The sequence below is a fragment of the Haemorhous mexicanus genome, chromosome 2 (genome assembly GCF_027477595.1).
Source record: "Haemorhous mexicanus isolate bHaeMex1 chromosome 2, bHaeMex1.pri, whole genome shotgun sequence".
In the NCBI taxonomy this organism is placed as follows: Eukaryota; Metazoa; Chordata; class Aves; order Passeriformes; family Fringillidae; genus Haemorhous; species Haemorhous mexicanus.
The window spans coordinates 65,274,493-65,418,671 of record NC_082342.1 but is presented as its reverse complement, the minus strand read 5'-3'; the positions used below and the strand labels follow the sequence as shown (position 1 = coordinate 65,418,671).

The window sequence follows — 144,179 nt, the reverse complement described above, 5'->3', positions numbered from 1 at the left end:
CAAGCACAAGGTTCTGTCAGAAAACTCTATTGACAAGCAAATTGAATAAACTCAATGAGGTCCTTTAAACCCTTCTTCTAGTCCTCCCCAATCCATGTGTAAGCCTCACACATTGTAACAATTCCCTTAAAATATCCATGATAAGTTTTACATAAATACCAAAATGCTCTTCCACCTGCATTCCATGATAAATCCTACTAGCCCTGTGGACAGTTGCACAAAACAATAAAGGACAATATTTCCTAATCCTTAAATAAATACCCTTTGTGCAAGTGTGACATAGATTCAATTATTTTTTTAAAAATCCCTGAATCCTAACATAATATAGTAACCTGTATCAGCAAGTTAAAAAAAGTTTTGATTTGTCTACACAAAAATAACTAAATTAATGTTACCAGTCCTTCTGAGATGGATGAGACAGTGGCTCCAATGCATGTATTTAAATATCTAATGCAGACACAAACAATTTACCCACTGAGGGCTAAGTACAGATGCTTCACCCCACAACCATGAGGTTTAAATATTTGCATTAGCCACAGAAAAATTGGCAGAGAAACTGTTTGTAGTGGATAATAATCTTCCCACCTTTTTGTATATGTCTTGAAAATCTGGAATAATCATTAAGCATTCTCTTGTGAACATCATGTAAACTAATCTAAACTAAACACTAAAACTAAACTAAACTGAACTAAACAGATTAGTAAAACTAAACTGAAGCAAATGAGTAATTGATTGTTATACTGGAGCTACTTCTTTACATGCAAATGGTGGCATGGACAAGAACAGGGTTTTCTCCCAGAAAGAGTATGCTGGCCTTCCCAAACAGAACTTAATTTGCCTTAAAAAACAAGGCTAGTCTGAACCTGTGGGCAGGAAATAAAGATTATTGCAGTCTGGTTTGAGTGAATTCACTGCCTAGGAGTTCTGCTTTCCAATTGATTTCTCAGTAAAGCTGCTGGATTTTGATGTAAGATTTTTACTTTAATCTTTGGGACTCTAAGTGATTACCTTAGTCATGATATGAAAAATAGCTGACAGCCACAACAAAGGGTAACAAAAGGTCTTTATCTGGATCCCCTTTGCTATAATCAGCAAACAGCTGTGGTTTTTGAACCCGTTCACCTTTAATCTCAGCACACAGATTTGTTTCCGTTTTCAGACGTGTAGCAGAGCCCACCACTTCTCAGGCTATTTCTCTAGAGGAGATTGCAGTGATTAACTTCATAGCCCCTGTCTTTCTCCCTCCTTAACCCATGAGATTGAATACATTAGACAGATAATAACCCAACTTCATGATGCAAAGCAACCAGGCAGAGTGGGATTTCACAGCCACAGCCTGCTGAACCATTCATGCTGGATACTCAAGAAAATGAGGCCATTTAGCTTTGAATGGAAAGTGAGAGATGCACCATGAGCAGAAATTACTGGTGCTCAATCTCTAGCTTTCTTTTTCCTTTTTTTTTCTTTTCCTAAAAAATTACTTTTCTGAGCATGTGTCATAATGCATAGTATTAAAGAGGAAAGAGATAAAGGCTCCTTATTCCATCATCTGAGCCCTCCTAGGAACCCATTCTTCAAGTACATCACATGAAATTCATCAAATATATACTAGGCTCTTGATCCTGAATAGCCTACAATTCCAAAAGTTCTTTCACAATCTACTATAGGTAGAAAAAGTAATAATAGAGAATAAGATTTTTTTTTTTAATAACTAAAATTCAACATAAAGGAAAATAATTTCATAGCATACTTTTAAGATTAAATCAAAACAATTCACATACAGTTCTCAAATATAACCTACTAAATGCTCTATTCCTAATATGTACAGTAAATGTTAAAATATCTGTTTATTTTGATGTGAAAAAGTCAAGTCTCTTGAGCATTGTCAAAGCAATGCCACTTCTCAGTAAGTAACTTCTCATCTTTGTTTTAAATTTTTACAGCTTCAATTTCAACAGACTTAAATTTATCTCAGTAAAAGATTTGCAAAATATTTTTTCAGCACAACTCTGACCATAATATGAAAGGGGAAAACACACATTTGCACATGTAAGACTCTGTGTGTATGAATATATGTATATATACAGACACATAAAGAGATATTTCTAAAATATACAATTCTCTGTGTGTGCACGTATATATGCACATTTACACGTTTCTGTGTGTGTGAGTGTATGCACACAATGTTCTCTGTGCTTCATATAAATTGTAATTTCATCTTCCATTATCGAAAGAATCTATCAAGAATTCCAGGGAGCTCAGTTATGAGAAAATTCCTCAAAGTTAAAAGAGAACCCTTAACTATTAAAACAATAAAACCCTAATTGTTTCCCAGAAAAAAATGCTAAATCACTTTCATTGCCACAAAGGAACTGTTAATATAGGGTAGTTTTCTATGAATTTGGAATATACCAGTACATAGCACTGCCATTTCCATAGGCAGCTAACAAAACATATCTGGAGCATGCATTATTTCCATATTCTTTTCCAGATATGGTGGGTAGATTATGACATCCATGGAGGAGCTGCATTCTTTGTTAGGCCACACATGGCCCTGGAACTCCAGAAAAGAAGGGAACACAGCTTTTATTTCAGCCCAGCAAATCTCCAAACATTTCATTCTACAGACATCTTAATCAGAGAAAATCATAGAGCTCCTTCCTAGCATCCTCAGTCACTATTTTTTATTCTTTTCCAATTCTTAAGACATCTTGTTCACATGAGTTCAGAAAAGCCTTTAGAGACCTTTGATACTCCCAGAATTACAGCTTGAGAACCATTGCTTCCAACCATGGTTCTTTCCTTGGCACTCTGCTCACATAATGCTCTGAAGTGCACGGTGTCATTTGGAGGGTAGAGCACAAAATCGAGTGACAAAAAGCATTAGAAGAAAAAAGAAGAGACATGATTTGAGGTGGAGGTTGAAGTAAGAGGAACAGACAGATAGATTAGAAGAGCCCTGATGTTTTTTCCTACACAGCAGAAAGCCTTCAACAGTAGGAGAGGAAATATTGTCTGTTCAGATGGACTATTGCCTAATAGTTAAGGCAATTTGTGGGAGATGCAAATATGATTCCCATCAAACTGAGGAGGGATTTTCAGGTTAACTGTGAAGGCTCTCACATCATTAACAGCTCCAGCTTCTCTTCTGCAACATTTTAAAAACAGAAAGTTAAATGCCTGGAATCTACTCCTCTTTGGCAAGTGGCAGGCACCATCATAAAAGCAAAGAATAAGATACTTCAGGTAATTTTTGAGATTTAGGCACTGGCCAAAAAAACACACTCTTTCATATCAGACAGAATATTAGAATATTAGTGGATTACAAGCTTGCATTTCAATGCTGAAATTTCACTCCATCTTTAGCATAAAGAATTGAGGTTTTTCATTGCTTCTCAACATTTGGGACTTTCCCAGCATGAGCAAATCATGACATTCATCAGAACTCTTCAATAAAACACACAGCTTCAAGACAGAGCACCAGTATAGAGAAAAGCTAACCATAGTATCAACAAGTTAAAGTGGTGATTAAGTTACCTTTCAGGGGTATCAAAAATAACTCAGCAACCACTGAAACTGCCTGAAGTTTCTACACAGCCCTGCAATACATTGCACGGCAACCCACCTGCTCTGTGGCAGCTGACTGGTGCTTTGCCCTTCTGCTGCCATGGCAGTGCTGGCATTAAAATGTAATCAATACAATTCTGTGTGTGATCCTGACCTAGCTTCAGAAAGGCATATAATTGGATTATCTATTGAATTGTAACCTCACAACAACTTCAGATGGGGCTTTTTTGTATCTTACTCGGTCAAGGACAGGTGAAGTATGAGAGCATGTTATTGAAAACAGGAAATTCTGTTAATAAATCTACATTTAATATATTTCAGTATGACCCGAATCTCCTCAAGACTGCAATCTTAATCTTTCCAATTTATTAGCATAGTAACTTTGAGAACATGAATAAAGGAAAGAATTAATGGAGATAATCCAGTCTAGGAATAGTCTTTTTTTCCTTCTTTCCCATCCCTATCTCCAGGGATCTGAAATTTTCCCTCCGCACATCATGCAAAGGACTGAAGAGCTCTTTAATTATCAGGTAACAAAATGCAGTCACTTAGCCTATGGCATATAAACAAAAATTAGGAATTATGTGAGCACTATAGGTTTCAAACTGGCTTCTGTGGCTGTGTTGCAGTAGAAGCACAAAGCACCAGAAGCATTTACCTGAAATTCACCCTACCAGCTTGTCAGTCAAACTATTTCTGAATCATTCCAGGATGCTTGGCTGGGTACAGTACCTAAAGTGGGGCCCATGGCTAAAGCCTTGTATCTTTATTCAGCATTGCTATCCTTATGTAGGGCTGGGGCAAAACAGAGATCTACTTTCTTTTGAAGGGCAATAGGAACATCCATGCTGTTCCATAGGGACACTGATCTTAATAGTCATCAGCTAATTACATAGGATTGGACTTTTCCTGAATGCTTTAATTAACACATTTCCAGCTAGGAGAAAGGCAATAGACATGGAACTACTACAAATATTTAAAAAAAAAAGCCACAATCAAAGCACTGTTCTTCCCAGTCTAAAGCAGCTGAGACAAAAAAAAAAAAGAAACAAAAAAATTCAGAGACCTTAGTCTAGAGAGAAGAAAATAGAAAAGGAAGGGCTTTTCATAGACCAGGAGGTGACAGCTAAACACAAAACAACTTCCCTCTCTTCTGTATCTTTGTTTCCTTTTGTAAAGCTTCTTAGGGGTGTTGGCTGCCCAGCACGTGGTTCAGGTGTATTTGATCTGGCTGAGACAAGTTCATTTTCCCCACAGCAGCCCTTGCAGTGCCGTGTCCTGCACTGGCACTGGAAAGGTGCTGACAACACACCAGTGTTTTGGCTGCTGCTGAGCAGGGATGGTGCAGCATCAGTGCTGCCTGCCCAGCATTCCATCCTCACCTTTAGGCTAAGGGTGGGCAAGATCTTGGGAGGGGACCCATGGCAGCTGACCCAAACTGAATAAAGGATATCCCATAAAATATGGTGTCTGCTCAGCTATAAAAGCTAAGAGAAAAGAGGAGGAGGAAGCAGGAGACATTCATTATTTGTTATTCATTCTGTGATGATATTTATGATATTTGCCCTCTGGAGGGCATTAACAATTACACAGGCCAAAGCCCTGCTTCCTGGGAAGTGGCCAGACATCACCTGCTCATGGGAAGTAGAGAATAAAATCTTTTGGGCTTTTTGTTTGCTTGCATGGGCATGACCTTTGCTTTTGCTTTAGCAAACTGCCTTTATCTTAACCCACAAGGTTTGTTTCCATCTTATTTTCTGCTCCTGTCCTGTTGAGGAGAGGAATGACAGAATGACTTGGTGGGTTCCTGGTGTCCATTCAAGGTCAACCCACCACAACAGAGAAGCTCAGATACCTGTCTGGGGACAAAGACTGTCTCTGAGTTGCACCACAGACATCTCATCCAGCATAATTTTATTTCAAATAGGACATGGAGTTGAAGAGGGAAAGAAAAGGGATTGTGCTTTTCTTTAAGCTTCACACTGTGACTCATTAGCACATGGCCTGGCATTCTCACAGCCCCCCATGCTGACAAGCCCCAATATCCCAGCACATCACAGATCTAGTTGTTTAGGCTTGATTTAACTACTACTTTATCCCAGAGCCAGCTTTGGTTTTCTGTATTTACTCTATTTTAGAGGAAAGAACAGTTACCATCCCAATGTACATTTTATTGCTGGGTTATGGCAGGAGCCTGTCAGTGAATAACCATAGCTTTTGGAATATGCCAGGAAGTATTGCTGTGAAATAGTCATGCAGGCAATTGGACAAGAAATGCAACAAAAGAGTGGAATTCCAGGATGACAATCAAATCCACTCTGTTATTATGTTGTTTATACCAAAGCCCGTGGCTCTGCTATTGTTAAGGGTCTTGTCAGCTTTGCCATTATATGTTCTTATTTTCAGGGATTTGTTTGTCACAGTGACTCACTCCAGGCAAAGTGAAAACATTAGGGGACTAAAATTTGGCCAAAGGCAAAGAGCATTGTTTACAGCTGATAGAGTCACAGTTGGACCAACTCTCTGCTTTAGCAATGTCAAAAAATAAATGGAGATGTAACCATATCTTCCTATAAAATGAAACTCATAAGATTTTTTTTTACAGTATCAGAACCTTTTAAGAGCTAAAATGTTGGTGAACAAGACAAAATCTAGTCAGAGAAACATGATCAATCATCCATCAGAGTAATTTTAATTCATCCCCAGTTCAGAATTCCAGGGTAGGAGCAAGAGTACTTTGACAGCTGCATCCACATGGATTCTGCCTGCACACATAGGCTGAACTCAGTACACTTTGAAATCATTTAAGTATCTATTTCTATGTACTCTGAAGAAGCAACAACGTTCTTCAGGTAAAACTGATAGTCCTAAGATGTAAATGGAGATCCAAAAACCCACAAGCTTTGGATAGGGTCACACTTCAGTTCCCATATCATAACTTATATGAATGAAACCAGAAGGACCCATGAAGCAATTCCATACAAAAGAGGCATGATTCAAGCATTCCCTCTGGGTAGATCTTAAGATAATAATTCTCTAATTTTTTTAATGAACTCTCTCATTAAAAGATGAGTAATAAACTATGGATAGACAAAAATGTAAGTTTTGCTTAATTTTTAATAACCATTGAAGAAAAATTTCAAAGAAAACTCATGTTTTCACTTTTTCAGAGAAACTCTTCAAGTAGTCTCATCATCTGATTCATATCCAGAAAATGCAGAAATGTTTCTTGACATAATCAACATTTGAATCAAGTTTATTCAAAAATAAAAAAGGAGAAATTTTGACATATAAAGAACAAACAGCTTTATAAAATAATGCAGTTTTCTGAATACCTTCTTAATTTCAGAGAAATATGTGTAAGCTTAAAAGTCACAGATAATTGGATTTAAATAGCTTACCAGGATTTCTTTACTTATGTATATACATGGTACTCTTGCCAGCAGGGAAAAGAATGTAACATAGGGCTGGGGGCAAGGAATGTTCAGTTTCCAGCTGTGTGTTCACTGCCTGTGTGATCCCAAAGAGGATGTCCTACTGTCCCTCTAAAGAATGGTGTCATGAGTTGCTCAAAGACAACAGGCAAAAAATTCAGCTTTTTAGAGAAAACAAAAGATGAAGCAAGGATAGCTTCTTGCATTGAAAGACTTATTCCCCACTTTGCTCAGTAAATTAAGTGACACCATCAGCTCTTGGGGGGGATATACAGAATAGTTTAAGCTCTGAAAAGTACATGTCTTTAGTCAGCAAGCATATTAAGAAGCATTCACCTGAATATTTTGACTACAGAACATTCCTACAGTACTCACAAAGACAAGCCATCCCAAAGCTTTGATAGAGAGTGACAAATGCTCCTGGACAAGGGCAGCAGTATTCAAGCACCAAAGTTATCCTGTTAGATTTGAAACCTGCACAGTTATTTACAACATCTTTTCCCCACACCTCCAAGTTCTAAACCTTAAATCTCCAGTTACTGCAAGCACTGGGAGGTCTCATGTATGATGCTAATAACTTTGGCAGAGCAGCAGGAGACACTATAATTGCCTCAGCAAAATCCCTTCATTTATGTGTCTACATCACTGAAGAATTTGCAATTATTTTTAAATATTTGCTAGTGTATCTTTTAAAATATATTTATAGACCTAACATTTTGTGCAGCTTAGAAACTGTAAACTGCACAGTCTATTCATTATTGTTTTGTATGTTACACTTCACTGACACCACAATGTCTCCACTGGAAAAGAATCCTGGTATATTTATTGCAATGTGAATTTGGACAGAGTTCCCAGACAACACAGGTACTCTTCTCCAACTGTAGAGTCAACATGAGCTGCTACATTTCCAGTGGACTACTAGGATAAAATAGAAATTACAAGGCACATAGGATATATAAAGAAAAAAGTGCTCCAACATGCTTGGATGATACTCATCATCGTGCTAAAATTGCCTTCTATTTAATGCACAATCTTAACATCTCCATGCTCAGAGTAATTAGGAATGGTTCTCTAGGCTGCTCCCTCTTTAGGTGAAGAACATTAAACATTTTGATAACTTTACTGTACTTTGCTGTGCATATTTTCCTTCATCAGGACAAATTGGAAGCAAATATTATCAGTAGACCATTAAGAAGGATGAAGAAAAATTTATTCACATGAACTCACACAATATCCCTTGGTTAAGAACTTGGCTGAATAGGGGAGTTTCACCAATAATAATTTTCCTCACAGCTGAACAATTCTTTGTAGAAGTGGAGTTTTTTTTTATTTGTGATTTGAAGCCCCTCTCAAGTCATACACAAATACCTTAAGAAGGGCAATTCTTTTTAAATCCCAGAATAAGCCTCAACACTTGCAGTGGGCTGGGGAAAGGAAAGGGCTACACAAAATTGCTTTATGGAGTAAGTAAGAAGCAAGATGTAGCAGCAAGATAGCTGAGGATAAATTGCCACTGTGATTAAAAATATGCATTTGAAAGCTTATTTCTGGATACATACAGGCAAAGCATAGTAGTGAACTTCTACAGGTTAGAATCATGATTTAGAGTCAACAGCCCCAGAAGTCCTTGTCCATCATCTTCCAGTCAGTAAGACAGGCTCTAAAAGATCTCTAGGGTGATCCCTAAAAGACGAGACTAAAGACAGCTTAAGGACTTTCTTGAAGAAGTGAATTTTTGCATCCAACTTAAAATTTGAGACTTTTGAAACACTGTGCAACTGATGCAGGAAAAAGACAATCATGAATCCAAAAGTAACTGGGCATATTAGCTAAATTTCAAGGTAAGCTAGTATAAACCCAGTCTGAAAATAATGTATTTGTAAAGAAATTAAATTGCCAATAATTAACACTTTTAAGAGTAGTTGTTACAATAGTCACAAAAGTTCACTTATAATTATGGATTTTTTCCCAACACATGTTGCTTCATCTAACTAATTTCAGGCAAAATGGACAACTGTAGAAAGCTATTGCATTGCTACACACAAAACAGGTCACTAACTCATCTTCATACACTTTTCTGTGAGATCACTGAAGCTCTCTAGTTAGAGCATCTTCCTAAAGCACTTGACTCCTCAAGTCTCAAAAAACTACCTGAAATCTCAACAGAAAATTAAAAACTGTTCACAAATTAAACTGAACAATGATTTTATTTTAACTTTAAATGAAATTAACGCAAAACAACCAAGAAAGAGCAAAGCAGTCAACTTAAAGTGTAGCTGTGTAGCCATTTTCCCTTTGGAGTACTTCTAAGTAGTTGGATTGTACTGGAGGCTTCTATTGAAAACTGAAGTACAATAAAGGGAACAATTCCAGAATAACTGCCATTATCATTCTGAAGCTGTAATCACTTGAGAAGCAATGAAGATATTTAGCCAACCTCACTGAGGAATCAACACAAAATTCAAAATACGAGTAATACTAAATTCTGAGGTGATTTAGCACATCAGTTTCTTGATAGCAATACCGAGGCCAGAGATTAAAAATACCCAGAGAGCGCAGGAGTGAGTCTTGCATGCACACACACCCACACACCCACTTCTTCTGCTGCAGGGGAGCAGCTCTGCAATGCACTGCACTGCAGAGAAGAGACAGCCCTAGAACTGAGAGCCATGAAAGAGGAGGATTACTGCAAGTGCAGGGGAGCCCTCCAGTGGGACACAGTTATCATAGCGATTTCTCAGTTTCTCCAGTGCCTCTGGCTCCAACTTTGAGGAAAGTACATTGAAATTTGCCATACAAACATAGATCACATAGACCACAGAATGTGCTGAGTTGGAAGGGACCCACAAGGATCATCGAGTCCAACTCCCTACCCTGCACAGCACCATCCCCAAGTGTCACACCATGTGCCTAAGAGCATTGTCCAAATGCTTCTTGTTTCTGTCAAGGCTCGGTGCTGTGACCAGTCCATGGGGAGCCTGTTGCAGTGCCCAAACACCATCTCAGTGAAGAACCTTTTACTAATATCCAACATAAACCTCCCCTGACACAACTTCAGGCCACCAGCCCCTTGGGTTCAGTGACTGGTCACTCTTCTCACAGAGCAGAGATCAGCGCCTGCCCCTCCTCTTCCACTCACAAGGAGGCTGCAGACTGGGATGAGGTCTCCTCTCAGTTTCTTCTTCAGGCTGGAGGAGCACAAGCTCAAGGTCCAGTCCTTGGTCTGCCATGGGGTGAAGCCAATCACTGCATGATCTGCTGCAGAGCACGGCCAGAACACCGGCTCTGTGCTGAAGGACAGAGAAGCAGCTGCGTAGGAGAGTTTTGAAAAATAAATTCACTCAGAGCAGAAGAAGACGGGCTGCAGACGTGTGTAACTACATAAATACTACAGGAGTTTCAAAGCACAGCCAGCCAGCTCTCCTCTGGTTCATTTCTGAGCCCTCGCCTCATGTCTTAATAACCACTGCTGCATTTCTCAGGAAAGGCCATTGACTGTAATGAGTCAGAACAGCAGCAGAGAAAATAGAACTTTTTTGTTAGAAGTGCCTGTGGATTAATGCCAGCATTGATCAGCATTGATCAAAGCATGGATTGGCTCTTATCCTTCTTGTGTCAGGGCACTTAATGAAGCCTAAATTGAGATCCTAAGCCACAAGAGCAATCTCCAGCAACAAGGGGAGCTTCCACAAGAAATACCAAGGGACTGTTTCAGTCAGCTGGCATTACCTGGTAAATTTACAGTGTCCATTGCCCAAGGGAGGAGCGCTCCTATGGGGATACTTTTTCTCACAGAAAATTTCATACTTCTGACTGCTCAATCTGTTCCCACTCAATTTCATTTTGCCTCATGCTGACTTTGGGAAGGGGGGCTTGTGTCTAAATATCCAAGGACAAACTAGGTCAAAGAAACAGAATCTGAGATGGTTTGCTTTTCAGGTGTTTGGAGGCTTGCAGTTATCCTAAGATTTTCTCCTATAATTCCACAGATTTCAGTTTGATCTCCAGGTTCTTCAGTCTCTTCAGAATATAAACCTTTCCACTAGCATACATCACAAAACTTTTAGTGCTCAGCCCTCATGCAGACATCCTCTTGATTTCAACATAAAGTACAAGTATATTCAAGTGTCAACAGAAGAAAGCTTCTGTTGTAGTTTAAATTGCATGCTTTACAAAGGAGAAAAACATGTTAAATTATTCCTTAATGCTATATTTCTAAAATGCAAAAACTATGAAGAAACCAGGCCTGTCTCAATTTGCAACTTTTTGTAACGCACTGAAAATGTTGTTAAATTCTAAGAGCAAATAGGCAGAACATTGGTGTTTCAAAAGAAGGCAAAGACTAATTACTAGGAAGTCAGAGGAAAAATATGGTTTTGTTCTGCACTTTCATTATTTTCCATCCAGCAAGAACTAAAACTGATTGTACTTAAATATTTCATTCAGGCTTGAATTTTCAAAGGTTGAAACAAGCTGTTCGGTGCTTAAATGCTCACAATACAGGAAAAATAATAAAATAGTGTGATCCACTATAATTACAGAGAAAGAACAAAGAAGCTTTTCTTTCACTGATGTCAATAAAACTAACTTGTGAAAAATGAATGGTTATGTCAGCATGGTATCAATTTATTAATATTAAACTAGAATACATTAAAAACCATACTTATACAATTATCTGTTCTAAACTAAACGAAACCTCAAGGAAATTTTAAAAAATTAATATATAGAGGAAAAAAAGCCTTACTTCACTATATAACATGAAGTTTCTATTTCTTACAATATTCTCACCACATACCCACAACAGTCCTGCCTGTAGCTTCAGTTTACAGAGTAATTAATAGCTATTATGGGATGGCTATACTGCATAGCTTCTCACTTTAACAGAAGAGTACTTTAATATAGAGAGTAAACACTTCCAATAAAATATTATATTCTAACAGAAGAATATTTAAAACAGAAATTAAGGTAAATAAATGCATTTTCTAAAAAAGAGATTCTACTGAATAGTTAATTCTTACATTAATCTCACAATAAAAACTGTCTGATTCATTTTACAGAGTAACATCTCTGCTCGAGCAGGAAGGGAACTAAGCCCTGTGCTGCTATCAGACCCAGCAGGAAATGAGCATGTGCACACACACAGTTTCTGTGTCCCTGGTGCAAAACCCTCCATTGAACTGTGGCTAAGAATGAAAAACATTTAACTGCATTATGCTACTGAACACACCTGTCATGTGCTTGTGATCAAGGAAGGAAGGTTTGGGCCACTAAGGACTAACCTGGAATTTCAACATCTTTCCTCCCAAAACTGGGCAGGACCTGGTGAAACCATGTTGTCACATGCTCCTGAATGATATTTTGGCTTTACCTGTTGTGGGGTCTGTACACAGAGCTGCTCTGCCCCTACAAATTACCAGAAGGAAGCAGTTCACCACACACTTGAGGTTCAGACTGCCCTGCTGCAAACAGGGAACTACTGAACCCACTGAAACATTTCTCACACCAAGTGGAGAAACAGGGTACTAAGTCAGGTATGTGTTTAAGTTTTAGAAACTATTTACATGAAAAAACTATAATATATGAACTTACTTATAAAAAAATGTTTCTAGAAGTTAAATTAAATTAAGTCACCATTTTTTTGGTAAATAGAACAGTTTTGCCAGAATCCAGATAATTGAGTAGTTTGCAGCATCATTTTTAAAATGTTTTCCAACAAAGACAAAAATAATTATGTTTGGTTTTGTTGGTTTCTCTTTTAAGAAAAAAAAAAATCCCCATCTTTATGTTTCAAACATAACAAAGTATGCCACAAACCCCACAGTGCTGTGTTGAATAATGAGGAGGCAGTGATCTGACAAAGCACAGCATTGCTTCATCATCAGGAAATCTGATCAGGACTCTTAGAAGGAGTTAACACACTTGCAGACTGCACAGTTACAGCATATGTTGCCTTAATACTTCACTGCTTTATTAATATTAAGATGCAGTCCTGTTTGTAAGAGCATTTGGGAGATGCTGGTGCTTTCACTGGAGGAACTGCTGGCTCTCAGAAGGTGCTCTGTGGTAGACAAGATTATTCCCAGGGTTGAATATGCCAAGTTTCCAACTTTTATTTGATATACACAGTAATACAACATATGCTACAGTGATTCTGATAACAATTTAATTCCAGATCAGGGGCAGGCAGAAGCAGGAGAAAGGCTGCAGGGAATCAAATTCTGAGAATGCATGAAGCCATGATTAGGGTATAACTCATGTGGAAAAAGCTTGGATTTGATCTGTACTCTTATTTTATCTGTGACCTGCTCCAACCCCAACAGAAGAATTTGGTCCAAAGGTTCACTTGGATTCCTCTAATTTCAAAATCAGCAGCAAAACAACAAAGAAATGCACACCTGAGGGACTGTCAGCTGGTTAAACTGCTTTTGCTATACCCACTTCAGTGGAGTGATAGTAATTTACACCAGCTGAGAATCTGCCCTGGTGTGTTTCAATTACTCTTTAAGTCCTTTAAGAAACATACCAAGTTCACCTACTAATTTTCTTCAAACTTTTGAGGTCACCCCTACCTACTTCTGAGCCAGATTCTCTCTGAATCAGAATGGGAATGGTACGATTTCTCTGCATGGAAAGAGATCAATTCCTCCTAATTTACAAAGATTTCAGTGAACAAAGTGATGATTCCAAGTACTGTGATGTCTCATAAATAAATATAACCGCAGAATCAGTGCTGTTGCTGGCTATTCGACAGGAGGCTATCATCCCTACTAACAATATGTCAATATGCTTAATTAAGGATTGGAAAGCAGAAGAAAGATCAAGTTCGTGACAGGTTTTCAACACAAAGTTCACAAATGCATATTTGCATCCCAGGAGATAAAGAAATTAATCAAAAGGTGGCAAGCTGCATGCCAGGAAAAGCTACTGCAAGATAAACAGTGATATGACTCAATTCAAAATCAGCTTAAAAGTAGAAAAAGTCATTCTATAGAACATTCATGGAAACATATTTTCCTATTGAAAGGCCAGGAGGCAAGAAGGAAAAGAGGATAACAAAAATAACAAACTCAGAAACTTACACAAACTCAGTCTCAGTGACACTGACAAATAGGATTCTCTCTATATTGTTAGAGTACTTTAAAAGTAATTTGGAATTTTCAGGAAAAAAATGGGAAATTATCTTAGATCTGGAGGCAATGACTGATTTAGTCAAATTAACCTCCTGAAAAGTTTTCTGTCAAAACAAAATACAGTTTTGCATTTTGTATCACCTGTGAAGGGCATTTTACTGCTTAAATCACATTCCCCACAGAACGAATAATCATCCACATATCAAAGGCAAGAAAAATCTCTCATAGTGACTGAAATTTCTTTAAACTGCAAAAGATTCTGGAGAGAGGTAAGAAAAGTCACACACAGCTCCATACCTTTCTGTAATTCCCCTGGATATGGATTAGCAGGACCTCTTGACTCAAGGTCAGTGTCTTCTAATGGAGTCACCAAGCTATTTCACCTTCAGCAAATTCATCCCAAGTCTATGCCCTCCTGAAGGCCAGGAACCTTCTTCTATAGTCTAATCTAGCTTTACCCATGGGGAAATGAATACATCTGACTCACTTTTTACCATTCTTTTCTAACTCTTGATTCCTAGCTTTTACCCTGGATATATTTCTACTATGCAGTCAGACCTTTTCTTGCTGCCAGAACAAAGATGCTTCTTTTAACTTGTTCTGAAAGAGTGATTCTCCATTCCCTGGTCACCCTAGCACCACTTTCCTGCAAGTTTTTGGATTTTGAAATAATTTGAACTCACAGAGTTTATATGAGGGTAAATCTGTAGTAGAAAGGAATTGGCTGTGGTCTAAAGGATAAACTTAATGGTATCTGTGTGCTCTAGACTATAATTGTTGCTTATAAGGGCAAAATAACACTGGGTTAATAACTTGGCCTCCCCAGTCTCATTGCTTTCCCTTGTTTCCTCTCAAAATGTTTTATTATTAATTGGAAAGAGCATATCACAACAAAATTGGAATGCAGAAACTTCTCTGTGCCAAGGAAAAAACCCCTCTTCCTAACCTCAAGGACATTTTGTCATTAGTAAATGCCTCATATAAAACTAAAAATAAATACATGGACTCAGCTTACAAGATTCTCTCTCTACAGCTTCTCCCCACTGCCAAACCACAAAACCCAGACAAGGGCAAGAAAGCCTAAGGTGCCCTATTTCTTTTCCCTGAAGGTTATGGCTGCTCACACATTAGGCTATGCTTCAAAAATTTACAGCGTAGAGTGATCAGCTCATTACTATTTTATTTCCGCCTAGCTTCATTTTTTAAAATTATCCCTAGTTTTAAATGGAAATGTATACCAATGCACATAATTTTGTATTTTGTCAGACTGAACCCTGAAGCCTTATAATTTTATTTCTGCAAACATGTATGTGAAATGGCCTTGACTGCTACAGTCAAAGTCTCTGGTCTCCTTATTTTTCTTGCCTTTTAGCAGATTGAACTAAACTTTGCAGAAGATGCCCAGAAGACATGAATCATCCCTGTTGCTAACCTGGGTTCCACTGCTAGATCAAAATTTGCCATGTGAAAAAGGCAATTTTAAAAACAGAAACTATGGCAAGGAGGCTTTACTGATTCTTTGGTATTACCATAAGCTGAAGAACTGAGACTTTCACTAGTCTCAGGCTAAATCTCCCGTTTATTCCTACAAATATGTGACAGTACAGCAAAGATTCATCCAGATGAAAAAAAAAAATTGCCATCCTTATCAATTCCCTCCCCAGCGAGTTGCAAAAAACAGATGTGGTAGGATAAAGACGCCAATTTGCACGTTATTGGTAATAACTAAGGAGGTACAGACCACTTACATCAACTTTGACAATGCTACAGGCAACAGATCTAGACTTAGAAAATGCTGCACATTTTATCAGGTAAAGTAATTTGCTGACTGAAATAGGGGCAATCCTGCCTGATAAGGTCAGTTCTTAGTCAGTACAGGCATCTTGATTGCTTCTTGGTGAGTATCATACACCAATTTAATTTGAAAGGGACCTAAGGAGGTCATCTGGTCTGACCATGCAACAGGGGAATCTTTGCCATTAGATAAAGGAGCTCAGGGCCTTATCCAATTGAGTTCAGAGTGTTTTCAAACATCTTCCAATATCTGATTGCCCATGATTTTTTCCCTAACGTCAATTAAGATTTTCCTTGATGCAGCTGTGTCCATTGCCGCCCATCCCTTACCTGTGTGCTACTTGAAGGACATTGGGTCCACCTTGACTATAGAAGGAAAAAATCTTTCCCCCATTGGATAGCTGAAAACATCCATTTATGCACAGAAGACAGATGGGAATAAAGCCAAACACCACTATTTCAACAGTTGTGATAATTCAGAATACTGAGAGATTCTCTTACACAAGAACTGAAAAAGACTGGTTCAAACCATGAAAAAACCATGTGTTGGTGATTATTAAATTAACATCAGTAAGACTGATCTTCTCAAAAACAGGAAAATTACCTGTTTAGATAGGATGCCCTGTAAAAAGTGTTTTATAAATGGGTTTTCTGGTTTAGTCCTGCTACCTTGCTCTCTGTCAACTCCAAAATGATATTTCCATTGCATAAGAGGTGGAAAATAATGAAAAATATTAAAATGATTCATTAAACTTTGTCATGCACATTACTGAGATAAAACTCATACTCTTCTTTCAGGCAAGCCTTAATGAATTGCTATTTTTTTCCCCTGAAGCAACAGTGATTGGATATTGATTTAGAAAAGGTAAAGGGATGTGATTAAAAAACAAACTACATCAGAATTAAATTATAACAATGGGGAATCTCATTGTATGATGAAATGTAATCATACTATATATACTACACAGCATAGGAAGGAAAAAATTGACAGTTCTTTCAGAGGAAGCAAAGCAGAGGTAGAAAAGTCACCATTCATTGTAGAACAGGCAAAATTCATCCTTGGAATGAGCTACCTGAGATTTTTCTTAGTCTCCACATGGATTTTATTAAGCCTTCTATTTCATTCTTTCAAACTTGTCTTTGTTTTTCTCTTGCATAAAAGATGCAGGAAAAACTCAATTATGCCTTTTTTTTTTTTTTTAACAGGCATTATTCTAAAGCTTCTGCCACACCAAGAGTGGAGAGATTCAGTGTGTTTTGTGTGGCTTGCATATGACCTCTGCATCCATTTACAGATGGTTGGTTAAGTGCACAAGGACTGTTAATTGGAAAATACCCTTAACTTATGGTGGTAATTTAGTTTTAAGGAAATACGTTAATTGAGCTGAAGTGACACCTGCAAATCCAAAAGAATTTTATTTCATTTTCCTGTCCGATTTCAGCTCACCTCTCTTTAATGTCCCTCAGGACACCTTGGTATGTCAGCAGACATGAGGTTTTATGCCATGTTGTTCCCAACCCAAACATAACTCTCACCTCATAACAACATCCCAGAGGTAACTCTGCCTTGCCAGAACACAATTCCAACTTATCCCTGCAAAGCTTGCAAAATCCACCAATAAATCAATCACTTCGCTAAACTTAATCTCAACCCTGACTGTTAAACAATTACACTGGCTGTTGTCCATCCCAGATATAACAAGAGAGGTTGTATGCCCTCTATTCTGGCACTCTGAGTAGATCAAACTTCCAGCCCATCATGGTCCCAAGTGAGAGTGTGTTCCTCATTTGGATAAGTCCTTTCATACTCTTCATGCAATAGGTCTGTTTCCTTCTTCCTTAACCCTACAGAGAAGGGTTCGCACCTTTCCCTGTTCACCAAAAAAACCCCAAAAAACAAAAAACAAACAAACAAAAGGAAGCGTACACATACATCTATATTCTGAAGAACCTGGAAGCAGTGTGCACATCTAAACATACGTACAAAAGTGAAGCCTACATTGCTGTGAAGAAAGAAGATCTGGAGACTGATCTGAAACTCTTAAGTCCAAAGTCTCATACCATCAGTGCAGCCAGAGGAACCCACGTACATTTTCCTTCTCCCTGCTCCATTCCTGGAAGTGTTCAAGGCCAGGCTGGATCATGCTTTGAGCAACCTGTTCTAGTGGAAGGTCCCCACTCATGGCAGGGGGTTTGGATCTAGAGGATCTTTAAGGTCCTTTCCACCCAAACCATTGTATGATTCTATACCTTCATGGTTATAACTACCTCATAATTCTAACTCTAGCCTTAGACAGAAACTCTAATGGCTCGGGATAGGAGGAACTGGAGATCTGTTATGGATTTGTACACATCAGAGAGAATACCTGATTTTTGATAATAACAGTTTTTACCCTGATCCTCACCAAGAAAACATGAAATTGTTTGTCTAAGAGCTTAGGTTTTCATAAGCTGGAATGGAATAAATCCATTTCCTAGTTAATCATCCACAGTACACAGAGCTAAGATGACCTACATCAGGGACCAGTAACTCTGGGACAGATCAGTCTCTCCAGTCACAGTAATTGTGCTCAAGAAACCGACTTACAAAATCAGGATATTCAGGTTATGGTCAGAGTTGTAACTAGGATTTGTGTTTGGAACAACAAGGGGAAAGCTAAACTTCTGACACATTGTTAATCTGGGCCAGGGAGCAGTCGGGGTCTGTGTAATAGGAGAGGTGATCTAGCCAGTAGTCTACCTAGAATTAAATAAAAATGGAATTAGGAATTGGACACCTGGGGAGTACAAAAACATTCTGTCCTCCAAGACCAACATGGTTAGAATGAAAGAAGGTGCTGGCAGAAACAAGGCTATGGTTACTATGTCCTCATCTGACATCCGGGGATTCAGCTGAATCAAGGCAAGGGATGGAGACCAAATAGCTATCAGGGGTTATACTGAATTGTGCAGACCTTGAAGCTGAAAGCCACTGCCAGAAGAGAGAGTGGCTAGAACACTCCTGAGATAAGAATGGCACAATAGACTGTAGTGTTATCTGTAGAATCAAGATTAGGTGTATCCACAACCTTCAAGACACTTAGGAGTCCTTGGTAGTCCTTGGAAAATTTCACAGGGTGCAGAATGAACTTGAGTATTTCGCTGGGCTGTTTCAAAGATAATTTAAGTAACTCCTAATTTTCTGCCTCCATGTATTCATAACCAATTTATATTAATTTGTTGCTGCATTCAGTTAATGATCCAATGACACAGGAATCACTATGTCCGTGTTCAAATTATTAGGCAATTAAGATCAGCTTCTCACAAAAACCCTATTGAACTCTTTAAATCAGATGGTGGGTCTCCATGGCCCTTACTTGCAGCCTGGGAAGGTTATTTTGCAGTTGAGCCAGAGAGCCCTGAACAAGAGAACAGCTCACTGGTCACTGCCAAGGGCTGCAGGCAGCAGCCCATAGCCAGCAGCACAGCTTCTGCTTTGCCTTCTCTGGTTGTCTTCATTCCACAGGTGTCAATGACAGAAGATGAAAAGACCTGACTGTGTAGAGACAGGCAAAGAGTAATGAATTACCCTTCACTTTCAGATTAACAGCAAAGAGGAAAGAGAGCTCAGATTCAGCAACTGTGTATTTCTCCTAGCCCAGAAGATAACTGCTTAGGCATTATTCAGCTAAGTGGATCTTTCTTAAAAAAATGAACAAACAAAACAAACCCACAAAAAGCAGTTCTTCAGTTCTTCTAAATTTCAACACAAGAAATGAAAACTGTAGGGGTGAGTACCTGTTGTTATTATATTGCAAATGTTCCATATTGCTGGAGTTTAGTACCTCCTCGATATTTCTCATAGGCAGATCCTCTAAGCCCTAACTCTTCTTCTCACAGTAGCCAACTGACTCCAGTTCCCTCTCAACCAACCAATCCACTCTTTTATAACACTCTTCCTATTGGCTATAGCTGCAGCCTGTTAAAGTCAGGCCTGTTCCTAATCTCTAATAATTAGCTCAGCTAGCAACTCCTTAGGGTTAAAACTGCTTTCTATACTACCTTTAATTTCTTATATTGTATCCCCCTACAAGTACCCACAAGCAAGAACAGCTTCAGGGATAGTTCACAGAGAATGAAGCCCTCTCTGAGAAATGGAATACTGGATAAAAACCAGAACAGCTGGAAGATAAACACAGTTTTTGCCCAAACATGAGAGGCTGAATGGGAGCCTGTACATGAGACTGAATCAATGTTAAAAACTCTTTTTCTCTTTCCTAAATGGATGATTGAAATTTGTCAAATAAGTATTTAGACATGTATACTCTCAATCTATTGTAAATTAAGCCTATTTGTGTTATTCAGCAATTCCAGACATTTTCCTCGATATTTAAAGGATTTCTATGATTCTGTCTCAAATGTGTAAAAATTTCCCTTCCTTGAAGCGAAATGCCTTAGAGTCTGGAGACTTCTGGTGGTTTGTTGTGTAGGTCCAGTCTCAGTTGAATTTCTACCACTACTGCTGCCATCCTTAGGCCCAGCATCCAACTGTAACACTTTCATTTCCAGATTCCCTTTGGGAACACCCAGAGGGATTTTTTAAGGTCAGTTGTTCTAAGGTCACTTGTATCTCTTTCAGAGAAAATTCACCTCTGTCTTCAGACTCAGGGCTCAGGAGCTCTCTTTAGTAACTCCTTAGTCACTCCCACAGGGCAAAAATCTAAGACATAGTTACCTTGTACTTAATCACCTCCAGCTTTTACAAAGGCTTCTTATGTCAATTCAAACCAAACTAGAATAGTTATATAGTCTTAGGAATCTCATGTTTCTTTTTAGTTAATGATGATTATCCCTAAATGGATAATCCATTTCAGGGATAGTTATAGATATCACAGCAGGAAGATTTTAATTTATCCACTGCCGTGAACACTCTCCCATATATTGCAGATTCCTGTGTCCTTGCACCCACTTAAGGTCTCCCTTTCCCAGGAGTTGTTAGGCAGAACAAGAACTGCTGCTATAATTGTTACATAGGACAAGGGCTGCTGCTATTCCTGTCATCACACACTCATTATTCATTATTCTGGCCCACTTGCATTTGATTGCATTTTAGTCTGTATAAACTGGTTCTATTTCCTATTAACCACCAACCAGAATAAGAAAAGTTTCATGTTTAGGGTTTTTTAGCCCACTCTAACAAAAGGCTGGGGTGGGGGCAGGGGGGGAGAAGACGAAGGGAAAAAAAAGGACATTTCTACCCAGTACATCTTTGAAGAAAATAACTCTCTTTTCACAAAGTCACAGAATTACAGAGTAGTTGAGGTTGAAAGGGACCTCTGGAAGTCATCTGGCCGAACATCCCTACTCAATCAGGGCCACCTAGAGCTGGCTGTCCAGGACATGGTCCAGGAAGCTTTTGAATATCTCCAAGGATGGAGAGTCCACAAGGATAGAGAGTTCCCTGGACAATCTGTGCTAATGATCAGTCATCCTGATATTTCCAGATGTTCAGTGGGAGCCTCCTGTGCTTCAGTTTGTGCCCATTGCCTCTGGTTCTGTCACTGGGCCCCACTGAAAAGAGCCTGGCCACATCCTGTTTGCATCCTCCCTGCAGTTATTTTGTACACAGCGGCAAGATCCTCCTGAGCCTTTTCTATTCCAGGTTCAACAGTCACAGCTCTCTCAGCTTTTCCTCATATGTGAGTTATCCCAGACCCTTCATCAGCTTCTTTGCCCTTGCCTGCCCTCTCACCAGAACATCCCCCTTGGTAGTGTACTTGGGAGCCACAGGAGAACGGAGCACTCCAGGTATGCCCTCACGTATGCTGAGCACAGGGGCAAGATCACCTCTCTTGACCTGCTGGCAGCCCAGGATACCACAAGCCACCTGTGCAACAAGGGCATACTGCTCTGCTTCAAATGACCAAACAAGGCCCTGCAGATCCCCTTTCTTGACTGTAACCCCTCTGAGGTCAAGGGTTGTTTTATCCAAAGCTTTCCTCACCTAATATGGAGAACTCTGAAACTTCTAGACTGAAAGTTAGTTCTTCTGGGCTGACTGCCATCAGCTGAACCTGTTTGTCAGTCAACAGAGCCATTCCCCTTTCCAAGACTCACACAATGGATTCATACACACTTTTCCATAACCCTAATGCCTTTTTGTCATTCCTGTGAGGAACAGACCTATAACAATTTCTTCCCCATCATCACCCAATTCTTAATAAATTTCTGAGTGATTCAACAAGAATGCATTTTCCTCTTCAATAGGCTCTTCCACTCATTACTATTTGCCGTAATTACATTCCATTTGTCCTCATTTCTCCATTAGAATTGGAAAACTTGACAAACTGGAAAATTATATCTGGAAGAGAGCTAAGTCTTGCTGCACATCCAAAGGGAGAAAACAAACAAACAAACCCAACAAAAATCCCCAACCAACCAGCTACAACACAGAGCTCCTGGCTTGTGCCCAGTTGACTGACCCACAGCCACACTGGCTGAAACTAAAGGTCAGATCCACGGGTTACACACTGAGGTTCTGCCCAGCCATATCTAAGGGCATGCTCAACCAGCAGCTGTTAGCAATAAAGAAGAGTAGATGGACTTGATCAGAGGTCAATCTCATCAGTTTCTGTATCAATTGGATGCTGTCTGTGTTAGCTCAGGAGTGGCAATACCAGAGATGGACCTGGAATGGGAAGGCAAGATCATGCACTTCTCCTTTCAGGCATGATGCTATAGCCTCAGTCTGCCAGTACTCAGAAGGAGATGTCTAGAGCTGGCAGCTTTTGGTGATCCAGCCCTGGAAAAAATTTCCCAGATAATGGGAAAACCTCTCATATTTTTCGCCCCAAAGGGAAGAAGCCATATGCCACTCTACTGATTCAACCCAGGACTGTCCTTTATGCTCTTTTGGTACTGCCCAAAACACAGCTTGTAGGTTAAGAGTCCTTTTTTAGCACAGGTAAATCTGACAAGGCTCCACAAGAATCAGGGATTTTTCACATAAATATGAAGTTTGTACATAGCAAAAGTGCCAGGAGAGGGAGAAGCAGAAGAAAAGAAGAAAGGATGGAAAGCAAACAGTCCAAGACCAGCATCAGGAACCCTGACTCCACTCACAAACAGACATTAAGAACATGTGTAATCCTCACTTTATTCATATGAGAAAGTGAACCTCCCTCTCACACAGAGACTTCACTCTATTTCTTTTTTCCTAATGCTCTTAGAAACTTCTGCCTTTAGTAGTCATCATTGTTACAAGGCTCTTTTAAACTGTAATGGCATCATCTCCCAGTTCTGGAATCCCTGGGATTCCTGGGATTATTACTCATATCTGATGAAATTCCTTGTACATTCTTTGTACATTCATGTATTTTATTTTCTATCAAACTCCAAATTTATTAATAATGTGATATCTGTGTGTGTCACATTAGGAATTGGATCTTGACCTGCACATCTGCCACCCTAAACCCCGCAGATATCAATGTTCATGTACCATTCAAACTAAGTTCCACAATCAGTGTCTTTTTTTTTCACTGTCTCTGTGTACACATGACTCTTACACACAAAAGCCCTACAACAACTTGCTGCAGCACAGAATGAATCCAGGTAGTTTCCAACCAGCATTGCTGCATGGAGGAAACACAATGGTACATTGGCAGCAGGGTGATCCAAATGAAACTGTACATCTCAATTTTCTGTTCTAACCACAGAACTCTGTATGCTGTGTTCCCCAGACTAACAAGCATTGCCATGTGCAGATTTATATACCTGCTGGTTGCCCTGCTCCCCAAAGAGTTGTGTTTCCAAAGAGAAATCAAATTATCTGCAAAGCCAGAACCCCGGTGAGAAAGAGAGGAGCTGGAGTTGAGCTTCACCTCTTAAGTACTGAAGTCACTACAGATATTTTGAAGAGCAGAAAATGATACCTAAAGCTGAAAAGAGTATGCTGCCAGAGGTACTAATTAAATGTCTGGAAACTCATAGCAACTTGGATAGTCACATTAATACAATCGACTTAGCAAATCTTCTCTCAGGATTACTCAATTCCATTTGCGTGACGTGATTCTAAGTCCAAAATTTATTAAATTATCTCCCTTCAAATGCAGACAAGAAAAGGCATATTAAACAAAAAGCAAGGTTTTCCCTGCAATATAAAAGAAAATTGGAACAGAGAAACAATTTTTATATGAGAACAAGAGTGACAATGGGAAAAGCAGTCCTTTGTAGTTGAATTTCACTCTATTTTATAAACCAATAAACATATACAGATTAATAGATTCCTTGTGCAATAAAAATGGAAATAGGACAAATATATTTCATCCTCAAATCCATTTAACCAGAAACTTCTGCAATGTTCTGCAAGAAGTACCGTCTAAGAATGGAAAGAGAAGGAATATAGAGAAAGACAAAATTCTGTGTAACAGAAAACCTGCAAATTATCCAAACTATATCTGGATCCTGGAACTAATAACACCAAAGCAAAATAAGCACACTCACAGTAAGACTTACTGCTCTATTATTAGAAAAGAGAACAATCTTAAATGCAGGACTGAAAAAGCAACTAGCAATTACATTTGATTAAACTTTCTTTAGATCATTTCACAAATAGAATCAGTGTTCAAAAAAAAAAAAAACCAGCAAGAAAATAAAATGTCCTGTGTAAATACTGACCACTCAAACTGACACCACAACACAGAAGTATACACCTCAGCTGGACACAAAGACATTCTATCACGTGTATTTATTCATGTGCTTCCATTTTGTCCATTACTGCTGCTGCTCCAGTCTTGCCTTTTGCAGTAAGTCATGTCATTTTAGGGGGGTAAACCACTCTGCAAAGCCAGTCAGCCTCCACTGCTTCCTCTTAGCTTTCAGACTAACAAGTCCAGTGACACAAACATAAGGAGTGCAAAGCAATAAATTCCCAGAAATCTCTTGTAAGAGCTGCCATGTGGCCATCCACAAGGACCTTCTGCCCTGCAAGAGAACAGCCAGGGAATGTGCAGCCTTCAAATACTGTTGAGTTCCCATGGTAAGGGCTGTACCAACACCAGGAGTCACAAACCACCCTGCACTTACATGGTCCCTGGGTGGGCAGCCAATGCCAACCACATTGACAGAGCTGCTTCCACCTGGCAATTCACAGAACTCTGTTTAGAGCTCAAGTTCAAGCGCTTCACTCAGTCAGTAACAACTTATGCTAAATCTTCCCTGTGAAAAGTCAAGGTCTTCTCCCCAAAACTGCATACCCTTTAACAAGTAAGCTCCATGTGGATGTTTTGAGGATTGTTCCTTTGTTGTCAGAATATCCAAAGTGCTGGCTTGCACTATTAATTTTGTATCCCTGGGGTAGGAGGCAGGGAGGAAGAAGGGATGGCCCTCAAGGAAGCCTTGTAGTTATGCTTTGTAGATCAGTGCTTCCAGCTCACGTTTCCAAAGAAACTGTTACATGTGCTACCTAAATCCAGGTCTGTTAATCAACAACAATCTCCTTATTAATGATGGCAAAGGACACATAATGTCCTTGAAATATAAACCAATTGAAGAAGGCAATTACTGTATTTTAACTGATGCAATGATGACAATGACTACTTTTAGATGAGCCATAAACCATAGAATATACAAGGATTTGGGAGGAGCTTTCTAATACAGCAATAGACACAAACACACCAAGGCTACAGACTGAATCATGGACACCCCAGGTTGAAACATAATACAATGCAATTTTAGCCAGTATGGACAGAGGCATAACATATTGCATTTATTAAAAAAGGCAAAAATAACTGAAATTGGAAATAAATCCAATTGAATTTTTTCCCTGTTTTTGTACCTTCCATTTCGAAGAAGTTTTTTCTAGAAGTGAGATGCCTTTACAAAAGCATTACAGAAACAAATCATCTGAGGCAAAAAGGAAATTGCAGCTGCCAGACATATTCCTCTCCATCGCTGTAAGTAGCATCTGCTTGAAATTATCCCTAATGAACAAGCTGTATTCCTAAATTTCTGCACAATCTGAGAAACTTCGATTTAGATGTTTTTCATTTAGAACTGAAGGGATTCAGTTTGAAAGATTGCCTGGATGTTTCTCAAAGTAATTACCAGAGAATAACAAAACTGTGAAGAGATGCTGAAAATCCAAGTAATCAACATAAGTGCTTTGAAGAACACACATCAGAGACAGCAGCTTAGATATTCTCCACACAAATACTACTGAAGAATTAGGATCAATTTTTTACTGACTTTAGAAAGTCCATTAATTCCCCTTCCCTCAAAGATGGAAATGGGAAGAACACTGTGTTGAGAAGTTTGAGGCAAAACCTATGTATTTGCCTGACTCTAAGTGCTTTCTGTCCAAATGAACATGACTAACCCTTTCTTTTACCCCTCAAAACATGCACTAGAATGAGGAACATTTTTTTTCAATTTTCCATGTACCTTGGGGGAAAAAGAAATGAGCTTTGTAGGTTTAGATTAAAGCACTTCCTAATTAAGCATAAAAAGAAATTCTCAATACAGAGCTCCTCATATGAGCAGTCGTTTTGTAAGTAAAAGATCAGAGGTAACATATTTCTGGTTTTATAAGTTTATATAGTGAATCTATCAACATTCATAATCAGTGACACCTTTTTATTGTGTTTTGAGCACAGAAAAGTAATTTTAAATGTTTTATTAGAACACATATTTTAAAAGTCAAAAAAACAAGGAGAAGCCACAAAAGGACACTGCAGGAAATTGGTGTAGTTTCATTTTGGGTTTTGGGAGACTGATTTGTTTCTTTGCTTGCTTTAGGAAAAATTTATCTATCTTTTATCTGCTTATCTATCTTGCACCATAGAAATGTGAGCTTTGCACTATCAAGATCAACATAGAAATTCAATGAGCTTCTTGTCATTCAACTTGACCTCTCTTAAGTTAAGGAGTACAAAAGCCATTCAGATCCCCTTTCAGAATTTTTTACTATATAGATAAGAAAATTTCTAATCCATATTTCTGTATATCCTGGACAAACCCAAATTTCAACTATCTTTAACATATCTAAGCCTGAAATTTAGGGATATCAGCAGGAAGAGAAATCTTATACCCTAGGAAGAAGAAAATTATAGTGAACATCAGAATCAAATCATAGTGAACATCAGAATTACCCAAACAGAGCATCAGAGAAGCCACAATTCAAAACCAAAGGTATGAAACCATGAAACCAGTGCATAATCAGTGTTAAAACTTGAGCTAGAACCCATGATCCCAAGCAAATGTTATTCTGAAAGCAAAAGTTTTATTGTCATGTAAGAAGTGATTTCAAGAATGTATTTGCAGAGTTCATAAACAGTTTTTGAGACAGATGTTTATTTGCAATTGTGACATTCTTTTTTGGTATGTTTTTTCTATCACACCATAAAGCCCAATACTGCAGTTTTCCTGCACTATGAAAAGAAAGCCATTAGGACTTACAGGTATTCAAAAGGAATTTTTTGTGTTGAAGAGTAGCACAAAGCCCTGTCTTCCCACAGGGCAGAGGCAGGCACCCACCATCTGGGACTGGGTATCTCCTAATGCTCCCTGAAGCTGGTGAGCCAGCCTGTTTCAAACATCACCCAACACACTCTCAAGAGCAGAGCCAGGTGCTGATATGACAGAGGACACAGATACATGTCACAAGGACACAAATAAAAATCACTCTGCTTTGGCTGTGCTGGTACAGTAATAGTGTTTATACTACTGTAATCTGTTTCCATAAGGGAAAGGGAAAGACTCTTGAAATTATTATAAGACTTTGCAGTAGGAGGATTTCTACCAGTATAACTACTCAGGAAGGAAAAGGTTATTCGGCAGAGAATATATTTCAGTGTAGCCCAGGCTCATGTTTACCTGTGCTAAGATATTCATAGGGAACTATGTTCTAGAAATAGCTCTTCTTTTGAAAGGTAAGCAGCACTTGGCTCCAAGCTGTGCATTTCCCCAACAATATAAGTATTAAATGACAGCTCTTAGGTGAATGAACAATGATCTTAATCAAATGCACCCAATGAACCATAGCATTATAATTTGATCTTGTTCATTTCATATTACGTGGCATTAGATAAACTGAAAGTAATTTTTGAACTTGCCAGGCACAGCTCAGGTCTCTCCTTCATAATTCCTTCAATTAAGCACATATAGATGTTGACTTTCAGACCGCATTTTGGGTTATTTCTCTTCACAGCATATCATAGCTCACAATAAAAAAACACACAGTATGAACCTCCATGCAAAGTAAAGTTTTAAATATGCTAACAACTTTCATATTTGGAACACTCAAATAAGCAGCTGGAGGAACTAGACTAAAAAAGCTTCAATAAATGTAGGCTCTTAAAAGTTTATTCTCGCATAAATCCTCAGGTAATGCTTCAATTCTGCAGGCCACAGGCAAATATAGAGTAAGAGATGTACTTAAAGTGATGTGGTAAACTAATAAAAAAATTATATATTCCAATCTTTGAGATTACCCTGTGACCAGCACAGTCTATTCTAAGTTTTACGATAAACAGATATATATGTTACAGTGCCTGCTAGTAACTGCTGGCAATAAAACATACCCATCGAGAGCCAATCCTGGAGGAAACAAGCACTTATTTTTCATTAAATGGGTACTTCAGGATATGCCTACCCTCATGATTTGTACCGTTTCAACTTTCTTTGGAGGCAGTTTGGAGCTCCCTGTTCCTCAGGTCCCACTGCTGGGAATAGACAAATTAGCCCAGCTTCTCTGCTGCCAAGTCAATGCTCATCAGACTTTGTTAAACTTGTGCCCGAGGCTACCCCTGGTCCTGACGCTGTCCAAGACACTCATTTCTACTCCACATTGGAAACAAAAGTAGCTCCCTGAGAGATTTTATTCCAACAGCACTAGAGAACTTTGCTTCTGGGTCCTAGCACATCACATCACATATCCCCATCAGTGGATGCCTTCCCTGCCCTACTTCAAGCCATTCCAAAGAGTATATTTAGGACTTAAAAACCTGCTTCATACTGACAACATCAACAGAATAAATAACCTCTCCTACCCTAGGCTCAGTTGCTACTGTCCAAGTTTGTGTATCAGGTGTGCTCACTCTTTCAAGGTGGAGTTTAACCACCACTCAGGTCAACACCTCATCAAGAAACATCAGCAGATTGACACAGAACTATAATATTTGCCAGCAGAGCACCGTTTTTTTCTGTTGAGTGACAGTCACCTGGCATACATGCAGCAAGAGTTAAAGTACTTTAGAAACATGTCAGAGCAAATTCACAGTAGCAGCCAGATCAGCCAGGCTTAGAGACTGAACAATCCAAGTAATTCTTTCCATCACAATTGCACCCTTATCTCTCCTTATTTTGAATGATTTTTAAAATATCCTGGGTTTGGATACTCCTAATATTTTACAAGAAGATGAGACATTTTAAGATAGGAAAAAAAGACTCACAGAAACTGTAATTAGAATAGAAAATAGCACATGGTATGCTGTAGCAACAGGTAGTCCCTGCCACAGAGTCTTACTGCAGATCTGCCAAACTGAGCAAAAGGTTTCACTTGCCTTCTGTAGCAGAGATTATTACAGACTGAGCCTCAGATACTTGATTATCTCTTGTTAGAACATCAACTGAGCTTTGTCCTCCCAATGTTCCTTTGTGATCTCTGGTCACTGAGTGCTGATATGCTATGTGTCTGCAGAAGGACAACAAACCTACTGGCCTGGATGCCACTAGCAACAGCAGTACCACAGGGGACTGCCCTGGAATCAGCAGGGCAGTCCTATTCAACATCTTTATCAGTGGCCTGAAAGAGGCAGTGGAGTGATTGCTGTTAAAGTTCACTGGAGGCAATCAAACTGGAGTCAGACTGAGAGAACAAAATTGTATGCTCAAAGACAGGGCTACCATTTGGATGGACCTAGACAGGCTGGAGGAATAGGCTGACAGGAATGGGCTGACACAAACAGTAGATAAAGGATATCATCCTCCTTTACTCAGGTCTCATTAGACCCCACTAGAATATCACATACAATTTTGGGTTTGAAAATACAAGGACGCCATCAGTAACTTGGAAAGAGTTTAGTGAAGGGCTACTGCAGTGGTCAGAAGAGGGGCCTGTTCAGCCTAGAGATGACAGCTGTTGGGGGACCTACTTCCCATAGGGAGATTTATCAGGATAGAGCCAGGCTTTCCAGAGCTGTGCTCAGCAGGGGGACAAAAGACAACCACCACACCCTGAAGAAAGACAGACTCATATATGTAAAGGAAAGACTCTTTCCTCTGAGGACAGCGAGTCAAACAGTGGAGCACAGAAAGCTGTGCCTCCACATGCCTGAATGTTTCCGAGGCCTGACTGGATGAAGCCCTGAGCAATGAGCAGTGAGCCCTATTTCATCTTATAGCTGACATGGTTCTGAGTAGGAGGTTTTCCTAGACATGCACTTCCTGAGGTCCCATCTAATCTGCTGTAACACCACAGAGTCTTTTTCCCTGCCCACTAGAAGAAGGGCAAGCAAGACTATAAGTTTAAAGAATTAATCAATTCAGTGAGGATATATACAAGTGAAGAGAAATTGCTGCATGCATTATAAGCATGAAGGACCATATGAATCACAGAACCTGCTGTGACAGTGTGCTACCACACTGCAAATGGCTAAAGAGCATGATTCACAGAATATGGTTCTTCCACACCATCATTCAGCCCAGTTCAGAAAAATACCTCAAGGGTCAGATGAGAGCTCTCATCATGTGAAGGTCAACAGTGACAGAAGCACAAGTGTGTATAATTAAATATTTTTAGGCTGCAATTAGAAGATTTTTAGCCTTCTGGGGAATTAAATTCTCGAACAATCTGGTAATAGAAGTAATAGGGAATTAGAGCTAAGTGCTTTCAAGAGCTAAGAAACTTTATCAAAGGGCTAAGTTAATCAATGTCCATTAAAAAAAATGAACAAAGACCTCATAAGCAAAAGACTCAGGAGAGTGCTATTTGCTATGCTGAAAATATATCTGGATAAAAGTCTACATCCTATGTGATCAAAGTGAAAATTGCCTTAAAAATACGATATTAAAATGCTAAGTAGCAGTGATAAGCAGCTGTTGATGAAAGGATCTGAAACAAAAGTGCACAGTAGTACTACTCCTGCCCAGTCCATCCCAAAGCAGAATATTTCCCCTGTGAAACAGTAGATTTTTTTCACAAAAAAAACCAACATACAAAATCTAAACCAAGTATCATTAGTATTCTGTACTACGTTAGGCTAAAGCTGTAGGTGATATGTTACTTAGGGAAAAGTAAAAAAAAATGCAGTGGTTAACAGCTTACATATTGCAGAGCAGAAATGCTCAAGTGAACATTGTGGCCCAAACACTTCAGACACACATTTTCTTGAGAGATACATGGACTCCATGGGAACTTGTTGCCTAAACAGACCATAATTGCACATAACAAAGAAGCAGAGTGACTCATCATTCATTCATGTTTTCTCCACTGCAGGTGGTAGAAAAATTACAGGAATAGACATCAAGGTTTGGGTAAGACAAGCACATAAATTCAGTTACACAGATTGGCTGGCCTTCAGTACTAGACCCACACTTTGTCCAAAAGAGACTACATGGGCTGCCCTTACTAAAAGAGTGGTCTCCAATTAAATCAAGGGAATAATGATATATAGCTAATGCTATCTCTTACCACCAATGAAAAGAGAAAATAAATAATCTTGTGGCAGACTGGTTTTATTGGCCTACTAGAAAGCAACAGCATCTCACCAGCATGTCAGGCAAACAGTGTTAAAGACCTTCTTAACACCTGCCTCAAAAAAAAAATCACATTACTGCAAAACAGGAAAGTCAAAAAAATGGTAGTGATATGGATGATAAATTCCAAGCATCTAAAATCCGAGGTTCCTTCTCTAAATACTGTACATTCTGCACATTAGTATCTGCATTGCAAGAGGCTAAGTACTTGGAGCCCCTGGCAAAACTCCGGAAAAAATATTACCATATCATCATTTATTTTTCCACCTGTCTTGTCCTTGTTCTGGTGTGCACAACTGCACTTTGCAACACATTAATGATGCATCAAGGATACAACATTCACCTTTTACAGCTATTTAACCACAGCGTCACAGCTTCTTTCACATCTTCCAGGGTACAGCTTCTCACATTAAGTTTGGAGGAACTCACACACCAACATCAGTATCTTAACTTCTCTATCAATATTCATCTGATACCCCTAATCGTTACCTGGCTTCTTGCAAAGTGCTGTGAAAAAGCTAAAGTGCCAGAGGCAATAAAAGCCAGGTTCCTCACAGGACACAGAGACTGAAATACAGGAATAAATTGTTTTCAAATACAATTATTTTATATAGGAATTGTTCAGATGTTCATAATTTTGGAAAAAAATTGTCTGATTCCACATATACAGAACATAAAGATTCTTAGCTGATATGCATGGCAAGTTTTCACATTTCACAACTCTTGCAATTTTCTGTTTCTTTCTAAAGAAGTAATAGGCATCAGCTTCTTGTTTTAAAGTCAGTCCATTTCAGTGGTTTATGTACAGCTGTAAGAATTTATTTTCTTTTTGGAAATGAGAGTTCAAAGTTTACGCAACTAAGCAAAATGCAGCAGCACATCTGAATTCTGTTGTCATTTCTACAGCTGAAATACACTGAAACTGAGCTCCTACTTGTGACAAAAGTCAATACAGCATGTCTCATCTTTACCATGTACAAAGTTAATTCAAGTTTTGATAAACATTTAAATGCAATAAATTGAAATAAAAACCACACTTAGTACCTGACCATCAAGAATATCTATTATTGGGAGCATTCGATCACAACACTGATACGGCAAGAGCAGTGAAATGTCAGAGTAGACCACCTGTCTTATCCCATGAATTACACTGGGCTAAAATATTTTTTAGTTAGCAGACTGAGGGGAAAAAAAAAAAATCAATTTTGAAGAAAGTTATTTTGCGTTCAAATAGTACACAGAACATGGGCTTTGTATATGCTATTCTAGTCCCCCAGTGAACAAAACCTCACAGTTTCCTTCATGGCCTATCAAAATCATAAGCATTCCTTCTTTATTCTGCTTTTCAATTTATTATTATTGTAAACAAGTTCCTTTGCACAATAGCTACGGAAAAATATTCAGCACAAATACAGTTAGATTGAGACTTAAATCTGTGTGTAGTCAATTTAGATTATAGCTGTTTTAGCAGAGGCATAGCCATTCATCAAATGACTAACAAAATATGCCTGGGATTATTTTGACTATAAAACAAATATAAAATATTATTTATTTTCTTTAACCTTTGCAGTTTAGAAACACATGGTATAAATGCAAAGCATTCAAGATCCCATGACAAACTAAACAGTCTGAAAATTACTTTAATATCTTCTGCACAAAACTTACCTATGCATTCATTTTATGATAGAAATAGTCAAGTTGCATGAAAAACTGCAAGGCAATGAAATGACTATGAATATTTTCCAAAGATGCAACTCCAAATTCTTTTTACACAGTCTATAGTTCTCTGTTGGTCTTATACACCTAATCATTTTCCTCCCCACAGTTCCTGTTTACTTGAATACATGTAAGATTTTTTTTTTCAATATATACTAGATTTTGGGTTCACTCATAACATCATAATTTCCAGGACATAATTTTGTCCATCAACAGCCCATGTGCTTGCATGGAAACTGACTTATTATGGCCTCTCAGTCTTGGGGGAAAATTAAATATTGATATAATTTCCATTCCTTTATTTTGAATCAATCTCAGAAAAAAAATTGCAATTTAAAGCCAGAACAGGCCAACATAAAGCAAGTGATATGAAGTAAATACTAAAAATAAGAGTATTTATGAGTCTTTACCATTGTTTTTAAAGATAGCACCACAATGTTTTTCATGTGCATATCATGCTATGAGAAGGTCAGTGCCTACAAGTTTGGAGTACCTTCCATGGTTTAGCTGCTCTCCTACAGTAAGACACTCAAAAACATTCCATAAAGAAAAAACCCCAAGAGAATACACCAATACTTGTATAGCAAGCAGAAAGCTAAACTGAACTTATTTGTGCAATTGGTCATTCATTATTCAGGCTCACACTACTCTGAAGAAAGTTACAGCATTTTACTAGAGCTGGATCAAGACATGTGATGAAAAGACAGCTGAAATAGAATTGTTCTTCAAGAACGTATCTATAAAGAGTCACTCCAAATTATATATTCCTGTCTGCATAAAAGCACCGGAGATTTTTCTCTGTGAAGCTGCTTCCAACCATAATGCTGAAAAGGGACTGTACACTCCACACTACCAGATTAATTCAGCTACCAACATTCATTAGCTACTTTGACTGTTTGGGAGTTCTCTTGCAAATATCCCCTCAGATTCACCTCAAGCTAAATCTTCATGTATCTAATGCCAAGTACATCTTATGGATAAGATTTGTCTTTCCTGTGATATCAACATTTTGCATCCCAATGAAAATATGTCTTGTTAATACTGCCTTGGAAAACCATATTCCCAACAAGTTTCATCTCCATAAGGCTCAAGCCAAGAGATTCTGCAGAGAAAATTCCAGCAGTGTTTCTTGGAAAAGTGACCTTGGCTTGAGAAGAAGCAGTCCTCAAAATGCTTTGCAGAGTGGCTGCCAAAGACTTAAAAAGAAAGTACCTGCTAGTGATGAAAAACTACATTAAAATATACATCTGAATATCTATCAGAAGATGTTAGACCAAGGATGAATTTTAAATGCAAACATGACAATTTCAATCAGATTTAAATACAAAATTCTGAAAACCTGTAAGATAAAACCACACCATTTCCATTTTTTGTTTCAAAATTATTTTATCTCTTAAGAATATAAAGGAGGGAAAAAAAAATCCTAGTCAATGATAGCATTACCAACTTGGCATATAACTTTTAGAATAATTTAAACAAGAAATTCTGATTATTTTTTTCATTGAGTAAAGATGTTATACACAAGTCCAAGGCAAGAAAAACACCTCATTTGAATTGCACTCCTAATTTTAACACAGAAATTCCCAAAAGCCCTATCCATAATCCTAGCAAATCAAAGCCATGAACCAGGGACCTACTGGTTGACAGCTCAAGAAGCACAGGTTGGCTAATGTCCACTGTACAAAGGGAAAACTTGCTCTGTGGCAGGTTTGTCTTAGCAACAGCTAGCCAAGAACACTCCAATACAGAGCCACAAATCAAACTAGTAAATAAATAGCGTGCATGACCAGGATCTAGTGCCCCTTATCACCGTTTTCCCTTTAACAACACAAATGTGGCCACAACAAGTTCAGAAGCTTGCTTTTGCTGTTGCTTTTGATGAACTGAAAGTTAACTTTCACATCAGTTTTCAAGACCTATCTAGACACAGTCATTTCTTCTGAACACAAAAGCTAAATAAATAAATGCTGTTCTTGTGCATGCAAACTTTACTACAGTATGACTGGCAAATTATTGTATTTTTGGTTTTGTTGGACTATGCAAATCAAAAATTAAATTTATATACCTACCTAGCTTCTTGTCATGTTGTTTCCAGATACAGAAATCAATAAGCATGAACATATGAATTCTTGCTTTTCAAAACAGGTTGATGCAATAAGTTTTTAACTATTCAAACAACAGTTCTTCAGATCCTGAAAGGCAGAACTTTCAGCATATATCATTTCAATTGAAGCCAAAGCAGAAAATTATCATAAAACATACAAAGACTACATGACTTTTCAAGAATACTCTGGAGCTGTTTGCTTACTCTGGCTTTCTAGATTCACAGCTCCAGTAAAAAGACCAGGAAATACTCTTTACTGTTTCACAAAGAAAAACAACATTCTCAAGGATATTTCATTTGCCTACAGCTGCACATACATGTCATAATCTCAGAATGCCACAGCCAAGAGAGGAATGCTGCTTTGTATTTGTAGAGTCTTAAAATTTCATAACTAGGCATTGTTTTTTAAAGTTCACTAAATCAGACTGTAGTTTTTTTTATTTTATGATTTAGTTCACAGCAAGAATGAAAGCTCAAAAGAACATAACAGTTACTTTAATTTCAGAAGTTGCTTTGGTACACTGACTGTAGGGCTTGTTTAATGCACATCCTATTTGCAAAGGAAAGTCAAAACTGCTTTTTAAACAATGCTTTGGCTGCATTTCTTAACGAAGCTGAATAGCTTCGTCAGTGGTCTTAGCAATAATTCTGGAAGTAAAGTATCCAACATGCAATGAATTAGATCTACAGTTTATTTATTTGCTGGTACAATTTAGCAGAACTGACCAGGATGTATAATACTATTTGGAAAGTGGTCTCTAATGCAAATCTAACAAACTTCATAAAACTTGTTGTGCATTAGTTGATAGTGAGGAACTTTAACATTGTATGGCTCATGTTTAAAACTTCCAAAATTCTTTAGAATTATGAGTAAGGTGTAAGGTTCACTGTAATTATGAAGAAGATGCTTAGGATCCATTAGGACAGCAAAACATTTGATTGCTAACTATTCTGCAAAAATTTATGTGGTTGGTATAATTTGACGGCATTCAGACAATAATCCACATTCTGTACTGCAGATACATTCAATTACATCCTCAATATAAAACTTCTTAACATCCAAATAAACAAGGTTCTATTCAAACAGTTTTGTATGAGCACTCAGAGAAAAATTCAGCAGAATTAACTGTGCAATTTATACCATCAATACATCTCTCAGGTATAATTCTATCTCTACAAAACTACCTCAAAACACATGTGCTATTTCAGTCTTAAATGATCAGCATAAAGCTTAGAAGGGATTTCCAGGTTACCTAGATTTTGAGTGCTTCTCAGCTAAAGAAATAGTGAAATTTCAACTGTTTGTCATAATCACATAAGATTCAAAGATACAGCTTAGAATGAAAAGTAGCTTGACATATGAGTCTTTCAAACATCAATGACAATTGAAAAAATTCTAGTAATATGAAGCAATGAAAGCATAGTTTAAAATGACAAGAAAGTACCTACTATCCAACAGCTTACACATGTGCATTTATACACATATTTATGCCTAAAATACCAATGTGCATATTTCAGTATTTTTTGTTTAAATGACTTTTCTGTACCTTTTAGAAATGTTCCTATTTCTTTAATATAAATATTCCTATAATGAAAATATTTACCTCAAATTATTTAGAAAATTACTATTGAAACTGACTATTTTCTTTCTTTCTCCCATTTGACCCTCTGGTCATAGATCATGAAAAACACAATAAGCAAATCTATAATTCGTCTTTCAGCAGTTTTGGAAAATAAACACAAAAAACATAGTCAAAAGCCTATTCAGAATTTTACTGTACAATTAGCTGAAATTTTTTTAACATGTTTCACTAATACTAACCAAAAATCTAAATTAAATGCCCAACCCTGTCAGCTTTGGAGAAAATATGTTTTAATTTTACATTACTAGAAGCAATATTAGAAGTAAAATCAGTCCAAAATTAAGAAAAAATCATGATACATTATTATGTTAACTAACAATGGAGGCTCAGTAAAAAGAATACAAGGCAAAGAATAGAATAGTGCACTGTGGTTTTATTGATGGTAGCAATGACAATTTGCCTCTTTCATATGTAAAAAGTATTCAGCTTCATTTAACTAAGAACTTTAAAAAAGTCTTTTGTGGTGTCAGGTCCAAATTCCTTCTGCTCACATGAGCTGTCTTTGTTCCATCCTGCTGCTTGGAAAACCCCAGAATTTCTTCTAGAAGAAGTGTTCAGCAAGTTGGGAGCTGCCAGTGAATTCCCCCCGACTCCAAGAAGGTTTCTAAATGAAAAAACTAAAATACAACAGATAAGGACAAAAAGTATTGGCACTCAAGAAGCCATAAGTATCCCCCCATCCCTGGGATCTGTGCAACATAGGCTTCACTGTCACTTCATTTTCTTCCTCCAAAAGAATGGTTATCTGCTTTTCAGTACTTACAGAGACACAATTCTTTAAAAGAATAAATCAGAAGGCTGCACTTCAATGCAATAAATATGAGCGGTCTAATACAAAGAACGCTTATTGGTTAAGACTTCTCTCTCACAAAACCACAATTTCTCCATTGTTAAGGACTTCAATACAGATTTTATAGCAAATGTAACAAGCTGTTGATAAGTTCTGCCATGGAGTAAAGACCCAAAAAGCATATAAGGACCAAGCACTTACAGGTACACACTTATAGGTTCTTTCAATCTCCTCCAAAAGACCTGACCCTTCAAAACACTCATTTCTGATTATTTGCCCCTCTTCAATATCAGACTATTAAGACATTCTACATAGAAAATGTATCCTCAGGATGCATTTTTGTCATTGTTAGATTCTAATTCTTGAATCTTGACTCTCTAGGAGGAGTATCTTATTTTACAGACCTGTTAAACTTAGTATTTGACTCATACCCACATAAAACTCCGTCTGACTGACTTAAAATGCTGTCTTAGAGTTCTCCACCTCACACTGCTAGATATTAATAAATGATAATGTCTAGGTCAACTGCAACCACAGTGAGGTACTGACTATCCCATACTTCTACTTTATCTGTCTTCATAAAAATAACCAGGTCAACACTTCCTGCAAATCTGCAGTGTTTGTCCCTCTCCATCTTTTTCAGAAGTCCCCTTTTCAAATACTGAAATATTGCAATAAGATCCCTTTAGACACTTCTCTTTCCCAGACTGAACAGCTTCATTGATCCAAATTATACTTTTAAAAAACAACTCAGAATTTTAAAATCTTGAACCTTCTTCCACTCAAGACCTCTTGCAGTACAAAGATTTTGAACTGATTATTTGGTAATACTAATTCCAGATGTGCATGCCCAAATTCAAAACCTGAATGAGAGTACTGAACATTAATGAGGCAGTACAGCCTCATTTCTGCATTGCTGCACCACTGCATTGCTGAGTCCTCCTTGTCAAGTGATATAAGATTATACTGTAGATCTAAAAGGTTTTGGGTAGGAATTGACACTTTGACTATATGGACCTCATGCTTCATCTTTGATACATCCCTATCATACCAAATACAAATATAGCCAGCAAACTCCAGTTTTAGTATTGTTTAAGTTGCCTTTGAGAACAAGATACTTTGGAATTTTAAATGTTACAAACTACAACAATAAAATTCTATGGAATTTACAATTTATAACATAAAATAATCATCACCAATGGTTTTCCATCTCTTTAGGAAAAAGACATGAAGTTATTTAACATAATAGAGAGATAGTCCCTTTCAGTAAGTAAAGGTGTCACTAATAAAAGATCTGTTGAAGAGGTAAAGCATCCTGCAGTGGAAAGATGTACTAAAATTATGTCTCACCGGATCCCTTAAAACTTCTCCAATAAATCTTGTTTTCATTTAACGGGCTATTAAAAACTTGAAATAAGAACAGTATGCCATGCTCTCAAAAGATCTAAGAAATGAAAAGGAGGCAGAATCCATATAAAAATCCACTTCTAGGACGTGACATTTAATATCCCTGAACTTTTACATGTCAAGACATAAAAGCTATGTTGTTGTACAAGTCCAGGTAAGCTGAAAACAATTTAGAAGAGGACTGGGTTTGATTTTCTGCCTCCATTGAACATTGTTCTCAGTGAAGAATTTATTACACCAACCACTTATTTTTGGGAAAGCACAATAGAAAGGAAAAGCTGTGAAGACTTATTTTCTGTGCCAGGTAAGTTTTGATACCAGATCTGCTGTCTACTTAAATCAGTACCCCATTACAATCTTTAAAATAAAGTATAGGAACACCTGCAAGGAAAAATCTTCTGTGCCTTAGAAAGGTTGTTCCTCATCCACCAACAAGTAATTTGTTCTTGAGATACAGGAGTTACTACCACTTTCCCTGGTGCCTCATAGCTGACCAAAGCTTAGCAGAGTTTTCCAGATTTATACTGTAAAATTAGGGAAATACCAAAAATATTACCTAAGAAACAAAAAAATTCCCTGGCTTTGACTGCTATGTACACTTCACATCTCTCAGAGCTGATCACTCTGACAGTGCTCAGGGCCAACTGTGCTGGTTAAAACTCTGCTCAGTACATATTCCAGAATAATTTCTGCATGAACTGTCTCAGGACATGTTTACTAATAGTGATTGATACAAGTACTTAAAAAAGAAATTCAAGTTATACTGGCAAAAAATTGAACAATAATCATCTCTCTTACAGTGCCAGTACTGCCATAATGAAAAATACATTTTAACATATACTCTAAAAAGTAGAATCATATGTTGCATGTCAGAAATATCAAAAGGTATGAAGATCAGCTGCATGTGTTAAGCCAACAAAATGTGGAAGACTGGAGTAATGAAAAGAACAAAAAAGAGACTGTTAAAAACAAACTGGCTAGTAAAAAAAAAAATCAGATTCAAGAAAAAGACATAAAGACATACTACGGGTGTACAGCAAATATTATGTGACTTATCAAAGCGTTCTTTAGTCAGGATAGACTTTTGACCATCTTTTGTAAATTAAGGATTTAGAAGATCGACCAGTGAAATGAAAGCAGCACAGCTTATGAGATTTGTTCAGTGAAATTACTGTAATTGTTTAATCTGGCTGACCTTTTCAAATGTATTAATGTATGTAGTAGGTGTCTTTTCTAAGGAAGATACATAATCTCTTAATTTCTGGTAATTATTAAAGTATAGGTGCAAGTACATTCTCAAGATTCAGAGTATCATAAATATTCGTTGTCTGTGCACCTCCCTATTTAATGGTGAACTCACAGATTTTATATTTCTCCTTCTCATGCAAGCAAAATGGCAGAAAGGATATTTATTCACATAAATGGCTTATAAAAATTAGAATATGCGACCTTGGACAGAGCTAGACAGTCCTGAGTTCAGCAGGGACTGCAGACACTTGCTTCAAATAAGCTTGCTTCAAACGTATGTGAGTCAGAGAATCTTGCTGCTGCTGCTGCTGCTGCTCTCAAGTGAAAAAGCATCAGGAAAAAACTTGCTGAGATGAGTCTTGACATAAAGCAAAAGCCAAAAGCTATTTATTGAAGTATTTTTATTGGTTTCTGTCTTCCCACAGATATATTAAGTCCTTCTAAAATATGAAATTCAGAGAAACAGAGATATCCAACTTCTATCATAAATATACCAATATCCCTAAGAAAAATATAGAACAATCCAGATTTGTTTATCTTGAAATCTAAACCAATATATAAAGCACTGGTACCTTATATTTACCTTTCTTTTCTTATTAATCAGTTTCTAGCTCGGGGGGGCTGATAAAATTGCTGAGTGGGTCGTGTGGACCGCCGTGGCTGACCATCACCTCCTCTGCGGAATTCTAGAGTTTGCTCATACGTTTCTTCTTCCTCCTCCTGTGGGTAAATAGCATTGTTTTAAACAAAAGAGGTGGAAAATGCATTATACATGAGTTGGTATTTGCACACATACAAACACACACCACATACAGACATACTCATGGAAGGGTGAATCCATGCACACAGAGCAACTGCTGCTTATGTGCTGATGACCACTTACTAAAATAAGTGAGGGATGGAAGTGGGCTTTCCAAACCCGGAAAGCTAACAAAATCAAGCTGGCAAATCTCAAAACTCAATCCAGGGCAACAGAAGTTATTAAATATTTGCAGGGAAGCAAAAAAAAAAAAATCATATATACTAAATAAAAATTATTTTCCAAGAGTCATACACAGGCAACAAACTCAAGAAGCAAAATAATCTCAATAACCTGCCAGATCAAGAGAAATATCAACTTTCAGGAGTTCACAAATGTGTGTGGAATGAAATAAAATAGTTAGGAAATAGAATTACAAGGAACGGCATCTGGAAATATGCCTGCTTAATACACACATCTGAAACACTAAATAAAAATCTATGATGCAGTAAAAAAAAAAAATCCTACAAGTAGAGTGAACAATTTAGAGACGTATTTTCTATGTGCAGCAATAATAAATATATGCTCTGAATAATGAGAGGGGAGGTAAATGTCTTTGCAATATTCAGTTACACCTAGGCATCTTCAAACCAGAAAGATATTCACAGAGTATTCAGAGGTGAAAAATTAATGAATTTTAAAATAATCAAGTTACTGGAGAACGACTTACAAAGATTAAAATGACTACACATTCATTTTGGTTGAGAAATATCGAATGGAAAAACATTCATCTAGTGGAATATCTGAATGTGATACACATTGAAGAGAGAGAAAAAATTTAAGAGTGTAAGAGTTTATATCAAAGAAAAAATTATAGGCTGAAAAAATAAAAAGGCTCCCAAGAATGAGTATGATTGTCAAATGCTGTCTCAGAAAAACAGGTTTGATTTAATTTCTTTAATATCTTTATACTGTAGCAGACACCAGGTCTAGCGGGAACTTGCTGGAAGAAATTAGCTTTTGGGAAAAAGTACTGGATATGTAACTCTCAATGCCTTTTATTCACAACACAGGAACATAAAGCAACACAAAGCCAGAGCGCTGAATGATTCATTAGAAGTTTATCAACAACTCCAACACCCAGGAACTGTCAGAGTGCAGCATGCACATAACAGATTAAACAAGTCAAAGTGGGAAAATATTTCACTTTAAGCAACAGAAAGGAAAACATACAGCTGAAGTTCCTTTCTGTTGTGAAAAGTGAGATCTCACTCAAGAAACTTCTCTTTCTGAATTAGCATAAATATGAATAAACATGCATTTTTAAAGTAACAGTTACAAACAACCACATTCCTCATGGCAAGGTGTCCTATTAAGAGGGCACATATGTGGTCACAGCTATATTTCCAGATTAAGCATTACTACAGAGACCCTGAAACAGCTGTGGAAGAAAACAGATTTTCAGCACTAAATACAGCATAACTGATTTATATCTCTTAGTTTCAGTGTAGCTGAAGGACAAGAAACAGAGCTCTGCCCTAAAACCTTTCTCAGTGTACTTCTTTTACCACCTATGGTACTATAAATTCCCTCATATAAAGAGGTTCAGAGACACTGATTTTCCAAAACAATCAAAAGAGTATTAGATGTCTAACACAAAATCCACACAGTTTGCAATATTGCTAGCCCTAGCTCAAACACTCAACTTAGTATATGAGATCATCTCCCATCACTGACAATGCAAGCTGCACTAGCAGCAAATGTTAAAAAGTAAGCTAAATGCCTGAAGTGGTCTAAATACCTTTCAGTATACCTTTTCAGAGTATACCTTTCAGAGTATACCTATACTCTGAGAAACATGAATAGCTGAAAATAGCACAGAAATTAAATAGTTCAGTGTATACCATCTCAACTGTAACAGCCAACCTCTTTCTGACGGTAAGCACATCAGAGTAAATTTCTACAGCAGCAAATCTTCATCAAATCTCAAATTTAATGTTGTTGATCCTTTGAACTCAGTAAAGCCAAATTAAAACCAGTATTTGTCTTATACACTTCTATGTTGGTGTAATTGTCTTTACATAGTGAATGAAAAGCTTCACATGCATGCACTCCAAATGAAGAAATTTTACTGCAACAGGCAAGAGTGAAATGTGAAATCACATTCACTTTCTTGAGGCTCTAAATAATGTGGATGTGAGCAGCAAATTGTAACAAAAAAACGAGTTACAGAACACCTTTCAAGTGTTCCCTTATTCCTTTCTATGCACAGTGGCTCCACAGTTACTGACTGTCCTGCTGAATTCTGTCATCTTCTCGTCAGATGACACATTGTCATTCCTTGGATCTTAGCTATTCACATTTGATCCTAAATGGATCTAATGCTCTCCAAAATGACAATTTGTCAAGGTATATTTTCATTAAAAATTTCTTACTTTACAAGTAACTGAATTTCTTTTCTGTCATCATTTCTTAATCATTGACCCTCAATTCACTACTGCTGAATTTTCACCATTTTTTGCCATTTTATTCCCACAGAATTACAGGACAGATAAAGGTTCAAAGGGACCACTGGGGGGTCATCTGGTCCGGCCTCCTGCTCAGGCAGGGTTATCCCAGAGCACACAGCACAGGATTGTGTCCAAACAGTTCTTGAATATCTCCAGTGAGGAAGAGTCCACAACCTCTCTGGAAAATCTGTTCCAGTGTGTGGTCACCTGCACAGTAAGGAAGTTCTTCCTCATATTCAAATGGAACTTCCTGTGCTTCAGTTTCTGCCCATTGCCTCTTGTTCTACTGGCTGGACCACTGAGAAGAGCCTGGCTCCCTCCTCTGGACACCCTCCCTACATTGATAAGATTTTACTCTAAGTCGTGTTCAAGCAAAGCAGGCACAACCTATTTATCCTTTTTTCTATTTTAAGGAAATTTCCAACTACCTTAAAGAAACAATTAATACCATTTTATGGACTTTTATCTCACTTTATTTTAAAATTTCTCCACTCTACTAAAAACTGCCATTTTCTGGAACAGCATGCACTCTTTGTAGGTAAAACCATGTGTATCTTATGCTCACTTCCTTGTTTTTTCTGTTCTTCAACCAAAAAATTTTATCTGTCTATACTTCTTCCATTATAACTGCAGTTAGGTCACACATCTTGCTACCAACTCTACTTTTCCAATCTTTCTCACAGCTTTCTTTCAATTTATCAGTTGCTTGTGACTTATTCTAAATTATTCTTATCCACATAAGATCTAGATTACATTTTATAAAGCAATGGTGACCACAAATCTCTCTTAGAGCATCTTCATTCTCCTTCTATTATCAGTAGAGGCTTTATGTTTGGACACTGCTCTAAAAACTTATGTATTTTATTATCTCCATAATTCAGCTTATTTTTCATTATTTATCTAAAATTCCAGGATCAAGGACTCTGTTAGTACTTACACAATGCCCAACTCAGACTATGAACACTGAGATTAAATGACAGCACCAAGCACAACTGCTAAAGACAGGAGAAACTGGCAGACCCATTGGAAAAAGCAAGGAAAGGTTCACAATGCAAACAATGAAATGCACAAAGAATTATTTCTGCACTAACAGATTAGAATGAAGAGAGAGAGGATGGAACATGCCAGCATTCTTCAGATATATAAAAAAAGAGGACAAACAGGGACGGATATGTAATTTGAAAATTCATCTTCCATTCAAAGTTTTGCTGTAAAAATCAGCTGTTACTTTTGATGGCTTTTTTCCCATCTCATAAGAACAGTGACAACTAAAGAAGGGTAAAATGGGAACATATGCACAGCCAGTGCTTGTATTTTGGACCCGTATACTCTGAAGAGCTTGTATCACCACCATATTTGGCCAGCTGAGCTTAGTGAATCAGCAAGCAACTTCTGTCCAGACAAGTTTATGAAATCCACTGACTTTTTAATGTAAAAAAAAAAAGGTTAGAAGGGACCACTGGGGGGGTCATAACTTTTACATTAAAAAGTCAATGGATTTCATAGTTGTAGAATACAGTAATAAATCCAGCATTTAACATACTTTACCAACCAATTTATTCTTCAAATGAACAATATTAGAGCAGAGTAAATTTATACTTCATTAAAAGCTTTCTCTCTGAATTTCAACCGCAAGACTTCTTTCATTGCATTCAAAAAAACTGTTTGGAGACTTATTTTTAAAACACAGTCATTTGAAGTGAATATTTCATACATACATAACTTCTGAGAATGAACAGAAGGATTACAGTAAATAACCAGACAGAACTTATGCATTGACACAAAAGCTGTGCTGAATGCTGTGCTCACATATATTTAGGAAGCAGTTGGAAGTCACAGCTGATCAGCTCCTGCACTTTGCCACTTACAAAGTAGTTACCTCTGTCTATTACTGCTTACAGATAGAAAATTCTGCTCCATTCACTGGGGCCTTCTGCTGAAGCTTTTCAATTATAGCTCTCTGTGGGCTATTAAGGGATGAACACCCAAGCCTGTGCAGGGAGGCATGAAGAAGCAGCATGTAGAAGCAGTGTGGGGCCAGGGACTGTGGGACAAAGAGGAGACAGAAGGCAAAAAAAGCAGAAGGTATTTTCCATTTAGGTAGTGTCAAGCCTCTGTTTCAGTTAAGTTGTAGTTTTACCTTCACCCACACACTGAATGCATGGGGAACTTGCTGGTTCAGTACAAAGAGAGTGTTGGCTTCCTTGTAAAATGACTTTTTCTTTCATGTGCATTTCAAATTCCATTTCCTGATCCAGATTTAATGCCTCTTTGCACTGCCCACTCTTCAGGCAACAGCTGTCTCCTGCTGTTAAAACACCAAGTGATCTCTTTTTCCTTGGTTAAATTCCTTTCTCAGATTTTGCTTCTTTTGCCTAATCATCCAGTGTTGAGCTCCTTGAGTACTTGTTTTGGTTTTTGCATTTTCTACTTACCCATGCTTGGATCAATCAAAAACAGACTGCAAGATTATCCACATGAATCAAAAAGAGAGAGCAGATAAAACTCATACTATGGCCACATTGAGAAATGCACAAGTATTCTAGAAATAGCTAAATGTAATTAATTTTTAATTATTTTATATGCAATATATTAAATATCCTGTATTTGCAAGGAAAAAAATAATTTGCTGAAGTGTTTACAGCATTCTCTGGAACTTTATCAGAACACTTTAATGGATTTTTTTGAATTCCATAATAACTAAGAATAAAGCAGGATTTTGTGGGGGGAAAAAAAGGGTTTGTTATACAACTTTAGAGTGGCTTTAGGCTATAATTTGAAAAATTACTATCAAATGAGGTATAAAAATTTTAAGTAAAAGAGGAAGTATGACTAATGTCAATTTTTCAAGGGTCTTAACCAAGTACCGACTTTTTTTTGAAGTGTCTATTACAGAATAATTCAGCATATTTGTTCCTCATCAATTTTCTCTGCAAGACAGGCTTCTTTCCTAAAATATCAGTTCCTTTCACAGAGTAATATAAGCCTGCTATAAGATGCTCAGGTTTTTTCCCACAGTGCACAACAGATGTATATTAGACTGGGCCTATGGGCACTCAAATTCCTGAGTTAAATTATGATGAGAAAAGCAAGTGGGGTTCGAGGTTATGCTGCTAGATCTGCATACAGCTGACCCCTCACTGACATCAGATCCTGAATATAAACTCTTAGCCCTATTACTGCTTCATCTTCTGTCTGTAAAGAACATGCAGGATAAGCAATTGTAAAGGATCTAAAGGGTATACAAGTTCTCCTACTTGAACCTCATGATCCATTAAGAATCTCACTGCATATAGGACTTTGCAAGCCTTAGGTAATTAGTACAGATTTGTGAGTATTAACCCATTTTTGCTGCATGTACAGTCCTCCATAGGTAACTCTGGTTTGACTTTTGTGTCTCAGGCATCAATAGCTTTGTTGAAGTTTTCAGCACTAGCTTCACTTTGGTAAAATTATGTATTAGGTAAAACTAGTAGCAGAAATGGAAATGTCAAATGTATCGTGGCAACTATTCAAAAATTTAAGTGTCCTCAAATGGATAAAATTGAGTTGCTGTGTGGTACTGTATGATTTACTAAAAACACCCTGTGATTTTGAACTGCAACTACACAATTACTGTTTGTTGCCATTCTATATGCAGCCAGAATAATCCCTACCCCTTCACAAAATGTTTTAATCTACTATACTTTCTCCTTCACTGCCTCTCAAATTCTATGAGGTTTTGATGTACTACACAAATAAGCTCTATACAAAGCTGTTTATCCAAGAGAGAAAACCATTTAGTATTTCCCTAATGCAAGAGCAGTCAATTTCAACAGCTACTGACCACCTTACAACAAACTTGCTGTAATGGCACTTAAAAAATAAATAGAAAACCAATAAAACATATACTCATTGTTACCCTTATTTACACTTAGAAAAAGGAAATTATCCTTATGAGGATATGTCTTTTTCTCCACTGAACACAGATGGGCCACAAGCAAATATGCTCCTAACTACGGTATGTAAAACTAAGTGGCATGGAACTATCCCATAATAACTGTTGTTTTCCCATGTTCCAAATAATAATTTCAAGATGACCCTTCCCTGAGTAGTCTTCTCTTTAGCATCTGAAATAAATTAATGATAATAAATATTTTCTGTTGAATTTCATTAACCAAACCTCAGAAAACTTTGTATTTTCTTGGCCAGTTTTTGTAAAATTCTATAAATAGTATAAATACTATAAATTATATAAATAATATAATATATATTCTATATATTCTATAAGTACTCTCAGGACCAGCAGTTTTTCAACTAATGCCTTATTATACATCAATTAAAGATATTAGATTTAAATTAAAATGATTTGGTAATCCTGAAAAATTTAATATACTCTATTAATTTTAATTAAAATTATCTCATGTTGAAAATTTAAAGAATCTGAGCTTCAAAACCAGCTACTTTTTAAATGATTCTGCTAAAACCATATACATCCTGAGTTTCAAGTGAAGTTATAAATATTAGAAAGAAAGCAGTAGATAATTATATTTTTCAGAAAAAAATCAAGAAATGGAAAATAAATGGATGAGCAAGGAAAATAATTACACACAATCTGAGACAACTAAAAGTAACAATAACTTAAACAATTAACTTGGAGTCAGACATTTCTTTTTACTTCATTGTTTCAATTGTGGAAACAAAGCACTTATTTGTTTTCTACATAGACAATTTTTTCAAATACATTTCCATAAAACTATGATAATGTAAGCCTGGGGCATGATTACCCCACAGACATATTGCTGGCTTATTGGTTCCCCTTAAGGGTATTGCACAGTCTATTCATACTTGCAGTCATTCCCTCTGGCACACATGGAAATAAACATGCAACTCTTACTGTGCAGTGTGCGTGGAAATGGATGTACTTTCCTGCAAATTTGTCACTGTGTTCTCAACACAGGAAAAAGCAATGGATTTTAAAAATTCCTTACAAGTACATACTTAAGCCATTCAGATCATATCCCTTTCACCAGTGAAAAGCTTCTTCGCTGAGCAATATCAGTAACAAACTATAAATATTTAAAGTTTTACTTTCAATTTCTAAAAGAAAAGTTGATACACTGAAGTGAGACATGCTATATGAAATAATACAGAACCAATGGACACATCATTTATCCATTCATCCAGAAAAAAGCCACAGACTGGAAGGGTTTTTGCCAGGCTGATAATACAGACAGTATAGCAAAAATGAATACTTGCATAGACTGGGGGAAGAAATCAACACTCATTTCCTCTGCACAAAGTGCACTTGTGAGAAAAACCATACAAGTCCATAGAAGGGTGGAAGGGAGGGGGAAGTATTTGCTGTATTGCTGAACCTGTTTTAGCATGTAAACAGAAAGTCCTGCCAACATAAATTTCAGAAAGAAAGCACTCAGTGATGCCATGAGAAATTATCTAATGCTTTCCTGTTAGGACACAAAATCGCTATCAAAATCTCAACAGGGAGTAAGAGAGTTTTGGTCACATATTATATGAAAAAAAAGGCCATGTGCACAACCTCACCCATGACAGAATTTGACAAATAGGTCCCCCAAGTCCATACAGAGACAGAGGTGCATATTTAGTAAAAAAACACCTATGTGAATTGATTTGTGAATGACTGACCGCACACAAAAAAATTGGAAAGTTAAACATGGCAAAATTTATTTCCATAAATATACAGAAAAATACAAAAGAAATATATATAAAACAACGCCTAATTAAAAAATAAAACAAAACTGCATTAGGTAGTGCAGGGACATAGCAATTTAAAAGACTCCTGAAACAGAATCTGCCCATGAGATAACACAGAACAGCCCCATAAAAAAGAGAGTACCTTAACTTGAAAGTCAGGAGCTCTACATTTCTTATACCTTGTATGCTTTACATTTTAAAATAAAATTTGCACCTATACTTTTAGCTAAAAACCATGACTCTAAAAAAATAGACCATATCATCCTGCAAGTTCTACAACAGGTTTAAAAGATGATGATGGGCAAAATATGCATGAAAACATTAGGAACTTTTTATACTGCTACAGGACAGTGGCTGGTGGCTGGTCACAAACGTTGCTCCCCAGGGCTCAGTACTGGGACCAGTTCTGCTTCATATATTTATCAGTGATAGGGACAAGAGGATCAAGTGCACCCTCAGTCAGTCTGCAGATGACCCCAAGTTGGGTAGGAGTGTTGATCTGCTGGAGGGCAGGACTCTACAAAGGATCTCGATGGGCTGGATCAATGGGCTGAGGCAAATTTTAAGAGGTTCAACAAGACCAAGTGCCAGGTCCTGCACTTGGGTCACAACAGCCCCAGGCATCTCCACAGGCTGGAGGCAGAGTGACTGAAAAGCTGCCCAGAGGAAAAGGCACCCTGGGGTGTGCTGGCTGATAGTGGCTGAACATGATCCAACTGTGCCCAGGTGGACAAGAGGGCCAATGACATCCTGGCCTCTATGAGCAATAGTGTGGCCAGCAGGACCACGGCAGTGATCATCCCCCTGTACTGGGCCACTGGTGAGGCCACGCCTTGAGTGCTTTGTCCAGTTCTGGGCCCTGCATTCCAAGAAAGACATTGAGGTGCTGGAGCATGTGCAGAGAAGGGCAGAAGGGCTGGTGAAAGGTCTGGAGCACAAGTCCTAAGAAGAGCAGCCTAAGCAGCTGGAGTTGTGCTTAGGCTGGAAAAAAACGAGGCTGACGAGATCCCTTATCATTATCCACAGTTACTCTGAAGGTGGCTACTTTGTAGCAAGGTGGGGGTTAGGCTCCTCTCCCAAGTAACAAGACAAGAGGAATCACCTCAAGTCGTGCTAAGGGAGGTTTAGATGGAATATAAAGAAAAATAGTGGTAGGCCTTGGAGCAGACTGTCCAGGGAAGTGGCTGAGCCACCATTTCTAGAAGTATTAAGAAGACCTGTAGATGTGGAATTTAGGGATAGGGTTTAATGGCGGACTTGACAGTGCTAGACTAATGATTTTGCTTGATGATCTTCAAGGCCTTTTCCAACCTAAGCAATTTTATTATCCTAAAACTGTAATATCCAATCTTCAACATTTTTTACATCTACACAGTAAGTTAGGAACAAAGTTAAAAAAAAAAAAAAAAAAAAACTTTCCATGTGTAAAAGTAAAACTACTGCATAATAACCCCATAGCACCAATTTACTCACATTCACAAGTATTTCTCTTCCCACTTTGATATGAAAGGAAGTCCATTTCCAGGTTGACTGATTAACTTTTATTGTGTAGCTCTCTCCTTCAACTGGCCTGAATGTGTAGAAGATTCAGCTCTCTCAATGGGGACTCAGCTTCACCCTCTCCCCGGACACTGATGAAACTCTGTGACTTATGATGCGATTTCCATCAGCTGGGCCTCAAAATGCCCAGCTGTGAGGATTGCTGATGTAACCTAACATGTGTCTGACATCATCAAAAAGAGGCTGATTATCCAGACAGGGAAAAGAATTGAGGCTGGAGTATGCCAGGAAGGAATGCAAGCAAGAAGAGAAACCCCACAAGCCTGCATCAAATATCTTGCAAAATTTTACTTTCAGTTGTAGAACATTCAAGAACATTCTCGTCCTACATTGAAACAGGACACTGGGGGAGCTCTGTCAAGAAAGGAACAAAGAGTATGGCAATAACTAAACACAAGTACTTTCATTTGCTCCTATATGCCTTGTGACACACAGTGAATGTCCTATATGAGAACATAGAGTCGAGAGGAAGAACAAAAACGACCACATCAGAAAAGAGATGAAGGAATAAATTCAAATAGGTGTTCAAATTCAATAGATGAAGGAATAAATTCAAACTATTACATAACTATGCAAACCTTTTCTGCAAAAGATTTTATCAACTTGAACCTGCACAAAATAAGATCTCAAGATTTTCACTAAGAAGTCAGAAGCAACACTTCCAATTAGGTACCAAAGGAAGAAAAAACAAAACAAAACACTGAAACAAAAAAAGCCCCACAATAAGAAAGGACCAATTATAAATAGGCTTCATAAGCATAGGAGAATCTGAACTGAGCAATGAGATAGTCCCTGATATCTGCCTGCATAACCAAATGTTTCAAGTTGGAAAGTTAGAATATCCTATAATGTTTGGTATTCAATACGTGTGACATACTCATTAAATACACAAAAACATCAATAAAAAGTCCCTCTGTATATCCATCATATATTTATTGCTTTTTTATTAAACAACTCACTCTCATTAGAGAAACGCGTTCTCCTTTGGCAAAGATCTCTTCAACACTAAAAAATAGAACCCACAAAAAACATACAATTCAACTCCCCCAACCTCCCTCCTTCTCTCCTTATCCCCCCAGAAAACAGCCTAAAAGAGTAATTTTCTATGTTCTAGCATTTATGAAGAAAAACAAAACACCTTGCTGAAAAAAACTGCCTTCACAGTAAACATCTTCTTTAAGTTCTTATAAAAGACTTATTTTTCTAGATATTATTACTGGTAACACCTGCAGGTCATCAAACAAGGAAGAAAAATGCTCAAGCATTCCCAATATTAACCATCCCTGTATAAGGAAACTTCAGTACATTAAGTATCATATCTATTGAACACGTGCTGTATACATACAAATGAGCAAGATCTGGAATTGCACACACATACCACACATACTCCACAGATTATATTCATCATCACTTCTCTTCTGCAATACCAAACCAACAGTACCATGTCTCCCTTCCTTAGAAAGCAACCAGTCAGGAATACTACACCAATTCCTCTCATTTCTTCTTTAATTAAAATCCTTTTAATTAATCGATGAAATGTGGACAAACTCAGAACATGGGAAAGTGAAGAAGACAGGGAAATCAGGAGAGAAATAGCGATGGCAAGAACAGTCCAGATATTTTTACACAACTACCTTCTTTTACTCAACATATTCAATCTCAACACAGGCAATACAGAGAAATCAAAGCAAAGAATCTTTCAGAATTCTCAAAATGAGATTCTGAAGAACTTTAATCACACAAGAGCAGGATCAAAGACATTACTTTAACCAAGCAAAGCTATGCTATCTCAAAACAAAATTTCAACTCAGTTTAAAGGAAGATATTTAGTGAGGAACAGTCTCAAAATAACCCAAGAAAGGAGCCCATATGCAGTCTCCAAATAATGAACTGTCATTATAGGCAATTACAGTTAATAACAAGAGGAGAAGGAGAAGAACAGTGTAATGTTCTGAGAGTCCTGCTTTAACTGTCACAACTATTTTCAATAATTGTAAACCCCAAGAAGAATATGTCCTTAATCTGAATCGTAGAGCTGAGAATAATTAGTAACAATATTTCCTAGTCTGATGAATATGAAATGCTCAAGGTGAAGACTCAAATATATTTTACAATGCTCAATGATACAACCATAAAATTGAAAGCCCCTGGTTTATGCTCACTTGGTAGAAATTACTCCTCAATTGAAATTTGCCTCCTTTTAGTCAATTAAAAAGTAAAATGCTGTTCTTTAACCACCTTTCAGTATCAGTTACCACGTTTCACCCAAGGGCTAGTGTTACAGACATATTTTATGAAAAATCCTTTTGCTAGCATTTTTTCTCCTGAGAAGCTGAGAGGCCTCAGAAACGAAATGTAAACAATAATTATCTACTGCTGTGGAATGCAACAGGTGCATCTTTGATTGGTCTCATGTGGTTGTTTATAATTAATGGCCAATCACAGTCCAGCTGTCTTGGACTCTCTGGTCAGTAACAAGATTTTATGATCATTCCATTCCTTTCCTTTCAAGCCTTCTGATTAAATTCTTTCTTCTATTCTTTTAGTATAGCTTTAATATAATATATATCATAAAATAATAAATCAGCCTTCTGAAAAGAGGAGTCAAGATTCTCATGTCTTCTCTCATCCTGGGACCCCTGTGAACACCACCACAGGCTAGTAACTTTCAGAGGAATAGCTAAATTGTGAACATCTATCTATATTCCAACATGTGTACAACAAGTGAAAGTCTGGAAAACTATGTAGCTTCTCAGAGGCTAAGGTGCTAAAGAAAAACATTTACTAGCAGTTGATAAGGGTAAGTGGTTTCCCAAAAGTTTGTCTCAAAATGATTCCCCTTAAAAGAAGGTTGGGGAAATAAATAATTACATAAAGAATTATCCTGAGAGAACCTGAAGGTTAACTGTGTGTAGGGCATGTATGATGATGCACTGTAAAAAATGCAATGAAATTTAAGGCAATATTTCTAGTGAGTACAAAAAGTCTCAGGTAAGAAAAAAAAAAGTTTAAGGTAGACTATGAAAAGCAATTTTTCAGCCTAAGAGGTCAGGGAAATCACCATATCTTGACAAGATGGAAAGTAAGGCACATCCCAACAAAATTACTGCCTACACCTCAAGTGCTTTCTTAAAGCCAAAAGACAGTCTTTTGTGGAAACTAAAGTCACACTACTAATGTTTTAGATTAATTTCAATAAATGTCCACCATCACTCAGGAAGATGAATAGTCCAAAACACTCACCCTTCATTTAATGAATTGAGTCACTAAATTTTGAACTGTAAAATTATTCTAGAGATTTTCCTAACAGTACAGAAGCCAAAGAATTAAAGGCATCAGTCTTCTCTGATGCAATACTCAGGGACATTTTTTCTACAGGAATCTTAGAACTAATTAAGTAGACTCTACCATTCTATTTTACCAGCCTTGGTTTTTGTGTAGTCAATGAGGACAGAAGCTATATAAGAGATCCAACCAGGACACATTTATCTACTGCATCTGCTTAATTATTCAGTGGGAAAGATTTCCTGCTTTACACACAACACAAAAAGACCACAGTGTGATGCCAAGGACATCCAGACCTAAGAGGCATAAAGAAACAGCACCCAATCCTTCAAGTAGTTATTAGTTTTTCATAAAGACATTTGAATGGGTTTAACACCTCCATAAAACAGGTAGGCAAAAGTCTTATCCAGCTTAAAGAAGCAGCTGTAAACCTTTAGCATTTAGTGGTTTTCAGCACTGCTCTTTACACTGCTGGGGGGAGGTTCAAACACCTGCAGAAAACTAAGAGGAGTTTACCTCTTCACTTACCTGAAATGAAAAGCTATGATCAAGCCCTGAATTACAGTTCAAGGTAATTCAATAGACACAAAAGCTCTTAAAGCTCTGTGACAAGACACAGTGTTATCAAACTTGAACTCTGAACTGTCTGCCAGCAAGAATTAACTGCAATCCAAGATTCTGTTATTTTCCTTCCTCAGCTCACTCCTTACTGGAGGAATGGGCTGAGAAAACCTGCAAAGAGGATTTTCAGTCTCCACAGAACAAAAGAAACTCTAGAAAAACCAGGAATATGTATAATATTTATGCCTTAATAATAATTTTTGCATTCTTTATGTAGAAATACAGTGCAAGATACTGCAGGAAGAGGAAACTAAGTTAAACTATAGGCTTCACTTCATAAATGGAATTCTTAAGGAATTGGAATAATTGTAAGCAAAGAATCTGTAAGAATTCCAGCTTGTTTAGAGAACAAGCAGTTAAGGCCATAACATATATAAGTGAAACTACATACATACATAGGGAACACTACAACGTTTATTTCCTTTATACAGCAGTAGAAAACAAAAAAAAAGGTAATTCTAGTGTAAAAAGGGTGGAAAAAAGCCTATAACATTACTAAGGAAACAGAGAATGAATAACAAAGCAAAGACTTACTTGGCTTTGGGGAAAAACGTCACAAGATAAACACTTAGACTGTACATTTAAATAATTTATTAAGGGAAAAATATCCCACAAAATAGAGAATAAAATTAAGACTTAGAGTTTTAAGTATTATCTTGACTTTATTTTTTTTCCACAGAACAAATTATTGATTCAGGAAGGTCCTTTCAATGCTTTTCAGTTGTTAGTATAATTGTACATCATTTACAAGAAAAAAACAAGCAGTTCTTACTTCTACAATAGCATTTCAGTGACTTTTTTTTTTATTTGGATTAAAATACTTTAAGTGACCCCTGCTACATTGAGGGAACTAGTGGAATACAATATTGTAGTGTTACATACAGGACACTTATAAGAACTCTAGAATAGTGGAACCCAAATGCACTTCTAGTATTAAAAATATCTATGAATTGCATACTAGGACATATTTTTCAGGCACTAAGAAAAACGATAGCAGTTCTAGTGTTCTTAAATGTATTTATATTGGTATTGTATGTGATTACTGAAAAAAAATCCCCACTGCCTTTTTGGTTTATCTAACGTAAAACTCAGCTATATCTTCTACTTCTAGCCATCAGAAAGATAAATAGCTGCATGTAAGGTGTCAGACAGACTGAAAACTTACAAGAACTCTGAGCAAATTGCATAATGGACAGTACACAATCAATTACTATACTTTTTTCATTAAGGTGATAAGCACAATGTATTCTGAGAATATGAGGCAGAGTTGATCTACAGTTAAGAAGAGAAAACAAAACAAAGCAAAAAACCCACCAAAAAAACCCAAAAAAACCAAAAATCACTTATAAAGGTTGCCAAAAGCAGACCAGAAGCTGAGGTTCTCAAATAATATGAAATGTCAAGAAATAAGGTCACTGTGGTACTTTGGCTGTTCTTTAAAGTGGCTAGCCAAGCAACATTTTGCTTTGCTTTTTTTTCTTCTTCCCAATGGTATACTTTCATCTGCTTGTATTTGTTGAATAAAAATTTAAATTCAACATGAGTACTAAACAAACAGTATTGAAGCAAACAATAAAGAATAATCACTTTTAAGATATAGGCTAAATTTATGTCTTGATAGAGTTCACTAAATCTTCTCTCATTATCAGCAACTCTTTCAAAAAAAGGAGTCTGAATTAGAACTCACATATAGTGTATTTCTACAAGTTTTTAGTACAGATAGCTAAGTCCAAGAATCGTGTAATCACAGAATATGCTGAATGGAAGGGACCGACAATGATCAAGTCCAACTCCTGGCCCTGCACAGGCCAACCCAAGAATCACACCATGTGCATGAGTGCATTGTGCAAACGCTTCTTGAACTCTGTCAGGCTTGGTGCTGTGACCACTTCCCTGGGGAGCCTGTTCTAGTGTTCTCTGGGTGTAAAATCTTTTCCTGATATCCTCCCCTGAATCATGCCATTTCATGCCACTTCCTTGGGTCCTGTCACAAGAGTGAAGACATAGGTACTTTTCCCCCATAAAGATGTTGAAGACCCCAACAAGGTCTGCCCTCAGTCTCCTCCCGGCTGAACAAACCAAATTACCTCAGCTGCTGCCTACAAGGCTTCCCCTCAATGCCCTTCACCATGCTTGCTGCCCTCCTCTGGATGCTCTCGAATAGCTTAATGTCATTCCCATATTGTGGTGTCCCAAACTGCACACAGCACTCTAGGTGAGGCCACACAAGTGCAGAGCAGAGTGGGACAATCCCCTCCTTTGAGTGGTTGATGATGCTGTATCTGATGCCCCCCAGGACACGGATGGCCCTCCTGGCTGCCAGAGCACAGTGATGACTCAACTTGCCATTGACAGGACCCCCAGGTCCTTTTCTGCAGCACTGCTTCCAGTCCCTCATTACCTAGTGTACACACAGTATCATCCAAGGTGGAAAGTCCAGCACTTGTCCTTGTTAAACCTCACACATCTGGTGACTGCCCAGCCCTCTGATTTGTCTGGGTCTCTCTGAAGAGCATCTCGGCCTTCGAGGGAGTCAACAGCTACTCCCAATTTGGTGTTACTGGCAAACTCACTCCTTTGAGACCTATGTCTAAGTCGTTAATGAAGATGTTGAAGGGCACAGGGGCTGAGTATGAAGTCTGCAGAACCCCACTAGTGACCAGTCACCAAAACTCTGATGTCACCCTGATCACTACAACCCTTTGCACCTGACCTGAGAGCCAGCTGCTCACCCACCACATAATGTGATTATCAAGCTGTGGGCTGGACATTTTGTTCAGGAGCATACTGTGAGGGACAGCATCAAAAGCTTTACTGAAATCCAAAAAAATTACACCAACTGGATTTCCTCAGTCAACTAGGTGGGTTACCCTTCATAGAAGGAAATCAGGTTTGACAAGTGGGACTTTCCTCACACAAAGCTGTGTTGGCTGTGACTGATGAGTGCATTGTTGTCCAGGTGTTTTCCAATACCTCCCAGAATAATCTTTTCCATTATTTCACCAGGCACCAAAGTGAGACTGAAAGGTCTGTAGTTTCCAGGGTCCTCCTTGACCCTTTTGAGAATTGGGATAGTGCTGGCCAGCTTCCAGTCAGCTGGGACCTCTCCAGATTACCAAGACCACTCAAAAATCATTGCGAGAGGTTTTGTGATTACATCGGCCAGCTCTTTGAGGATTCTTGGATGAATCCCATCAGGCTCCATAGATTTGTACAGATCCAGTGGAACGAGCAGATCCCACACAATTCCAAAGTAAACTGGGAGTTGATGATTCTTGCAGTCATGGTTCTCCACCTCAGGGCACTGAGACTCCCTTGGTCCATCACCCATGCTGAAGATGGAGGCAAAGAATGCCTTAAACACCTCTGCCTTGTCCCTGTCCTTGTTTGCGAAGAGACCACCCTCATCCTGTAATGGGCTGATGTTATTTTTACACTTCCTATTGCCATTAATATATTTGAAAAAACCCTCTTTTTTATCGCTCCCTACATTTTTAGCAGCTTCAACTCCAATGGAGTTTCAGCTGCATAAATTTTTTCCCTACAGTGGCAAGCAGCATCTCTTGTATTCCTCCCATGCCACTTGACCCTGCTTCCACCGGGCATACACCTTCCTTTTTGCTGTATTTCCAAGAGAAGATTGCTGATCAGCCAAGCCAGCCTTCTGCTTCACCTGCTTAATTTCTGACTTTTGGGAATTGCCTGTTCCGGTGCCCTTAGGAGGTGATGTTTAAAGTGACCAGCACTGATGGACCCAAGCACCTGCAAAAGGGACTTTACTTAGCTATCTGGAAATTATCTGGAACAACTGAAATAAAAATCAGCATAATATTTCCAGTAATACATGCTCCTTGGGGCCAATAACATTGATCAGTGTAAGAAAAGTAATTACTGAAATCAGTTTAAAATCTGTTTTGTTCTCTTGTAAAGAGAAAATACACCCAAATTACTTGAATCTTAAGTCAAAGAACTAAGCAGCATTATAACTTTATTTTGCATTTGTGCGTGCTATCCAGATTTATATATAACGAGAACACTGAGACAAAGAAAAATGGCCAACAGTGTTCAGCTTAAAAGACAAAGCCGAGTATCAATGGGTGATTAAGAACTGCAAATGCATAATGAGGATTATGCTTAGCACCCAAAAACAAAGAAGTGAAGAGGTAGGTCCTAAATAACTTTCCTCTCCAAATATCCCATAGCTGCAAGGACCTTCTAGCAACAAAAGAGTAATTTATTAGAAAACAACCCATTAAAATGATGTTTACTGTGAAAATGTTGATTGGCATTTATCTTGTATAACTGTAATGATCTGAAATTTCATTGTTTGAATTTATGTAATTCAACTAGGCTACCTTGAGAGAAAAAAGAACCTTGAGAAAGGTATTTTTCACTTTTGAATGGACTGAAAGTCCTTGGAAACTCCTCTTTTGTCTCCAGTAATAACAGAGGAAGCCTCAATGACTCAATCAGGATGCAGTATGATGTCAGGACTATGGTACTTACTGTCAGAATTGCCTCTCCATACATTGTCCCATCCTTGTATCAGCTTTAACAAACTGACTCTGAAATAAAGTAAGACAACCTGGGGGAACAAAAATGTGGTCCATTTCATTCAATTTCATCCTGTGGCTACATGACTGACAATCCAACATGGGAGGAGAGGGATGAGGAAGAACACAGGCAGAAGAGGCAGGGAAAATGACCACCTCACTAGGAGGATCAAGTAGGAAATGGCACCTCACTATCAGGATCAACTTAGTCTTAATACTAGGCCAAGTTCTTAGACTGTGAGAGCTAACATTCAGTGGCTTAAAGTAAAATAAAAACCACTCCTCAAAACTGTAATCAAATGAAGAAAAGTCCAATTATTAACCCAGAAAAAGGGTTAAAATAATACAATACAAGTAAGTAACTAGCATCTTACAGGTCAGCTAGTAGGACGAAAAGAAGGCAGGATAAAGGGTAAATTTTCATACAAACAGCAATGCATCAGCTGGGAGGAGTTTCAGGTATCTTTTTAAGTACAAAAAGGCCATCTCAGAGGCATCTGAGAGCTACAGGCAACAATACATTTTAAAAGACCACTGGGAAACAGGAGCTGACTGTTCAGCCTCTGCAGCAGTAGTAACACGGTTCTATGACCCAAAAGTAAGAACATAAAATAAGCACAGTCAACTCATCATTAAGGAATCAATAAGCAGATGTGTATTTTTTGTGCAGCCTTTTATAGTAAGAGTAAACAGCAAAGAATTGTGCATTCCTGATTTTTTTTTAATCAAAATGTATCTCTGCTTCCACGATATTCACTAATAAAGCCTTTTAAAATTTCTAACTTCCATAAGGCTAATACATTCTAAACTTCATAAAACAGATTTTGATGCACACATGACCACTACAATATTTGGCAAAGAAGAAATCATTGAAACAAGAATAAAATCATGATACAAAATAAAGGGATACAGATGTGTATTTTTAGTCATACATACAAATGTAGTGAAAAGCTTCAGAACATATGTTTTAAATGATTGTTTCCTAACCCTTACAGAACAACATACAATGTACATGAAATAAAACAAAAAATTGGGTTGAATAAAGTAAGTAACAACTTTTAAGAGAGAAAACATGCATAAAACTGTTTGGTTGACAGATCCATTATGCATTTTCAAACAATACAATTGAAATTTATTATACAGGAAGAATACCACATCATAATACATGTCTATCAGCTTTCATATAGACAAGTAAAATCAGAGATTTTGTGCGTGTACCTTGCAACTACTTTTCTACACATGTAGGTAGCATTCTTTGCATGAGTAGGCATTAATTAGTTAAGAGTTACATATTTTGTACAGACTATGTAGTTTATATTTTTTAATACAATTTGTTATCACATACCCATGTGTCTGCATGAACAGGCCTGATGTTGCTGAGAAGCACCTCTTCATAATTTCCATAATCACTGAATTTAACAACTGCAGTTGTCCCAGAAGAATGGAGAGCTTCAATTTCTGCCCGGTAGAACTTAAAAGAGAAATTTTCAAAGGTCACAAAATACAACCAGAAATACCACAAATACTTAACAACTTCCTTTTCATTTATGTCTCTGTGTGTGTATACATACTTAGTCTGAGTCAGCATTACATTTTGTTTTAACTTTGTACCAGATATGAAACCAGATATCTTAAAATTCCACATGGCAGACTCCAAGGACATGGCACAATGTATTTAGAGCACTCATTCAGAAGATACGCAGCTTATTTAAGTAGACTGAGCATTTAAAAGACCTGTTTTCATCTTCCTGAAAGCAGAACAAATTAATCACTAACACAAATACTGCTGTATACAGAGAAATGCTATTGTAAGATGTTTACTTAAAATATATATCTCTAAGTGCTTATCAGTCATGTACTGATATGGCTTGTATGTGTGTACTTGTATACCTCTGTTATCACACAATATAACATAATAAAAATATGGTGGAAAATATGATAAAACTGCCTCTTCATAAAGCCCTTTTCTAAACACAAAACTTGGGTTTTTTACATTTATGCAAATATAGCTTTCTTGAAGGTATTAAATAAATTTTATCTGACTGAACACAAAAAAACCACTGCCTCCTAACATGGTTAAGCTTAGTACTGTATTTTATCAACACATTTCAGAATTGTCTTAGAAGTGAGTAGCAGCATTTACTTAAATTACTGAAAGAAGTAGTTTAAGGAATTGCTATTAAAAGAAACCATTTATTGCCCAAAACACACCTTCTAATCTGCTGAATACATAACAGCCTGGAATGATGTCATATGTATTTATCTTGCAAAGTTTGTACTTTCAAAAATTTCAAGATCTCATTTCAGAGTAATACAAGTACTCTGAAAATAGGAAACAATTTAGTAATATGCCATTATACTTCACACTAATCCATCCACTCAAGCTACATATTCCTATTTAAGGGAGTCAACTGACTATATGTGGTCACTACCAAAAATCCTGCATGGTTTATCATTGATTTTAGTCATACCAGCAAAAAAGAGAAAAATAAAGTTATGCTGCTGAGCTAAAGCAGGAAAAAAAAAAAAGGAAAACACTTATAATAAATATAATAAAGTAAACTTAAAAAAAAATCTTAAAAAGCAAAAAAAGGTGTGAATAAAATGTATTTAAAGAACAACAATATTTAAGGTAGTTCTCAGATTATCAGAAAAGGGAAAAACCCGAAGAAACTACCTATGAAGAGGTGCAGACAGCTTTGTAACGGGTGATGACAAATCAAAGAAAACAGCCTAAAACTTTCTTAGCAAAGGAGAAGAAAGCAAAATGTCCTGCAAGAGAAATCTTATTAACGGGGGAAAAGAGCTGAAAATAAAGTAAATAAAGTATTTAAACTTTTAAAAATCAGTAGTACAAATACATCATGCACCTTCAATTAATTTGTCCACAAATTCTTTAGGTGATAGCATACAAGTCTAATCAAAATTAAGCCTTTTGCTGTTTCTGTTCAGTAATGATTGAAAGAAAACTGGCAGTTTTTTTACAGCCCCATTCCTGCAAACTTTATTCTTTCTTTGTGCTGCTAAATGTTGTGTGCTGATTTGTTCCAGAAAACAGTATTACACATCTATCATTATAGATATTCTAGATAGCACAGCATCCTGGTTTTGTTCCTCAGCAAAGAATATGGGCACCTAGATCCACATTCACCCCTTCAAATTTTCGGCACTTAAGTCAAATGCTTCAGTAAGGAGCTTAAGACATCCTAAACTCCACGTACATGGCAGAAACAAGGATTTGATTTAGGGATTTAAAAATTGTGTGCAGTGAATGCAAGTGACATACGTCATAAATATAAAAACAGAGCACAGATCTAGGCAAGAAGCACACTACGCACCTATGAACAAAGGCCATGTCTCTGTGGTAGTGTGCTAAGTATCTCCCACACATGTGTAAGAGAACATTAGAGGTACAACTTGAGATAGTTCTCATTTGGCAAAGGCATACCTTGTTGTCTTCCCAATAAAGAGCAAAGCATTCATCCCCTGGTCTCCAACTTTTTCCATACTCCATGTGACTCGATGGTTCCAGTATTTTCTCTGGTTTGATGGGCCCAGTTCTCTTTTTGGGACCGGTGTTGTAATACAACATTTTATCATCAAAAGATGGGATCACAGTGGGTCCTGACGATTTGATAGGTCCTACTCGTCTTCCTTTCTGATGATGCTCAGTATCTCCATTTGGTACAGCACTAAAATTATCAGTCCTACTTGGATTTTGGTAATCATTATTAAAACCAAAATGTTGCTCACGTTTTACCATAAAGGCTTCACTACTTATTGTTCGTGCCTTCCTATCACAAAAATTTTCGGAATTGTGCGTTTGGTTTTCCCTTTTCCCACGTTTCTGGTTATTGTTGTCTGTAACATCTTGAGCAGCAGAATTTTCTTTGAATTCTGAGAAAGACACTCCTTTTCCTACTCTGTTTTGCATGTTGTTATCCCTTTTTTTGAAAGTAATATCACTCTGGTGAGTGGTTATGGGATAACCCAAATCCTTTGACCTATCATTTCTAGGATAATGTCTGTCACTTTTATTTTTTTCATCTGTCCAGTGTTCTAAAGAGCTGTGCCTTTCAGGACCTCTGTTTCTTGGTAACCCACCACTTTCCAAAGCCTGCCTTGAATTCTGAAAATCCTTTTGAAAACGAGGGGGTTTCTCATTCCTTGGCTGTCTCATGTCATTGCGAGAAACGTGTCTTGAATGATTCTCTTTGATGCCATTCTGTTCTGTATTCATAACTTTGTGCTGTACTTGATGTGTTGGCTGAAATTGCAATTTTGGTTCTACAAAGAAAAAAATTATTTCAATTAACATATTTCACACAAATACATTTTAGAAATACTGTTTCAGACTCTGATAAAGCAACAGTATTCTTCAGAAATGTATGCACCTTGTGACATGGAAATGAAATTATACACACAGAAAATTTACCACACACATTTGAACTGAAATTCCTAGTTATCAGAAAATATACACTGCTCTGGCCTGTACTGAGAACCAAACAAACTATGAGCAAGAGAAAAGCCAGGCATAAATTTCCAGATTACTCGTTCCTCCCTATGGACATCAACAACCCACTTGAGTAAGAGCCCTTTAAGACAGAAAAACAGAATTCCAAGATGGTGAAAGGAGGAGAGAGGAAAATGAAGAGGAAAAGGGAATACTTCTAATCTGAATTGAAACTTTCTGTAAAAATACCTTGTTAACAGTTATTCAGGATAAAAGAAAAAAGGCGAGAATCAGAAGTGATGAAATGAATAGAGCTGGCAAAACGTGGATGACAAGAATAGCAGCAAAGCCCAGGACTCTGGAGACTCTGAGCAGTGAGCCATAACAGGACCTTCTCAAGTGTCACCTTTAAGAGCTTCAACCAGAACTCTTAACTGATGAGAATAAAGACAAGATTAACATGAATATAAGTAAAGAGAGGAAACATGTGATGGTCTGCTGGAGAGGAAGGGAGCTGTGGATATCTGTGGAACTTTTTATGGAATTACGGGCTTTTTAGGCAAACATGAAATTTTTAATGGGTTTTCTAGGTAGAGAGGAAAAGGGGAGAAATGAAGATGAACCCAGGGGAAAAATAAAGAAGAAATGAGAATAAATAGGAGAGCTGCAAATAAGTAGGTTTCTGGTCAATACAGTCCTGCATGTGATCACTATAACCTGTCTCATCTCCTTATTAAATTCTCTTTCTAAATTCTCTGTTGTGTATGTGAGGGGACATGTTTTTAAACTGGCAAATTTGAGGGAGGATAAGCTGGTAACTGGGACTAGGAACAGTGAGAGAGACCACAAACACTGGAGAGACCATGGGTCTTGAAGGCCATCTGCCAGGGAGACCCCAGGTCAGGGCTAGCACAGTGGCCAGAGCTCTATAAAGTATATTCATGTAACCCTCCTACCAGCTCCAGGCTGTAGCAGCCCACAAGCTGGACCAGAGGTAAAGTGGCTACCACAGGTCAGGAGTCTCCTGGCCAGGACAGACTCACATGGCTGTGTGCATGTTGGTGGCTGGGTATGAGACATGCTAGCAGACTTTAAACCTGATGGAAAAGGAAAACACAAACACATTAAACGGATTCATGTTTACATGAGCAATTTTGTGCCACGTGGGCAGTTGCAAAGGTGTAATTTTCTTGCTCGTGTCCATGAGCCTGGCATGTGCATGGGCCTGGTGGGACTGTGCAGTCAGGCTCTCACGCATTCCCATGAAAAGGAATGTTACCACTAGAAACAATGAACACTGATACCTGACAGCAAATGTATCAACTTTCATAATTACATGCAAGATGGCAAATTAAAATTAAAATGTAAATTCTACCTGGTTTATTTTTTTATTTAAAAAAACCTTTCAAGCATCACATGATTAGTAGTAGCTCACAGAATTTTAATCAATTTAATTCACTAAATTGCCCAATAAGAATCCAGCTCAATTTTTACAATATTTGATGTAGCATACCTTACAGAAGTCACATTTGCTTTACTAAAATCACCTAGTGTTTTTTGGGTTTTTTTGACATGGCAAAAGCAAATATAAGGCTTAGTTTGAACATGATCTTGGTAAAAATACATCTTACTCTATAATATATTACTCTGAAAACCATCACATTTTTAATGCATTATACGTAAATATATACTACTCAGAAACAAGAGTTTCATAAATATGCATTTTCTTTTTAAAAATGCAAACATGACTTTAAATCTCGTAAAATTAATTCTTTTGGTAGAATAACACCTTTAAAGTAAGTACCTATTTATTTCTTCTTTACAAATGAGACATGAAAATACTGTTTTTCTTTACTTTATATCTGTAACTTTTCACTAAATAGCTTCATTACACTTTTCCACTTCTGTATAATACCAATCTTATAGACTTCCTATTATCTAGAAAGATTTAACTTACAAATTAGTTAATTAACAGTCTTTGTTCTCTTCTCTTCTGGTAGTAAAATGCTCAGGCTTCCACTCTTCCTATGCCCAATCCAAGCTCTTAGGTCTATTCCTAATATTAATTACACACGAAATGATTGAACAGTTTCATGACCCCTGAATGTTTACTGCCTTGTACACACCATTACAGAAAAATGCGTAAAAAACTCTAACCTAATTCACTTATAAATCATCTTATTTAATATTCTGTAACATTAAACTAATTAAAGTCACTGTTCCAACAGAAAAAAACCCCAAGAATGGGTTCACGATGAGATTGGGCATGGTAATACTTTCCTACGTGGCAGGATATTAGGTTTGACTTAAACTCAAAAGGTTTCCTCTTAAGGGCTGTCCTTTGCCCTTCTTCTAAATGAATAAACATTTCCTGAGCTGAGATAGGTAGGGACAGTACTTAGTACATACAAGGTACAAGGACTCTATACAAAAATGCATGCAAAGCAGTTACAGTTTAGTTAAAGCCTCAAGGAAAACTCAAAACATAGATACATTCTTCTGTAATTCAAAAGAGTTTACTGAAATTTCTATTCAATTTCATAATACGTAATGAGTAATTTTAGCTTTGTCTACACAAGATAATGTGATCATAACATAAAAGCAACAAGCTGATTTGAAAGTGTATTGCATCCTTTGATTACAGATTTCTTTTTTTTAAATAGTAGTGGAAAGTTAAAATAATGCTACATGTTAGACAGCAGGTAAAGTGACTACAGAATTTCAAAAGAGTGAACACGGTTATTTTTTTCTACGTCTCTTTACTGTGACAAAGGCTGACACAAAACAACTGAGTTTTTTTAGCTTAAGCTTAAGGTATGCAACATCCAATAAACTCATGTTTTCTACAGGGGTGAAGTTCTTGTGCTAAAAGCTTCCCTGGGGACTGCATCATACACAGCAGCCTTAAATGAGCAGGACACAGTAACTGATTGATTGACACTCAAGCACAAGTCGCTCACAAATGGAAACTGCCAAGTAACAATAAATGTTACTTCGTCAACAACAGTCAACAAAAAAAGCCAGATGAGAATAGTACTGGCTCTTTGTGTATTTGTGCTGTCTGGTCTGATCACCAAAATAATGAAGGGATTCTAAAGTTTCTTTATGAGAAATAGGGATCAAAAAAAGCATCAAGGGATCCCATTCACAAGTCGTCTTACCACAACTGCTTCTACTTCCTGCCCCAACTCCAACAAACCATTAGCAACTGTTCCCAGAAAAGTAATGCCTCCTACAGGGGTATAACAAATATTAACTTGGCATTTAACAAGAAGATGTAGTAAGCTACTCTCAAACAGTGGGATAGGCTAACTCAGTCATACCTGTTGCAACCAGAGGTTTGGGAACATGGTCTGGAAAAAATACATTAAAAAATTAATGATAAGGTTCTTGTCATCTACTCAGAAGTTTTGAGATGACAAGTAGAGCTTGTCAGTCTGGAACCCTCACTCACTTTGGCTTTTGTATGTGATGACGCAAGAGAACCCTACAATCACATCCCCCTGATCACAAGGAACCAGCAGGACCTGCTGAGCTTGGAAATCCCAGCCAACATGATTTACAAAGCACTGCTCAATGCACAATGGGATTTTATCATGTTTAATAATGTGGCTAAATTCAACGAGCATGGCCCTCCCACACTAGTGGCAATGTTTTGGGTTTCTCCTCTCAGACTGAATAATACTTTTATGTAACTGTATGGAAGTATATCTTTGAGACAGCTACCTCCAGGGCATGTTCTATCTTGTACTGGCCAAAAGATTTAAAAATTAGAAGATAATTAGTGATACATTTGCACACACTTTGTGTCATGAAGTAAAATTCCCATTACCCAATAGCTTTGTCAAGTTAAATAAATATCAATATAATTCTCTCTAAAATGTAGCAACACTGAGGAACAGGGACCTGAGTGCATGTTTCTGTTGAAACAAACCAAATACAAGCTGAGAAGAGTTATAATAAAGAAGTGAACAAAAAAACCCAAAACATTCTGCACTGTATTCACTACAAACTTTAACTAACTGGATTAAAGGACTAACAAAAAGTGATAATTTTTTTATTTTTATTTTAAATGTATGAAATTTACTATATTTGTCCTTTCTACATTTAAAGACAAAATAAAAGTACAAGCCTTGTAGCATATATCATCAATGCTAACATACCAATACAACAAATAGAAGTGATTTTCTAGATAGTCACAATTAGCTCTGACTAAAGTTCAACTTTTAGAAGAAAGGCTGAATAAGAAATATGACTATTATTCAATTTGGATCTCTTGTCCATAGCATTCCATGCTTGTTGAAAACATGGCTACTGCATGGCAGATTTCAAATGTTACAAATTTATTTCAGCTCCGAAAAGTCAGACTCTTTTTTCCCCTCCAAGCACCCTCACTCCCAGATATTCAAATAAATTGTGCAACCACAAAATGAAACAAATATTTTTAATTACGCTGTATTGCATTACCAATTTATTTCAAACCTTTAATTTATTTGGGACTAGATAAAAAATAATGTTCATTATTCACTAGTACTATAGCCAGAGCTCTTGGTATCATCTTATTCTCTCTGATAATCCTTGTGTTTACTTATTTAAGCTGGCAAAGATAGATGAGTTGTTCCTCATAACAAAAGAAAACAATAAGGAGATTAATGGAAAAAAATCTTTTGTGTTCAGTAGCAGAAATTAACCAAGTGCAAGCATAGGCAGCTAATTGAATGCAATTTTGTCTTCTATTTGTGTTATCTCTTGCAGTTAGGAGGTTTCTCTTGCCAAAATTCAAACTGCTTAATTTCAACACAAATACTTTGGTAGGTGCCACCAACTATTCACAGAAACAAATAAACAAACAAATAAATAAGCAAATAATTAAATGAACTTGCAGTTTAAAGTTGAGGATATGTTTGTTTTAATTCTTTGCATTTCATTTAAATAAAATATGTTTAAAGTATGCTGTGTTTTACAATTAAAGAGCTAGCAGATCATGGAGTCAGGTATTTAATAATTTTGACAGCTGTAATTACTTAAAACAATTTTTTTCCTAATGGAAAAGAGGAGATAAAACATAAAAACATCACAAGATATCAGTTATGGGGCAGAACACTAACATGCTTTCTTGTAACTAGTAAGTACTTCTTCAAAAAAAAAAAAAAAAACAAAACCAGCAAACAACAAGAAACTTAATGTGCTGCCTTAACTTTTAAAAGGAATATAAGTACCTCCTAAAAAAACACAAAGGTATTTCAACTCATAAATGTTTTTCTACTTCATGTAAATGCAAGTACAAAAAGTACCAAATCAAAGAAGAAAATTCAACACTGCAGTTCCTGTTCAGCAATAGAACCACACAGCCAGAAGTGAATTTAGAAATTCTCCACACTACTAAAGGTTTCAGGTGTAATTAGAAACAGCAGATAAGAAAAACAAGGAGGGATGCACAAAGCAAATCCATCTTCTGCATACTTGAAAAGAGAAATAATTATTTTTTTCAGACACTTTCTCTCCCCAGATCACATAAGATTTTGAAGAAAATTTGGTGTAGTACAGGATTAAAAAATATTTAGCTCAGTTCAGCAAAACGGCCTTTTGTTTTTTGGATTTTACATCAACTCCCAGTCATTTAGAAGGAATTATACTCTGTCTGAAGTGTACAGGACTTTAGTACTTGCAATAATGATCAGTACGGCCATTCCAGGTAATTATCTGCTCCTGATCATACACAAACATGTAATAGTAGGGACTTGCTCAGTTATTCAAAACCACTGTCCCTATACAAACCCTCTTCTTTCTCAATACCTAAAAAACAATATGACATTTTAGAGACCATGCAGGACAGCAAGGTGCCAGAAATACTGCAGAACAATCTATCTTCTTTTATATGTAGTATAGCACAGTGTTTGGTGAATATAAATGGAGAAAAACCTGCCAGCCTGGGTACTCCTTAGTGTATTACTGTGCAGGAAAATCAAAGAAGAGACATTCTTGGCTTTGTAACATTACATATTTGAGGTTTTTTGATCAGTTTGTTCAATGTGCCTTTCAATTCTGACCAATATTTTTCTAATTCTAAGTGAAACTATGTTTCTCTACTGTTCATAGATGACAGGATCAAATTAAATTTAGGAGGTATTTGTCATATATATATATATATATATATATATATATATACATACACACACACACACATATATCTCCTGTTTTCTGCAGACATTTTGATGCAGACTTCATGACTGAAGAGTTCACAGTGCTGAGTATGGTCACTGCAGACAGATCACTCATACTTTTAAAACTCCTGTCATCTCAGTTTGAATGGAATTTAAGACAACTAATAATTAAGAATTTAACTGAAATTCTATTCAAAGGCAGAGGCAATAAACTGGAGGAAATTAACTTTGAAAATATGATTTTAAGGATGTGTTTGAATTTATCAAACTGCAGAGTTTTTCTAAAATTTGGCAAGGAAAAAAAATCACTTTTGAAAGTAAAAAAAAATATGCCTATGTATTTCTTGAAATATCAATTTAAAAGACTCTGCAAGCAAAACTAAAACCTGGCATAGAAACAGAGATGCAATCCCATGGGCTATACTCAGTAAGAAAAATAAAAGCTACGAACATGAAACTAAGCAATCACTTCAAAGTCTTACAAAGTACATCTATTTTTTCAGAAAAAAAAAGGCAGAAAGATTGAAAAGAATTTCACAAAATAATAAGAGCACTTTCTGAACTCTTCAAAAATGCTAACAAGTTAGGTTTGGGTTTTTTTCAGGAAATTATGGTTCAGGAATAGTACAGTGGATTACATATTGATTACTCAGATAAACTGAGAAAAACCAACATCGTGATAAAAACCATAAAAGCAAAAACCCTGTGCGTCATGCTAGGAAATATGCCAGAAGCTGCGGTAGCTCAAGGAGTATAAAACCTTTAAAAAGTTTAAATAGAATTATGTTTTTCTTCTTATGACATTTCTGGAATCTTTTTATTTTTATTTAAGTGGAAAAAAACCTCATAAAAGCGATGTGCATTTATCTTCAAAACACAATATTGAAGATTATATACTGAAGTAAATGTAATAAATATATCTGGTTTTTTACTCCTATAACACTATGCTTTATTGTCTACATACATGCACTAAATCCAAAGGACCATATAAGTACCCCAAGCAATCAGTAGTATCATTTTAAAAAAGCAATTCACTCATTTCATGAGTCTTGATAAACTACTATTACCTACTTACTACAAAAACACTAACAATAAGAAACTTATATAACCCACAGGGATTATTTATTTTATTTTTTTTAAATGTCTTTGAGACAAACATTAAAGCCTTCTGTAATAACTCAATATAAGCACAAAATGTATCCAAAGAAGAATCAATGTTTGCAGTGTAAGCCAAAAACACTACCATTGTTTTAATTTCTGCTCATCGTAAAAAATCCAGTGCATCTTTGGTAAGTAAAATCAGTTGCCAAGAAATATCTCAAATATAATTGCCTATATCTGCTTTCTGAAAATATGGTTATATTCATTACTTGACCAGTTTACAAAATTGTATCAGCTAATGCAGAATGCTGGTGTATTTAAAAGTTATTTTCTTTGAATATTTTGATTTTTGATAACACTTATGAAGTCATAAATAAAGATTCATGATTCAGGAAGAATCCAGTCAGATTAAAAAATTGTGGTCATTTCAAATTACTGACTTTTAGACATCTAACCACCACAGAGCAACTTATTTGACCTTTCTTGAGAGGGATAATTCTCCAAGCACTCTTTGTTTTTTTAATGACTGACTGTGGAGGAAGTTCTAGGAATCAACTTTTGGATGATAGACTTAGGAAAAATAATTCTACCTACACTATCCAACATTTCTTCTAGATACATTATTTTCAGTAACTCACCCTCTACTGCTAGAGTACCCATTTTGGATTCCAAGAAATCAAACAGTGTGCTTGGTGCAGATGGTCTGGCATTTCCTAGCTCTTCTTCATCTTCAGGTCTTATTCTGCCTCGGCCCTTCCCCTTACCTGTAAGCATTAAAGGCTTTTTGTGAATGCGCAATAAAAAAATTTAATGACACACACATGCTCTCATTTGATTTACAGAATATTTGCATTTTCTGTCTTTAAAAAATTCTGTCACAGAAAGGCAGTGATAGGACAAGGGAGAACAATTTTAAACTACAAACTGGAGAGATTTAGATTGGATGTGATGAAAAAAATCTTTACTATGAGGGTGATGAGGCACTGGAACGAGCTGTCCAGAGAAGCAGTGGACGCTCTGTCCTTGGAAGTGTTCAAGGCCAGGTTGGATGGGGCTCTGAGCAACCTTGTCTAGTGGGTGGCCTCTCTATCTGGGAGGTGGGTGTGAGGGAGGTGGAATAAGATGATCTTTAATGTCCCTTCCAACCCATGTTCTTCGGTGATTCTAGGATACACATTCCCATTTAAGCATCTAACTTCCAATACAAAAATTTAAACAAGAATATAATCCACAGAAGCCTTTATTAGGTATTTGCTTTCAGGTTTGCAATGCATTCTAACTTGCAGGAAGAAAACATGCAAATATGCCCTTCTATAACTACATTAGTAACCCACCATACACAAATTCTTTGGCTTGTAAACAGTTTTAAAGCATCTCTTTGCAAGATTTACCTCTAGGTGGTGGTCCCTGAATGGGTTTCTGTTTACTGTTGTTCAGAAGAAAATTTAATGCTGCCTCTAGGTTGTTACTGTTATCCATAAGTGCCTGCCTCGCTGCTTCTTTGCTAAAACCCATCTCTGTTATGTGTTTTAGAGCCTTCTCATCAACCTGAAATAAAAGGTACAAACAAAAGTAATAAATGCAACACTCTATAAACACACCAGATTTTACATTATTTTTTTCTTTTATTTTTAATTGAAACACTATTTCTTGTTTATTATAAATATTTTAGTTTTATATAAAACCTTTTCATATAAGCTCAAAAGAACCAGGTAATCAAGGGATTTATATACTTTTTTTTTAGTAGTAGGATTTTTAATTCATTAGTTTCCAGTTCTACTACTACAGGCCTTCAAATTCTCCTAGTCTATATGAAAACTAAAAGAAATACCTCAAAATAATATGGATATCAAAACAAGCCACCTGTTCCAATTCGAACCCCTCCAAAGCTTTTGCAGACAACGCAAAACCCAGTTACTTCTTAAAACATGGATAAAACATAATTGGCTAGAGATTTTACAGAAGAAAGCAAAGAAAAGCAAACAATTTACTTGTGCAGAAATGCAGGCTCCATTATTCCAAACTGTATAGAGCATGATGACAAAAAGCCAAAACAGGAATCAAAGAGCGCTAAGTACAGAAAATAACATTGCACCTGCACCAAAATCATACCAGTTACCCATTTACTTCAACAGCTGCCATCAAAAACATTCTTAACTGGAACGCCATGAATATAACACTCTGTCTACAGGTTCAAAAATAGCCATATCAAGACCCTACAAAAAACCTACAAAATCCCAAGCCTAATGGAATCTAACCTCTGAGATACATAAATTTTACTGAATAAATGTTTAGCCCAGAATCACAGTGAAACTCATAACTATCTCAGAAGGATACAAAAGAACCATAAGTACTCCAAGCAGACCTCAAAATAAATTGAAAGGAAAGTCATCATCCCTCAAGGTCTTTTGATCTTTTTCTTGTTATATTTGGGGGTTTGTTTTTAATCTTATACATTCAAGACTCCAATAAAATCTTCCATCTTACCAGTTCTCGGTAGACACCTTCATTCTTCCCCTCTGGTTTTGCTGTCTTCTCTTTCTGGAACAGTTCCCTGTTTCGATTCCCTCCAGCGCTCACACTGAGATTGCTTCTGCTACTACCACCACCTCCTCCAAATGTCTTGGTCTTTAGATAAGCACAAAATAACATTTCAGCAAACAGAAATAATGACAATATTTAGTAAGTAGAAAAAGTAGAAACTTTTGTTGCAGTGGGCTTTTTTGATTATGCTCTGGGTCAAAAAATAAAGCACTAATTTACACACACAGAGAAAGAAATTAATTTATTAGTCACGAATTTTTTTCCCCCTGTGCCTAAATGAGGTTGTAAAAAGGGTATGCAATTCTGGCTGTTACAACTTACTAAGCACTTTGAAAAATAAACTAAAAAGAAGACCGAAGGAGAACATAAAAACCTGACACATTAGAACTAAATTTCCTAGCTATTTTTTCAGACTGAGTTCAGCAAATTATGGGGGTTTTGGGAATGAAAAAAAAAAGACGAAAATTGATAACCTGTATTTATTACTTCAATCTTATTAGCAAAATTGTACACCCCTCATATTTAGTAATGGTAGCAAAATCATATCTACAATAAAACATTATGATACATTTACTAGCTTTATTAAAATAAGAACATAGCCATCATTTCAAAAGGACTCTAAGCCTGATTCATCTTTTTAAAGATACAGGAGTGGAATTATACGGAGGCAAACATCAGAAAGCATTTGTCATTTAAGAGATAAATACTTGACAAGAAAAGATCACTCAGAATAAGTGAAACACTGCAACACATGCATTCTAACCTCTTTGCTCTTTGCTACTTCTGCAATAGCAGCTGTTCTCTGCTTTTCAAACTCATCATTGTCCGCAACAGGTTTTACAGTATTTGTCATTTGCAGAGTCTTTCTGCGATCAAGATCTCTGCTATCCACTTGCACATAAGATGCACATTTCTGAAAATGAAAAAGAAATGTTTAATTATTCTTCTACCTGCTCTCATTTGAAAAAACACCCACGAAAGTTTTATTCCATGAGAGTAGCAGACCCTCAGATAAAGAATATGATCATGTAGCTAGACATCATGATGCAATCACAACGATTCTTGGAAATTTGCTGATCCTTGCCAAATTCTTTGGCATTTAAGAAGGGACTGCATAAGTGCCTACACAATCTCACCAGCAAAGTCAAAGGCTCCATACACTAAATAAAGTTAAGTTTGAAAGTGAGAGGGAAAATATTAGTGGAAACTGGCACAACAAAGAGACAGGATTAACACAGTTTTGAGGTTTTTTTAAACAGGCACATTTTTTATATCCAAGGTATCAAGATCTTAAGTGTTTGACAGCCTTTACCTAACTGGAACAAGGTACATAGATATCATAATACAGGTACTTTTAGGAAGCGACACAGATTAGTACACTATACCTGCCCAAAAGGTACAAAAGGAGGAGGGCCACCTTCTGTTCCAATGTTATTCCTATTGTGTTTTGCCAAACTCTGTAAAAGAAAATTGATAATTAATAAATTGCAAACAGAAAAGAGATTATATGATAAATGTCTCTATTTCAGAAAAAATATGAAACTTGCAATATGGGTATTTTCAGCAGAAAAGAAATTTCTTGGGTCACTTAAGTTAAGAAGAGAGTTGGAGAAGAAGCAGAGGAACAAAGAAAATTATGGAATTTTGAATAATTACTAAGGCACATAGAGCACATGTAGAAAATTCAGTTATATACCAAAATCTACACTAATAGAACAAAGCAGAACACAAATAGGCAGCAGATTTTTTTTCATACAATGTCCAATGAAATTGCAGCCAGTAGAGATTGCAAAGGCACACAGCACCTTTAAAAAGGGATTCAGTCTAGAGAAGGGAAGGTTCAGGGGGACCTTATCAATCTGCACAATGGAGACAGGCTCTTTTCAGTGGTGTCCAGTAAGATGACAGAGACAGTGGGCAGAAACTGAAAATAGGACATTCCCTCCATCACAAAACACTTTTTTGACTATGAAGGTGACTGAGACAGGGAGGCTGTGGAGTCCCCATCCTTAAAGATACCCAAAAGCTGTCAGGACAGTGTCCTTGATTGAGCCAGATGACCTCCATCCTCAACCATTATGTGAAATTCTTGATCCCATGCATAAGCAAACACAGAAAAGGATTAAGCAGAATTGTACCCTCTGATATAATACAGCAATTCTGTATGCCAAGGCTGTGTAAGTGCTCAGACTGTGATCACCCCCTAAAAACAATCTCCTTTTTGCCACTGCTGGAAACAAAATGCTGTGCTACTAAGAAAAAAAAGAACAGGTACTCAATGCTGTTAAAATGCACCAAAATTGCATTTCCTATAATGTATCTCTTTTATCAGCTTCATTTCTCACTGTCCTTTTCGCCCAACGGACATTCATGCATGACTACATACAATCTGTGTTGTCAGAGACAGCCTCAATCACTTAAGGCCATATATGACATTTACCTATATATTTATTACCCTGATGTAGAATTGATTTAAATCCATCATGTGAGAAATGGAGTATAAACACAAAAATGCTTTAGGCCACTATGTTATCAGAGAATTTCTTAAACTAAGTAATAGATTAATTTAGCTAATACATACCCAAATTAAAGCTTTTGGCCCACCCCTTTCAAGTTAACTACTTTTATTCAGAAGCCAAAGACTGCTTTCCAAATCATTTATAGCTATTAATTCCTTTCAAGGTTGAAGAAAAAGAATAATCTTTTTTCTCATACCTTAGAGCAAGAAACACTGATAAAGTATTCAATAAACTATTCAAAAAAAGAACTTAGAAGTGCAGAAATCATAAAATTTTTGTGCTTTAGTTTCAACCAGTTCACTTAAAATTCTGCCTTAGAAATACGAGCCAGCCAAGGGCTAAGCACTGCAGCATGCTCACATCCCTGTACCTATTAACTGAAGCAGAAGGTACAACAAAGATTTCATGGCCAAGCCACTTCACTTCCTCAGAGCAGGCACTCCAGGTGCAATAAACCTGCACTTATTCTGGGATTTCTATTTTTTCACTTGTTTGTTTGTACCTAGAGAAATGCAGGCAATTTTGGAATGAACTGCCATACTGAATCAGATTATAATTAAAAGAAATTATTATAGGCTAGACAAGAACTCAAGCATCGGGTTAATTCCTCATGTCCTATAATCAGGAAGAGTAAGCTGAATTTACACTTTTTTCTCTTTTTCCCAAATAAGAATCAAGAAATCACATAGAAGAAAAACACTGTTCCAATCTACTGCTCAAATGTGCAACTGGGCAAATGGCAAAAATGCCCTTATACACTGACTGGCTATTTACCAGCATTTACCTACATGAATTACCATCAGTAGATGGTGTCTTGGTATTTTGTTTAATAGCAATGCAAAATACTCTTCCCTCATAAGAAGGGTACCAGCAATATCATGCATATACTGATCCTTCATGTTTGGAACACCAGTCTTAATCAGAACATGAGGAACACCACAAAGCAATAATTATTTGGAACTGTATTTTTTCTTAAAGATGTTCATGACACTTTACCTTATACTTCCAAATAGTCTAGAAAAGCAAATGTCACAGTAATAGTCTCATTTACACTCCTTCCTCTTTTATTTACTGTCTCTTAAATAGGGACACTTAAAATGACCTGAAATTTCCAGGCAAGAATTTACCTTATGATAAAATTGAATCTACAAGGAAGAGCACATTTATTCCTCATGCAGTGTGGTAATACTGCATTCACTCCACATATGCTACATTGTATTAGGAGTCTTTTATTACTAAAACTCGATTCCCCCGAAAGCAATTTCAAACACTGCTATGAATGGAGCAAAACAGTAATATAATTGAACAAGTAGAAGCTGACAAGTAGGTGCAAGGGCAATACCTTAAGACAGAATAGACAACTTTTATTCTAAAGTTTCATGTTATTTGGCTTAATAACACTAACTTTATAAGTGTAAAACCCTTATTTCATCATCTACAGAGGAAGCCAAATTAATACATCTTAGACTTCCTAGTGGAGAGAAAATAAAAACCAGCCATCAAAAATAAAAAACTAGCTTCAAAACAAGTAATTTGAAATGGTTTCACAAATAAAAGTTTCATGTCTTTTTATGCAACACAATTCAGCATTTTATTTAAGCTTCCATGTCAAGATTAGACAATGAGTGGCAATGTCCTTATCACCTCTTAGATATTTTAGCAATTATGCTTATTTGTCAGCTGTACTCTTCTACAAACCCTTCTGAAAAGGATTGAAGCATCGAGTTCATAGGGAAACTGCTACCATGTAGAATCTGGCTTCTACAGATTTGTTTGAGCCCTATCTGTCTAGCTGTCAGTCTGAATATAGAATTGGAACTACAATTTCCAGTGGTCATGGTTCACCTGTTCAAACTGACTTGTCACCCACAGCTTTTCTGACATGGCTACGTTCATGTACTGTGAGCTGGTCAACAAGAAAAAGGAAATACTCTGGCAAACTCCAAAAGTTTGAGAACCTTAACTATTGCAGCAGGCAATAGTTAACTTTCTGTATCTTACCAGAGCAAATCAGTGACAGCTACCACTCTGTCACACATATTGCATACAGCCAAGAGAGCTGGCTAACAAGTGCTAAAAGTTGTCGTCAGCAGCACGCCTTTGGTTATAAAATGCTTTGCTTTTTTTATTTATGTAAATAGAGTCTGTTCCAAGTTATTTATTGATACTGATTTCAAAAACCAGCATAAGCAAAGTATATTTACTTAGTATAAAGCAAAATTTATCTGTTGAAGTCCAGGTAGAAGAAATATGAAAACAGACTGTCCAAAATATCACAAAGAAAGCAAACCAGTTCTATTCTTGCCTTGTGAATTCTTAAGAAAGTGTTAGCTCTGTGTTCTCTCTTCTGCACCATCTACCTTCTTTAACTGAAGAAAGAACTCACAAGACTTAATGCTAAGTAAGAATAAAAATCATAAAATGGGATGGTTCTGCCAGAACCTTCTTTATTTTGAAAGCTTCATTTAAAACCAGGAATGCTTTTGTATTTTAAAAAAACCCTTATTTTTAGCTATAAAGGCTGAAGGATGACAAACAGAATCTACTAGAATGTGTAACTCTAAAATTCAAATTAATTTTGGCTCAGTTTGCTGGAATCTATTAAGTTCACCAAAGAAGGCTAGCTCTAACAAAAATTACTGAGCCAAACTTAGCAGGAACAACAATAAAATGAGTACTTCACACAGAATTAACCATCTTGTTCATAAGCAGCTACTCTGTCACAGAGATGTGGATGCAAAAATACAGAGATATGCATGGTTGTAGTAGCAATAGCTAATCTGGCAAATATTTGGGACTAATGGTAGTAGGGTTACAGCTCCTGCCCTAGGACCTTCCACCTATTTGTGAGAAAATCTATGAAAAAATATTACTGCAGCTACTTTGTTCTACTGGGACAGAAACCAAAGTAAAGGAGCTTACACATATTTATGCCTTGTTGGAAGAATTTTAAATCTCCAATTTGACTTTGTAAACAAAATTTACCTAAAGTACTGATGAAATTTGGAGTACAGGGCTCATTCCAAAGGTTACCAACTTCAAGGCTTTCTGTACACTTATTCTATTATTTTTGCCTCAAAAAGACACAGTCTGCAGACAGTAACTGTAAAAGGCAGAACTCCACAGTATTTTGGTACCAAACACAATGTTTAAGAAAGCCATTACTATTTACCAACATAATACCACCCATGACTTCTTACCAACATAAATTTTAATATATTTGATTAATATTTCAATCCCTGCAGAAAGGAATCAGTTCCTATACAGAGATCACTTGTAATTTTTTCATTTGCAACATTATACATAAGACGTATTTGAATATTTTTGGCTGCAGCCCTAAAATTATTTGGACAGTACAGTTCTAAAAGCTTATTATACAAAAGTTCACAGTCAACAGAATAAGCTTGACATTTTTAAATATAATATGCAACTTGTAAGACAAGCATTTCCAGTGGTGTTACCTCACCCTTTGTAATTCCCACTTTTCTATAAGATGCTCCACTTCACCTCCAAGAACTGCTGTGTTACTGTCATCCAACAGCAAGAATCCATTTCTCACTTCAACAATTCCTGAAAGTCTAATTTTTGTTCCAGGTGGAGTGTTCAGGCTAGAGGTAGAAACAAAGTAAAAAAATTCAAATAGATTTATTAATATTCTGTCAGAGAAACATATAAAAAACTACTCTTATTATAATTCCAACATTTTCATATGCCATAATAAAAAATTAGCATCAAAAAGCACAGTAATTTTCAATAGCTTTATTGAAACACTTCCCACCCATTATAAAAAATGCCACACTGCAAATTAGATTCTAACAGAGATGAATACTGGCAAATTGTCTGTTTGGTTAATGTTTAATTTCACAATACTGAACTAAGGTTATGATTTGTTTCAATTATCACATGATATTCTTAAACAACTGATTTGAGGCAGGTTTTTCATATTTACAGTTAAGAGTGGATTTCCAAATAGTTAATCATCTCATTTTTTAGACATTTAACTTAGTAGACACATAGAGTGGTTAGGAAAGACCCTTTCTACACATTGCTAAGAGCTAGGAGTATACTAGAATAAATATAAAAACATGCATCTCATAGAGCTTCTTCTCTCACTACTCTATAATTTTAAAACATATGAATCCTTTCTATCACCAGCTCCCACATGGAGCCACCTTACCTTCTTCTCATGTGAATTTACTCTAGGAAAAGAAACAGCAGAAGCATAAAAGAATCCTGTACTTCCAACATGTAATTGAAAGATATGACAAGCAGTGCAATCTGGAAAGTGCTTCTTCTTGTGAGAAACAGGACACAGCCAGTCAAAACCTTTCAACTGAGAGACAGCAATCTCTTTAAAATATACTAAAGCTACTATTGCAATCACAGGCCCACACCACAGGGTGAGGAAAATTCAAAATGGAGTCAGGCAATTACAGTACCAGTGCCATTTAACCATAGCAATGTTAATGGATTTTTGGATTGTTCTGATAAAGGCAAAAAAATGGACAATCAGAAAACAGACATGAAAGAAATACTGAAGAAAAAATAAAAATGAAGCAAGGGGAAAAGGGGTAAATGGAAACTATAGTCATGAAAAACCTATAATATAAAATTGTGATTTTTATTTATTTTAAGTAACACTATATACTGAAACAGGATATTATTGCAGATTAAGAGTCAAACATCAGACCTGAAAAAATTACATATACCACAAACTAAATCTTTAAATGTTATGCAAAAAAAAGCATTCACAACATTACTAGAGTGATGAGTTCTCTAACATTTTTGAGATTTTATTAAAAAGCTTTCAAATTATGTCTTTTACTGGGTATTCATCTTCAAACATTTTGTGATCTAGAATCTACTTACACAAGAGTCTATTTGCCTTCCTTTATTGCTCTCTTTATATTCGCATTGGAATATGATATTCCAAGTTCTGCTGGCTCAAGCTAAAATTAAAATATCATTAAATGTTCTGACAGCATCACTCTAAACTGCAAGCTAGCTCCTGCTCAGAAGGAACAGTTTAACACTTAAAGATGACATTCAAAAATTAAGTATATATCTATATCTAACTGCTGCAGCTAGCAGAGAAAGACAGAAGAAGGGTTTTTTTTTTTAAACCAAAGTTACCTGAACTAGAAGAGTGCAGAGCACACCATGACTCTGCAGACTAAACACCAGAGATTCTTTTTACCACCTCTATAACCAAACACAAAAAACATTGCCATGTTCATCAGTAATCACCTTTCCTACCCTTCAGTTTAAACTGAAGAAATATCCAAGTTAAAGACCAGCCCATGGTTAAGCAGCATTAGTTGCACTGGGTTAGGAGCGTCAAGCCTATGGCAGTCTTGCTACAAGGGTAAGGCAAAACATCTGCTACTACTGAAAATTGGGAATTTCACCCAAGTTTGCACACAACCCAAAAATGCTGTGTGTTATGAAACTACAACTCAGTAGATGGCTGCAAAAATCCACTTTCTTCCATTATGTAGTTCAGCACAAACAGAACTTTAATTTACATTCATATGTACCTTTGCATGCTGAATTTAAATTTCTCCTTTATATATAAATCCAAAAAGGAAGCCTCTTTTGCAGAGCAATATTTTCATAAATTACTAAGGACACTTCCATTATTTCAAGGAAATTTAAGTAGCAAAGGAAAACATGGAGAAGTAAGCTGTTCACCTTATTTTTGACATGCTACTGTATTCTATAGCTGTGCAGCTTGTGTGTCCATCAGTCATCTGTAAACGCAACATTCTGGGAGCAGCCTGAGATTCTTCATTATCCTTTGGTGCAGCAACATTGCGAATTTTCTGTATTTGCAGGACACATGGTCCTTCCAGCTAGATAAGTCAAACAGAAAAGACAAAATTGTTAGCACTGTTAAGCAAACACACTGCAATATCTAGACGTACCAACAGATGCCCCCAGGCAAAGAAAAGTGTAATTTGATCAGGCAGTCATGTTGAATTTCTATCACTCATGCACTCTGTGTTCTAAAACACGATAAAAATGGGTTTTACAGAGAAACAGATGTGATGCTTCACAAATCTCTGAGATACCGATTACAAAATAAAAGTGAGTGAAAACAGTGTAGGAGGCAAACAAACAAAAACACAGATACTGTCACTTCAAACATAGCATGGAGTCCAGATAAGATTTCACTGCAGGGTGTCACTGAAAAAGTCTTCTAAAGAACAAAAAAAACAGCTTAGAAAACTCTCTGGCTGGATCAGGAGGAAATTTCAAGTACAACTGCTTTGTAAATTCCAACCAGAAATATAGCTTCCTTGAACAATGGTCCAAGCAAAACATAACAAACTGAAGAGACATTACTTGTCTACTGATTACATAAAACTAGATACCCTACTAGACGCACCATAATCCATGTTACAAACAATAAAAATTATAACTAAAAATAACCAAACAAAAACAAACAAACAGCAACAAAAAAAACACCAAAAAAAACCCAAAAAACGCCACCGCAAACAAAAAGCACCAAAATAAAGCAAAATAAATCCACCTGAAAAATCCAAGCCCAAATCAATAAGCTCAACCATTTACCACATTTCAGCTATAGCTAAGTCATTTTAATTTCTTTGAAAAAAAAAAAAAATGTCTGTGGCTGCTCAACTGATCTCTAGCTGCTTAAGGACAGCAAAAAGATGAAAAAGTGCACAGTTCATCAGCTTCTAACCTTGAAGAAACAGAATAAGTAGCCAGAAGAACACAAAATGAGCAGATAACCAGTAGGTAAGTATATATAAAAAGAAGAGAGATTAATAAATAAGAGAACAGGAGCACAGTAGCTTTACTATGATGGCAGTAGGAGATCTGATGCAGCAAACACTCTCACTGAAAGAGGCTTTTTTAAATGCAAATCAGTTTTAAATGGAACCACAAATCTGACCATAATTCTGAAAAAAAAAATTCAAAAGGCTGTAGGAAACAAAAATCCACAATCAAAAAAACAATGAAACAGAAATGGGAAAGCATATGAGTAACGTTTAACAGGTATTAAATTGCTGGCACCTTATGTTTTCAACTGTTTACCATCAATTTGCCAGTACTCAGAAAGGAACTCTGAGATCACAACCTTAATCCCTTCTGAATTCTTCTTCTGCAGCTAATGTAATGACACAAGTTCTCAAAAGAAAACCAATAACACCTTAAATGTAACAGCTATTAAATTATATTTTGTAACTTTATAGTCTTCTTTGCACTTCAATTCCTTCAAAAATACTTAAAGGCTCTCTACGGTGTATAGTCACCTAGACAGAAATGGAAGGATCCAGTTTTCCCAAATCCTATGCAAATGTGGCCATCTTGTGGTTAATGCTGGTAATATTGATTTTTTTCTAACCCATACAAAACACAGATATTGAATGAATGAGTGAAATAGCTCTGTGTATTTATGACTGAAGGTGAAGATAACCATCTATAGTGGTCAAATACCCATGTTTTGTACTAGGACTCTCCCAGCTTTTATGCAACTATTTGTCTATTATAGAATAGGCATAAAAAGTTATTTTTTAAATAAATAAAGTTATATTCTATGCCAGACAGAAATACAACATAGGTTCTCAAGATATAAATAAATAATACTGATATTAGTCTTGGCTGAGAGGAAGAATAGTAGCACATAATTTTTATTTTTAACTGAAACATTTCTGAACAACGAATTACTACTTTCTATGGAGAGATTATACTAAGAAGTTGTTCCTCTCCCATAAAGCAAATTTATTTTTTTGTAAAGACATAGCTCTATAACATAATGTATTTGCAGACATTGAAAGCTAAACAGCAGCACTGATTAAGGAGTCAGATTCGCCTTATTTGACTCAAAAAAAGGAAATTACTGTTAAGAAAGCAAAGATTCAGCACACTATCTAATAGCTTAAGCTAAAAATTATAAATAGGAGTCCTTCTCAAGCAGATTTTTTTCTGTGTAATTCTTCCCAAAACATGAAGGATTATCACCCTCCAGGAAATGGCTTGCAAGTGTCTGGTTTGGATTTTTTTTAGAATAATTTTCTAAAGATCTATGGATATAGATAAAGTTAATAAAACTCTTCCCATAAAGTTGGTTTAGTAAGTAATATGCTGCATGCACTGACTGCTGCCTAGCTAATAACTATGATCCTGCAATGGACTCTCTCTCAAGTGTGCTTTGCATAAATGGCAATAATGTTTGTGCTTTTTTTCTTGTAGAAATCTGTGCTTGCAGCAGTGACTACTCCATTTAGACAAGAAAATAAACAAATCCAAACAGCTCTTAGCAGCCTCTCTCATCAATCAATCTGGCTTTCTTAAAACAAACCCACCTTAACTCACCGCTATCTGAATTTCAACAGTAAAGAAATATGTTTCCCCAGAACTTTCACATCAGTGATAGACTGCCATTTGTCATTGACTGATATTTGAAGTAAAGAATTGAAGTGAGAATCACTGCTAGATTTAAAATAAAATTCCTTCATTTACCCATCTCTGAATCACATGTAAGGAACAAAACAGGAAGGGTATACAGAAGGGGACAAATTTCATTTTTACCTTAACACACAACATGCATTAAAATCTAGCACACCAAAGTTTCAAGTACAATACTCTTTTCTAACACAAAACGTTACCCCATCTAACATGTTTTATCCAGGACTTGTGGGATACACAACCATAGGAAAATTACATTAAGTGCACAGCTATAGCCATGGATGTCAGCAGGCAAGTACCCAGCATTAACATGTATCTCTGTGTATCAGAATCAAACCACTACTTTGATTTATTTCTGACCTGTTTTGCTGCCCTCTCAGGATAATGAGGGGAAAAAATGTAGTTCTGATACAATGTCAAGACCAAACAAGTTAAATGACTTTCCAGCAACAAATGAAGTTGCCAGGATAGTTCAGAATTTCACTTAATCATTTCAAAGTTGTGTAATAAAATCCAGAAAGTTCTCTTTTACGGAGCTTATGTTAATATTTTTTCACTATAATAGATTCAAATATTGGGGGTTTTTGTATGTGAAGCAATGACAAAACCAGACTAATGTGCCACAGAAGGTTGTCATAACACAGAAATCACAGAATACAGAAAAGTAAAGTAAAAATATTGTCTACCTTTTCCACCTTTCCACCATTGATGTCACTGGGGAGGAATTTCTTGCCAATCGTTCTTAAATCTGTCTGAAATGATTACAGAAGACAAGACAATATTAACTTAAAATATGCACTAAAAAAAAAGAAAAAAGAAAAAAAAGCCCCATAAAATAGGAGTTAAAACATCATTTTTTCCATGACAACTATTTATTCAACAGAAATCCACTCCTTTGTGTGAAAAAAAATTCAATAACTCAAGAGTTTACATAAGAAATCCTTTTGCTTTTCAAATTATATTCCTGTTTTAATTACACTTTCAACATTGATTAAAATGCTTTTAAATAAACAAAACCGAATGGCTATGCAATGGTTAATGGTTAAACATAACCGTGAGGTTTCATAGAGGTAAAGCATCCATCTTTGCTCTCCATCAGGCACTTAGAGAAAAGTATTTTCAGTTCCTGTCTTTTTACATGCACAAATTCTTATTATGATCATAAACAACTCTTTCAAAAGAAAATGTGCTAAATGTAATTATTACAAGAACTTGAACAGTATTTTGCCATTAATATATGTCAATAGGCTACTGTTCTGGCACCCTGATCTAAAACTGAGCAGGACTGTATTTTAGTATTCGAAATATTGTAAACAATTGGTTTATTCTGGATTTCAGTGAGAAACACTGGTAAATTACAAATTAGAAAACAATCATAAGAATGCACTTTTAACATATTTACTGAGTATATAGAGGAAATAAATGCCCAATCCTCTCTCTGTTGCACAAGATAGCCAGGTAACAACAAGGAAGCACATTCAGTTTTTCAATTTGAGAAAATCTGAGTTTTTCACAACTGGGAAAATTCATCTGTCAGTTGTGTGTCTCTGAATAGCACACAGGCTCCTATAAATGGCTCCTGCATGTTCCATATCTGTACCATAGAATCATTCCAGAATGGTTTGGGTTGAAAGGGACCTTAACATCTAATTCCAACTCCCCTCCTATGGGCAGGGTACACCTTCCACTAAGACAATGTTGCTCAGAGCCCATGATCCTTAAACACTTCCAGGGATGGGGCATCCATGACTTCTCTGAGCAATCTATTCCAGTGCCTCACCACCCACACAGTAAACAGCCTAAACCTACTCTCAGATTGAAGCCATTCCCCCTTGTTCTTTCACTACATGTCCTCGTAAGAAGTCTGTCTCTCCATCTCTCTCATAAGCTTCCTTCAGACACTGGAAAGCCACAATTAGGTCACCCCGAAACATTTTCAGGCTGAACCATCCCAAGCCTTTACTCACAGGAGAGCTGGTCCATCTCTCTGATCATCCTGGTGTCCCTCCTCTAGACTTGGCATAACAGGTTCATATCCTTTCTGCACTGGGGACCCCAGAGCTTAGAGCAGCACTGCAGGTGGAGTCCCACCAGAGCAGAGGGGCAGAATCCCCTCACTGGCCCTGCTGCCCACACTGCTTTGGATGCTGCCCAGGACACATTTGGCTTTCTGTTCCGGGCTGTGAGTGCCCATGGCTGGGTCACGTCCAGCTTCTCATCCAGCAGCACCCCCAAGTCCTTCTCAGCAGGGCTGCTCTCCATCTGTGCATCCCCAGCCTGTGCTGATACTGGTGCCTGCCCCAACGGAGGAGCAGCACCTTGCACTTGGTCCTGTTAAATCTCACGAGATTCCCATGCATCCACTTCTCAAGCTTATCCAGGTCCCTCTGGACGGCATCCTGTCCTTCAGGTGTGTCTACTGCACCACTCAGCTTGATGTCATCTGAAAATTTGCTGAGGGTGTACTTGGACACTTCATCTATCATTAATGAAGATGGTCAGTGACACTGGTCCCAATACAGATCCCTGAGGGACACCACTTGTCACTGATGCCCATTGGGACTCTGAGCCATTGACCACTACCTTCTGGATGGGACTGTCCAACTACTTTCTTATTGCCTCTAACAGTCCACTCATTAAATCCATCTTTCCCCAGTTTAGAAAGAAGGATATTCTCAAGGACTGTGTCAAAGGCTTTACCAAAGGCCAGATAAATGACATCTGTAGCCCTTCCCTTGTCCACTGATGCAGTCACCCCATCACAGAAAGCTACTGGGCTGTGCAGGCAGAACTTGCCCTTGCTGAAATCTCCAGCTTCACATCAGAGTAGTGGGAGGGGTAGAGAACTTTAACAAACACTTCTTAAGTTCTTAGACAAAAACATTTGAAGGACTGAAGATACACTTATGTCTACTTCATACTTATTTAAGCAATTCAAACACACACACTCAAAAAAGGTAAAAAAGGTCAGCTGACTTCTGAATTTCTTCTGCCTGAAAGGTGCCTCTAGCAGTCAGGGAAGAATTTTTAAGAAGTGGAACATAAATTCACTGTTATCCTGCCATTAAAGACACACTGCTGCCCTCTACTTACTCAACAGACAAGTTAATCTTCTGGGCACAAAAAGAACTAACTTAATGATTAAAAGTGATAAGCCATTAATTCTGGCTTTGGAGTAATTGTGCAACTTTTCTAGTTTATTTTTATTATCTATTAAATAAACCTGGAATACCAACACAGTCACAAATGATCATGTCAGTACTCATTCCAGCATACTACATGCAGGGTAGTACCCAGCAACTCACAAATACTTTATTTGGGTTTTGTATAAAGCAGCAATGCATTCTCAAATTATATGGACATGCTGCTCTGTTCCAGGAATCAAATGCTTCCCTTCTGCTTGTTTTGCATTATATTCTTTGCATCTCTGCATTATAATTTTGCTTTAATTCTTCTCGTATTCCTTACAGGAACTGGTGCCTGCATGCATGAGTCACTGAACACATGCTTTAAAGAATATGTGAAAGGAGCAGAGGGGACCCTCTTTTTCAGAGAATCATCTAAAACCATCTAGTGATTAAATCTGGAGGGTGGACAAAATAATCCCCAACAACTCTCACACAATTTCATTATTTTATTATTTCTAATTTCATCAAAGAAGAATACTTCTCTTAAGCACTCGACTACATTGTTTTCCCCCTTGAAACTACATGTAGTTCTTACAAAATTTATATTAAACCAAATAACGTACAGTTTATATTAAACCATTTAAAACATCTGAGCATGGATTTGATAAAATATGTTTAAAGAAAATAGCAAATACATGAACTAAGAAAGGCAGCAGACTTATTAATGTTTACCAACAATGTATATACTAGAATTCTGAAAAACAGGGATTTACATGCACACTTTTCTCATATCCTTAAAAATATTATGGTATATTGCTTTGAAGATGTTGCTCTATCTTGTACATTCCTTGTTAATTTTTTGCCAAAATTATGAGTACTAATCCAGATTTCTATAGTAAAGAAAAAAAACCCAGGTTTTAGTTACATAAATATGTAGACAACACTGGATATGTAGTCTGAATGTGCTTTAAGGAGTATCATGTCCACAAGTCAAAGTAAGGGTGTTTTACTCATCCCAACAATCTTATACTAAAATTTCATACTCATGTCATTACATAGCACAGCTGGTTGTATTACTGCTTGTAGTTGGACTTTAGTTTTACATTTCATAAACAAAAAAAATATTTTCCTACAGCTAAATCTGTTCATTTTTTCTCCTACATATTTTGCAGTTTGGAATAGATGTTCCTTCCAAATACAACTCACAATTCATACAGGCAAGGAGAAAGGTAAGTACTCTGTCCTTTACATAAATCACACTGACAATAGCACACTTAATTAGACACACAAACCTATATTTGAGTCATTACACATAACATTTTTCGCATGATTTCTCAGAAAAAACATTTTCACTACCATAACTTACATTAAGGGCAACTAGGATAATATCATTTGTATCAACTTTTTCAGATGAACTTAAGCAAGCTTCAATTCCTTCATCTGAAAGACACCTGTTAAAGAAAAAAAATAGAATATCACAAGCTGTATCAATGAGACAAACATTTCTTCTGTCTATGAGATTGTCTTTAGTTCCTATCTTTTGTACTGGTGAAGAATAGATGCAAAAATACATTAAAAAATTACTTAATGTATGTAATTTCCTTACACGGATGGTGGTAGCGCAGGATCAGTATCTTTCTGCAAAAATTCTGTAAGTATACAATAAGTTTTGCACACCACATTTGGAATTGATTACCTCAATCCATTTTAAAGGGCTGACCTATTCTAACTTTCAAAAAAAACTTTAAAAAAGGATAATTTTAACTTGAGTGATCAGAAATTGTGACATTTGTTGTTCACTTTGCCTACTCTAACCCATCTGCAGTTCCAGTTTTCAATTTTATGTAGCTGGCAACCTGCCTTCTTCTGCACAGCTCTTCATTTTATTCCAACACATCACAGCAACCATTACATAATTGATAGACACCCAGTCTGAAACACAGTTCTTCCTCAACATTTAAATAACTATTCACCAAGAAATCACCTTTTCCCAATAATAAAAGAATTATTTAAGAAACAAAGAGTAACATACACTAAAAATAAATATTCCTGGGTGCTTCAAGAAATACTTTGTTTTGAAGAAAATAACGTGCACAGTGTGACATACAAACAAGGCAAAAAAATACTTGAAGGGAAGTACGCTAGACAGACCTTTTTGAGTCCAGCCCTGGTGACTTTAGCATTGCCCTTTCCAGTCCTGCCAGTGTTTCAAGACTAATTACTGCTCCCAGCTGTGCTCTAACCCAGACACTTGATGGGATTTATCTGTTCATGTCAGACAATGGAATCTAGCAAATTCTGAGTCTCTAGCCCACCGTCACCAGAAAGAAGAAAAGCCAATAATGAAACAATTCAGATGGCAAAAAAAGCATACATATATCAAGAAGCATAAGAAACAACAATCCTTTTTTTTTTTTTTAATAAAAGACAAATGTTTGAGAAGAATAAGGTGGCAAGATATGTTGCCTTGCATGGGAATATAGGATTTCCCAGCTGAGTAATTCTAAGCTTCAGCACTATGATATGGGAAGATTTGTGCGACTCCTGTGCATTAGCAGCTCTCATTAGCTGGAGTCAGAAGGTAAAGCAGAACAGCATTCCCACTCTGTGCCAGGGGAAACAGATACATTCAGACTATCCTGCTCTTGAGGCTTCAACTGTGGCCTAATTATACCAACAGACTTCCTAGAAAGAGCAGTATCAAACTCTAACAGTTTGCCTTCTGCCATCTTCAGCATAAAACTGAACATAAGTTGAACAGCAGGGGCTGAGGGAGTACAAAATCCATAAGCTGAGTTTTAGACTGTTGGCTAAGTCATGGAAGGATTTTTCTTTTACTGCTCCAAATGCAAATGTAGTCATTCTTCATTCTACTAAAGCTAGAGGGACTGCAATTCTCTTACAGAGTTATTTGAGTCGAGTACTTCAACATAAGCGCAACCATTTTCCAGCAAGAAAAATACATCTTTAAAGAACGAGTAAACAAGAATCTGACCTACAATTAAACTTTCTCTACATAGGACAAGATTAATTCTTCTATTACAAAATTCACTGCTGAGTCATGTTTTACTTTTGCACCTCAAAGTGAAGAAGACTGAATCACAGCTGTCAAAAGAGCACTCTGGTTTAGTCAAAATTTTCAGTTTATAACTTTTTATGTATAAATTTACATATTAATTTTCAGTTTAGTTTGTCTTACTATTTAGAAAAGCTTTTGAGACAGAAGGATAAAGAGAACCTCATGGGAGAAGACCACTAATTTTTGACTCATGCTAATTTAAGCAACAGCACTTAGCAAAAACATTGCCTATCTGACCAAAATCTCTGCCAACCTCACAGGGACATCAATCATAAAATACTACTGAGGACATCTGTTAGGTTGATTTAAGCAAACATCAAAGCTTTTTAGCAAAAAACCTAACTGACTTGGTTATTTTAAGAGTTTTCAAAAAGACAAAATCTGGAAATATCAGTGTAGGGGGGATACTTTATAGTTTGGGGTTGGTTGGTTTGGTTAGGTTATTATAGATGCTTACTATATGAAAATATAAATTAGGTAAATTAGGTAAATTAGGCAAAAGATCAGGATCAAAATTACTTTCAAGAAAAAAAGATCAAATCAATAATTCTGTCATCTGAATTTTGCTAAAAAACTTCAACAGAGAAAAAAAGTGCATTCCAGTAATGCGACAGGTGCTGCTTCTGTGCAACATGATGCAAAACTATAGGTTTAGTAAAAAATGGTCAGATATTGGCCAGGAAGCAAATTGCAACCAGGAGACATTGTACACCAGATTCAGCCAAAGCACAGATCTCTCCTGCTGTAACAGAAGCTAGAAACCAGTGTTTATCAAGTCCATCTTTTCCATTTTGCCATAAAAACATTCTCATACAGACTACTTCATACAGCAATGAGTACTCCAAACATGTTTATATTTTCTTTAAAAAATTAAAGAAACTTATTTTAAATAAACTATTTTATTTTCTCTTGTTTGTGCAGTCTCCTATAAGAACTAAGTTTTAGCTTTGAATATTTCCTGCTACAGGCCCACAAATTATTTAAGAAAATAAAAATAAGTATTTTTATTAAATTTATTTTTAAATAAATTTATTTATACAGAAAAAAGACATCTACCTCATTCAAGTATGAAAAGGGAGTTAAAAGAGATAAAGCTACCTCTTCAGATGGCATAATCCTTTCCCCGACAACATAAGGATTAAGTCTGAGCTTTTTCCAGACTCTAAAGGAATCAGATTCCCTTTTTCTATCTGTTCTTAATGAAGGCATGCAATATGCTGAAGGTAGGACCTTTACAGCATAGGGCCACTCAATTCTTTGTTCTCTGTATTAGATCAAGGAAGGAAAAAAAAAAAACCTGACCCTGAATAAAACCAAAACAAGTAAAAACCTGCTCTGGAGTCAAAGAGAACAGCCCTGCAGCTCTGTGTCTCTATTATATTCACTCAAGTGCCTCACATCATCTGCATTACCTGTTCTGCCCATTTTGCAAAATATCATGACCTTAGGTAACAAAAGGTGACCTACAGTGTGATCCTATTACATTAATCCAACACACTTCCTATTGCCAAGTGGCTGGAAGCAATCCCAAACCATGCATGAACCAGATCACACTGCTGGAAGCACCCATAAATCCCCCAATTCCCAAGATCTCCTGGCTGTGCTTGTGCTGTACAAGCAGCATCTGTCAATTCTTGCTCTCCACACCTCCATTCCAAGCTGCCTCCCCCAACTTTCCTTTATAAATCAAGGAGACACTGGGAATAAACTGGCACAGAAATGCTACTGCCACAATCAACAAACTTTCCTTTTTTCCTTCTGTAAACAAACATTTCAGAATTAAGCACTTCTGCTTAACACGAAGCAGCAAATAAATAAAAAAGTAAAATAAATGGGTGAGAAGCATTGGGAACAGCATCCAAGCTTCACAAAGCTCTCCAAGAAGTCCAAAGCAAGCCAGTGGCTGACCACTGACATCTCTCAATGACACCAAGAAAACCCCACAACACACACCCCACAACATAACCTCCCACCAGACTAAGACACACTAAAATTACCTTTAGTTTCCAAGAAATAAAGTACTCACTACACTTCTTTCTTACACATTTTAAAACAATATTAAAAGTTACATATTGACGTTATGAAAACAACTACATTGATTTCAAGGGAATTTTAGTAAGTAATGCTGCAGGAGTCACACAGGGATCCTGTGGCCTTAGAACATTAATACAAATTAGAAGGAAAAAAAAAAATCAGAGTTTTCAACCAAATGTGTATAAAGCTTCCACAAATGGTTGAGATGGTTATTTGTGAAACATTCTCAAGAGAAATGAGATCAGAAGAGAAAGGAAAATAAATGTTTCTACTGCAATTCTTTTGCATTACGCTTGCTGAAACCTGAGGGATATCTCACCTATTCCTCCCCCCACTCCAGCTTCATTCATCTGAGACATGAAGCAGTACAATCCTCTTAGCAACAGCTTTTGTCAGAAAAAAACATCTCCTAGAAAGTACCTGCTTTTCCACCTTCAAATGAGACATTAAAACAAAGCCATTAGTAATGAATCAGCATTTTCTACATGAATCATTCACATATAAATCCAAATCTGCAATTTTTCTGTCAAAATGCTCTCAACAAGCTTCTATGGAAAACAGATTTCAGTCATTCTTCCTTTGCAATACACAAAAAAAAAAATATTACATCAGTGACAGCAAAGCTGTTTTCCCACTGCTCCTTCCTATCAAGTATAACATCAATTTAATAACCCACTTTTGTACATTATAGGTGTGCATTCTCCTCTTCAGTATTTCCCACTGCTATGAGATATAACCATAGTACCAATCTTGCCTATGCCTCTACTTATCTCTCTTTACATTCTGCTTTACTTCATAAACAACAAATTACACCTGATGTGGCCTGAATAGACAGATTTGTGTACTGCTACCCTATCACCTATGTCTGAAACACTGAAGAAACTGACAGTATCAAAGCAAGATGCATTTTTTGTCTGCTTTATACTGCTGGATCAAACACTTCATCTACAGACAAACACGCACGTGTATACACACGCACACACACACAGAAAGGTTTTAAATGAGAGCCTTATTCTCTAATTAAACCTATCAGGTAAACAACTCTCCTAATAATATTTATTTGTCATGAGCAGCTTTCTCGAAAAGCATCTTCTCTCTCCGTAATTAACAGTTCATGCACAAACACAAATCTTTAATCTTCCATCCTTTTTCTATCACATCATTTTTCTAAAAATTCTCTGTAATTTTCTTCTACCATCTCTAGAATTAACATCTTAAGCTTAAGAAGAAGCTTTCTTTACGGGAAGAAGCAAATAAGGAAAATTAATATAAATAAATATGTTCTATAAAATTTACCAATTTCAGATTCCCAACTCTTCCAGAATCACTGTGATATCAGCATCAAACACAAACTGCACTACCACTTCTAATTCAGTGCCAGCCACACAAATCAACGTTTGAGTTTTATAGTAAATTTTATATAGCTATCTTCATTGTGTTTATGCAAAAATCAGAATGTTCCTTATGAATCTTTGCTACAGTATCAGATTTATACAATCATGCCATAACATGGTAAGGTTTTCAAAGGAAAAAAAAAATCGCAGAAAGCTTTCAAATTTTTCTTACTTGATAACACCTCAATAGAAAAGAGAACACTCGAAGCAATTAAGCAAAGAGCATCTTAAAAGACCGCAGTAGTATAAGACCACCACTGGATGTCAGTGTTGTTCCATAACAGAAAAACCACACACCAGCTATTTCAAAAACTTGGGCGTTCTCTTAATAGGGCTTCAAAATGTTTTGCTGAATTTCAGTTGTGTAAAGGAATTACATAAAATGTTAGAAATTTCATTAAGGGGCTATCTACTACAGCTGTTTAACAAAGAAAAACAAAATCACATTTTAAGACATTATTATCCAAATACAAAAATCAGATCGCAAATAAAGTTTTTCCTTCATCCTGTGCAACTATTACTGGGAAGGAACTGACACTGTTCTTCCCTTCAGCTTCTGAGCTTTTAGTTTAAAGAACTAAATGGGCAAAATTAGAGTCAATTGTTCCTTTATCCACAAGGCAAACATCTGCAAGGAATAACAAACCTAGATTCAAGTGGCATTCTTGGCAATTTTACTATCAATATTTTCACACCAAGAAATGCTGTTTCATTTTGCAATTGCATTTAAAGATTTATTTCCTACATCTTATTCTTGTCTCATACATTTGGTGTGTCTTCCTCATGTGTTTTGCACATACACTAATTATTATTGCTATAAACTGTATTTTTGTTTTCTTATCACTTTTTCAGTTTGTTAACAACACTCTGAACTCTGACCTGAGCACTCACAGCTTTGCAGTTTTAACGAGCTTTATCTCATGTTTGAGCTTAGTACTTCATCCAGGCTTTTCATGATAGTATCAAATCAAGCATGACCCAGAAGATGTTTTCACGTAGCCTCAGGTTTTGACAGCGAACCGTCCATAGCCATTCTTCCTGGGACTGTCAAACTACTTTGATAATTGCCTTACAGGAACTTAATCAAAACTGTTTCTCTATTTCACTTCTTAAAGATGCAACCCCAAAATTTTAAAATAACAGAATGGACTGTATTGTATCACTATTAAAAATCCACTAAGTTTTAAGTGCACTTATGCTAGCAAAAGCCAATTTGAATAATTCAAAAAGCACACTGAGAAATACAGAATTTTGGTTACAACTCGGTAAGCATGTAGGTAAAGAGGCACCAAAGTATTTAAGCCTATCTTTAAAATATTACTGACATTTCTAAAACTGGTGCACAGCCACTACATCATCTCGGTTCTCCAGGCAGTTAAACTTGCATCTCAGCTACCTAATTTTTCACTCCTGGGAATACACTACTTCCTTAAGTGCAGTCTACAACCCAAGCCAAGCTGAAACCCCAGAAAGGAACTCATAAAATATACATTCACAAGCTCATGTTCTCAGATGTTCAGCTGACAAAACTTAAAGCCTAAACCTCTCTCAGATGTCTATGACATTAGACTTTCGATAAAAAACATTAACTAAGAAAGTCAATGTATTTTTAGAACAAATAAAAAAGGTTGGCATTTTTTTGCCTTACATAATAAAAGCAGAATGACTATCATTACTGCCCCCACTATTTTTTTTTTAATGTGAGAAAGCAAATCCAAGTTAATTAGCACTAAAATCTATTTTGACAGTAAAATCCTGACCTAAAGAAAGCACAGCAAATGTTCAGTGCTGTTGTATTGCACTAAATTTAGTTGTTGTTTTGCACTGGCTGATTGGAGATGTGCACTGAGTAGTCTTTACATTGCACTGAATAGTTTATGTTATATCACATGGTTTATCTCCCTCTCCTACCACATGGAGTTTCCTTCACCCACCCCAGGGGTCTCTACCCTGGTCAGTCCCTCCCCTCGCCCCTCCTTACTGGTATCCCATTGGCCATGATCCTCTTCCTTCACACACCCGCCCCCCCCCCCATGCCCCCAGGTTAAAAGTGTCCCCCATGAACCAACACCCTCTTCCCATGCAGGTTTTTCTACCTGGTGGTTCTCAAGACAATAAACAGAGGACATTCATTCCCATGTGGAGAAGAGTACTTCGTCTTTTGCTTTCGTCTGTGTAAGACCGTGTGAGCTAGGGTCCATAGCTAGCCAGATCAGACCCAAACAGCCCAGCCAGACATGGGTCTTACACAGTGCCAAAGAAAAGGAGAAAAATCAAAATGAAAACAAAACCCAAAAGTGCAGTACTTAAACAACACCAATGCATTAGCTTCCTCCTGGCTTGCTTCTACCTGACATTTTCAGCAGGAATGGGATAAAGACCAATAACTTAGAAGCACTACAGTTCTAAAGATATGCAATATCAAGCACTACAAATATTATTTCACTGCAAAAGCAACAACAGTCCAGCAGGTGACAGTGAGGCCCAACACAAACCCCCACTGTGCTTCTCCTTCAGGAACCTCCTGCTCCTCAGCCAGCCTACCCCATCTTGATGTGGAGCCACTTCCTTGCCGTCCTACCAACACTAGAGAGGCAAAGAGCCCAGATGGAACTGCTCTCCCTAACAAGGAGCTTCTTCCATCTCTCCTATGGAGTAACACTGGAGAGAGCTGCCTTATCTCTGGGTCAGTAAGTCCTGAGACAGGATTTGGTGGTAAGGAGGTTCCTGCTTGGTGTCAGAGTCAGAGAGCACCCCAGCAATCCCTCAAGGGCTTCCAAGCCATATTTCTATTATGATTTTTTATTCACCTTTATCAAACCAGCCTCTTATCCATTTCCAAAGGACAAGTACTATTGTCGTATGAAAGCTGGAATAAACAGTGATAGTTTTAGAATTAATCTTTAATATGTTTGACATGCAAGGAGAACTGTAAGTCTATTATTGGGTTTGCCTGACAGTCACTCTCACACCTCTCTAAATCTACCCCACACACCACCCTTCTCTTTTTAATTACTAGAACCTGTATTCTTTTGACATTCCCCCCACAGCCTCTCTGAAATTACTCTGTTCCAAACATGAAGTATCAAAAGCAAGTTTTAAGCATACTCTACATCAAGTTTTGCACACAGAACATGAATTTTAAGACATTTTAACAGCTGCATTAGTGAAGTCTTTACAGTCGCACCTCCCATAGTGTGTGATGTGTGCTCTTTTTGAATCTATTTTCTTCTATAAAAATCCTACTGCTGTGAATACTTAGAGTATGAGGCTGGCAGCACATCTTTAACAAGTATTTCACAATAAAAAAAAAAAAGGGAAAGTTTGGTTCTTGAACAAAACATAAAGCTTGTTTATCTTTACAACCATATTACACATCTCTAATAACATCCCCATCAAAAACCTCACACTCTCCACTTGCTCTTTTGCAAATGCAATATACTTCATTCACCACGTGCTTTACCTAAGCTGTGTACACAAAACTGAAAACCAGAATCAACCTTCCTTCAGAATTCCAGTTGCCAACAGAAGAATTCAAAATAATCACTTGCAAAGCCCTGACCCAGAGTCAGAAATCCTAGAAACCAGAGAATGTCTCACAGCATAGGTCTACAAGAAGCTGGTTTCAGGATGTCTGCAGTTCTTCTACAAGCAGACAACTGGGAAAGGAAGAAATGCATGTGGAAAAGCCTGTCTTGAACTGACAAGGAACTACTAAGCAGGGCACTCTCTGAAAGGGCTGCACAATAAAGTTTACTTCCTTATGCTTTCAAAAAGCTCAAACTAGATGGACTTCACTGAGTGACGTAATGTTCATCTTTTCACTGGCATTTCTAAACAGTGTGAGAAATCACTGAAGGTAAGGAAAAAAGCTACAAATTGAGATCTCAAATATTCATGTGATAGGTTTTTAAAAACTGTACCTCTGCAATTTTAGGTCTTATTGGTGATATAGTTTTAAATTGCACTAGTAGCACTGTGTGTATATGCAAAGGTAACTACTACATAAGTAAAGAGTCACTAAATTTTCCACCTTAAAACAACTGCAAAAGCTACTGATAAATACTTTGACAGGTAATTTAGATTCAAAATGTATCTGACAAGGTATACATTTTTCATATTAAAGACAGCAAAATCCAAAGCACTAGTTAGGAAGTGGGAAATGAAGGAGATTGAAAGGAAGAAAGCAAACAGAACTTCCCCCAAACAGAAGATGAAATCACCAGCTGCTTAGCATCAGTCTAGAAGGAACTTTTGCCCATCTCACTCATTACTTTATTTCCACTTCTTGAGCCCTGCATTAACACAGCAGACACAGAGCATAACTTTCTCTGCTGGAAGTAACCAACCAAGTTCCATAATGCAGCCATAATCATCAATCACATCGGAAGGCAGGCACGGGACTTACTTTTTTCACCACCCTGTATGTAAGTCGAGGAGTGCCTGAGTCAAAGTGAGATCCCTATTCTGCTTCAGTGGCTACACACCCTTTCATGGTGAAGATCAAAAAGGTATACAGCTCTCACCTCACCATACAGTTATATACACAATCTTTGAGTGAATGAGTTGGTTAAACAAGTTCAAAAAACCATCAAAAGCCCAGGACAAATCAGCAACTTTGATAATAATAAAAAATTATATTTAAACAGTAAGGAATTATTATTTCATGATGAAATAAACATGTTACAGGTTTTTTGTGACTTCCCAGAGAACTTTATTCAAAGGCCATTATTACTGATAGCTTAGATAAAGCAGTAAAGAGGTACTGGGTTTTATATTTAAAACCAAAATATTAAAGGACATTTTTCAATAGAAAAGGGAGATTAATTATATCAACCAAACAAAAAAGAAGTCAAAAGAAAGACTGAACAAAATATTCTGGAGGATTCATTTGATAAAAGTTAATAATAAACACTTTTCAAAGCAGATAGAAAAATCCTGACGGGTGACAAGGATGACAAATGAATGAGTGCCAAAAGGATTGATAAAATCCAGTTATACTACGTAAGTTGGTTTTCTTTGGGTTTTTGATTGTTTGGGTTTTTTTTTTTTTATTATTCTTTCTAAACTGAAACTCTAAAGAGATTTGGAAGTTATCCAAACTAAAGTTCTCATTCAAATACATATCTAAGCAAGTTTCTGAAATTGATATTACAATATAAAAGGCCTTAGAATATACACAGCAGTGACAGCAAACCCCACCGGGATCAGCAAGTGTTTACCCAATAGCTCTACAGCAGCCAAAATCCAGAACTGCTGACATGTTTTAAATTAACACCTCTACCAGAAGAATGGAAAACAATAGAACACCAGACATGTTGATCTCATGAAATCCTAGGATTTACATAGACACACATGAGGAAACTCATATAAACTACAACAAACGCTAGAATGTGTAGCCTCATGAGAACCTTTTGGGCTTTAGGGGGAAGACAGTATTTTGGCAGATAGATAGATGTCCCACTCACAGCTATTAGACTTCTCTAAAAAATGAAGAGAAAGAGTGGAGAGCAGAAGTATGCAAGGAGGAGAGGGTAGAAAGACTTGCTGAAATAGCTTTGGCACAATCCTTCACCAAAAGTTCTTAAAAAAAAATTAATTAAGGCACAAGAAGAGGGAAGAATCCTTTCTCACATACTAAAACATGGAAAGGAAGGGTATGAACATAATGGTCTCTCTTCCAGAGGATTAGTTAATACAGGATATATTCCTTTTGTTTGCAAAGAATACCATAAATTTTAAGGCAAAGAACTGGATAGCAAGGTGGTAAATGGTGATGATTATACAGTTCTAGATGACAAAAATCTATAGCTTACTGCTCTCTGTGAGCATAGGATAAGCTGTCAGGTGAATTTCAACATTAATAAACACAAAGCAATGCACAATGAGAAGAAAAAAAAGCTCACACAGTGTGTACAATGCTGAGCTCTAATTTAGTTATCATTAATGAAAAATATGTAGTCATTCTGGACAATAAGTCCAGTAGCAGTCCAAATCACAAAGAACACTAGGATCTGTTTTGAAAATAGTACAAGACACAACATTATAAAACAAAGCAAATCAAGTAATTACTAGATACCAGTGTTGCTGCATGTAACTTTCTACTATAAAACTTCAAGTTGCTTAATTTTTAACACAGATTTCTACAGGTCACACTGTGCAGCACAGATTCTCCTGACTAGTTGCAGAACCTCCATCCACAGACATCTTCCAAGACACAGCTAAGTAAAGCTACAGCTGATCTAATCTAGAGTCCTTCTTGGAGCAGAAGCTTTAATTAGGACAACTTTCAGAAATATCTTAGAATATTTCAAGAACTCAATGGAATTTGTAACCCTTGAACATATTACATTTAACATACTACATTTTAAGATGCAAAAATACAGGTTTAGTTTTTAAAATCCTTAAGTTATGCTGCCCTTGGCTAACACACTTCATTCTTACTTCCATCTGGCTTTACAAACTTACATTTATTTTTATTTCCACTGTTTAAAATCTGGAATTCTGTCACAATTTCATAGATTATGTTGTTGGCCCTTCAGTCAGTGGTTTTTTATGTTTTTTCGTACCTTAGATCAAAAGCTGTTGTGTCTATAAATAGAATTGGCGATCCTTTAACAAATAATTAATATATAGATTCTACATTCAATTACAAGAGAAACTTAAAGTCTGTTGCTAATACTGGTGAAGAGAGACAAAGGTACCAAATCCCAGTTCAGAATACATTTAACACTCTGTGTGTTAGGCTTTCCATCCTTCCGAGAGCATGAAGTGTTGTTGTTCGCACTGCTGCTTTAGCATAGGTTCAGTGCATATGCTTTCAAATGTTACAATTCTTTTCTAGTGCAATGTGCCAGCTCACTAACCTTTTTAAGAAATACAGCAAACAGCTGATACCTGTGTGGCCTGATATCTGTGTAACCAAGCTGATTATACAACAGATTAGAGTCCTCAGCTTCTTATAGAAAAGACCAGCTCTCAGCATATACAACAGAAACAATGAAGTGGTGATTTACCGTACAGTAAACTTAGCATGTATTTTGATCAACTAATGAATGAATTGGGAACCCATGGAGAATCAGTAATCCCTCCAACACTAAACCAGATGTGTAAGAAACTATCACATAGATAAATGTAGGAAATTGAGTCTTTCTGTTACCGATATTGATTTGTTCTCTTCTCCCCCAAGAGTCCCAATTACAAGTTTAAGTCTTATAAAAATGACTTTTAAGAATATTAATGCAATTTTGCAATTGATATTTGGAGATTTCAATTGGCTGGATCTTTTAAGATGACTTTGCTCAGTCCCTGGCAGGAACACAGCAATTTACTGCAGTCTACCAACACCATCAGTCATCCCAAGTTGAGTTCCCACTACCACTTAATTAATGAAATGATAGAAGTCTGCAGTTGGATGACACATAGCACCCCGAACATCACCATCTCTGATGTCTCTAATTGGATGTCAGCACTGAAAAACTTGACCCGATACAAGTCTGTCATCCACAGAAACCATTCTCTTACTCAAGGCACAAGATAAGGCAAAATTAGAATTAGGATGCAGAGAAAGATGAAAATAAGGCTATTACCAGCAGTAGCCTGATGACATAAAAATTACCGAAAAACCCTCTTGATTGGGCGTAAAACCATACAATAAAGTCATTATCTTACTGTCAGATTCTGGATTGCATTTTCATAAGCACGGACTTGTCAATACATAGTTCCAGAACCACCTTGGTTATTTAATTTTTTAATGAATTTAGTAGTGTTTCTCTTTTCCTCCTGTACTCAAGCTGATGGTACTGCCTTCTAAATTCATGTAATTTATAACTATGTTTTTCGAGCTTATAAAATGAAGGTAAATACAGCAATTATAGTGTTTATCCTAAATTATTATTACAAGGTACAAAGTGAGGCTGTGATGCTTCTGGCATTCCACTGCATAGGAAACCCAAATCTACCCACAAGACAACAATTAGTTCTCTACCAAAACAAAAGGAAGCATTTAAAAATTTGAAACATGAAAGGATGGCAGGAAAAAGTAAATACCATTAACCAAATCAAAATTCAGACAAAGAAAAAGCAGCTCCAACATAAACACATCCATGAGTTAATCACTGTTTTTCATTTCTATTTCTTTCCCTCTTCTATCTGCCTCTTTCCCATAGGTTTACACAGTTCTTATTCTTAAACTGCAATACTGCAGAGGGGAAAAAAAAAAAAGCTGATCTTATATAATAATATGCAAGAAAGCATGTAAGATACCAGGGCTTAATGACCAAGATATGACCTGACAGCTTTCAAGTGGGTAGTTCAAAATATTCTCAGAGAGAAGATCCACAACATAAATACATTTCCCTGAAAGTACACCATTCTCCATATCACTGCAGCATTATTACACTCTTAGATACAGTATTTATGTTCTAGCCTTTCAGTCATACAGCAATTGATCTGCTCAATGCTATTTTTATTTTCAGGATTGGACACACAATAATCATACATGAAAAATAAATATATCCAAAGGTACATTGTAGAAAATGATGCAGAATTAGGTGCAGAAATCAGGTGTACGTTTCTGGGCCACACCTCAAGCATTACTGCCCTTCAAGTATTACAGACATCTATGAGAAGAGCTAGTTTTTAAATATTTGAACACTTGACTTTCTTAGGCTTCTCTTTTTCAACTAAACTACCCATATCTTTTAGCCTTTCCCTAGAAAGTCATGTTGTTTTCTAGTTCTTTACTTAGACTTCTTTTTCTCCCCTCCTCCCCACCCACACAGCTTTCATGCAATGCTGTACCCAAACTGGACACTAACTCCAGCTAATACCTTACAGCACTGACCAAGCTGAAAGAACCTTTTAATTAATGTATCTTACAAACACCGTAAATAACAACCAGGACAGCTGCTCTTTATACCCCATTCAACAGCATGATACTGCATCATACTTTCTATGTATATAACAAAATACAAAAAAAGAACCCTCAAAATATTTTCCTGCAGAACTGCTTCTCATGAACCCTTATGATATGCAGGTGACTACTCCTACCTACACCCACAAAAAAAAATCTGCATTAAGCCTACTGAAATACATTTGTTTCTCTTCTATTCCAGACCCTTTTCAAAGTTAATTTTAAATTCTAAACACTTGCTGCTGAAGAGTTTGCAACCCTTCAGGTTAGACATTGTCTCATACTGTAAGTAATCCCCCATCTCACAAGCAACTGTGTCTGCTGTATATAAGGCTGTATACAAGATACATTTTCTCTTAAGTACCTAAAAAAAACCACCCAAAGCTTCATTAAATGAAAAAGACAGCATTGTTTTTTTCCTTGTCAAAACTTGCCTTGCCTTACTTCTTAAATTTCTGTTTGCACTTGCTTGTCATCCTATTATGTTTGTCTATAAAAACACTGAAAATTATTAAACTGTTTACAGAACACCATGTTAGCCTGAGTGTTTCAAGATTCTCATTTTTACAGGGAAAAAAACTAAAGGAGCAGTAACAATAACTGAAGCCCACAAATCTTTTCTCACAATGCTCTTCTGCTGCCACATTTACAGAAGTGTGAAGTGTGAATCATTCAATTTTACATAAAGTAAAAAGCAGGCATTTTGGAGGTAATCTTGTTACCCAACTAAAGGCACATAACTTTAACTTTATCCTGGATGGAGATAATGCAGATGAACAAATCAAAGACACAAAATGAGAAAGGAAGAGTACTTCATAGACTAAGACTCCTGTCTTAACCTGTTCCCTCTGATGCTTCTTTAATATAAGGGGACATAAAGAATTATCTTCTGGAAAGAAAAGCATATTCCTCACCCCTAATTAATGTAAGTTTACAGAAAGGAAAAAACAAAATCACAACACAAAATATTCCCCAAGCTTTGCCTTAAAAGATTTGTCCTACTGTTCAAGATTTCGGAGAACACTGGTCATTTAAACTTTCCCTTTGTGCAAATTGCTGAAAGCTGGAGCTTTACTCTGTGTTAAGTGCTGGCATTCAAGTATGGCATCTCAAGTTTCACTGATGTCAGCTTACAGTGCCAGTGTTCACAGTCCTCTCCTCGCATGAAGTCCCAGATCACAGGTCACATCTTTCACTTAGGTGTTGCCACTCATGTCACATGCCAGATGAAAGTGAACAGACAGGAACTGTAACTTGTTCCTGCACATGACACTATTTCAGCGACAGACACCTTACTGATACTTCCATATTCAATGACTCAATCATCCAGAATCTTAAGGTGAAAAAAGGATTTACTTTCTACAAGGGTAGTTTCTCACAGACATTGCCTCACAGTGGGGGAGCCTTTCAGCAACAACTGCTAGAGGATTTAATTGCATAGTTTGCATGCAAGCTATCGAATACAGACAGAGTATTCCTATAAATAGACCAGATTTATTCCCCAAAGACAGCACGTGTTGATTTGAGATGGGTTACAAAGGTTAACCTACACATGATTTGGCATCAGAACTTGGATGCAGTCTGTTCTTGTTGTGGGATGGCAGCCAAGTAGCTGCTGGCAGCATCTTACAGCAAAATTTTTGCTATGACTAATTCAGGTGACTGTACCAGTACAATAGAGAAGAATGAATGTATCTTTCCCAGGGAAAAAAAAAGGAAACTGTCTATCTGTAGTAGTGAAATTCAGGGCAAAGATTATCTGGAACCTCTCAGTGGCAGTCACAATCCTTTCTATAGAGACATGGTATGCTTTTGCCATCAAAACAGCAGCTTGCAGGTAGTTCAACCAGCTACAACCACCTTTAGCTACAAAAGGTAAATCCATTCCTTTCCTTCACTGAACAAAGCAATATATTTCTGCAATAAAAATACTTTAGCTTGTACAAACACTAAGCTTGTTAGGCAATTCAGAACTATGCCCCCAGTCCTAGACCCTGTCAACTTCCAGGAGGTGCCTGCTTTTAACTGGAAGTACGGGGGCTTCACAAACTTCTTAAATACATTTGTTAAGCTTTTTAATCAAGATTTATGAAATATGCTGGTTCTAATTTGCCCTGTTGCAACCCATGAAGAAAACTGCTCACTTGTTAGTCCAAGCTGTATTAGAGCAAAGGTCTGATTCGATTCTTATCCTACTAAAACAGCAAGGGTATAAACTAAACACAAATTCATTTTCAGCATACTTCAACAGCTTTGGAGATCTGCAGCTGTATACTAATAGTCATCTCCTTCTGCTAAGCAGAATATAACATCATGCTATGGCAAAGCATGATGTTAGAGTATCCCAATTTTACCCACAGATGCAGCATTCATTAAGATTTCTCAATCCATAAAGCCAAGACACACAAAGCATAGAAGGAGTCACATCTGAGAGGCTCAACATATTGAGAAAAACTCCCTAGACAAAACTAAATCAGTACATCAGAAAAGGAATTCAGACAATAAATAAGCAAAACTCCCAGACACCAAGAAAAAACTTTTTCATAAATCAAATACTACACCTTAAAAATCTCAGCCACAATGTTCAAGGAAAGAGCGTTCCTGCTTCCACCTCTTCCTCCCTTTGCCTACTGGATGGTAAATTCTCTTTCCTGACACCTCTCACTCTTTCCACCCAATAGATCTTGAGTTTAAAAGTTTAGCTGCTGATAGAGAATAACTGCATCTGAGTTCATGTGCATCTACTTTGGAGAGCAGTTTCTGTCACACATTCTCACTCCTCTCTCTGGAGTGAGAATGCTCAGAGAGCATTTGCTCTGTCACAGTAATTTTCCCCCCTACTTAACTCTGATGAATGTTGGTGCTGCCACTGTCACCGATGGGCTCGGCCTTGGCCAGCAGCGGGTGTGTCCTGGAGTCGGCTGACATTGGCTCTAGGCACATGGGGGAAGCTTCTGGCAGCTTCTTACAGAAGCCACCCCTGTAGCCCCCTGCTACCAAAACTTTGCCAGACAAACCCAATAAGCAAGCTGTCATGCTTTAAGTCTAAACACAAAAGAATGCTAACATGCTTTTTACAAATGAAAGGAGCCTGTGTTTGTAAAAAATGTTTTCTTTGTATAAATAGCTGTAGTTTTCTACTACATAAATTTGTTTACCAGCTCATCGTAATCAACAATTCATGCAAAAAATTGCAGTTCAGACTGAAGATTTTAGCTTCCTCAGGGAACTGGAGTATTCAGAAATTAGAGAAACATGCTAAAAATTAAGGTACTCCAGGAACAAGGACCCTGAAATCTTCATGTGCTCAAGCTAAAGAGCTGTCTGCGGAGGTACCTAGTACTAGCTTCCAGCAGGCCAGGGTGCCCTCGGCCTCATGCAGTATTAGGCACCTGCCTGTCAGGTAGCACGGCAGAGCCCTCGCGCCGGCAGGACCTGGCACTTGGCTCACATGGGCACGCTGCCCACTCCACTCACAATGGAAAAGCAAAGCCTCTGCCATGGCTGCCATCCATAAAAGAGCGATAACAACATCTCTGTCTCACCAAAGTACTGCAGGGAAAATTGAATTTGAGGTGGGAAGCATTCAGAGACAAAAAGTGGATATTTTTATGAGCAAATTTGGAGTCTTTTTAATCAACAACTAAACATTTGAAGCAACATATTTATTATACCTTGCATTCAAAAATACTGCAAAGATCACATATACAAAACCACAGTCCTTAGTCTGTTACCTTCCTCCACATCCTCCAAGGAAATGCCACACAGAAAAGCACATTTATTTTATATACAGTGATATATTGCATTTGATGCTATAATTAAAAAACAAATTAAAAAGCAAAACCAATTAATATTGTCCACTAAGGTAAAAAAAATAAAATCACTGGACTGTATCATATATCCATCTAAACTATGGCTAACCAACTGGAAAACAAATACTACTATAACAATGGCTGAGATGAAAAGGAACATTTTATGAACTACCACTGCACCTCTAAACTGGGCCTCCAGAACCAAAGGTGAAGCAAATAACAGGAACTCATTCAAACTCCAGAGCTTCATATGCACAAAGAGAGGCCTTACACTCCAAATAAAAATTTATAGAATTGCTTCAATTGGAAAAGACTTTTAAGATCATCGAGTACAACTATTAATGAAACAATGCTAAGTCCACTACTAAAACATGTCTCTGAGTACCACATCTACATTTCTCTTCAAAACCTCCAGGGATGGAGATCAACCTCTTTCCTGGGCAGCCTACTCCAAGTCTTAATCACCCTTTCTGTGAAGAAATTTTTTCCTAATATCCTAAACCTCCCCTGGGAAGAAGCTGAGGTTTTTCCTCTTTTCCTACAACTCATTACTTGGGAGAAGAGACTGACCCCACCTTGCTAGGACCTCCTTTCAGGAAGTTGTAGACTACAAGTGATGAAGTTTCCCCAGAGCCTCCTCTCCAGGCTGAACAACCCAGCTCTTTCAGCCACTCTTCAGACTTTTACCCCAGATCCTTCACCAGACTTATTGCTTCTCTTTGGACACCTCCAGCATGTATACATAAATACATAAATATTAAAAAAAAATCTAGAGAAAAATAAAATGTACACAGTTAAAAACAGGAAAAAGCAATCTGCAACTAACCAGTGCCATCTGAACAGTTCTGATGAGGTTCAGTGACCCTCACTGCATAGGGTAGGCTGGATATTTGAATCGGAATGAGTCACTGCCCCATTTGCAATCACCACAGCAATTTATCTTTCTTATCTTGGACACCTAGCTTAGAAAGAGATGAATGGTTTTCTGGAGGCAATTATTTCTGTAAATTTAATGGAGATATAAGAGTAACCAGCTCAACACAGGCATCTAAATTTTAGGCAATTAAATTTGGACAGAGAATTAAACTTGTGTCTGCTGTTGGACCATAACTCCAAGACTACACATTCCTGACAACAGGCATCAAGAAAAGAGCACAAGCACTACATTTTGAAATGCACAGGCTAATATTTACCTACTGTTTGAATGCAACTGCAAGAGCAGCTTTCAGTATTGTCAGAAAATATAAAGCTTCTGCAAAATAGGCAGAATCATAACCTTAGGGAAAACAAAATTCTGTTCTTATAAACAGCAATTAAAAATACATATAGACACATTCATACTCTTCTGAGAATCCTAAGAAATCTCCTAGTTTCCTGACAGTCAAAAAAAAAAGTTCTTCTTAGGAGGAACTATACTTGTGCTTCCTCCTCTTTCCTCTAATAGGAAGACAGGAACAGCTACTACATTCAGCCTTGTAGAGGACTTGCCCAAGAAGTTAACTCATCATTATACCACCCTTTGATATTATGCCACCCTTAGAACTTTTTTTCTTTTGCCTTTTTTTTTTTTTGCTACTTTTTTTTGTAAGGGTATTGTGATCATAGGATCCAAGTGAACAATATGAAATAATTAAACATGCCATCAAGGGCTTCCATAAGGTGAGATGACATTACCTTTCACAAAATGGAATTAAGCACAGCTAGATTTTAGTTAAAAGTATCAGAAAGACTAGCTCTAACTTTGAATGCCCTTCTTGAAACACCAACAGGTTTTTTGGCCTGAGTAGTTGTCATTCTGATAAGAATTTAGAGATGTGCACTGAATGTGCAACCCACACTTCAGAAAATCCTGACTCCGGCCCTCTCCATTGCTCTGCTTTAATTCCCACCCAGTCAGAATTCCCACCCTTTCACTTCTTAACATTCCTTGTATGATAGAAAACAGTCTTTCCTCAGACACTGTCTGAAAATGAGGACAGCGTCAGTGAACTGTTACAGAGATACTCAGTAACACGTAAAGGGAGGCAGACAAACAGCACTCCACTCTGTGTGCTCAGGCAAAGTACCTTGGCATCTGGTTTACCATTCTTCTTTTCTGGCAACATCAAACTGGGCACTGCAGTCCACACACCTGAGGGACAGGATCCCATCCAGAGGGACAAACTCAAGAAAATAGCCCGTGGGAACCTCAGTGCATGGTCCTGTACCTGGGTTGGAGCAACCCCTGTATCAATATAGGCTGTGGGATGAAGGGATTGAGAGCAGCCCTGCTGAGAAAGACTTGGGGGTGCTGCTGGATGAAAAGCTGGACATGAGTTGGCAACATATGTTCAGAGCCCAGAAAGCCAATGGTATCCCAGGCTGCATCAAATGAAGCAGGTTGAAGGAGGGGATTGTGTCCCTCTGCTCTGCTGAGACCCCACCTGGAGTGCTGCATCCAGCTATGGGGTCCCAATCGCTAGAAGGACGTGGACCTGCTGGAGCAATTCCAGAGGAGGGACACAAAAATTAACAGAGGGATGGAACCTCACCTGATGAAAGGCTGAGAGGGCTGGGGTTGTTCAGAATGGAGAAGTGAAGGATAACCTTATTGCAGCCTTTCAATACGTGAAAGGGCTTATAAAAAGGATAGGGACATGCTCTTAAGCAGGTCCTATTGTGACAGGACAAGAGGTAATGGTTTTAAACTAAAAGAGGGTGGGATTACAACTGACAAGGAAGCAATTTTTTTACAATGAAGGTGAGGAAACACTAGAACAGGCTGCTCAGAGAAATTGGCAGATGCCCTATCCCTGAAACATTCAAGGTCATGAATGAGGCTCTAAGCAATCTGATCTAGTTGAAGATGCCCCTGCCCATGGCAGTGGGGCTGAACTAGATGTCCTTTAAACATCCATTCTGACCCACACTATTCAATTATTTTATTAATGGCATGAAGTCGGCTATGCATGCTACAAATTTTTTCATGACCTTAAAGCCTCAGAAATATTTGTCATACACCAAAGCTCTGTAATTCACACTGAACACAGGAAAACACTTTTCATATAATTCACAAAGAGATTCAACAGAAGGCACCCCATTCCCCCCTCTCTATATTCCACTGACAAACTGTGAATGCCTAACTAAACTCAGTAAGAGGTTCTGTCTTGCTGCTCAGCCTATGCTTACCCTTTATGGCCAACTATTTATTTTGTCTTTACTGATTTAAGGATCTAGACATTGTCTGCTCAAAAATAAAATTTTAAAAAATGCTTCTCATGAGACCATTTTCACATCCCTCTCCACAAACATCATTTGCTCCCTTTTCTTTGATATTACTCATAACTCTTTGAAAGCTCAAGTCACTGCCTACACTTTAGCAAGACTATTACTCTGCTTACTAGTGCAAAGTTAAGAGAAGTTAATAGTTTGACAACAAAAAATTTGGCTTTCATGCAGACTGGTCAAATAGCCATGAGTCACAGTGCTGATCTCAAAGTTGCTTTGCCCATACAAATTTGACCAGAGAACTCCCTCTTTACTCACAGACTTCTTCCTCAACCAGGCACCACCTGGTTGTTCACCAGTCTTTGCAAGACATTTTGCCTATCTGCACATACACCTGCATCTCCTCTGAAGTTTCGTTAATGGGTAGACATAATTCCTGATCTCTGTGCTAACAACTGCAATCACAAAATTTACTGTGAAGAGTCCCACCACACAAAACTGAACTATAGCACACATCAAAGTATTCTTGACATGAATTAAATTCATACATTCTGCTCCTAATTCTGAAAATTTTAATGAGTCTGAATTAACTCAACTCCAGCTCCATCTTCTATAGGCAAATGGCAATATATCATCAAAACTTACGTAACTAACTACAAGTGTATTCATAGCTCCACCTATTTTATCAGTGAGGTGAAATGGGGTAATTTGTAAGGAAGCCTTGGGATATAGAGTGGTGTTCTACAGGCACTAAGGCTTGAGATATTCACCTCCAGCCATGAGCAGCATTTACACACTCCAACTTTCTTTTGACCAAAAACATCTCTTTAAATTCCTCATACAACTGAAAACTGCAAACTTTGGTACACAGAAATGCAAAGGACACTGATAAAAAATAGTGACAGAGGAGAAATAAGGGTGAAGAACAAAGGTAGAAGAAAACAAAATAAGTAAACTTGTCTCTGCTCTTTTTTTTTTTTTAACATTACTTCAACTAAGACAATTCATTTTTCTGCACTCTGATGTCTTTTCAGCACAGTTCAGAAAAGATATGCAGAAGAAATGGAGCAACATGAGACGTGTTTGTCATGAACAGGTAACTAGTATGACAGCCATTTGGTCAGACAACTAGATGCTTTTTTAATATGCTTTTCCTTTTTCTCTTTTTGCCTTAGGGTTATTTGACTGGATCTAATATGTTAGCAAATGTGAAAGCATTTTTAAGAGGAGACTCATGCTCTTGTTATTTGTTCAGCATACTGCTGATGAACTGAAAGTTCTAATTACCGGCAGTTCTGCCATCTTTCATTAATACACACCCACCCCTGCTCAAGTACTTCAGGTTCTGTTTTCCTTACAAGTTTTACAGACATTTAAATTTCAGTTTACTTCCATCTGAAGTATTAAGAGCTAAAAACCTTAGTACACACCTGTTCTTGATCTCTGACAGCTGAGGCAGGTCTTAGAGGGCAAAAGTAATGCATCAGAATAAATAGAGAAGTTAAATTCATAACTGCTGCATTCTGATTTCCAGGGAGAATAGAACACAGCTGCTTGGACTTAGGACTAGTTATGATCCCTCATCATGAGAGTTAGGAAGAAGTAAAATTTTTAAGAATAATGCTCAGGACCATCATCTTCCTTATTCTGAATAAATCAAAATAAATTCAGCTGAATCTATGAAAACAGACCCCTTCAAAAATTAATCTCTCCTGTTCTGTAGGATAATTATCTGCCTATAACCATATATGTTCTATAAAATAAATCATAAGAGAACATCATCCCTCTCAGACATTTTCATTTTGGACAAATTCTGATAAAATATCTCCTGCACCTGCTGAAATTTTATCTACCTCAATATTTCAAGAAACGGTCACTTTCAACCTGTCTTGAATGAAGAGTTTAGCTTCTGAGAGCATGAAGGGATTAAAAAAACATTTTACCACAGCTGCACGTTGTCCTAGCAAAGAATAACTGCAGTGGATAATTCTAACACCAAATATCATTGTGCACAAAAATTAGAATTCATCTTAGAGCACTGCATAAACATAGCATCTCTCCACAATTTCAGGGCTAGGTATCTGACCCTTTTTCACTTCCTTCTGTTGAACTTGCTCTAAATGCTAAAATACACACAAAGGGGGGAAAAAAAAAACAACAACAATCAAACAAACCCACAGACTGACTCACTAAGCCTAAGGGGTAATTTGCCTGAGATCCTGAGGCAACTCTGAAGAAAGTTTGATTATATATAAATTGGGGAATGGCATCAAAGAGGAATGACTATTCACAACAGAGCGTATTACAGATTCACAAAGCACAGGAGACAAAATACATGTCTCAAATCCCCAAGGCCTAAGCTGGTATCCATTTTACCTAGACTGAAACACTCCAGCTGCTAAACTAACGAGCATAAGGCAGAGACAGACACTTTTGCCAAATTTCTCCCCCCTCCTTTTGTATTCAGTATTTGGAAGGAGCAAACACTTTGAAGATTAAATAGATAAACTGTTTCACATGAAGTCTAGTTTATTCATTTTTGTTTTAGTGACCAAATCCAAAAGTTTTTTAAATGCAGTTCAATTAGTCTTAGAAAAACAATGATTATATATTATGCAGTTAGTTCAGCAGCCATGTCACACAGATGAATTCTAATCACGCAAGCCAATTCTAGCCAAATTTCACAAAGAAACAGAGGTCTCAAAGACACCTAAGTTTCCCCTAAGTTTCCCAGAAATCAGCTGCCTGGTAGGAGCAAGACATACAAATTAGCAGTTGCATTGTGGAAAAAGGAAACAGAACTTGGCTGTCATCCATCTCCAGCAGGAGCAATCAACTGGTCAATTGAAGCACTCGCCTAGTTCCAAACCAGCCATAACACAGGCTGGTGCTTGCCAAATGCAGAGCAACGTGAGAGGAAGCCAAATGTGTTCTGGGGTAGGACAGGCCACATGAAGGAAATTAAGGCATGACCGTACACAGGTGCTGGGGAGTACCAAGGGCAGTGCAGCAGCCCCATCATGGAAGTCAAAGGGAAAAGTCTGCAATAATTAGTTTAGTACTAGGAGCTTGAAGACAGCCACACTTTCAGATTTCCACAATTCTGAAAAGCTTATTTTCAAATTGGTTTTCTCATCAATGGAGCCAAGTAATTGTATGACGCTATGACTCAAAATTGGACTATTTACTTAGTTTAATACAAGAGGGTCAAAGTTTATACTCTAATATTCTGATTAAGAAATAATGAAATCAAGTCTGTGGCACAGTATTTAGGAAGCAATATTAAGCTAAAAAGTACATAGTGAAATATACATCTTCATCCTGTAGAAAAAATGGGAGCAGGCAGGCAAACAAGAACCAGCAGAGATAAGATATCTCAAGCAATAGTCACCTCTCAGCTGAGAAGTAGGAACTGGTGACACCCTCTGTCAAACAGTGAAAGAGGTATATCATCTTCATAGAGAGGTGGCATGGTAATGCTAAACTTTTTCATTCTGCATAGGAACATACCCACATCCAGTCACCAATTCTCACAGAACTGTGCAAGCCAAGTCCTACCTCTTGTAACTGCAAATGACTGTTTGTCACTCTGACACCCAACTCTTTTACCCAAAATCACAAGTACATGATGGGCTAAAAGGCCCCATGCAAAGGCCACACACTTGCAATTTTGAAACTTTCATGTAATTTACCACGCACTATATTTAGCTTAATAAGCTGTCTTTGAGGGCTAGGAAGTTGACTAATACCGTAACTGCATCACATCACATTTTCTCAGTTATGTGGTAGTCTTTTCTATAATGACAGAAATGGAATATGTATCTCTCTTCATCTTTCTCCTTTTCCTCACCTGCTTTTCTTAAGCTCTCCCTCCTGTCTGCCCTTCTCTACTCGATAGTAACTAAGCAGATCAAAAATACAGAACACCTTTCTTTTGAAGACTAACTCAAAAGACCAGGTTTCTTCACTGTGAAAAAGACCAAAGACGGTATTTAACATATCCATACAGTTGAAAATGACATTAAGGAGATAAAAAGGGATTGGCTACTCACCATCCCTAAGTTAGCAGGTGGGAAATTGAGCAAACTTGGGAAAAGGGTGCTTCATATAGCATATGAAGGTGTTATTCACTATTCTGTGGCTGCTAAAATTTAACATGGGTTCAAGAAAGCACTGCACAGATCCATGCAAAAGAAGTTCATCAAAAGCTTACTGTAAAGAAAACACCTAGCTGAGGAAATCACTGAAAAAAACCCAGTAGTTAAAAGCTGGGGAAACATTCTGAAAAATCATCTATGCACATTTGTCACACTCTCAGGCTTCTCTACAAACATAAGTTATTGCACTTGATTAGAGACAGTTCTGGGACAGAAATTTTGATCAACACAGTAAGGACAGCTGAAGATCATGCCCCAAAGAGACTAAACAAGGAAAGATGAGCATGAACAGAATGCTACAGGTCCAAGAAGCTTAAATCAAAGTAAACTCAAAATACTACTTGCACTTTAAATGAAGAGCTCTTTTGTGCTGCTCTCCACACACTCCACTTCAGAAATTAGAGAAATCAGAAGTTTAGGTAGTCAGACCAAAAAAAGTCAGCCTAGTAATGGTTATTATAGAGTACTGACTTTCCACGTAATGCATGTTCTATAATGAAGAGGTACATTACATTTTTTTCCCCTACACATCAGCACAGCTTGTGCTGGCATAAGCATGTCAAAAATTAACAATATGACCACAATAAAGTTTAAAATAGATGCACAACTTTTCATTAAAAAAAAAGTAACAAATTTTTTTTGGGGTGGGGGGAGGGCGTAGAGGATGACATGCTAGTAAAAAATGAACAAGGCAAGATGTACCACCATAGCAATTTCTTGTCCAAAAGGAACATCACAGAGCTCAACAATAAGAGCCAAGCCATACTCCTCCTTCCAACCACTGAGACTAGGAAGTAGCTGAACAGAAAGCAGCTCTGTGGGTTCACGGTGTAGAACATTTTGAACACAAACCAGTGTTCCCATACAGCGGTAAAGCCTAAGGAGATGCTGGGTTGCAACAGCAAGACTCTAGTCAGCAAATCAAAACATGTCATTATTTCTCTCCCCATAGCACAAAGCCATGTCTAATGTATTGTGTTCAGTTTCACAGGTCCCCATTATGAGAGAACATCCCCAAACTGAAGACAGGCCACTGAGTTGTTTTGGAGGCTGCAGCCCATGTTCATAGGAAGAGACACTGAGAGCACCATTGTTCATCCCAAAGAAGAGCAGACCAAAGAAGGAAGTTGTTGCCCTGACCACCATCTAAACATGGCTTAAGGAGACAAAACCAATTCTGACTGCCAATGCTGAGTGAAGTGAAATTAGAAAGTGCAAGAAACACGGGCTGAAACCTGGGAAATCTCAAAGGGACATAGAGAGAAAAACTTTCCCAAAGAATGGCTAAGCACTAGAGCAGGCCACGTTGGAGCTATTCAAAACTCAACTAGACAAGACCTTGAGCAAGGTGACCTAGCTTAAGTTAGACCCGCTCTGAGCAAGGGCCGGGACTGGGATTGCCTCTTCAGAATCTGACCAAGTAAATATTTTTTTAAATTATATATATTGAACAAAAAAAGCAAAACCTGGCATCTTTATAATAATTAATTCCCAAAAATTCTTTCTCTGAGGAACGTTTTCTACATTTTTTCCCAGCAAGAATACTTAAAAGCTGGCTTATTGAGACTGGAATATGTAACATAATATTCTTACATATAAATAACAAAAGGCTCAATCTTTAGTAGACCAAGTATAAATTTGATCATTTTTAATCACCTTATTTAGCTTATCAACTGTACTCATGAAGGAGGCTATTAATATTTCTCAATTCAAGCTGTAAAATCTTACTTTATTACCACACAAAAGCAGCACTGAACCATAAAACTACAAAATGAAACTTGGAAACATTATTAATTGCTATTTTGTTATTAAAGCATGTCTTCCATACCAGTGTCAAAGACCTGGACTACTTCTGCTTCAAGACACTTCATATTAATTTCAGAAATAATAAAAGCTTAACATGCCCAGTGTTTGCTGACTCAAAAAGCAAGATGCTAAGAAAATACCTTCAGTTTTATTCGAAACATTTAAAACAGAATTTTATGACCAACAAAAATAGCTGCTATAGTGGGTACTGCTCTTAGAGAATCAATTCAAGTGCTCTAACTAAAAAAACCTTAGCTTTTCAAGACACCCAAGGCACATCCCTCCCTCCTACATATCAAAACTGGCACAAATAAAAAAGAAGCTACAATCTGCTTAGAAGAAAAGGATGAAAGATGAAGATCACTACTGAAACAATGAAGTACATTAAAAGAGAAATGCCAGGCAGAAAGTAATTTCTTTTACAGCTGCGGTCATCAATGCTTAAACCACACACACCCCTATTACTATTACTGCATAATTTTAACTCAGCACAGAAAATTCTGGATACAGAGCAGTATTTTCAACCCTGCAAAGGTGTTCTGTTTACTCTTATTCTGCTTTGTGTTAAAGTAACCATTTCTGCAGATCTTTAAAACTAGGTTTATAGCATATTTACAAAATATGACTCAAAATTAAGCAGCATAAAGGCATGCACTTTGCAATGTAAAAGAAGACACACAAACACTTGTTTACAATTAATCTAAAAAGCTCTAGAGCAAGAGAGATTAATGTATTCCTAAGAAAATGTATTCCTAAAAATTAATGTATTAATGACGTTAATGTATTCCTAAAAAAATACTACTGCACCTACATGGTATTCCAAATGTTCTATCCAAGTTGCAGTTAATCAGTGTTGTGTTTTAATCCAGCAGGTAGATAAACACCACACTCACCAAAAAACCAAACACTCGCTCCCTGCCCATGGCTGGGGTGAAATTGCAAAATTTAGAGGTGACCACTGTACCAGGCTGTACCATCCCACACACCCTACTACCACCCATAGCTACCCAAACCCAGGGGCAAGTGTCTGTGTCATATTCTTAAATAGTTGTTTCACCCTGAACGACCTGAAACACATTCAGGAGACACAGCAATAAGAACATGCTGGTTTGAACATGCGAGGATACTAAAAATTCCTCCAATTTTCCTGCAATTAGCCTGGAGGAGAGGGGGAAGATGGAGGAGTGTCTCCCGTGCAGCCAGAACTGCCTGAGGAGGAAAGGGGCACAGTGCAATTATTCCTGGTTCCCGTAGATGGCTCCCGAAGCTCGGAGATGGCGGCGGTGCGAGCATAAGCGCCACAGCTGTCTCACAAATACAATGTTACCGGGAGCCAGCGCTACAAAATTCAACACAAGGAAAACCTCAACCCAGCCCCCAGAGATGATCAACAGCACAGTATTGTTACTTATACAACTTATAGAAGCTTATACATATATACACTTGTCTATTTAAAGCAAGTACTGTCGATATTCAACACAGCTCTACACACAAAAATCAATACTGTAAACCAAGGGTAGGTGAAGATGAAATATTAGAAAGAATATTTTACTGTGATGAGGCACTGGAAGAGATTGCACAGAGAAGCTGTGGATGCTTCATCCTTGCAAGTGTTCAAGGCCAGGCTGGATGTGGTTTTGAGCGATACAATCTAGAGTCTAGTGGAACGTGTCCCTGCCTATGGTAAGGGGTTGGATGGAAGAAGGTAATCATTAAGGTCCCTTCCAACCCAAGCCATTCTATAACTCTACAATTACAACAGATTTGTTTCAACACGCTCCAGTCAGATCTTCCACTGTTTCAAACCCTTATGTCCCATACTGGACGCCAAAAAAGGACTGTTGTGATTTAACCAGCAAGTAGCTAAACACAACACAGCCACTCGCTCATTCCTTCATCCACAGTGGAATGGGGAAAAGAGCTGAGGAAAAATAAAAGTAAAATTTGTAGGTTGAAATAAAGATAGATTAATAGGACACAAAAGGAAGAAAAAGAATAAAAATTATATTCATAATTAATTAATATATACATAAGTGAAGCACAATGCAGTTTCTCACCACTTACAGGCTGAGACCCAACCAGTTCCCAAGCAGCAGACCCTGATCAGCTTTCCCCCTAGTACATACACTGACCATCATGCCATATGGTATGGAATATCCCTTGGGACAGCCAGGGTCAGCTGTCCTGGCTGTGTCCCATCCCAATTCCTTGTGACCACCAGCCTCCTTGTGGGTAGGGTAGAGTGAGAAGCTGAAAAGTTCCTGACAATATAAACACTGCTTGGCAACAACTAAAACATCAGCATGTCATTAACAGCATTCTCATCCTAAATCCAAGTACGGGTCTGAAAAAATTTGAAGGTGATCATCCAAACTACTGCAAAACCAAGTTAAGCATCCATAAGTGCAGTCTAGACATGCTATCAGGAGCATACTTTTCCTAACTGTATTATTTCATTAAAAATGAACTGTATTCTTTCATTACAATGTTTATAGTTATGCCCTGAGTTGTAACAGAGACAACATTTTTTCAAAGTTAGTAAAAATTTAAAGACCACTTTGCACAAGAGAATATATGCATTGCCCTTCACTACTACTTCTATAAATGAAGGCTAAAAAAATCTGCCACTGTAAGACACCAAATTATATTCCTTTTCATACTGTTTACCTAAATGTTCTTTGAAGTAACAGGTAAAAATCAGGTGCTGAAGTAGCTCACTATTAAGGTTTATTTTCATATTCTTTGGTTTATTAATACTTTCAATTTAGTATTTTGGCATTGCAAGCTCAAGAAGAGAAAGGATTTAAATGAAGGGCTCTAGCATTCAAGATTTATCTAACCTCCCAGCCAGATGATGCGTAACCAGAGAACAACATATTTTCTTTATTCTCCTGCTTTTTTTGAATGATCCTCTAATTCAAGCTCTCACTTCCTTTCCTTCCCAAGTCAATCATTGAAACACTTCATCTGACAGAAAATTACTTTCTGTTCTGTCAGTAAGTTTGGGGGCGAGGGGAGGGACAGACAGTTAATACAGTTATAAAAAGATAAAAATTATGTTATTATTATAAGAATCAAACAACATCAACACAGTAATTATTCTGAACAGAGTAAAAATACTGCAAGACACTTAAGAGTAGAATTATGCAGTTACAAAGCACTAAGTTTATGTCTAGTACAACATCATGAAGAAAATATGACCACAGCTAAAGCATAATAGCAATTACTCTTCTAGGCTAAATTAAGCTTTTTCCATTTCATCATGTTATGATCATATGGTGGCATGGTTTAGTTAGGAACTAAAACATAAATTAATAAAACACTTCAGAGAATTATGTAGTGCTCAGAAAGACATTCTCTCTCCTTCTCTTCCCCATTCCTAAACCCAGAGAAAATTACATGCTGGTAAACCATCAGCAGCATTCTCCAAGGAAATCTTTTCCATCTCAAAACCATGACTAGAGAATCTTTTTCCCTAAGTGTCCAAAATCATAAATGAGCATCAACTGCAAATTTCTGCAATAGTTATGTGATCAAGGCTAAAAACTTAGTGGATTTACAAAACTTAACCTCAAGCATAAAAACACCTTCAAGTTCTTGTTTCTTCATTTTCATTTCTTGTTTATTCTATAGCAATTCTCTCTATTTTAGACAATTCTTCAAAATTAAATTCTAAAATGTATGCCAGAAATTTTTCAGACCAAACTCAGAGTGAGAGATTTCTTTGGCCTTTAACAAAGAGATTACCACAAACTGTTAGCACTATTTAATGACACAAAAATTGATCGAAATAATTTTATGCTACATATTCAAGACTGATTTAACTATTAAACAAACCCAAACCTGTTTATGTTAAAATATTAAGTATAAGCAATGATGCATCCACTTCCTTCACTTACTCTGATTTTCACAGTTACAAACAAATCTGATGTTATTTCTTATCAAAAATTTTAACTAGTACTCAAGTGAAAAGTTGCAGAGGTATTTGGCAAGTATTTGCCAAAAGGCAGAATTCCAGGCTGTTTCTTAGGATAGCTGAACTACAATTCTCTAAGCTATCAAAACCTACCTGTGTATTACACACATGACTGTGTAGCATACTTTACATCTGAATTTAAAAACACAACTCTAAATAAGTTTTAAGACCAAGAATCATGACTGTGCTCATTATACAGTCTGTTTTCAATGAAAAGCTTGATGCATCATATTTTTACATAAGGATCCTCTCCTCATTCCTTAGCAGCTCATTACTTCAACACAAAGTGTGCCTCATTCAGAAATCACTACACTGCACAGTCAGAACCAGACCCTTGAAAATCACCCACCTTCTCTTCAGCTACTTCACTGATATTTTCCCCCCTCATGCTCTTTTCCAAATAACAGTTACAAGGGAAACTTCACACTCACTAGTACTTTCAGCTGTATAACAGAAAGTCTGCTGAGAAGAAGAATGTAATGTTCATTAGCATTACAATTCTAAAAAGTAGTTTAAAGTTCACCTTTGCTTTATATTTAAAACTGTCTTGGACACAGTATCACAGTTACAAAAGTAAAAAAAAAAAAAAGTACGTACATGGAAACTCTGAGTAAACTTAACTGCCCAGATGCCTTTTAAAGTCTCCCACACTCTCACCGTACAATGAACCTAATAGAAATTACAGCTACATCAACCAAAAGAAGTGCAAACGTGCTTCCATAATAAATGGTAATTTCCATTTCTATCGTTCTAACAAGTAATACCATGAAACAAGATGATCCACCTGTTGAAAGATGTATTTTACCTATTCAGTACACTGCCATCAATATCAGAGCTAAGTGATTTCATAACCTTATTTAAGGGAGAATAACATTATTAATGCCTTTCATAAGGGTACTGGATAATGCACACTTCTAGACTGTGATTTAATGCTGCATCCCAATTTACATCTGTAAGTATTTAAACACTAAGATCACACATTGTATCTTACAATAGTAGAAGAATATAACACAGTGAAACTTCAGCAGACTGAAAAAAAACAAGTGAACATGAGTCTCTAACAACTACTTAATAGAAGAGATTTAGTGATAACACAGGCATACTGTTATCTAACAGTAATAGCTGCGATGCAAAAATGTCAAACTTTTCCAGGTAACACACAGAGATATGCCCAAGATAACCTCACTAACTCCAAACTTTGATAAGATAAGCTTCCAGCAAGCAGCACTGCTGTAAAGAGCAAATGCTAGAAACAGCCCCTGCAGTCAGAAACTGCTGGACAAGAGCTCTTGCAAGCTTTCTGCTCCTTGAGAAGATTTGCTACTCCGTGATTCATAACAGGCCAACAGGCCACAGTAATTTGACACACAAAAGTCACAACACTGTGGAGGGTTTACTTTGCTCATGTAACAAAATTCTTAAAATTCTTTTTTTCTTTTCTTCTCAGATACAAGCTGTGAATGCTTTCTCACTCACATTTTCCCAAGAAAATGCTGGCAGCCACCCTAAAGCGCTAAGTTGAAACAAATATACTAAGGCTGGGGCCATGCCAAAGACACAGCTGCCACACCACAGAGAGTATCTTGAAGCTGTCTTAACACACATGGCTTTTCTCCTCTGGCTTCCTTCAACAGCTTTTTTTTGGATATGACACAGCACTAGAAGCTCGAGCTGCTCCTGAAGCACTATGAGACAAACAAGAAGAAAGAAGAAGCCAGTCTTGACCACTGCCCCCAGACAGCACTCCCTCACAAAGAAGAGACTTCAGCAGTCTGTTTCCCAGTAAGTCTTCACTTGCTGTCAGTTAATGCCATCACTCTCATTTCCAAAACCTAGGCTACATTTCCCAAAGTCAAGAGTTCAAAATGATGCTAATACAAGAACACCCATCATGCTTCAATTACTTACTAGTGGTACAAAGATTATTTAAACCACTTTCTTTTTCCTTAAATGTGCAAAGAAGCTCAAAGGTTGTACATCAGTCCTAGAGCTGTCCAGTCCTCCTAAAATCTGACACCTCATGACTATGCATTACATTAAGTACATAAAAAGTGATTAGAAACATGCATATACTATTCATCCCCTGGAGAGCCTTCCTGTCAGCTCTATCAGAATGACTCTTACTGGAATTAAATATGCTCCTTTTTGCTCCAAAGAAGTAGAAAATGTACTATCCCTGAAAGTACGAACAATATGCACAGCTTGGAGGATCAGTCTTAAATTTATTTTAATCCTATTGCTATGACAATCACAGAAAAAAATAACTGATGTATAGGATATTTAATATCCAATGTTTCAAAGTGTAATTCTCTCTAACTAAAACTTCAGGACAGCTTGTTACTTCTATGCACTCCTACACGTTTTATTTACATTAAAGCTGTATTTTAACCAGCAGTAACACACAAAATATACACATAGAAAATCCTAACGAATATTACTCTGTTATCAGTATGAACAGTAACAGTACCTTACTCCAAGATAACCAGCTACCCTCCCACCAGCTTGCTGCTCAAGTACTCATCGTCTGGGGAGTGCGAGCACACAGAAATGGAAGCAATAAAAAAAAAAAAAAAAATCTGTCTCAAGAGTCTTAGCACATGATTTCAGGACACAAAGACTTTGCAAAGGTCTTTCTCCTGAGACCCGGTTCATCTATACGCAACATCTACTCCAAATGCCTCAAATTTTCACATTCCAGATGACACTGGCTTTCTGACTAATAATTTAAATTATCATGAAATGTAAGTTTAAAAGAACCTACTTTTGCTCTAATGGTAAGATACTGACCTTCAGAAAAGTTTAGACTTCTTAAACACACTGCTGCTTTTATTAATTCTCCCTTCCATTGGGAAGTTCATTTGGGCTTTTTGGAAAAGGCAAACAATAATCAAGTATGCTGCTAATTCTACCCTTCCCTCAAATCCCTACCAAAATCCTATTAATGCTACACTGAGAAACCATTTCTCAGAGGGAAAAGGTAAATCAAGCCAGAACAATAAATCTCAATGGTGTAACAAGCTCCACCCCATCACACTGCTTGTGTGATGATATAAACTAGTTTACCAACAGAGAAAATTTATAGAAAGTCTTATGAAACTCAGTGGACAGGAGATAATGTGCAGTGTTTAATATGAGCTCTTCAAAGAGCACCAACACAAAAAGAGGTAGAAGGAAACTAGAATGTCACTGAGTCAAACCCATCAAGTAACACTTGCCCTAACAAAGTATTTGCATCCCATAAATAAGGATAAGCCTAAGAATTACAATGCTAAGTAAATAACTTCTGAACAAGACTCAATACATTCAAAATTCCAAGAACTCTGAAAAGGAGACTAGCTATGGGAAACCTACACATTTCCAGGGAAAGCATTGATTGGAAAGAATCAATCTGAGACACACTATACCAAGAAAAGTCAGGACACTGAAAAGGCAGGCGTTAAAAAGAGAACTGCAGCAATTTAAAGGTCTTTAACTTTAGATCTGTTGCAAGTAGAGTAAGCTTTTTTTCTTTCCTCCTTTTTTTTTTTTTCCACAGTAGCAACAACTTCATTCTAAGTTGCAACAATTCTATAAATCAAGGACACCTTATATTAGTGCTTTTGCTTCCAAGCAGAGAAACCAGCAGGTGAAGTCTGTGTTCCCCAAGACAGTGCATAAATCGATTCTAGATCTCACATAAAAAGATGCAGGGAGAGTCTCTCCCAGCACCTGATGAAAACCAGAAGGGTGAGCTGCAGCAAGGCAGTGGAAATCACAGCTGAGATGGAGTACATAGGGGACTGTCACACTTGCTTTGCCATTTCACTCTGTTTCCAACCGTTCAGTTCATTTCTCTCCAAATCCTCACTCCCTCTTCCCTCATCTCCAATCAAGAGGAGAAAATCCTTTTCTTCAGAACTATGGCATGAGGACACTTACCCAACAATATAAAAATAAGAACACAAATGGTGTTTTAACTTATGCAGTCTAGGGCTGTCTAACACGGTTCCATTTTTGTCAAGGGTGGCCAGAGACAGATGATCCAGGTCAAGAATGCAAAACACAGCAAATATCTAGATGTTAAGTGTCCACAGTAATTCCTGGCTATCAGCCATTTTAGAGCTGGTAGTCCAACTTCACTGTAGAGTTCAGTATGCAGTGCAACTATCCCTACCTGGCTTCACATAATTACAATTTTAACTCACTCACACTTTTTCTGCTCCACAATATCATGTGGCAAATAAGTTCCACAATTTATTACACATTGCTTGACAAGTTACTCTAATTTTCATCAGGTACCAAGTTTAATTCACCACATGGCCTAATTCTCATCCTAAGAAAAGCAGCTACTCTTGCTTTCCACTCATTTCTTTATGATCTATGGATTTTATAGATTATTACCATCTCTCCCTGTATTGTTCTGTTTCTCAGCACAGAGTATCTTCCACACCTCTTATCCACTTCTTCAGTATCTATTAAACCCTTGCTGTGCTGGGATGATTACATTAATGCACACTGTTAATGATTTTGACACACCACTGATGAACATAATGACCTAACAATGATTTAATCCTTTGTGAACAAATCCCAACAGCTGTCTGACCCTTCTCATGCATGTACATATGTAACAGGAGCAAATTTAGAGCTTATCACTGTGTAGACAGGTTTGCATTATACTCCCTTGTATGAGCATCATCTGGCATTCACCAGAACTGAACTACACTTACATGTGAAAGAACTGGGCAATGGCTTTGGAAGAGTTTGCTGCAAGTACCCAATAAATTCAGATTTTACCAATCCCCAAAGATCAACAAACTGCTACAGTGCCATAGTACTGTCACTCCTTAAGAATATTTTTTAATATAATGAACCCCTTAATCCTAAGAGAAGTCTACTGCTAACATTGTTCCAACATGAAGCAATCATTTATCTACCTCATTTTTCATCTTTTAACCAACCATACCAACCCACAGGATAACCATTTGTCTTCAGCACATAAGCTTTGGTTGAGGTCCTTAGTCAAAAATTTCACCCACTTTTAAACCAATCTGCTACTGACTTCAGTAATGCTTTCCAATTCTAGCATTGCAGCATTCAGTGAGCAATAACTGTGTAGGATTTGGTGAGTAAGAGATCTACTTTAATTTTATTTCTGCCTGCAGATTATATAAACCTCACCAAGTTCAGCCCCTTCAGTTTTCTCTTCTGCAAACTATGGTGTTCCAAACGTTAGTCCCCTACCCCCTTCCATCTCCTTATTTTAACCATCCTTTTTTTCAACTTTTAATTATAGCCCTAGATTTGTTTATTGTAGTTGTAACAATTCCTGCTAGTAACAGTTATTTTTCAAACACCTGGCATTTTCTTTAAAAAGAAGGAAAAAAATAGCATCTGAATTAGTTTCTAGGGGTTGCTTCCCACAACAGAATGCAAAATGCTGGACTTTTTGCACTCCTCCAGAGTGAAAATGACATGAAGAATCCAGGTTCTAACTATCCATTGCTGGAGACCCAGCAGGAATGCAAACTGATCAGATCAGCCCATAAGGGATACACCTGAACAAATAAAAAAAATGCAATGATGTGGCATTTTGTTTTGTACTGACATTTTGAGATTTTGTAGTACAACCAAACTTCACAAGATCTTGCACATCACAAAAGAAGTCTCAAGAATCTCAAAACAGATGCATCTCTCCTGTGAAACACACGATGTGTGTTATGCTTGTGTCAAAGGAAAATCTTGTCTCCTGCCTGAGCTTGCTCAATATGCAGGAACCAATTTCAGCTGTGATTTCCAAAACCGTTTTATCAGAATAGCAAAAAACCATGAGGGAAAAGCAGATCATCTTGCAGAATTCTGGAACTGAGTACTTTGCCAAATGCCTGCTGTGCTCTAAGAAAGTGGTGTTAGATTCATCCCTTTGAGAACTTCCTTATGTTTCCAAGCATACACCTACTTTTGCTTTAGAGCTTGGATCATATCAGATGATTAGTCCTACAAGAGGACACATGTGAACAAACCAATCTTAAACCCAGAGTTAGCCAGTATGCAGCACATCACTAACATGCTAAAATATCAAAATCTCAATTTAAAAGTCTGTTGTACATCAACTTGATATTTTTCACTTACAAAGAATATACAACCACAATAACATTAAATAACATTAATATAAAGGTTTTCTCAGGGACTGTTAAGCACCATTCTTTTGTTTCCAAACATCCAGTACAATTCTATTCTCCTTCATCTCTGGGAGAAACTTTTCATAGTCACAGCTTTGTTTACATAATCTTCAAAATACATTATGCTTTACAAGACAGTATTTTTTGCCATAGAGTCACTAATTTCTACAGCTTCATACAGTGCAATAAAAAAAATCTCCACTAGTTGACAAAGAACTCGCAAGTACATTTAGCTGCATTAAAAAAATCTTTACTTATCCAGTTTGCACCTCTTGCTTTCCTACAGAGATCAATCACCAGACCCAAGATCTGTGAACCACAGGCTAAATCTGCTGTAGGCCATGGCATATTTTTTCATTTTTGACAATATGTTGGCATTTCTATGTAATAAATTCCAAAGTTCTGCAACGATCTAGGAACACTGTAGAGGTCTTGGCTTTTCATTCTCTCTTGTGAAATGCCACCCAGGAAATTAAAAAAACAAACAAACAAACCAAAAAATACACCACAAAAAATTCTGTTGCAAGCCAGTAAGAAGTACTTTACAACTCATTGTTTATATAAGGGGATGTATTTAGCAGTTCTTCTGTACTTCACTTCTAGTAATAAAACTGGATTCACTAATTTATGCTCCATTAAGGCCCATATTCTAATAAGAACACTGGAAAACTGGTTCTGAAATTAATTAATGTAATTATAACAACACAAAAGGGTAATTCTGCCACTTGACCTTCCTCATGTTTGATAATTAAATAAAAAGTTAAGACAGAACTTCTGTTGCAAGACAGAATATCTTTTTCACTGACACGTAATACAAATACCTTATCACTCTCCTAGCTGGAGCCAATATCTCATTCCAAGGAACAGTTCAGTGCATAACAAAAAGAACTAGCACCAAAAAATTGAGACTTCCAATGAGAGCTGCAGGGATCTGTCTTCAGAAAAACTACAATTCTGCACACAAACTACAGGAGCTTTTTACCCATTTTCATAAAACACCACCATCACCAAAAAAGAAAAAAAAAGTCTCCCAGCTTTACCTACCACTTTATGTTTACTAGGTAGGACTACTTTACCATTCAGAAGCTGACAAAAATGTAATTGATAGACTGAAGAAAAACATTACAAATTCAAAGAAAATTTTGTAACAGATTACTCTGGCAATACCTGGTTGGGGGAGGGGAATAGATATATAATTACTGTTCTGTATTAACTACACTTTATTACTGTTCTAGCTGAAAAATAACTTTATTTTTAATTCAAATCATAAAAGGTAAAACACTAGCTGCAGAAGCTGACATAAACAAGTGTCTACCTTAACTTTAACCTTACCTTAGAGACTTGTACCAAGTCTCTAACACTGTAAGGTTTAAGAAACTTACTGTAAAATCCAATCATACAGGCAGTATTTTACAAACTAGTAGATTTTAAGCTAAGCAAGGACAACCTTTTCTTTTTCACTTGACGTGCCATGCAATTCTTCTGCAGTTTAAGTGGGGACAGATTTTAACACATAAACTCAGTTTTGCTTTTGTACTAGAAAACATATCATTCTGACATCAGGTGACAGCAACAGTAACCACCAATTTGGTACAAAATATTATTTAATCACCAGTGTAGTCCGACACATAATACTACATTAAACACCACTGAAGGCTCACTCACAGATATGTTATATAACTCTAAAAACTAATAATATGAGAAAAATCAAAAGTAAGAGGAACAGCAAAGCAGTTAAAAGCATGGATGTTCAGGTTACTACTCTTTTTTAAAGTGCATGAACACAGCTAAGCAAGATTTCCAAATCATTCTTTCTTTTTCCACTCCACCTCACATTCCTCAAAAGTTTATGTATTAATTCCTCTCTCCTTTATGCTACTCTTCCCAATGCAACGAGGTCAAGGCATAATTCCAGTGGACCTGATAATGAGCCCATTACTTGCCCCTTCAACTTTCAGCCTCTGCCTCCCACCCTACAGAACTGCAAGAATAACAACTCTTGACAGCCATTCAAGAGTCTACATCGCCAAGGAGGGCAGCAAACACTGCAGGGGGACAGATTGTTTCAGAGGCACCTCATATTTGTACTGCCAAAAACTTGAAAGCCATTTACCAATGGCATTCGTTCAGCTGAAAAGGCAGTAAAACAACTCGAGAGCCGAAAACTGTGAAAAAATTTTGAATAGGCAATAGAAAGCAAGAAAAGCAAACTAAGAAAATAAAACTACTTTTATGGAGAACTTGCATTTTTGGAGAAGTCTAAGTACAGATGAGGATAGGGGCAAGTTTCAAGGCAGAGTCCAAAATTCCCATTAAATAAGCTAATGTTATAAAAAGTAGCAGAAATAGTTATGATTATTTCAATTCAGCAATAGCCAGGAGCCACAGCATTGTGCACCCCAGAACCACTTTGAACAATATTTCTGCATCTTGATACACTTATCCAAGAAGCATACCAAGGGACACCTACTTACTGTGTTTGGTTACTATTACCACAAAGTAGCAAAGGCTGGCCCAACAAACACAGCATGACCGGGGGTTAAAGGAGGTGATTATCCCATTGTGCTCAGCACTGGCGAGGCCTTACCTGGACTACTGTGCACAAAATTAGAAAACTATGTGAAGGTCCTTAAATATGGAAAAGGGCAACAAAGCTGATGGCATGTCCTGGGAGGAGCAGCTGAAGACCTTGGCTTGTCTCCACTAGATAACAGGAGGCTGAGGGGCAAACCTCACTGCTCCCTTTCTACTGAGTGTGGGAAGTGGAGAGGGAGGTGCTGATCTTTTGTGCCTGGATCCAGTGATAGCATGAACAGGGATGGTTCAAAGCTGTGTCAGGGAGGGCTCAAACAGGACATAAGGAAGCATTTATTTACTGAGGGCATGGTCAAACTCTGGAAGAGGTTTCCTATGACGGCAGTCAATGTCCCAAGCCAGTCAAATGTTTAAGAGGCATTTGGCCAGTGCCCTTAATAACATACCAAGATTTGGTAAGCCCTGAAATCATCAGCAACTTGACTAAATGATTGTCATAGGTCCCTTCAAATCACAGGATACCCACTTTAACCTTTTCCATCTTAGACATAAGATGGAAAACCACAATCCAGGACAACCACTAATGTAAACAGTAAAACAGAAATATCCCCAACAGGCCATTGGAAATAACTTTGCGTATGTTGCTTTGTGCTTTAGCAGGTAGCACTAAACTTTAGGCTTGATGAAAGACTTTCCCAGTAGTTATGGAGAAAAGTCAGCATTGACTAATAAGTGAATCACTTCAACAAAAGAATCAAACAAACAAACGAAAAAGCCCCAAACCAAAACAAAAACTTCCTACAATGCAACCTCACCTCTAGGCTAGCAAATAAGCATTTGCAGCAGGTATTTGAAAAGCACAACTCGTTGAAACACGTTGTTCCAGAATGGATATTGCGTGCCCAACGACTGGGACTCCGTAGAAAACACACGTACCCGAGTTCAAGCCTCATGTGTGGTTCATTTTCCCTACCTTAACTCCACTTTTTCATCTTGCCTCCCTTACTGAAGGGGCGCACCGTGCAATTACCAGCCCCAGCACTACGGGCAGCCGCCAGGCCTCGGGGGAAGGCCGGTCCCGGGGCAGGCGAAGAGGCCGCCGCCGATGCCCAGGGACCTCGGGGGTGGCCCCGGGATAGGGGCGCCGGGCCTCCAGCAGGGCCGGCGGGACGGGCCGGGAGCTCCTCTGCAAGGCGAGCCAGCGCCAGGCCCCGAGCGCACCGGGGGCGGCACAGCCCCCTGCCCGCCACCGACGGGCTCCGAGCGGAGCTGGGGAGGGGACGCCCCCCCGCACCGCACGCCTCAAACGCGGGGCACTGCCCACCCCGCCCCGGCGCTCGGAGTCACCCCCGGAGGTGGAGGCGGCGGTGCGGCCGAGCTCGGCCCCACTTACCAGCCCGACTCGGAGAGGGCCGCCCGTGCCCGGTCGGCCATGGCGCCTCCCCCGCCGCTCGCCCGCAGCACTCGGGGCCGGCGGGCGCTGCGGAGACCCCCGGCACTCGCTCGGAGGGGTGGGAGGGACGCGGGGCCCGCTCGTTCCCCCGCCCCGCGGGCCTCTCCGGGCGCTCGGGCCGGCCAGGGGGAGGGAGGGAAGGGGGGAGGGAGGGAGCGGAGGGAAGGAAGGGGCGGAGGCGGCGCAGGCAGAGACGAACAAAGCCCGCGACCGGCGGCCGCCTGGAAGCGACTGCCGCCATGGCGGGCAAGGGAAGGAGTGAGGGCAGCGCAGCGGAGGAGCGCCGGCCCCGCTCCTGCGGCTCGGGCCTGCCGTCCTGTAGTGTTGGGGAAGGGTTTGTTTAAACGCATTTCGCCTATGAATAGTATTATTGACAGCAGCGTTGTTCTGGAAAAGGCTCTCCTTCGTGCCCTCAAAACGCGTGTTGCGGGTGAGGAGGGATTTTTAGAAGGGTCTGGAGCGCACGTCACATGAGGAGCAGCTGTGGGAGCTGGGGATGTTTAGCCTGGAGAAGAGAAGGCTCAGGGGGGACATTCCAGCTCTTGACACCTTCCTGAAAGGAGCTCGTAGCCAGGTGGGGGTCGGCCTCTTCTACCAAGTAACAAATGGTAGGACGAACGCAAATGGCCGGGAAACGACGGCCTCAAGTTTGTGCCACAGGAGGTTTAGATGGTATTTTAGGATATCCTCTTCACAGAAAGAGTGAAGCATTGGAACAGGCTGCCCAGGGAAGTGGTGGAATCACCGTCCCTGCAAGCGTTCAGAAAAGCTGAAATGTGGTCCTTCGGGCAGGGTTTAGTGGTAGACTTGGCAGTGCTCATTAATGAATGGTTGGGCTCATTGTTAATTGTCTTTCCCAACATTAATGATTCTTTGTGAAAGGCCGTTCCTGTGTTTCTTTTATATTTGGCGGTTTGTTGTTTGGGGTTTTTTTCTTTAATGATTTGCCCTAAAATGCTGGGCACCGATATGAACGTTTTGGGGTTTTTTAATATGCCTTTTTAAAGGGAATTATACTTTACCAGAATAGCACTATTTCATTATTGCTGTTACAAGTGCCCAGTGCCCTCGGGTGCCAGTGATGGACGAGGTGGGAGCACTATCCCCCTGCTTACTCTGTGTTCCCAACATCCAGAGAAACGGCCAGAAGATGAACATGAGCAGATCAGGAGTTAAGAAAATGCTTATCAAGGCCTTGGTGCTCAGGGTTTCTACCTGCAGGCGAGGTCAGCTGCTCTGCAGAAAACGCTGACCATTTGCATTAGTGCATCACGTCCAGCTACTTCTGTAACACGTCAATGCTAAATGGTTTTTTTTAGCACTGAGGTTTTAAAACTTTTCTGCTTGCTGTGTTTGTCTATTAAAGGTAGACTTTTCTTCATGGGTTATTTTCATCCTTAAGATGTTTCAGTTTTTATGCAGCATCTTCAAGTCAACGCTTACAATTTCAATTTGCTTTTGTTGAAGGGGGTTTTTTTGTTTTTTTTTTTTTTTTTGTTTGTTTGTTTGTTTCATTATTTGATCCACCTGAAAACCTCTCTTTGCTATACTGAGCACAAATCACTCAGGATTTTTGTACCCAATGCTCTGTGCTGCTAATTAATGATATTTTCTTTTGTGTCTGTAGGTTATATACTCTAGGACAAAGATTTTGTCATAAGTAGGTATGGTGTCCTGTGTGGCTGCAGATTTTAAGAAGGCAAATATATCTTTAAGCTGATAATTATTAAAAGCTTGACACAGATGAAGGAAACAAAACCTATATTATTCAAGTTCAACTGAACAATTCATAATGCTACACATATCATTGAAGCTTTCCTGCTTATGAGCCTTAACCTAAAATAAAATCTTAAAAAAAAAAAAGGGCAGCTTAAAAATGGAAGACTAACATGTGATTTCTGCCAGAAAAATCTCAAAATAATGAATATAGCCATAAGAAGCTGTTAATCCTTCTGGTGGTCATTAAATAGCAACAAAAAATTAGCAGAGGGAGCATTATGAATTGGGAAAGTGGATTATCAGAGGTTGTGCAGTCCTCTGGCATGTCGAGGCTCCAGGTGAACATGAGCTGCAAGAAGAATAATGTCAAAGAACTAACTAGCCCAGGAGCCTTGAATCAGACCTACTGTACCAAAGAAACTCTTGAATTAGTGACGAGGAATACCATAAAGCAGGAGAGTCACCCTGAAATGTCAGTGGCCAAGTCACACCTGTGTTGCAGCAGTAGCAGCCACTGACATGGAAAAGCACTAGCAGATAAGTGTGTTTTCAGTTCAGAATTTATTATGCAAAAGAAATGGGAATAAAACCACCTTGCATTTGGAGTCTGACCTGTCTGCTCATTAGATTATCAAGAAAAGGCTGTAAACACTGTAACTCAAAATGGGATGCCCATAGAACCAATTAGTAAGGGATGGAGAATGACCTAGGAGAAGATAATGAGAATTACAGACTTTATGCATCGCCTCGTGTTAGTTTAAGACATGGAAGGTTTTGCTTACTTAAATCTTCATTAAAATCACCAGGCAATTATACCAGCAGTTTATGCTGGCATAGGGCTAGCTGTTGCACCTCGTGGCAATAAATGCCATCTATTATAAAGAAAATGTAGGTGCTGTCCTTCTTAAAGGTCTGCAGGCATCTGCTCTAGCAAGTTCATTATATGCAAGCTGAGATGTGTGTGTGTGTATGTGTATTCACATGTGCCTCCTTTTGTGCAGAAGTCCCCATTAGTGGGTGTTTCTCTGCTCACAGAGGGCACTGTCTGAGCTTTGTAGTTTGTAGCTGCTGTTGGCTGTGCTGCACCGAGGTGAGCAATTAGTTCCACTGTAAAACAGAAGGTGATGCAGTGCCTGCCAGGCAGTCAGAAACCCACAGACAAGAACCCACCCTCTGTACCAACTGTTTGTGATAAAACATTCTTAGAGCATATTCTATATATTGATCACCTGTAGAACAGATGATGTAGCTGAAGGTAATGAGCACTAGAGTACCTGGGGCTGTACAGGGACTGACCTAAACCCCTGCACTCCTGTCAGGAGCTCTGTGCCTTCAGAACTTTCTCTGGAAAATGCTTGTTGCTCCAGATGAATCAGTGCATCCCTGTCTACAAAATTCACATGGACTTCTTCTGTCCAAACTGCCTAAAATGCAATTCTGTTTGACTGCTGCCCATGTGCCCTGGGACAATTTAATCTATGCCTAAGAGGTTATTTCACAATGTTCTGTAATTTTAAATACCTGAAAAGATTGGTCTACTTGAGCACCTCTGGTGAGACAGCTCTAACAGACAGAACTAGCACACAGCACAAGACAGCAAGAGCCAGTTTTTGAAGCGGCCCTGCAAGTTTCTTGATTCAGTGGGTTGATTCATCCTTACTCCCTTCATCTCCTGCCAGTTCCGGGCTCAATCCTCTTGGTTAGCAGTAGGCTCACAAAACTGGGGAGGTGAAACTTGACCACACTTTCCAGAAACGGGCAAGAGCAGAAACCTGTAACACTCCTCATGAGTTATGGCATCATTCAATCCAACCTGATGTGCTGAAAGCAACAGCATTGGGATGAAGACCCTGAACACCAGGTCTAATAGGAGGTCCCCACAGCAGCAGAAAGGTCTCAATTTTTATTTTGTCTTCCATAGAATATTCTTTCTTCGTTACATTATCTGAAGGGAACAGGTCTGCTTACTGAACACAAAAGCAGGTGATCCTTATCGTGGATCTGTAGCTGAAAGTTACTGGGCACTGAATGTTAAAGGCCTTTCCATCTGGTCGCTGCATTTCTAGGAGTGTGCTGGAGTTTCAACAAAAGTGGTTACTTCTCCATGTCCTGTGATGGACTGGGTCCTGAACTGATATGACTGCAGTCAGAAGGATTAGCTTTCCTACATGTATTGTTGCATGCCAGCTAAAATAGTGTGTGTTGTATCTGAAGGACAGTACTCAGCATTCAGTCTTTCTTATATGGCAGCTGGAGAAGATATGGACTTTTCACAGACTAAAGAGAAGAAGGGAAAGTTACAGAAGTAAAGATTTTCTTCATGGGGAGAGGAAGGAGAGAGGCTTAGAAAGGAGCGGGATGGAGGAAAGACAAACAGCAAGTACGTATCCTCCATGGAAGTGGTAAAGGATTATGAAGTCTTGGACATAATACCATCACCTATAGCCACAGACTGTAGTTAAGGTGGTGTTGCAAGGAGAGATAATTTCTACTAAAGGCCAAGGCTAACATTTTTGTCAGGCTGCTCTAATTAATTTTGCCACCTGGCTATCCTCTTCTGGAACCCTTCAGTTTGACCACACTCCCCAATTTTTCCTGCAAATCACTAAGTGTATGTCAGGCATCCTAAAGGTATAGTTCTCACTAGCATTATGTCAGTCAGAAAGACAGCCTCAGACTTGGCGAGGCACTGTGGCTGTCACAATAGGGGCATTTATATATGGCACAGTGATGCTGTTGTTAGCTCTGTGCATGACTGCCTATCAAAATCTCAGCAGTTCAGACCTCAAAGTGCAGATGAACCACTGCAATGATCACTAGGGTATGATGAATCAGTAAGTACTGCAGAATGTAATTCCATATAATTATGATGCTTTCAGGGCCCCTCGTGGGCCAGCAGAAGGGCTGGTGTTTGTCAGCCGTTCTGGCAGAGCTCAACCTATTGCCCCTCTGGACACTGACTTGGTAAATAGCCAGGGAGCAGAGGATCAAACAGCATATGGCTTTGCAGACCTTACTGGGCTGCAGTAAACATCTCAGCCCTGAACAGCTGTGCCTTGTCTCTAACAAGATTACTTTTAAGAGACTGATACCTTCTGGACTGGATGAAAATCTGGAAATAAGCATGTTGTTGTCAGGGTATTGATTGCACCAAGAGGCTCTGCAGTCTCTTCCCTGCTCCTTGGGGCTTGGTTGCCCATCCTCCATTGCAGCTCTGATGTGGTGCAGCTGTAGCCTTGGATCAGGGTGCTGGGGGCAGAGCTGTGTGAGGAGGAGCTATGGAAAGCCTCATGGGGACCTCCTGCTCTTTGCTTGGGAGCTGCAGTGAAGCTCAGTCTTCCATCCTTGAGACTTGTCTTAGGTCTGCCTGTACCTGTCCATGTGCCTTGCTGATCCTGAACCACTGGGTTGATTTGCTGACTTGATCTCACACCTGCTTCACCACTGCAGACCACTGTAACATTGAATACTGCCTCACCCTGATCTCCAGTATGGCACCTGCTCAGGTACTGTGGGATTGTGCCCTCCTGGATGGGTTCACTGCCCCACCTGCTTTGCTATTGCCCTCAGTTCCTGGCTTCCTTCTCTTGTGGGACAGCCCCCATGCTTGCTGCTTCCTGAGAGCTCCTATCCCAGAGCCATGAATATGGAGAAGTTAGCAGCCCATTGGTTGTCACCTGGTGTCTGAAATCAGTACACATGATGCAACTGAACAAAGCTCAGTGACAATGGAGAAACTGCTGGAGGCCAGCTGCTGGCCATACAGTCCCTCAATGTAGAGGACAGAACAATGCCCTCAAACAGGAAGAGAGCAGCTAGGGAATGTGTGGTCCTCTCTGCAGGCTTCTGCTTCCCTCATGCTTCCCCAGCTTCCAAGTTGAAAGTTTGTCTCGGTAAAATTAAGGTCAGTGCTTACGAGCACTTCTGGGCAGAGGTGCTCATGAAGGGCTGGCTGCATGCTGAGAAATTGTGGCCGATATGTGAGTAGACAAGTCAGGGACAGCACTTTTACTGTGGAGGCTGAAGGCCTTGTGGAGTCAGTGCCATGCAAGAGGACACCTCACACAGTGTCAGGTAGCTTTTAGCAAGATGTAAAGAACCTGCATGGTGGGGATGGATGGAACATTGTAGGGTTGCCTGTCAAGCCACATGGACATCTCTGTTAAAACTAAGCCAAATTCTCTAGGGTAGGACAGCAACACCCCAAACACCACAGTAATGAAAGCTGTAGATCAGCCTGTCAGAGCCACACAGGCACAGACACCATCATCCTGCACAAACAGGATATGTCCTTAACTATAAACACAGGTTAGATTGGAGAGCACAGCTGTGCAGCAAAACAGTGACTACAGTGACCACCTATTACATGCACTACCTATTACCTCTACACCACGTTTGTGGCTGTGTAGGAATTCTATATATTGGGTTTGCTATTAAAAGTCATAAAAGTTTTGTTTTGTATATCCACAATTCTAGAAGGCATCATCTCTGTTGAACAGTTTGGGGCATAAATTACCCAGTAATCTGTGTCAACACTTGACTTAATTGCAAGGTGAGAGAAAAAGACTGAATAAATAAGTGCTGTTTTCTCATGGAAATCTAAAAAGATTATTTTTGGATTATAAACGATTCACTCTGTGCTTTTCCTCAAGTGTTGTTGTATGTTTGTGCTTGAGGAAAAGCGAGTTATTGGAAATCCATGCCAGCTCCAGATAAGCAGTTGACTTTCTATCCATGATTTAATACCCACTAAACAGGCAAGAATGCTTCTTTGTTATTTCCTGGCAGTGAAAATATACTGTGTTAGGCATCTTTCTTATTCAGATGTGGCAGCTTCTGCCTACCACTGCTCTTCCCCTGTAGTATGTGGGTCCAAAGCAGTAGAGTTTGGAAAAGTAACTAAATTTCTTAAGAACTTTCAAGGAGCAGCAAAATCAATGCTTCTAACAATCAAGTGCAATAACTAGGCTGTTTGCTGACCTTCACTTATGAGTGATTCAATTCCTTTATTTTCTAATTCTTATTTATGTATGTCTTCTGTATCGGTTGATTTTGGTTGCTCTGTCCTTTGTGCTCCTTCTTTCCTGCCTATTAGCAAAACACAACAAACCAAAAGAATGTGAATCATCTGATCTTCATGGCAGGTTTTTAATCTTCTTTCAAGAGAGTACTGGGCCCTATTTTCTGAGTAACTGCATTATTATGAAGGGAATTACAAAATTACAGAATCATCCTTAAAGCAGCCTTACATATTTTAAGTTATTAAAAACAACATTTTCTTTTTCCAACTATGTTTCAGCTAACTTTTTGATTAAATTTTGCTGTTCTCAAAGATGAAGGATGGAAAGAAACAGAAATGCTAAAGCCCTGAACAATTTTTCACTCTTTGCAAAGATACACTTGGAACTTCCCTGACTTGCATATTTATCCTAACTAGCTAAGACATTTCAAATGGAGTCTATACAGAAACAGGGCCATAAGAGCAAAATGAAGAGTTTCAGGGACTTAAAAATATTCATAGCCCCATATCCTCAAGTGGGCTCCTGTTCCACAGTTGTTTTAAAAGTGTTCATTCCTTTATTCCAGTACAAAAGCATAACTTCGCTTTTTTCATAGCCTACAAAAAATTGTGATTTAGTACAAAAGCGAATATATGTGTTAATGCAGCAGCTGTCCTGTACAGAGTCCAACAGTTGCCAGTCTGGGGGACACAAATACACTCCAGAAAGCACAGTGCTGTTTGGCATTAGTGATTAGTGAACCACTGAGAACTGTCAATCACCATGAAAAATTACCAAAAAGGTAAAAATGGGGAAATGAGAGATTAGAAGAAAAAGTTGTGGAGGAGGACCATAAAAAATTGAGAGAATGAAGAAAAATTGGCAACAACTGGGCCACAGCGCAGAGCAACAATTTGGCCTACCTGTGTCAACTGGGATTCAGACTAGTAAAATAAGATGCCATGAATGAAAACAATATGTCAAGTAATGCTACTAGTAAGCAAACCAAAGTACACACAGCATAAAAATGTGTAGAGAGGTCACTAAGGACTCCCTTTTTCTTCTCCTGCAAATGAGGCTTTTGGCTTGGAGAGTGAGTACAGATTTTATGAGTTTGTCTTTTTCCCTCATCTGGCCACAAAATCAGAAATAATCAGTACTCTGTTCCACCCTCTATAAAATTCACTGAGGCATTCCTTTAATTATGTTTACATATGCTTATGCTTGTGGGGCTGCTGTGTGGACCAGGCACCTGGCTGAAAAAAGGGAAATTGGAGAGAAAGGATGCTGAAGTTTTTACTTTGAAGTGGATCCCTTTTCTTGTCTGATTCACATTACAGTTCTGCACCTTGTTGACATGGGGGTAGAAATTAATTAAGCCAGCATTGTTGCTGGAGACAGTATATCATCAGATCATTGCCTCTCTGGAAAAAAAACAAACCCATTACTTGTGGAGCAGTGTAGCTACAAATTAAAGGTGTTAGGAAAACACATAACTGAGGGGCATATGAAAGGCAAATGTGAGAGGGACAGGGAAAAGCATTTGGAAAACAACCGAGGGAAGGAAGATGAGGTGTAATATATGATAGCAGCACTTTGAACAACTCTCTGACCATATTTATAGAACCTAATTAAAACTTTCAAATTTTGTTTGGTTTCTCTTATTTTCAGATTTTCTGTAATTACTGCTGTAAGTTGCCACTTTACCTCAGCAGAGAACAAGGATAGGCCAGCACTTCCTGCTAAAACTGAAACAGTTTTTTCCTATCAAAGCACAAAAAGCAAAGCAGCAGAGGAGAATCAACCAGCAGTTATTTACCAGCAGTTTGTTATCTCTTTCAGTGCTCACAACCATGTTCTCTTAGCCCGATAAACACGGTGGCCTGCTGTTAACAAATATTGCCTGAAGCAAAACACTGAAAAATCTAAAAGAACCTTTTATTCCTATTTTACATATTTATTTCCAAACAGTTCCTAACAGCTCCGGTTAGTGCATTAAGGTGCCCAGTCCTTACTGGCTGCACAAATCAGTTCTTCACGCTGACGCCAGCAGTATCGCCATGGTTACGTGATTAGAGTGGCTTAACCTGGCAGGTGGCTTAGCAAAATGCCAAAGCAATCCTTGCACGCAATCTATACTTTTCCATCAAACAAATTAGTATATCACATGCTTTGTTGTCCATATCGTGGTAGGGTGGGTTGTTTCTTGTTTGCCGTTTGTTTTTTTTTCCTGAATAACAATGCTGTTGTCAAAATTTTACCACTTTTCAGCTATAACACTGAAAACAAACTATTTTCTGAAAGAAACACCCTGTTTCATCTACTCACAGTTTTGTAGATCAAACAATAGCAGTAAAGATAACAACCAAGGAATAAAAAATACTGCATAAATCACAAAAATTCAATGTGAAGTTTATAAATACATTTAGGGTTGGACTAAATATCTGGAAATAGCCCATGCCAGCTGCTGGCCAGCTATTACTTGTTTGAGGGGATTATTTGGGAGATGCAAAGGTCTGTATTTTTTCTTTAACTGATGATTGCAAAGCTGAGATCCAGAAGCTTTGGAGATAGATTCAGCTGTAAACAGTTGTGGTTGACACTACCAGAACTGCTCCATCGAGGTATAAGAATATTTGCCCACCAAGTATCCAGACCAAGTAATTCACATACAAATAGCAAAATTATTTAAAGTAATATACCTTCTTGAGAGGAGAAGGTATCAGAGAAATATATAAAGTGAAAATGTAATGAACAGATCAAACTTTGGCAAGCAAGGTACTGCTAGCATTTTCTTAGGTAGAAGCTACTAGACTTTGCAAAGCTTTAATACCTCAGTTGGTATTATTTTAGCTTTAAAGATATTATAATTGTTACATGTGTAACATGCAAAAACTTTCTTTTTTTTCATTCTGTTGAGTGGGGTACAATGCTGAAAGAGTTGACAGGGAGTTTTCATTATTACCACTTTCACACTGCTTGCCAAGATCCATTTTCTGATCTGAATATAGGACAGTGTAGTAGTTTATATAATGCTTAAGGTATAAAAACACCTTGGAGTGTGTAGAAGTTTTATAGCTGTTTCACAGATTCATTCATACTATTGCCCAGTATGTTTTCTGTCCAAAGGAACACCAGAAAAACTGACGTGTTGTTTTTCACAGCTTGTTTGCCATCTCCCCTTTCTCATGCTGATTTCACTGCTGTGTTGATGAAGCTCCAGTCCTCTGGTCTTTATACTGTAGCATTCAAGTTTACAGATTCTGAAGCCTTCCTTAGAAGTGACTCAAGTAATTTTTTGCATTTGGAGGAGAAAGCTGAAAAGCCTTCAATATTTAAATAGAAACATGAGTTTCAAGTGTAGTATAAAGGCTTCAGATCTCTTAACTTTATTCATCAATTAACATATCTGCAACAGCTGGGGTTTGATCCATATTTTCAGAGAACAGTAATGTTGCTGATACAGCATTTCCAGTTCAGTCACAGGAATACTGAAGTGGTTTTCAGAAGATAATTTAAAAAGCACTCAGTTGACAGGATGTTTCTTCAGGGAACCATTGATCGCATTTTCAAATTGCAACAGAGCCAGAGATTGTCTTCATTTTAATTTCAATATCAGGAATGCCTTAAGTGACGATCACAGCTAACCCATTTTAATGACAACCCTGAACATTTAGAAACTCTTATCTATTCAATGTACTTCTGTGCAGAGAAACAAGAACAGATGGATACTTCCTTAACACCTGCTGCTGTGGGAGTCTTCTGAAACACTTGCAAGTAAGAAATTATTACTGCTATAAAGTGTCTCTCGGTTTTATTTGTTTAGAGGATTTCTACAGAACATGTATGCGATTTATTTCAGGTTTCTCAACTTAGTTGTTGCTTTTGAAAAGCTGAGGAAGGGTCACTTACTAAAGGAATGCTTATTTCTATGCTTTATTTTAAAAAAGGATTTAGGATAGTAGATTGGAGATTCACAGCTATCTGTTGTGTAAGGAGGTAGAAGAATGCACATGGTACAGTACTCCAGCAGTGAAGGAATAGCTCCAGGAACAAAGAGCCCAGTCCTGCAAAGCAGGAGGAGTTCCACTGGAGAAGAGAGGGCTTTCTAGAGAAAACCATGTCAAATTGAAACCTAATGCTTTTCTGACTAGGAACTGAAAAATGAAGTGCAGAAGTTTTAGCTCATAATTGCCCTTTGAGCTTTCTATGGCTTATTTAAATGTTTCTCTGCTTTCACAAGTCTCCAATGATAGAGAGACAAATTATTTCCTAGATTTGGAACACTGTTCTCTTCTGAAGTTATATGCATCGGTTTTGTTTGTTTTGTAGATTTCCATGTGCAGTAGAGGAACTTTGTATGTAAGTTCAAATGATCTGTAAGTGAAATGTTATTAAGGATTCTAATCCACTAAGATTATTTAATGGGTTTCATTTTCATTATGCTTAGTGGTCAGAAACTGCCCTAAAATAAATGTAGTTAATTGCAATAGGAGATACAACCCAAGCTGAAATACCAAAAAAAGACATCCATCTTTTGGAACAGATGTTGCAATAATGAATGCAGGTGATAAGAAATTTGTAAAATGGAGAGAATGGCAGTACCTAACACAGACGAAAAGGGTTTCTTCCAGTCTAGGAAGCCATTGGGGATTGACCTTGGAGCACATCACTTTGATTCCATTTTTTCTGTGATTCCATTGATTCTGTGGACCAAGTTTTAGGTCCACAGACTTAAAACTTGAAATAACTATGCAGACAGTTTACTCTGAGCTATTGCATAATAGAGGTCACAATACTTCACCTGGTAATTCTTGACCCATAATTTCTGACTGGACTGGAGAATGTCTCTTAGAAAGACACACAGTCATAATTTAAAGGCTTCATATTCTGATAAATTCCTTAATTCCCAAGGTAAGTTGTTTTGATTGTAAATTGCTTCATGCTAAAACAATGTACATTATGTATTACCTTGAATTTTTCTTCTGCAGAACTTTTTAATGTTGCCTTACTGATTCCACAGTTCTCTGATCTGTCTCATCCCACTGTTCAAACAAATCAAATAACCCCTGACTTTCCTGTTGCCTAAATTTATTAAATGAAATTCATTAACTTCTTCTGGCTTTAAGGTATGGATTTCCAAACCTTACCAAATTGAAAAAGATTCTGAAGAAACTAAAAGTATTTGGTGTATGTTTTTAAAGACTAGACAGAAGAAAATAATGTTATTCCTTACTCCTCTCTGAAGTAATGCCATATATAAGCGCCTTTGTTAATTTATCTAAGGATCACAGCAATTAATTCAGGCACTTTAGATTAGGTTATCCTGCCAATTTACATGCATCTAAGATAAATCTTGTAACTTGTTTTGGCTCCTCTGTCTTCTGAACACAAAGATAAATTTGATATATATCTAGGACTTGAATTCCAAGGGCTGAACTCTATACGATGGTCAATGCACAAGTTTAGATAAACCATTCATCTACTCCCAGTGATTAAAACCTGAAGTACATGACTTATGAGGACAAGATTAAAAGAACTGAGTTTATTTAGCCTGGAACAGGCTTGGGAAGTCATTGTCTACAAAGCCCACTGAGGGGTGTAGGGAAGATGAAGCTGAACTCTCCTTGAAGGTGCAGAGTGAAAGCAGGAGGAAGAGTGAGAGCTAACTGCCACAAAGGAATTTCTGGTAAAATATTAAGAGGAAAAAACAATTACTCCTACTGAGGGGAAGCAGCCACAGCTATCTCCACCACTAGGAACCACCATCCTTAGAAACACTCAAAGCTCAACTGAGTGTTCCAATCAACCTGCCAGACCTACTCTGAAGGCTGGATCAGAGCAGATCTGTTCCAGAGAAAGGTTCTTTCTAGTTTACATGACTCTATGACTAATTAATTAGGTCTGCTGGCCTAACTCAGTGGTGTGACTGGAGCTATGCTGTAATTTAGGCTTGAAATGCAGACCTTTCTTTGCACAAGACCTTATATTGTATTTGACAGGAACAGAGATTTTTATCAGGGTGCTGGTCCATGCAAACAAAATGCTATTCAGCAGACAACAGCTGAATGTCCACCTCATCCAACCATCCATTGTGCTTGTCTTGTCCATCCCTGTCTCTCCTGCATGAACTAAACTACTTCACTTAACACTACAGCCTGATATGATAAAGTAGCAGAAATTCCAGTTCTACAAAATAGACAAGTTTTAGTTCTTCATGCTAGACCATGCCATAATTTCCAGCAATATGGTAGGTAGCCCCTTCATAAAACACTGACTTTCCCCCAAGGCAGGTGTAGAGCAGATGATTGAGAAGAAGCAGAACCATAGGCAAAACCAATTTCTGAATCAGCAGCTCTCTTTTTTGTTTTCATTGCAACTAAAAATCGGTCCAAAGACTTATGTTCTTGATGAAGCTACATGCTGTGCCAAAGCTAAATGTTATTGAGTTTGCTTATCAGACATGATAAGCAATGCAAGGTATATAATATAGTTAACAACTTAATTTGTACCTGTTGTGTTCAAAAGAATCACCCTATTATCTTTACTTAACATTCTTTTACACCCAGTTAAGCTAATCCAGTGAAATACACATACATAGGAATAAGCTTTTGATATGATCAGTAAATTAAATTAACTTGACTCCAGGAAGAAGATAAGAAAATGCCTGTCCTTATGAGAAAGGTCAGAAAGAAAGAATAGGAAGAATGCATACTTAAAACTAGAATTTAAAGAAATAATGGCCAGAGGGATAAGTGGTCTGCCTTTTTTGTAGGTTTGTCTGTTTGAAAGAAATCTTTTTCCTTGACACTTTACTTTATTCCAGATTAAGGACACTTTCTGATTATATGTTCTGATTTGATATGCCTTACGTGGAAAGATGACTGGGGGTAAAATTAGAGGCAACAGAGATGTTATATTCACATCCTAAGAGAAGTAACAGTACAGAAATTATATGGCAAAAATGCAGCTGCTACTCCTTGGATGGAATGTGATCAGTACCTATCCCACCAAGATTCCCCACACGTCGAATCTGCAACCA

At 37.6% G+C, this 144,179-nt stretch overlaps 1 protein-coding gene and 1 long non-coding RNA gene across 4 annotated transcripts; both read right to left on the bottom strand.

Annotated features, from left to right (window-relative positions):
• Positions 1-37,473: 37,473 nt before the first annotated feature.
• Positions 37,474-130,553, bottom strand: TDRD3 (tudor domain containing 3). 3 transcript variants are annotated; one of them, XM_059839119.1, is made up of 14 exons: positions 130,359-130,553; positions 89,260-89,344; positions 85,452-85,517; positions 82,021-82,181; positions 79,796-79,937; positions 75,196-75,267; positions 74,574-74,723; positions 73,754-73,894; positions 72,658-72,814; positions 71,905-72,030; positions 62,997-63,835; positions 60,894-61,019; positions 41,138-41,285; positions 37,474-37,737 (listed from the first exon to the last, which is right to left on the bottom strand). In XM_059839119.1, the coding sequence occupies exons 1-13, from the start codon at positions 130,397-130,399 to the stop codon at positions 41,166-41,168; spliced, it is 2,226 nt and encodes a 741-aa protein (XP_059695102.1). In that variant the 5' UTR covers positions 130,400-130,553; the 3' UTR covers positions 37,474-37,737; positions 41,138-41,165. The 3 variants fall into 3 exon arrangements, with proteins under 3 accessions (XP_059695102.1, XP_059695101.1, XP_059695103.1); XM_059839118.1 differs by having other exon boundaries at positions 41,149-41,285; XM_059839120.1 differs by lacking the exon at positions 130,359-130,553 and having other exon boundaries at positions 41,149-41,285; positions 85,452-85,513.
• LOC132323657 (uncharacterized) lies at positions 49,475-60,887 on the bottom strand. Its single transcript, XR_009485397.1, has 2 exons — positions 59,502-60,887; positions 49,475-58,757 (listed from the first exon to the last, which is right to left on the bottom strand). It is a non-coding gene; the product is annotated as an uncharacterized LOC132323657 (long non-coding RNA).
• Positions 130,554-144,179: the final 13,626 nt, after the last annotated feature.

What these genes read in the sequence shown, in the direction of transcription:
- TDRD3 (XM_059839119.1), bottom strand. Translation starts at nt 130,399, where the DNA reads ATGGCCGACCGGGCACGGGCGGCCCTCTCCGAGTCGGGCTG. An exon ending in CTTTTGTACCTTTTGGGCAG is followed by an intron (nt 74,724 to 75,195) that starts GTATAGTGTACT and finishes TTTCATTTTCAG; the next exon opens with AAATGTGCATCTTATGTGCA. An exon ending in CTGTTCATGCAGACACATGG is followed by an intron (nt 41,286 to 60,893) that starts GTATGTGATAAC and finishes ATTTACCCACAG; the next exon opens with GAGGAGGAAGAAGAAACGTA.